The 144,179-nt window shown below is 43.9% G+C and overlaps 2 protein-coding genes across 5 annotated transcripts; one reads left to right on the top strand and one right to left on the bottom strand.

Annotated features, from left to right (window-relative positions):
• Window positions 1–31,151: 31,151 nt before the first annotated feature.
• LOC138793202 (kinesin-like protein KIF3A) lies at window positions 31,152–86,591 on the bottom strand. 2 transcript variants are annotated; one of them, XM_069971606.1, is made up of 18 exons: window positions 86,459–86,591; window positions 85,496–85,769; window positions 80,570–80,714; window positions 79,354–79,438; window positions 78,056–78,161; window positions 76,696–76,835; window positions 75,976–76,173; window positions 68,555–68,729; window positions 67,074–67,172; window positions 55,630–55,695; window positions 44,153–44,309; window positions 41,293–41,473; window positions 40,329–40,439; window positions 36,592–36,717; window positions 33,571–33,624; window positions 33,420–33,488; window positions 32,726–32,850; window positions 31,152–31,347 (listed from the first exon to the last, which is right to left on the bottom strand). In XM_069971606.1, exons 1-18 carry the CDS (start codon window positions 86,462–86,464, stop codon window positions 31,299–31,301), a joined length of 2,166 nt encoding a protein of 721 aa, XP_069827707.1. In that variant the 5' UTR covers window positions 86,465–86,591; the 3' UTR covers window positions 31,152–31,298. The 2 variants fall into 2 exon arrangements, with proteins under 2 accessions (XP_069827707.1, XP_069827716.1); XM_069971615.1 differs by lacking the exon at window positions 55,630–55,695.
• Window positions 86,592–99,553: 12,962 nt separating this feature from the next.
• CCNI2 (cyclin I family member 2) lies at window positions 99,554–139,722 on the top strand. Of its 3 annotated transcripts, none has more exons than XM_069971584.1 (7): window positions 99,554–99,660; window positions 126,388–126,550; window positions 129,186–129,320; window positions 130,885–130,959; window positions 133,412–133,552; window positions 134,704–134,934; window positions 136,415–139,722. In XM_069971584.1, the coding sequence occupies exons 2-7, from the start codon at window positions 126,437–126,439 to the stop codon at window positions 136,775–136,777; spliced, it is 1,059 nt and encodes a 352-aa protein (XP_069827685.1). In that variant the 5' UTR covers window positions 99,554–99,660; window positions 126,388–126,436; the 3' UTR covers window positions 136,778–139,722. The 3 variants fall into 3 exon arrangements, with proteins under 3 accessions (XP_069827685.1, XP_069827677.1, XP_069827695.1); XM_069971576.1 differs by lacking the exon at window positions 99,554–99,660 and adding an exon at window positions 118,923–119,243; XM_069971594.1 differs by lacking the exons at window positions 99,554–99,660; window positions 134,704–134,934 and adding an exon at window positions 118,923–119,243.
• Window positions 139,723–144,179: the final 4,457 nt, after the last annotated feature.

The following is a 144,179-nucleotide window of genomic DNA, read 5'->3' as shown; positions in this document are numbered from 1 at the left end:
GAGAGTATTTTCATAATTACAGATCTAGGATAACCCCCAGCCGGGGGTCTCCTAGTGGGGATCCTGTGGGCTCTTTCTAAACAGAAATTAGGGGAGAATTTTTCCTTTCCAAATATATCAAAGATCCATTTGGTCAGCCATGTGTGTAAATCGTTGCCCTCTTCCCCCTCCGGCGGGCCCACTAATCTTAAGTTACACCTCCTGGATCTGTCCTCCAAATCCACTAATTTCTTTTTGAAATCCTGATTCTCTTTCACAACTTCCGTAACTGTCTTTATCATCTTGCCCGTCTCATCTTCCAGGTTACTGACGCATTGCTCTACTTCTGTGAACCACTCCTTAACCCCTTCAAGACTAATGGTGCCTTTACACAGAAAGATTATCTGACAGATTATCTGCCAAAGATTTGAAGCCAAAACCAGGAACAGACTATAAACAGAGATCAGGTCATAAAGGAAAGCCTGAGATTTCTCCTCTTTTCAAATCCACTCCTGGCTTTGGCTTCAAATCTTCGGCAGATAATCTGTCAGATAATCTTTCTGTGTAAACGCACCATAAGCCTATTTGGGCCTTAATGACCAGGCTCATTTTTCAAAATCTGACCTGTCTCACTTTATGCGCTTATAGCTCAGTGAGGCTTTAACGTATGCTAGCAATTATAAGATTTTATAAGTTTTTTTCGTCACATATGGCACTTTATATTAGTGGCAAAATTTGGTCACTACTTTGTGTGTTTTTTGTGAAAAACATCAAAATATGAAAAAAATTTTAAAAAATAGCATTTTATGAAATTTGAAATTCTCTGCTTCTAAAAAAAGAACGTCGTATCACCTAAATTAGTTACTACATTACCAATATGTCCTCTTTATTCTGGCTTCATTTCATAACCATATTTTACTTTTTTAGGGTGTTACAAGGCTTAGAAATTTATCAGCAAATTACCACATTCTCGTGAAAATTTCCCAAACTGATTTTTTTAGGGACCAGTTCTATTTAAAAGTTGATTTAGGAGGCTTGTATACTGGCAACCCCCATAATTGACCCCATTTTGAAAACTACACACCTTAAAGAATTAATTTTGGGGTATAATGAGCATTTTAACCCTACAGGGGCTGGAGGAAAGTATTCACCATTAGGCCATAAAAAATGGAAAATTTACATTTTACAATAATATATACGTTCAGATTAAAGTTTCTCATTTTCAAAAGGAACATGAGAGAAAAAGCACCCCAAAATTTGTAACGCAGGTTCTCTTGAGTACAACGGTACCCCATATGTGGGCGTAAACCACTTTTTGTGCACACAGCCGGGCTCAGAAGGGAAGGAGCGCCAATTAGCTTTTCCAATGCAGATTTTGCTGAAGAAGTTTCTGAGTGCCAGGTGCGTTTGCAGAGCCCCTGTAGTGTCAGCAGAGAGAAAAACCCCATAACTCACCCCATTTTGGAAAGTACACCCCTCAAAGAATTCATCTTGGGGTAGGATGAGCATTTTGACCCCACAGGTATTAAAGGAAAGTATTCAAAATTAGACAGTAAAAATGAAAAACTAAAATTTTTCCAATAATATGTTTAGTTTGAAATTTCTCAATTTCACGAGAAAAAAGAGAAAAAAAGTACCCCAAAATTTCTAACGCAGGTTCTCCTGAGTAAAAAGGTACCTCATATGTGGGCATAAATGACTGCATGGGCACACAGCGGGGCTCAGAAGGAAAGGAGCGCCAATTAGCTTTTCAATGCAGATTTTGCTGAAGAAGTTTCTGAGCGCCAGGTGCGTTTGCAGTGCCCTTGTAGAGCCAGCAGAGTAAAATCTCGCCATGAGTCACCCCATTTTGGAAAGTGCACCCATCAAAGAATTCATTTTGGGGTGTGGTGAGCATTTTGACCCCACAGGTATTAGAGGAAAGTATTCAAAATTAGACAGTAAAAATGAAAAACTCGAATTTTTCCAATAATATGTTCCTTTAGTTTGAAATTTCTCAATTTCACGAGGAACAGGAGAGAAAATTTACCCCAAAATCTGTAAAACAGGTTCTCCTGAGTAGAACGGTACCCCATATGTGGGCATAAACCACTGTATAGGCACAAAGCAGGGTTCATAAGGGAAGGAGCGCCAATTAGCATTTTCAGTGCATGATTTTTCTGAAGAAGTTTCTGAGCGCCAGGTGCGTTTGCAGAGCCCCTGTAGTGTCAGCAGAATAGAATCCCCCCAAAAGTCACCACATTTTGGAAAGTGCACCCCTCAAATAATTCATCTTGGGGTGTGGTGAGCATTTTGTCCCCACAGGTATTAGAGAAAATTATTCAAAATTGGCCAGTAATAATGAAAAACTCGAATTTTTCCAATAATATGTTCCTTTAGTTTGAAATTTCTAAATTTCACAAGGAACAGGAGAAAAAATGTGCACCAAAATCTGTAACGCAGGTTCTCCTGAGTACAACGGTACCCCATCAGTGGGCATAAACCACTGTATGGGCACACAGCGTGGCTCAGAAGGGAAGGAGTGCCAATTTGCTGGAGCAAAACCGCAGCTAGTAATAGGTATAAGAATAGCGCAGTTACTAAAAAAAAAAAAAAAAAATGAGATTATAGGTAATGTGGGGTGGTTACGGACAGTCTGGGGTGGTTACGGGTAATCTGGAGGAGGTTACGGGCAACCTGGGGTGGTTACAGGTAATCTGGGGTGGATACGGTCAACATGGGGTGGTCACGGGCAACCTGCTGTGGTCACGGGCAACCTGGAGTGGTTACAGTCAACATGGGGTGGTCACGGGCAACATGGGGTGGTTAGAGGCAGCGTGCGGTGGTCAGAGGCAGCGTGCGGTGGTCAGAGGCAGGTTTGCGGTGGTCAGAGGCAGGTTTGCGGTGGTCAGAGGCAGCGTGCGGTGGTCAGAGGCAGGTTTGCGGTGGTCAGAGGCAGCGTGCGGTGGTCAGAGGCAGCGTGCGGTGGTCAGAGGCAGCGTGCGGTGGTCAGAGGCAGCGTGCGGTGGTCAGAGGCAGCGTGCGGTGGTCAGAGGCAGCGTGCGGTGGTCAGAGGCAGCGTGCGGTGGTCAGAGGCAGCGTGCGGTGGTCAGAGGCAGCGTGCGGTGTCAGAGGCAGCGTGCGGTGGTTAGAGGCAACGTGCGGTAGTCAGAGGCAACGTGCGGTGGTCAGAGGCAACTTGCGGTGGTTAGAGTCAATGTGCGGTGGTCAGTGGCAACGTGCGATGCTCAGAGGCAACGTGCGGTGGTTAGAGGCAACCTGCGATGTTCAGTGGCAAGGTGCAGTTGTCAGAGGCAACGTGCGGTGGTCAGAGGCGACGTGCGGTGGTCAGAGGCAACCTGCGGTGGTTGCGTGCAATCTGGGGGGTTACATGTAATCTGGCATGATTACGGGCAACCTGGGGTGGTTACGGGCAACCTGGGGGGGTTACAGACAATCTGGGATTGTTACGGATAAACTGAAGTGCTTATAGGTAATCTGGGGTGGGTACATGTAATTTGGGGTGGTTACATGCAATCTGGGGTGATTACGGACAATCTGGAGGGGGTCACTGGCAACGTGCGGTGGTTAAAGACAATGTGTGGTGGTTACAGGCAACGTGCGGTGGTTACGGGCAACGTGCGGTGGTTACGGGCAACGTGCGGTGTTATGTGTAATCTGGGGGGTTATGTGCAATCTGGCATGAATACGAACAACCTGTGGTGCTTGCGGGCAACCAGCGGTGGTTACGAGTAATCTGGGGGGGGGGGGGGGTGTTAGGGGTAATTTGGGAGTAAACTGCAATTATTACTATAATAAACAGTGTGTTTTATTTATTTTTTTTGTCACTTTTTGTACTTTACACATTCATTTTCACTATATTACTATGATTACTGTGATATTTTCTATCACAGTAATCATAGTTCAGTGACACAGTGGAGCGCATGCGCACTTCAGAAGCAGCCTGGACGCCGAGGAGGACGGACCTCCCTGGATCAGGTGAGTATAATGGGAAGGGAGGGGGGGTGACTGGGGGACGGGGGACTGGGGGGCGACTTGGGGGGGGGACACTATCACTTTTTATCCCCTGTCACCAAACATTTATGGTGACAGGGGATAAAAAGTGCTGATTAGCACATGGCACAAGCGATCAGCGGTATATAGTATATACCGCTGATTGTTTGTACCGGGACCCCACAGGGGGTCCCCAATCACTGCCCCATGCTCTCCGCTACCTCCGGTGGCGGAGAGCATGGGGCTTTGATTATGGCCGCCGGGGGAGGGTTAGAGACCAGCCTACTAGGGGGGCTGATCTGAGGTCTGATGGACACATTTCATCTCCCCCCACCGTGGATTCACGGTGGGGGGAGATGAAAGGCACTGCGGCGCTGGCCCATTAGTGACCGCCGTATCGGCGGTCACTAAGGGGTTAAATGCAGAGATCCGGGCTCGGCCCGGATCTCGGCAGTTGCGGCGGGTGCCCGGCTATCACTGACAGGGAGCTGCTTGGGTACTGTCCCTTTAAGAGTGACTTGGGTCCCTTTAAGAGCTGCTTGGGTACTGTTACTTTAAGAGCGACTTTGTTCCCTTTAAGAGCTGCTTGGGTACAGTCCCTTTAAGAGCTGCTTGGTTACTGTCTCTTTAAAAGCGACTTGGGTCCCTTTCAGAGTGACATGGGTCCCTTTAAGAGCAACTTGGGTCCCTTTCAGAGCTGCTTGGGTACTGTCCCTTTAAGAGCGGCTTGGGTACCGTCCCTGCTACATGGCTGCCTCAGCTCTGCTATTTTACTGACTGAACTCTGCTACTTATAATGGTAAAGATCATTGCTCGCTTACCATGACAATCTTACTCATGTCAGTGAGACAAAATCGTTAAGGACTTTTCATCTTCTACATATTCTATTGGCCAATAGTGGACATGTGACTGTGTGAATGTTGTGAGACATTGCCTGACAAGACCTTAGAGTTCCTATTGGCTGCTATATTTCAGCTATTTGCATATGTGCTGTGATAGGCTGTTAGCGTTTAGAGTGTGGCCATTATTTACAATGAGCCATTATTTTCTATGGGAAATTAGGGGTCTTTAAACGTAAACTTCGTACAACTTCAAATCCGATTGAAACTAAAAATAGATAGCACACCTCACAACGCAGAGGGCTTCGAAACGCAGTTGGAACAGAGTTTGTGCGCAAAGCATTTCGGGCTGTATTATGCGTAGAATAATAGCTGGAAGAAGAAGAAGAAATAGAAGAAGAAGAATACGGATTACAATATAATGCTTTTTCAAGTACTATAATTATGTAATGAACCACGTAATACAAATTAATATTGTTTTAAGGGAAGTATAGGGAGTTCTTATCTCATACTTGTGAATTATTCCACAGACTTATAGTCATTTCCTTTGTAAAGAGAGATTGTGGGCAGTGTGTAACGCATCAGGTGATGACCCTGACCACAATGCGGGAGGTTGTATAACATCACAATAACAATACATTGCTGAAAAAGATTTGTTACACTTTTTCTGTACAAGATAAAGACATTGCGTCCACTTACTTATTACTCATTCGCTTGCTGTAAAATGTCACTTCTATACAGTATGTGTTCCTCTTTCTCTCTTGCAACATAATAGAAAAAAATGAACTTAATACTGACAGACCCAAGTTTGGTTTGGGTTTTGTAACCCCTTCCTAACCCACATCATAAAAGTCATTCCTGTGTGACTCCCCCCTCCCACAAATGGTGCAGCTACTGCCTATATGAAAAACAATGAATACAGAACTGTTATTCGATGGAATTGTACATGTGGCTAAATTGTTAAATATGCACTATACTCGGAAGCAGTTGTAGATGTCAGGATTATTTGTTAAAGGAGAAGTCCGGCCAAAATTAATTTTTGATATGTTGTTACTTATGAAAAGTTATACAAATTTCTAATGTACATTAATTATGGGAAATGCACATATAGAGCTATTTCCCTTAATTTAGTAGATCAGGAAGTGTTAGAAATATCTCTGAAGAAGTGACGTCACGACCCAGGGTGTAATTCCTATGGAGTGTCCAGCAGGGGGCGCTCTCTATATAGAAGTCTATGGGACTTTATTGTTTCTATGGGTTTCTATGTAATGTAATGTAATGTAGTGTACAGTGCTTTATTGAATGAATACATCTATGGAATACTTTGGGGAGCAAGTGTCCTTGCTCCCCAAAGTATTGCATAAATGTATTCATTCAATACATTCAATACACAGTAAGCCCGCCGATCCGCCGCATTTCCGCCGAATTTCCGCCGCATTCCCGCCGATCCGCCACACGCTGATCCGCCGCATTCCCGCCGATCCGGACCATATACATTGAACTACAGCTCCCATCATCTGCTTCTAGTATGAACAGGTGATGGGAGCTGTAGTTGGGTAGTGGATATGACATGCCGCCGGGCGCAGGGGGGAGCCGCTCAGTACACAGGAGCGCTCCCCCCTCCTCCTCCTCCTTCCGGGATAACTTCCGCCTATACCAATGCTGAGTCCCTGCCTGGCCGCCGCTCTCCGCTCACATATACCGGCTCCCGGCATCAGCGCGGACACCAGGATGCATCGGGAGCCGGTATGTATGGGGGGGAGAGCGGAGAGCGGCGGCCAGGCAGGGACTCAGCATTGGTATAGGCGGAAGTTATCCCGGAAGGAGGAGGAGGAGGGGGGAGCGCTCCTGTGTACTGAGCGGCTCCCCCCTGCGCCCGGCGGCATGTCATATCCATTACCCAGCTACAGCTCCCATCACCTGTTCATACTAGAAGCAGATGATGGGAGCTGTAGTTCAATGTATATGGTCCGGATCGGCGGGAATGCGGCGGATCAGCGTGTGGCGGATCGGCGGGCTTACTGTGTATTGAATGTATTGAATGAATACATTTATGCAATACTTTGGGGAGCAAGGACACTTGCTCCCCAAAGTATTCCATAGATGTATTCATTCAATAAAGCACTGTACACTACATTACATTACATAGAAACCCATAGAAACAATAAAGTCCCATAGACTTCTATATAGAGAGCGCCCCCTGCTGGACACTCCATAGGAATTACACCCTGGGTCGTGACGTCACTTCTTCAGAGATATTTCTAACACTTCCTGATCTACTAAATTAAGGGAAATAGCTCTATATGTGCATTTCCCATAATTAATGTACATTAGAAATTTGTATAACTTTTCATAAGTAACAACATATCAAAAATTAATTTTGGCCGGACTTCTCCTTTAATCTTTGCCTCAGACTGTTACCCTATAAGGCACTGTATATGTGCTCATACAAAAGTTAAAGTACTTATGTGACCTACTGATATTAACCCCATAACGCATTTTCACATACATGTACGTCTTAAAGGGACCGAAACCAGTTTGGTCGATCGTGATGCCTGCGATCCCAGATGCATAGTTGCGATCCCGGGAATATGTGGCCAGAATATTCCAGAGAATGGATCCATTCAACCAAACTGCTTTCGGACCAAAAGTCTGGAAGGTTCGCTCATCTCTAGTCTTTGGTTGCTACACAGTAACACAACCCCAAGAACATGTATGTGAATGAGCTAAACTCACACGGCAAGTGATTTTGAATTACATCATTGAGTGGTAATTCAACCAGCCAGGGACCTATCACCACTCGCCTCGGTCAGGGATTGCGCCTCCTGTTATTCTCACTGTGATTGGTCAACCTATAATGATTGTCACTCCTGTTATTATACCCGAATGTCGTCACTGTAAGGGCCCTATTACGCCAACAGATAATCGGACAGATTTTTTTGAGCCAAAGCTAGGAATGGGCTATAAACAGAGAACAGGTAATAAAGGCGTGACTGAGATTTCTCTTTTCTAATCCATTCCTGGCTTTGGCTGCAAAAATCTGTCACATAATCTGTTAGTGTAATAGGGCCTTAGTGTAGGTTAAAATTTAAAAATTCACTGCTAAACTTCAAAGCCCTATAACACCCTGGTTGGCTACTGTATAGGAGACTATTTGAAGGGCTGGCTACTATATAAGACACTATGGGGGAGGGCTGGCTTCTACATAGGAGACTATTGGGAGATCTGGCTACTTTCTAAGACTATTGGAGAGAGCTGGCTATTATAGAAAACTACAGGGGAGGGGTGGTATTGCATAAGAGACTATTTTAGGGGCTGGCTTCTATATAAGAGGCTATGGGGGAGGGTTGGTATTGTATAAGAGACTATTTGGGGGGCGGCTGAGCACAGTTATGACGTTGGCACAAGATGGCGGACGGCCTCGACGCGGATCAGGTAATGTATAATGCACCACATACTTCCGGGTACACGGGCGGGGGTGGTGGGACACAGGAAGGGGGCGATTCACAGACATAACATACATTACAAAGTTGTTATAACTTTGTAATGTGTGTTATTCTGTGAATAATTTTTTAGCGCCGCACTACCCCTTTAAGATCTAAGGTGGAAATATGGTCTAAATTGCCAATCTCAATGGCCAACAGGGCAGGAATAATTAAAATGGTAGTCCTCCCCAAGGTTCTGTATTTTCTGAACTGCTCCCCAATATGGATCCCTGAGAGTTTTTTTAAGAAACTAACTTCCCTTCTGAATTTTTTGATCGGGGCAGGAAAAAAGCTTGAATCAAATATATAACATGGACGCAACTGTGGGGAGAGGGAGGTCTCGCCTTGCCAGATTTCCAGCTCTACTTTCTGGCTGTGGGAGCTCGGGATCTGGTGATGTGGAGAACCTCCCCAGTGGTGGAATGGATGATGTCGAGCTCTAGAGTAAAATATAATAGTGCATGTCAAGCGGCGGAGGCAGGATTTGGGAGTTTACAAGTTCCATTTTCTTATGTTGGTCTATACACCAGGGTTTGGAAATCACTTAAGAAGATTTGCAGGGTCAGGGGAAGTTTCACGTATACCCTATTTGGGGCAATAAAAATTTAGGAGAGTTTTTTAAGATAATAGACAATCAATTTTGGGTTAAAAGAGGGGTTACCACGATTGCGCAAATAGTTTGTGATAGCCAGATTCGGCCTTTGAAGAGTTTAAAAAGGTGTTGGCTACTGCTGCTCCTGCCCTGGCCTCCATATAGGCTACTGCTGGGCCTTCACTGGCCTCCATATTGACTACTGCTGCTCCTGCCCTAGCCTCTATGTTGGCTACTGCAGCTCCTGCCCTGGCCTTCATGTTGGCTACTGCCACTCCTGCCCTGGCCTCCATGTTGGCTACTGCCGCTCCTGCCATGCCCTCCATATAGGCTACTGCTGGGCCTTCACTGGCCTCCATATTGACTACTGCCGCTCCTGCCCTAGCCTCTATGTTGGCTACTGCAGCTCCTGCCCTGGCCTTCATGTTGGCTACTGTTGCTCCTGCCTGGCCTCATTGTTGGCTACTGTTGCTCCTGCCTGGCCTCCATGTTGGCTACTGTTGCTCCTGCCTGGCCTCCATGTTAGCTACTGTTGCTCCTGCCCTTGGCTCCATGTTGACTACTGCTGTGCCTGCCCTTGCCTCCTTGTTGGCTACTGCTTGGCCTTAACTGGCATCCATGTTGACTACTGGTATGCCTGCCCATGCCTCCATGTTGGCTACTGCTGGGCCTTAACTGGCATCCAGGTTGCCTACTGCTGTGCCTGCCCTTGCCTTCTTGTTGGCTACTGCTGGACCTTAAATGGCATCCATGTTGACTACTGCTGTGCCTGCCCTTGCCTCCATGTTGGCTACTGCTGCTCTTGCCTGGCCTCCACGTTGACTACTGGTGTGCCTGCCCTTACCTCAATGTTGCCTACTGCTGCTCCTGCCTGGCCTCCATGTTGACTACTGGTGTGCCTGCCCTTGCCTCCATGTTGGCTATTGCTGCTACTGCCTGGCCTCCATGTTGGCTACTGCTGCTCCTGCCTGGCCTCCATGTTGGCGACTGCTGCTCCTGCCTGGCCTCCATGTTGGCTACTGCTGCTCCTGCCTGGCCTCCATTTTGGCTACTGTTGCTGATGCCTGGCCTCCATGTTGACTACTGTTGCTGATGCCTGGCCTCCATGTTGACTACTGCTGCTCCTGTACTGGCCTCCATGTTGGCTACTGCTGCTACTGCCTGGCCTCCATGTTGACTACTGTTGCTGGTGCCTGGCCTCCATGTTGACTACTGCTGCTCCTTCGCTGCATTTGTGACCTTTTTTCTGCATAGACCCAGAAATGGTGAATTTCCTGCATAGACCCTGTAATGGTGAATATTGAAGTCTAAAAAAAAAAAAATTGACTTTAAGATATCGAAAAGATAATGATGTTACGGACATATAGAGCCCTAAATTCAACCAAATACACTACCCCCGTATCATATAGATGCTTTAAACTATGAAATCCGAAGAAATACGAAAGTCGGTCGAACCAAACTTTCCTAAAAAATCCGGAAGTCCAGTTGGAACAAACTTTTGAAAAGTTCGCTCATCTCTAGCTGTCACATCAGTACGCAATGACAACAAAGTTAAATGTGTGGTATAAAAACGGATACAAGTTATTTTAAGCCATTTCACAAAAATAATACAACTAAAAAACTGTACATTAGGGCACCAGGTATACACACAAATATACATCAAATAAATATAAAGTAGAAGAAGTTGTAAAGACAATGGAGCTGTTTTGCTGTGAAATAACATCCAGACTGCGACTAGGACGCATTGTGGCTGTAGGCAGAGTTATATATAAATATGGTGGCACAGCTCTTTAAATGATGAAACAATCTACCTGCTTTTAGGGTCCTGTTACCCCAGGGTGCAACACTGCTCACAAAAACTGCATGTTAGAAAAACACGGCCACTATCTTCCAGAAATAGCAACACTCTTGTCACCAGTTTGGGTTTGGTTTCGCAGCTCAGTTCCATTGAAGTGATTACCACCCAAAGCCTGGGGGCAGGGGTGGTGTTTTTCCTTAAAGGGAAACAATCAGCATGATTGTGCCTATATGGTTCCCAGCAGCACAGTATAGATCATGGGTCTCCAAACTGCGGCCCTCCAGCTGTTGCGAAACCACAACTCCCATCATGCCTGGACAGTTAAAGCTTTGGATTTGGCTGGCCAGGCATGATGGGAAATGTCGTTTTGCAACAGCTGGAGGGCCGCAGTTTGGAGACCCATGGTATAGATTTACTGTGAAGCTCGCACAAGGTGTGGATGATGTTGAGAGAGAAAGTATAACAGCACTCTTAAGGCCCTATTACACGAAATGATTATTGGCCGTATTCAGCCGATAATCGTCTTATGTAATAGAAGACAACGATCAGCCGACATGAATGATGTCGGCTGATCGTTGCGGTCGTTTGTCTTTCAACATGTTAAGGGTACAAACCCACTTGACGTATTTGCTGCGTGAATCAGTCTTAAAAATAAGCAGGCAAAACGCAGGTTGGCTCTATACGATTGTTCTGCATTAAAATACGCAATTGCGTATTTTTGAAGCGTGAAGCTTGTTGTTAGCAAAGCATCAGTTGTTAACAACCTGTGCGAAAAACGCATGTAGCTTCACACTTCAAAAATACGCAATTGCGTATTTTAATGCAGAACAATTGTATAAAGCCAACCTGCGTTTTGCCTGCTTATTTTTAAGACTGATTCACGCAGTAAATACGTCAAGTGGGTTTGTACCCTAAAAGACAAAAACCATCTGCAGCCTTCACTCAATGGAATAGGAGCAGAGACAGCAGACCGCCGATATCCTCTATGGGCTGCTCTGACAATCTAGCGATCACCCAGGCAGGCCCCCCCTTAGCAGATCCTTGCGGCCTTCCGGCTCTCACCGACTTGCTCCTGACGCACGCAATAGCGGCAGCAGCAAGAGGAGAACGGGGAGCAAACAAGCGCTGACATCGCTCATTTGCTCCTCAACATGGCCCCGTGTAATAGGGGCCTTACACGCAGTGCTATCCACCATGGCTACAGCTTGCGAGAACGATCTATTCTTTCACCAGATTTAAACAATGGTATATCCAGGTGCAGCCAACAATTTTCAGTGAATTGCAAATGCTAGCCGTGACCATGCCTTGGCCAGTAGCACTGTGTCCATGAGTGTCCTAAGCACAAGTGGGTGGCGGCCAATAGTTGCAAGATTTTGTATGAGAAACCTTGTGCTGCCATGGTCTATCATGGTATGGCCACTTGTGTGGCTTCACCCTAGATAGATACTCCTCCTCCTCCTCCTTCTTGCAGTTTACATAGGGCGACAACTCCATTTCGGGCCGTTATTCTGCCAGCAGCCAATAGCGTTCTTCACGGTTCAGGCCAGAAAACCACTACTGTAGAAATAAGTCAATTACGGCTTCTGGTTTTGATGAAAGCTTCCTGCAAAGAAGGAAAGGGGATATACTTTGATTATTTTTAATAAAATCTGATAATATCAGTATAAAATGGATGGATATCACTTCTTTACATTGTAATTCTGAATGTAACACCTACATGTTGTATACATTTTCAGAACGTTAGTGTAAATAATAGGAGACCTGCGGGAAGGAATTTATAAAAGGCTACTAGGTTTTTACATTTTTTTTTTTTTTTTTAATATATTGTGAAAAAAAACCCAAAACACAGCACCTCTTACACCACATACAGATTGAACGTTCAGAAGCAGTTGGCTGTGTAAAGTTGGCGCTGGGATAACTTCAATGGCAGTTGGGCTGCAGTAACCAGACTCAACCACTACACAATGGACGGTGCCAACTGCCTACTGCTGTTTATTTTATGGGCTGCCAGGTGTTGGCAGACACTGACAGGTTAATGTGTTTTTCCCACTAAATTTAATAGAATACAATGGGCAATTTTTTAGGGCCCAATTTTAGTGTAGGAACACAGTTTTAAAGGGGTAGTTCAGCAAAAAAAGAATTCTTTCAAATCAACTGGTACCAGGAAAGGCCAGAGATTTGTAATTTACTTCTATTCAAATTCCCAAAAAAATTTTTTTTTTTTTTTTTTAATTTTTTTTTTTTTTTTATATTTAATGTTTGTTTTTGGGTGTGGGAGGAAACCGGAGTACCCGGAGGAAACCCACGCAAACACGGAGAGAACATAGAAACTCTTTGCAGATGTTGCCCTTAGTGGGATTTGAACCCAGGACCCCAGAGCTGCAAGGCTGCTGTGCTAACCACTGAGCCACCGTGCTGCCTCAAGTCTTCTAGTACTTATAATCTTTATCAGCTGCTGTATGTCCTGCAGGAAGTGGTGTATTCTTTTCAGTCTGACACCGTGCTCTCTGCTGCCACCTCTGTCCCTGAAAAGAACTGTCAAATGCAGGAAAGGTTTTCTATGGTGATTTACTAGTCTGGAAAGTTCCTGTCACGGACAGAGGTGGCAGCAGAGAGAAATGTGTCAGACTGGAAAGAATACACCACTTCCTGCAGGACATACAGCAGCTACCAAGTACTGGAAGACTTGACATTTTTAAATAGAAGTCATTTTCAATTCCACTGGTGGTAAAAAGATATACAGATTTGTAAACATTTTTTTCTCTGGAGTATCCCTTTAATTACTGTAGTGTCTTAGCCTTTTCCAATTTAACAACAATGACCCATAACACCAGTTGTCTTGGCCACTAAAACCTTTCACAGATACATGTATACATATAGAAACACTAAAGTTAAACGTGCTGTAGTGCAGGAACTGTGAGACTACATCAGAGATTGGCTGGCTCAGATGCCCCTAGCAACCAATCAGACTTCACCTTTCATTTTCCAAAGAGTCTGTGAGGAATGAAAGGTGGAATCTGATTGGTTGCTAGGGGCAACTGAGCCAGTTTCACTTTCCACCATGTTTGATAAATCTCTCCCTATGTGTTTCTCAAGGAAACAAGCCTGGTACAGTATGATTCCCTATAACATGAAGAAGTTTGACCAGAGGTATATGGTTTACAAGCTGATGGCACAGGGCACTGAACTGCAGAGCAGGATGATAACTGAGCAGTTCTAACGTTACCTGATATTCCTGTGGAATAAAATTATCAATGATGATCATCTGAAGCCATAGTGCTTGCATTTTTACACCTACAGACCCACATGAGCCCTTATTTTTTGCGTCACTAATTGTACTTTGCAATGGCAGACTTAATTTGTGCAAAAAATATGCAGCGAAAACAGAAAAAAAATTATATGCACAGTGAAATAGAAAAAAAACCTCAATTCTTTTTCTTTGGGGGGGGGCTTCCTTTTTACGACGTGTGTCCTATGGAAAAACTGACATGTTATATATGTTCCTCAAAGTGCGTTTAAAATTATATTTAACATATATAACTTTTATATTATCTGATGGCTAAAATTCAAATAATTGTTAACAAATATATGTTCCTTAAAATCACTCTATTTCCATGCTTATAACGCTTTTATCCTTTGGTTTATGGGGCTGTGTGAGGTGTCATTTTTTGCACCATGATGTGTACTTTCTATCGGTACCTTGATTGCGCATATGCAACTTTTTGATCGCTTTTTATTACAATTTTTCTGGATTTGATGCAACCAAAAATGCCCAATTTTGCACTATGGGATTTTTTCACGCTTACGCGGTTTACAGTACGTGATCAGGAATGTGATAAATTAATATTTTAAGCGATTACGCACGCGGCGACAGCAAACATGTTTATTTATTTATTTTTATTTATAACCTGGGAAAAAGGGGGGTGATCCAAACTTTTATTAGGGGAGGGGGCTTTTTATTAATAACACTTTTTTTTTTACACATATACTAGAAGCTCCCTGGGGGACTTCTAGTATAAGCACACTGATCTCTCATTGAGATCTATGCAGTATAGTTATACAGCATAGATCGATGAGATCAGTTTTCTATTGCTTTAGAATGCAATAGAATGTCAAGCCGGGATCAGTGCCATTACGGCGCAGACCCCGGCCGATGCCGCATGCAAGGATCCACACCACTAGACACCAGGGAAGGCTAAAATAAAGTATTCAGATGCAGCTGTCAACTTTGACAGCTGCATCTGAATATTTAATTAGTGGGCACGGCGATCGGACTGTGCCTGCTAATAGCAGCGGGCCCGGGCTACATGCCGCACACGGAACCGTGGCGGTTAAGAGTGGGGTCACCGTATGGTCCCGCTCTGAACTCCCCCACCCGCGTGAGGACGTACAGTTACGTCCTCGTGCGGGAAGGGGTTAACACCGTGCAAGGACAACTAAGCCTAAGGCTACAGTCACACGTACATAGGACCAATGTTATTCAATGGCTCAGTTTACACATCCGTACGTGAGTACAGGGCCGCGATCTGTGCCGCAAAAATAGGATCTTAAAGAGAATGATGTTTGACCTCAGGGAGATCAACCAAAATGCAGCAGAGACACCATCACGTTTCTCAACGTCAGTGAGACATTGCAAAAATAGGACCTGCTGTAATGTGGACCGTAACTTGCGGCACAGATCACCATGCTAATGATGTGCCAATGTAGTGCTCGGTGTAGCATGGAGCACTACAGACGCACATTTCTCCACTACGGGCATATGAATGTAGCCTAAAACTAGTAAAAGGTTGTCGACCTTTAACAATGTTGCAAATTATCTTGCAAAACAAACTGTACAACAATCTTGCCCCCCCAAAAGTCCAAGTTTTCAACCAATTTTTCCAAAATAGCTTTTTACAAAAATTGGCTGATTTTGTTACTGCTACAACCAACAACCAAAAAAACTAGTATAAACATAAAATGTAATACCGCAATTAGAAGAGGAAATGTAATATGAGAACTATTATTTGTAGTGGATTGTATTACAGGTGTCACGCTTCAGATGAACCTCTCATGGACCTCAGATCTGCAAGGTTTATCGGAAGAGACGAAAAAATAACTCCTAAGGGCCCCTTCACACGTCCATGTCAGTTTTTACTGTCAGAAAATCCTGATCAGGAGGCCTCAAATGTTTTCAGGAAAGTACCAGGATTTCCTCACAGTAATCCGTCTTTACCTTCAGGAAAAGCCTTCAGGATTTCCTGATCAGAAGAAAAAAATAAGACATGATGGGAGATGTAGTTCTGCAAACTGGATGATCACAGCTTGCAGAACTACAACTTCCATCATGCCCGATTGCAGGGCATGATGGGAGTTGTACTTCTGCAACCTTGATGGGTGTGTGTCGCGAGTGGCAGTGGCGGGTGGTTGCCGTGGCGGTGGTATTGGTGCCGCGGGGGTTGGCGGGGCACTGCTCAGGTCCGGGAGGTGGGTGGGTGTCCGTGCTGCTGAGGTACAGGGAGGGGAGGAGGAGACAGCAGGAGGACGGGACACACCAGGAGCAGCGGCAGAAGGAGGCCTGGGGGAACAGACTCCTGAGGTCCGGTGAGTGGAACTCCGGACGCTTTCCTGATGTGCATGAGGAAAGCGCCCGGGGCTCGGGCGCTCCCATAGACCGGTACTAAAAAATCTGGTTGTATTTTCCGGAAAGAACACCCTTCCGGAAAAATCCGGAAGGGTGTCCGTGTCTAATGAAAGTCTACACATCCGGAAATCTGTCCGGATTTCCTGATAGAAAATCTGGGTGGTTTTTCCAGACGTGTTAAGGGGGCGTTAGCAGTGTCTCCTACTAAAAGAAAAAAAAACTGGATGCTATACATTCATAATGTATGAAACCAAAATAGGCCATAGAAAGAAAGCTAGGAAGCATATCGATGTAATGGAGGTGGATGGGAGTGTTACTGTGCTGGGTAATTCAAAACCCAGTCATTTGCCATCACTTCTTATAATAAGAATGTTCAAGCATAAGACATTACATGAGTGTACATTCAGCGATGCATCATCACTATCTGGAGGAAAGGTCTGAGTCTACAATAAACCAATTTCCTATTGACATTTTGATAAATGATTTAATGTCTGATCTTAATCAAAGCAACAAAATGCGTACTCCCCCCCCCCCCGACCTGGAACGCTTGAAAGGCATAGTGACTTTTAATGCCTTTAATTGTACAAAGTGTAATAGGGATCTCGATAAAACAACTTTCTATATTGATCAGCTTATTGCCACTGGTTTCGCTTTATATAGCCCCCAGTGATCAGCTAGGGGGAGGTCCAAAAAGACATGTATTTCCCTGGCAGCACAAGTTACAAACCACCGTTGCAAGTGTCCAGGAGATGGAATCTTCTTGTTAGGTGCCCAGAGTGCTTTGTATTGAGAGAATTCTCTCAGCTATGAATGAGCGTTAGACGTTTCCTGACTGGATGCTACAGCTATCAGTCATCACTGAGAGGACAGGCCAGGAGCAACACCACCTGGGCACTAGCGGCAGAGGTGGCACAACATTAGGAATGGTTGGACTTCCCTCCCAGACCTCTGTATAGGTGCTATCAAAACTGCGAGCAGGTCTCCACAAAATGGCCACCCATGTTTTACAATGCCATTGTTTGCAACACCTCTTCTCCTTGACCCTCTAGCAAGGGACCACATTCTATGATGTTCCACCAGAAAACTGCTTGTTCTTATGTGTAACAGGAAGTGGCCTGTCCTGTATCGGCTGACTTCCTGTGAATTACATAATTACAACACCAAACAGAACCCTCTGCCTTCCCCACCCGGCTCTATCTGTATGTCCTATTTGTAGAATACTCCTGCTATTTCTATTGTACTGATGCAAATCCATACACTGATTATTTGTACAATTATAAACTCCTCTGACTGACACTGCCAGTCTGTGTGCAGGTCCCCTAGTGTCCTGTCATGGAGCCTGACACTCATCTCCTGGTACTAACGCTGGTGCACTGCACTGGACTGTCAAATCAGCAGGCTGTACTACCGGATCTGTCATGGCAGCTCTGAAGGCCTTCAGGATTCTGGGTGGTACGGATTGAACCCCTGTGTAGATCCCTTTATTGCTATTGATTGTGGCAGCTAGAATGTTAAGTGTCAGCTCCTGATGCACCCCAGACCCATGGTGTAATATACATAGAAAAAAGAATTTCGATCAAACTTTGTACAATGCTGGTGTAGTAGTTGTCTAACAACACAAGTTATACACTTTTATAGTAATTAACCCATTAAGGTCAAAGCCAATTTTTGTTTTTGCGCTTTTGCTTTTTCCACTTTATGTTTAAAAGGCCATAGCACTTGCATTTTTTCACCTAGAGACCCACATGAGCCCTTATTTTTTGCGACACCAATTGTACTTTGCAATGACAAACTTTATTTTCCCATAAAATATGCTGCGAAACCGGAAAAAAATAATTTGCGCTGTCAAATTGAAAAAAAAAAGGAATTTGTTTTCATTTGAGGGAGTTTTGTGTTTACGCCGTTCACCCAGGGGTAAAACTGACTTGTTATGCATGTTCCTCAAGTCGCTATCGACACCTAGATTGCACATAGGTGACTTTTTGATCGCTTTTTATTACATTTTTTCTGGATTTGATGCGACCAAAAATGCACAATTTTGCACTTTGGATTTTTTTTTGCGCTGACGCCGTTTACCGTGTGAGATCAGGAATGTGATAAATTAATAGTTCCGGCGATTACGCACGCAGCGATACCAAATACGTTTATTTATATGTTTATTTATTTATAAAATGGGAAAAGGGGGGTGATTTGGACTTTTATTAGGGGAGGGGTCTTTTTTATTAATAAAAACACTTTTTCACTTTTTTTTTTTACATTAACTAGAAGTCCCCCTGGGGGACTTCTATATACACAGCACTGTTCTCTCATAGAGATCAATGCTGTGTATATACACAGCAAAGATCAGTCACATCATTGATAGATTGCACTGGCCTGCTGTAGCTGCATAGCAATCTAGAAGAACGGATGCGATCGCGGGGGGGGGGGGGGAGATCTAACCGACTAGACACCAGGGAGATTATGTCTAAAGCACTTCAATGCAGCTGTCATGTTTGACAGCTGCATTAACAGTTCGGCTAATAGAGGTGCTCCCCGGATGCCGATCGCAGGCGGGAGCGGCGCCGTTTAAAGCGGGGTCCCGGTGGGACCCCTTTCTGAACTCCCCCGCGTCACCATGACGTACCAGATACGTCATGGGACGCTAAGGGGTTAAACACTGGTTTAACATTTAACACCAAGATCAATTACAATGATCAATGTATATCTGTGGTCCAGCCACAATCTACAGCTACTGTAATATGGTCTTAAAGCATCAAGCAACACTGCAATAAATTAACTGAACAACTTACCTCAGATTTTGCTGCCATTAACATAGTCCACACTTTCTTCAGTTTCTTGGTTTTACCCTGTGCCTCCTCCTGTAAGCTTGTGTATTTCTCCTCAATATCCAGCCGCTCTTGCTGTGCAAACACAAATATACCAAGAATAAATTGCAAAATTCCAAATAAATAAAAAAAACTTTAACCCCTTAACGACATCGGGCGTAAACTTACGCCCTCGCGCCCTGGTACTTGGCGCATCAGGGCGTAAATTTACGCCCGATGATTCCCCGATCGCTGCGTGTTCACACACAGCGGTCGGGGAAGATGGCCTGCTATAAATCATAGCAGGCCATCGTAGCTTCACGGCACGGGGGTTGGTTAACACCCCCCGTGCTTACGATCGCCGCTATAGGCTGATCAATTCAGATCAGCCAATAGCGGCGATCGGAACCTTTCCGGGTCATCGGCGACCCGATGACCCGGAAAAAAAATTGCGGTCGGTGCTGTCCGAGGACGGCACCGACCGCCATTACTGTAAAAAGTAATGGTGATAGCCGTGCCACCGGCCCGATCGCCGCGAACGGCCGGCCGGCCGTTCACGGCGATCGGGCCGGTGGCACGGCGATCAGAGTCCCACAAAATAGTAAATACCTGCCCTGGACCCCTCAGCTAGGTAGCCGAGGGGTCCAGAGCAGGTATTTGTACATTACTCACCTGTCCCGGGCTCCTGATCGGCGTCTTCCGGGTTCGCGGCGTCCTTGTCTTCGTTCGGGTCTTCGGCTTCTTCCGTGACGTCACGTTCGGCTTCTCTCGGCTATTTTCGGCTCCAGCGTCGGCTTTTTCCGTATTTTGCGCTCTGCTGCCCTCTAGCGGCTGATATGTGTAATACACTTATCAGCAGCTACTGGGATGTTCAGAATGTAGAAATTTTTTTTTTTTTTTTTTCAAATTTTTTTTTCTTCTATTTTCCGCACCCTATCGCCGCTGAGTGTTGATCAGCATTGCACGAAAGTGCGCTGCTAATCAGCAACTCCTCCTTTTTGGCGTAGGGTGTTTTTTTTCTATATCCTACTGCCACGGTCTGCTGATAAGTGCCGCACATAAGTGCAGCATTTATCAGCAACTCCTTTGTTGGCGTAGGTTTTTTTTTTATACTTACTGTAAAAAAACACGTAAAAAACACTACATTACACCACACTACATTGAATAAAGTTTGACACTACACCACTACATACCCCATATACTAGTCCCCGTATAAAGATGGCCCCTAGGGTGTTTTCGGCGTCAGAGGGATACGTTATTATTGCCTCCGACACCGAAACAGCCAGTGAGGATGAATGGGGGGATCCTTCTTTCCTCCATTCATCCTCATCCTCCTCATCATCCAGTAACGTGTCTGGGGGGTAGCGTAGCGTACGCTGCCCCCCAGACACGTCTTTTCCGCCAGTACCGTCCCAATAAGAGATGACGATATGGCGTGAAATTCTACAAACTCTGTGAGAGTACCTCAGGGTACACTTACAGATTTAGGGTACGTGCACACTGCGGAATGGAGAAGGATAACCCTTTGTGCATTCCGCAGCTGGCACCCGCCGGCGGACTGATGCAGGCGCGCGTCTCCGTCCGTGTCATAGACTCCATTCTATGCACGGGCGGATTCCGTCGTCCATCCAAAGAATGAACACGTTGGACGGAGAGCGGAATCCGCCCGTGCATAGAATGGAGTCTATGACACGTGTGGAGACGTGCGCCTGCATCAGTCCGCCGGCGGGTGCCAACTGCGGAATGCACGAAGGGTTATCTGTCGCGATTCCGCAGTGTGCATGTACCCTTAGAATGTATGAAGGAAGGGACACCCGAATGTAGCCCCCAGATGCCCCCTCCCCCATCCTCGGAGTTAGTGGGAAGATCGTCCGGGAACTGATCTTCCCGCTGCTGGATAAAGGTCACCACCTGTACGGGGATAACTTTTATACCAGCACCCCCTCTTCCGGTCCCTCGCTGCCCGAGCTACTGTAGCTTGCGGCACGATCCGAACATATCAGAAGTAGTAATAGCGCCCTAATATTTAGCAGCCATAGAGCGGACCCAGCACTTCTGGATATGTGGGACCCCGTATCGCACCAGGACAACATTTTCCAGGTGACGTCCCCCACACTGGAGAAAGGGAGACCCCAGAAGAAGTGCAGAGTGTGGCGTAACAGGGGGATCAGGAAGGACACCATTTTCCAGTGTGACACCTGTCCTGATCACCCCGGCCTCTGCATACTGGATCGCTTCAAGGCGCACCACACGTCATTGGGGTTCTACATTATCTAAATTCTGTCCCTTATTCCTATTTCAGGGGTCACGTTAGTCCAGGGATTATTCTGATCGCCATTATGGAGTCGGGAAGGAATTTTTTCCCAGTGATGAGGCTACTGTCGTCTGCCTCACGAGGGGTTTTTGCCTTCCTCTGGATCAACACAGGTTGAGTTTGATGGACACCTGTCATTTTCAACCTTATAAATAATTGGCCTAATACCCCAAATAAATTAGAATGGTCCCTTTTCCCCAGCTAAGTAGGTATGGCCGCCATTCCCATTAGAGGATACCATGATGCAATTACAAAGCCTCTGTGCGGCCAGGACAGTAGAAACCCCCCACAAGTGACCCCATTCTGGAAACTACACCCCATAAGGAATCTAACAAGTGGGGCAGCGGGGATATGGCCCCCTGGTGACGCCACATTTGGGACGTGAAAATGAAAAAAATTGTATTTTTTATTTTCTCGGCACATGTTCTACGTAAGTGCCCGTCACCAGTGGGGTCCATATGCTCACTGCACCCCTTGTTAGATTCCTTATGGGGTGTAGTTTCCAGAATGGGGTCGCTTGTCGGGGGTTTCTACTGTCCTGGCAGCACAGGAGCTTTGTAATTGCGACATGGCCTCCATCCTCCATTCCAGCCTCTAAATGGCGCTCTGTCCCTTTGGTGACTTGCCCTGTGCCCATATGGCACATTATGTCCACATGTGGGGTATTTTCGTACTCAGGGGAAATTACCCTACACGTTTTGTGTTCATTTTCTTTTTTAACCCCTTGTCGAAATGGAAAAAAATCAAGGCTAGACCAACATTTAGTGTAATTTTTGTAAAATTTTTACTCTAAATCATTAATCTTGTCATGATTTTTTCATTTTCACAAGGGGTTAAAAGATAAAAAAAAACATTTAATGTGTAGAGCAATTTCCCCCGAGTCCGTAAATACCCCACATGTGGACATAAAGCGCCGTGCGGGTGCAGGGCAAGCCTCCGAAGGGAAGGAGCGCCATTTCGTTTTTGAAGGCTGGATTTGGATGGAATGGATTTTGAGGGGCCATGTTGCATTCAAAAGGCCTCTGTGTTGCCAAGACAGTTGAAACCCCCCACAAGTGACCCCATTATGGAAACTACACCCCTCAAGGAATGTAACAAGGGGTGTAGTGAGCATATGGACCCCACTGGTGACGGGCACAAATGTGGAACAATGTGGCGTGAAAATGAAATATTACATTTTTTACACTATAATGTTTAGCCTTGAATTTATCATTTTCACAAGGGGTTAAAAGAGAAAAAAACACACAATATGTGTAGAGCAATTTCCCCCGAGTCCGTAAATACCCCACATGTGGACATAAAGCGCCATGTGGATGCAGGGCAAGCCTCCGAAGGGAAGGAGCGCCATTTGGATTTTGGAGGTTGGATTTGGCTAGAATGGATGATGAACGCCATGTCGCATTTACAGAGCCCTCATGCTGCCAAAACACTGGAAACCCCCCACAAGTGACCCCATTCTGGAAACTGCACCCCTCAAGGAATCTAACAAGGGGTGCAGTGAGGATATGGACCCCTTGATGACGGGCACATTTGTGCCATGAAAGTGAAAAAATGAAATTTTTCCCTTTCACGTCACATTGTTCCACATTTGTGCCCGTCACCAGTGCTCACTGAACCCCTTGTTAGATTCCTTGAGGGGTGTAGTTTCCAGAATGGAGTCACTTGTGGGGGGTTTCCAGTGTCTTGGCAGCACGAGGGCTCTGTAAATGCGACATGGCCCTTGAAATCCTTTTCAGTGAAATTCAGCTTCCAAAAGCCAATTGGCGCTCCTTCCCTTTGGAGGCTCGTCCTGCGCCCCCTTGGCACTCTATTGCCACATGTGGGGTATTTCCGTACTCGGGAGAAACTGCGCTACACATTTTTTGTCTTTTTTTGCCTCTTATCCCTTTAAGAAAATGAAAAATTGAAGGCTAGAACAACGTTTTAGTGTAAAAAATAAATTTTTCTTTTTCACGCCATATTGTTCGGAAAATCTGTGAAGCACCTGTGGGGTCCAGATGCTCACCGCACCCCTTGTTACATTCCTTGAGGGGTGTAGTTTTCTAAATGGTGTCCCTTTAGGGGTGTTTTTTAGGTTTTGGCACCCCAGAGCCTCTGCCAACCTGAAGTGGTACAGTCAGAAATGACCAAATATAACGGAGGCGTTGAAATTCACTAGGTGCTCCTTTATATCTGAGGCTTGTGGTTGCGTCAAATAGCGCAATAGGGTCACATATGGGGTATTTCTATAAACTGCAGAAACGGGACAATAATTATTGGGGTGCATTTCTCTGGTAATAGGTTTATAATTATGAAAAATATTGGATTACAATAAAATCTCTGCACAGAAAATTAAAATTTTCAAATTCCTTACACACTTAGCTTTTATTTCTGTGACTCCCCTAAAGGGTTAAAACACTTTCTGGATATGCTTTTGCAGAGTTTGGGGGGTGCAGTTTCTGAAATGGGGTGCTTTGTGGGGCTTTCTAACATACAGGCCCCTCAAATACACTTTAAACCTGAACAGGTCCCTAAAAATATCTGATTTTGAAATTTTACTGAAAATTTGGAAATTTGCTGCTAATGTTTTAAGCTTCCTATTGTCTAAAAAAAATGAAAGATAGTTTAATAAATGCCGCCAACATAAAGTAGACATGTTGCTAATGCTATTTAATATATAATTTATGTGGTATAACCACTTTCTGTATACACAAAAAAGTTTCAAAGTTGGAAAAATGCATTTTTTCAAATTTTTTCACATTATTTGGGTTTTTTTCATAAAGATTTGTTATGAGAATCGACTCCAATTTACCAGAAATGTAAAGTACAATATGTCACGAGAAAACAATCTCAGAATCAGCCGGATAGGTAAAAGCATCCCGAAGTTATTAATGAATAAAGTGACACTGGTCATATTCATAAAATTTGTCTCTGTCATTAAGGCCATTTCAGGCTCTGTCCTTAAGGGGTTAAAGAGGACCCATAGCTAACCCAAAAAATGATATTCTAATAACAGGAGTGCATATCAGGTGATCGGCATGATAAACTCAGGGGATGTGTATTAGGCATACACACCCCTCAATGTAAAGCACCCATACCCCCAGACTGTATAATTATGCCCATCACCTAATAGTCACTCTCATTATTATAACTGCAGTATTCACAGTAACATCTAACATGTCGAAGATTCCCGATTACACCAGGTATCACTCCTGAGAACCACTGTAACCCAGAGATACACTGACCAGCAGGGACATCCGACTTGTTTACTCCATAGACTCTAATGAAGCAAATGAACTGAATCTGGAAAACTAGGGAGAGAAGTGCGCTCCCCTCAGGGGACCAAACAGTAACTTTACAAAAAGGTCAAAATTTACTGCAAATAACAGTAACACTTTAAGTTATAGTGAAACTATAAACCCATGTAGAAATCGTAGTGAAGAAAGTGTCAATCCAGCACTACAGTAGTCAATTAAAACTTGTAGCTTTACTGCATATGAAAGGTTAAAACTCCATGATAGGAGCAAAAAAGCGCAGGACAACGCGTTTTGTCTGCATGTGCGCTTAATCAGGTCACCTTCTGCTCTATGATTTCTACATGTCTATAGGACAGGTTTGCGAGTATGCTTTGTGACCTGTACAAAGGGAGAGAGTAGGTTCAACTCTTATCTATATACTGGTGTCACCTTTTACTGTAAGGGCTCTATTACACCAACAGATGTCTAACAGATTATCTGACAGATTTTTTCAGCCAAAGCCAGGAATGGACTATAACCAGGGAACAGGTGTTAAAGCAAAGACTCCTTTGCTCCTCTTTTCAAATCCATTCCTGGCTTTGGTTAATAAAAATCTGTCAGACTTCTGTTGGTGTACTTGGGCCCTAATTCTGCACACATCACTTCCTAGCAGTCACCTCTTTATCATCACAGACAGAACACAAAGTCTCAACGATTTAGGCTTAGTGGTCAGAATGAAAGTTGCATGATTTAACGATCATTTTCTATTTTCTGATGACAAATTCCCTTTATGTTATTAATTAAAATGCATAAACTCATGTGATGGCTACTGCTGTGACTTGATGAAGATGATGAAGATGAATAATGATGATGAAGATGATGATTAGTATTATTATTGTAGATGGTAACACTGTTCATTTCCCCATGGCCTCTATTGGGCAATAACTCCTAACCACAAACCTACTTTTCTTCCAGCTCTCTTCGCAGCTTCTCCGCTCTCCTTCTTCGCTCTTCATGCTCCTGATTTGATTCATCCAATAGTTTCTCCTGTTCCTCTGCCTTGGCCAACAAATCTACCCCTCCAACGATAACCTTTTTCTCCAGAGCGGATAGCTTCTCAAGGAGAGACTGATGTTCCTGTCTACAAGAAAAAGGCAATAAGAACATTACATTTATGACCTGTACACCTGTTCCCACATTAAGAATTTTGGAAAGTCAGAACAGCAGAATGCATATTTGATAGATTCCATCCCCTCCTCAGTTGATCTTGATGGACATGTGTCTTTTTTCAACCATGCTAACTACGGGTATGTGCAAACTAAGGAAATTTCCACGGAATCCGCCGATCGCATTCATTCTCTGGACAGACGGCGGAATCCGCCCACGCATAGAATGGAGTCTATGACACGGGCGGAGACGTGTGCTCCCGCCACAGTCTGTGAGCAGCAGATTCCGCAACTGATTTCCTCAGTGTGCACGTACCCTACATAAGCAAAATTTTTTAACATAAAGACTCTAATTCCTGGGTTTATCGGTTGCAGAGCAAGCCGAGCTTGCATTCATGACCTAACCCTTCCCAGCCTTCCTCTGGGTAATTTAGCAACAAACGCCAATGACTGCAGAGCTTGCAAACATCAATGAGAAAACTACTGTACTGGACTCACACAGACCGAGTCCCCTCAATCAATTCTTATAATCAGAGACACCAGAATCTGAAATCTGATGGCAAAGATAAAAACAACTTTGGTTTAAAAATAAATAAATATCAAGGGAACTATAAAACAAATTACTGATAGGATGCAAGTGAAAAGCAATGACAAATAGCTATAGTGTCAGAACGAGAAGGTTTCTTGGGAAATGAAAAGTGTGTGTGCTTTTTTATTTTTATTTTTTGACATGCTGAAAATTTGGTGCAGATTTTTGGCTGTGATACCAGTAAGCATGTGAATGGGATCTGCATACGCTGTGTGAAGAATGTAGTTCCTATACATAGTTTTTATATTTACTTCTGCCACAAACTGTTTCGTAGTATACAAAGAATTATAAAAAAAATCCCATTACTTTAGGGAGGAACAAGTATTGCTTAATAGTAAGAAAAGAAAAGCTATTGCAGAGCTCTATTACCTATATGGGTGACAAGGCTGAGGCCTACTGGTTTTTTTGCGCCATGATCTGTACTTTCTATCAGGAGCTTGCATGCCTATTTGCGACTTTTTTCTCACTTTTTATTATTTTTTAGTGATTTTTTTAAAATCTGCGATTTTGCACTTCGTCTTTTTTTGTTTATTAATATATTCTTATAGATTTTTTGCAAACAAAGTTTGTACAAACATGGACAATAACACCGTCCAATACAAAGAGAAAAATACAATTGAACATGTCCAGTTAGTTGTGTTTCCTGGTGAGACATTAACATGGGAATGATGGGACCCCTTCCTGCCCCTCAAACTTCTCCCCGTGAGGGAAAGAACAATTGTATAAATGCAACACAGGATACAACAGCAATCAGTTTCAGGGGGAACCGACCCGATTCGGCCAATTATTGCTCCGTGGAATAGAGAGAACGATTAGCCAATGATCCTGTCATCGGCTGATCGTTCATTTAGGTTCAAACCTAAAATCATCGGTCGCCACCCGCACATCGCTACGTGGAATAGCGGGCTCGGCGACCGAACGACTTTAAAACATTATACATTACCTGTCCTGGCGCAGGTCTTCTCCTTCTCCCGGTCCCGCGCCGCAGCAGCTTTGGAGCGGCGCGGGACCGGGAGACGGAGAAGACCTGCGCCTGGACAGGTAATGTATGAAACAAAGGCTGCAACTACATCGGTAACAATGTCCCTGCAGACCTCGCTAAACGATTGTCGGGCCATGTAATAGGCCCAGTAAAGAGCGCCAATCTAGCAGATCGGGCCCTGCTCGGCCGGTGGAATAGGACACTTAGTCTCTGTTGCACCCTGCTGATGACACTCTAAGCTCAGTGGCTAACTCTGTCTGGGAACATCCTGCTTGAAGCCTCGCAGTGGTAATGATAAGCAAGTGTTATCATCTTGGTCTTATGATGTCAAAACGTAAGCAGCAAGATGAGGGGGACTGTTTAAATACAAATTCTAACTGAACCAGAAAATGTATTGGGTGATTAATTGTAAGAGAAAAGCAAGTTGTGAAAAAAGTAATGAAACAGAACAGTTTGACATGTGCATTCAAAAGTTTAGAGAAGGTTCGCTTAAACTCACCTGTAAAGGTTGGAGTGCATTTTAGGTTAATCCTAAAATTTCACCTGCAAACCAAATATCCCTAACTTTTTGTATTTACTGGATATTGCCTTTCTAGTTGGCATCTTCTCATTAGGAATGCAAATAGTTCTTGCGGTAAGTAATGTTGAAGAATATATCAACATTTTGCTTTATGGGTAGTCAAGAAATAATATGGGTGTTTAATAGCTCAGTACATCCAGTTTCCTGCTCTTCACTACCTGTTTAGTATCCATCTTTCTAGTTATGGTACTAATGGTTGTGAAATGTGGTTACCCTGTTTAGGCTGAAAGACTGATATTTTGTTAGGAAAATTCTTCCTATTCTAGATCATATCATTAAGATCTCCCTGCAGTTGTTGGGTAAGCCATTATCAGAAGTACAAGCGTATCAAACTAGCACTGTATAAGACTCATCTCACCGAAAAGCATTTAGCATCTCAATAATCCACAATACACTGTTTTTAAATACAAGTAGAATTTATTTCAAAGGAAGTAAAACTCACAGAGAAAAGGTAAAAAATGATGATGGTAAGTGTAACAAAACCAGTTAGAATGTAGAGAAACTGAAACCTCCAGAAAGTGATCAGGATGTCAAGCAACTAGTCTGAGGAAAAAGAAGAGCAAAGATCTATGGAGTCAGTAATTTGCACCAAACACAAGGTATCCGCTCTCAGATAAACCCTGAACTGCTATACAATGATAGGTAGCGTAATATTTACACCTTTGTTCTTTACCTTTTTATTTTTATTCGTTTTATTCCTATTTATAAGGGTACAGAAGGGAACAAGCCTTACAGTGCAGGTGTGCACCACATCCCCTAACACATTTATAACGGCATGCACAGAAAGACAAAACTATCATTGGGTGCTACAGAATATATTTCCCGATCTCTGGCTATGTATATATACATGAAACACAGCGGGAAGGGTCTTCATATGATGTATCAGCTCCAGGTGAGATATCTTTAAAGACAGCAATGGTTAGGGACGTCTCCACCCATGTACAGTTCTTGGTTCAGCTGTGAGTTTAAATCTGGGACGGAGAACCTTCGGCTCTCCAGTTGTTGCAAAACTACAACTCCCATCAAGCCTGGACAGCCTAACTTTTGACTATGCATAATGTTCCCTGGTTTAGATTAACCATGTATTCACAAGTAGGCTGTGTGAGTTATAGTACACAATGAAGCGGCGGTAACCACAAAACAGCAGTTCTGCTAGTTTGGTTTTTGGAGCTTTTTGTTCTTCCGACCTTCTGGAGCTTCAATAAAAGCAACTTTACTGTGTGCTGGTGAGTGCCATTTTCTGAGATCTATGCTTGCTATAGTACACAATGCAATATTATATATAACAGGACTTTAAGGTTAGTGGAGCTTATCATTGGACCCTATTCATACAATAGCTTATTTCTCTTTTTTTCTCCAAAGAAAAGTTATTTGCTACAGTAGCCTACAAGCCGTGGTTCATAACATGCTATGTGTAACAGTCCGTAACATCAGTACGCAATGACAACAAAGTGAAATGTGTGGTATAAAAACGGATACAAGTTATTTTAAGCCATTTCACAAAAATAATACAACTAAAAAACTGTACATTAGGGCACCAGGTATACACACGAATATACATCAAATAAATATAAAGTAGAAGAAGTTGTAAAGACAATGGAGCTGTTTTGCTGTGAAATAACATCCTATGAGTGATACACTACAGACTGCGACTAGGACACATTGTGACTGTAGGCAGTTATATAATAACATGGTGGCACAGCTCTTTAAATGATGAAACAATCTGCTTGTAGGGTACTGTTACCCCTATGGGCTGCCCAGACAATCTAGCGATCACCCAGGCAGCCCCCCCCCCCCCCCCCCCCCAGCAGCTCCTTGCGGCCTTCCGGCTCTCACCCGCTTGCTGCTGAAGCACGCAATAGCGGCGGAGGCAAGCGGAGAACGGGGAGCAAACAAGCGCTGACATCGCTCATTTGCTCCTCAACATGGCCCCGTGTAATAGGGGCTTTACACACAGTGCTATCCACCATGGCTACAGCTTGCGAGAACGATCTATTCTTTCACCAGATTTAAACAATGGTATATCCAGGTGCAGCCAACAATTTTCAGTGAATTGCAAATGCTAGCCGTGACCATGCCTTGGCCAGTAGCACTGTGTCCATGAGTGTCCTAAGCACAAGTGGGTGGCGGCCAAAAGTTGCAAGATTTTGTATGAGAAACCTTGTGCTGCCATAGCCTATCATGGTATGGCCACTTGTGTGGCTTCACCCTAGATAGATACTCCTCTTCCTCTCTTAAATCCACTCTTGTTTTAGGTTCCAAATCTGCATCTCAACCCCTAATCATGCAAGTGCACCCCAATTGTGTTTTGCTGAGATGTATGTATATAAACTGTATGAATCTCCTTACTGTAAAAGGTAAAGCTGAACAGCCCTGCCCATTTCCTTTCCTGAAATATTCGGTGGTGCCGTGAGCACTAGCCATGAGCAATAACCAGAAAAGGGAAGGGGTACAGATATCACAAACATATCCTTATATTAAATGGAGTGCAGTGCAGTCACATGCTATAATCTCTTATTAGTCTGTAAGATATAATATCTTGTGTTAGTTTCTCTAAAGCTGTCCATGTATATTAAAGTTAGCTGAACGCGCCGATTTCAGCAAAACGTACTGACCCTCTAATGTTTACGAAGGGCTCCCCCAAATTGTAAAGTTATAGAAACCTAGACTAATTAAATGCTTTATTTTATATAAGTGGTTCCCTGGATGCATTAGAACTAAAAGTCCCAGCATGCTTAGCTGGGGCCACAGCTTGCCTATTTCTATTTTGAATATGAGAAACATAGGAATAGACTTGCCTTGCTATCCTCTGCATCATGCATCTAAGGCTACACAGCTAACTCACAGGCAAATCTTGTTACGCTTGGTAAAGAAGCAGCTCTCAGAGTGATCTGAAATGTCACATGTCCTGGTATGGCGTTCTTACATTGTATCCATTTCCCAGGATGAAATGTTAATGAAATGTTAGTAAATGAAACTTATAAAGCCATAGACTTATGTTGATGAGGCATGTCACAATACGACGAGACACAGGATTCAAGCGGATCATCATACACATGGGGGGAGATTTATCAAAGGGTGTAAAATTTAGACTGGTGCAAACTGGCCACAGCAACCAATCACAGCTCAGCTTTCCTTTCAGCACTGCCTAAAGCTGAGCTGTGATTGGTTGCTGTGGCCAGTTTGCACCAGTCTAAATTTTACACCCTTTGATAAATCTCCCCCATGGTGTCCATTACAATCTGCCTTCTTGCAGTTTACACAGGGCGACAACTCCATTTCGGGCCGTTATTCTGCCAGCAGCCAATAGCGTTCTTCATGGTTCAGGCCAGAAAACCACTACTGTAGCAATGAGTCAATTACGGCTTCTGGTTTTGATGAACGCTTCCTGCAAAGAAGGAAAGGGGATATACTTTGATTATTTTTGACAAAATCTAATATCATCAGTATAAATGGAAGGATATCACATCTTTACTTTGTAATTCTGAATGTAACACCCACATTGTTGTATAAGTGTACGGAACTATCAGAATTTTCAGAAAGTTAGTGTAAATAATAGGAGACACTACTAGGTTTTTACAATTTTAGTTTTTTTTTTTAAATGTAATGTAGAAGAAAAAAAAAAAAAAAAAAAAGCACCTCTTACGCCACATACAGATTAACAACTAGAAGCAGTTGGCTGTGTAAAGTTGGCGCTGGGTTAACTTCAATGGCAGTTGGGCTGCAGTAACCAGACTCAACCACTACACAATGGACGGTGCCAACTGCCTACTGCTGTTTATTTTATGGGCTGCCAGGTGTTGGCAGACACTGACAGGTTAATGTGTTTTTCTCACTAAATTTAATAGAATACAAGAGTTTTTTGGACATTTTTTTAGGGTGCAATTACAGTGTGGGAACACAGTCCTAAAGGGGTAGTCGAGGAAGAACCAGAGATTTGTAATTTACTTCTATAAAAATATCTCAAGTCTTCCAGTACTTATCAGCTGCTTTATGGCCTGCAGGAAGTGGTGGATTTTTTCCAGTCTGGAGAGCAGGAGAGGTTTTGTTCGGCGAGTCCCTTGGTGTAAACACCCATTATTTGGTCGTTCCCAGCGATCAGTATTATATAACAATCATAATAAAGATCATATTCACAACTTTTTGCAGCATTATCTTTTCGTCTAAAAGCCAATTGTTTAAAAAAAAAAAAAAAAACATTGCTTGATGTTCTTTGTACAAGCCCTTAAGTGATTTATTTGTACGTGTAAAAGGACCCTTAATGTACAAGGTGGTGGATGGTGGAAGTATGCAAATTGCCTTAAAGGGGTAGTCCACCCAAAAAAATTTTCTTTCAAATCAACTGGTGCCATAAAGTGCCAGAGATTTGTAATTCACTTCTATTAAAAAATCTTAAGTCTTCCAGTACTTATTAGCTGCTGTATGTCCAGCAGGAAGTTGTGTTTTCTTTCCTGTCTGACCCAGTGCTCCATGTCAGGAACTGTCCAAAGCAGGAGCAAATCCCCATAGAAAACCCCTCCTGCTCTCCAGACTGGAAATAATACAACTTCCTGTTGGGCATACAGCAGCTGATAAGTACTGGAAGGCTTGAGATTTTTTTAATAGAAGTAAATTACAAATCTCTGTCACTTCATGGCAGCAGTTGATGTGAAAGAAAATTTTTTTGGGTGGACTACCCCTTTAAGTGAAAAGCAAAACAGTGTAGTAAACGGAAAAAACAGCTGTGATGTCATCAGCACCATGACAATAACAAGGCTGACACCTACCTCCGGCCAGTCTTAGGTCTTGTTTTTCCTTTTGATGTTCTAGGCCTTTCTAGCTTCATTAAGGACTGACGAAGACTCTCCTCGGTGTAAGCTAAATATACATGGGACAAATCCACTTCAAAAGGCTGAGAAAACATAGAGCAATAAGTACTAATTAATAAAACAAGGTTTTGTACTACACACTAATATAGATATACATAATAAAGACAAATCAGCAATTGGTTAATAGATAAATAATAAATTCTTCTCAATATCTTGCTACTTTAAGGGGTTTTCCAGACAAAACGGACTGATGAGCTATTTATGCTCCACCATCACCAGCTCTTCAGCACCCACACATAACACATAAAGCAGTTGGCTCAATTCACACTGTAGCTCCCATTCACATTAATGCCAGCTGAACTGCAGTAAACCGGTCCAGTCACTATGACAGAGTCAACTGCTTCCGATCTCATTCACTGTTGTGTGTGGGTGCCGAACAGCTGATTAGTTCTAAAACTGTAAAATGAATGAATAAAAAATGCATTTTTGGACTTTTTATTTTTATCGCAAAGACAGCCCTTTTTTTTAACCTTTTTAACAGGTTAGCAGGGAAATTATGATTTCTGTGTTCACTGCTATTTACATTTACATAGTGTGACTTGTGTGCCAGATGATGGGAACTTGTACAAATATAAAAAAAAAAGGATCTTACGTCTTTTTCTTTCTTGTCAGGTACAGGAGTCTGTTTTCTCATATTGTTTCCAGTGTATGCAACGCATTTCTTACAAGGGGAAAAAGATCAAAATGTTAGATTTACTTGGATGTCATAACACACAGTACTGAACATAAGGCAAAGGGCTTACCAGCTGCCACTCTCCAATGTCTTCATTCCAGTGGACATAGTTTTCAATCATGTCCTGAACCAAAAAAAATAAACATTACTGGACTGTATTTACAATTACCAATATAGGCTGACAACATTTTGAAATGCTTTTTGATTAATAGTTTATTGAAAGATTATAATGTTTGAAAAAAAAAAAACAAAAAAAAAACAACAAATATTGTCATGAACACATTAAAAAAAACTCTACACAGAGCATTATGACTTACAGTACTCAAGAGAAATAAATTGTTTTTAAATTAACTGGTGTCAATAAGGTATACAGATTTGTAATATACTTCTCTTTAAAAATCTCAAGTCTTTCAGTACTTATCAGCTGCTAAATGTCCTGCAGGAAGTGGTGCATTCTTTTCAGTGTGACATAGTGCTCTCTGCTGCCACCTCTGTCTGTGAAAGGAACTGTCAAATGCAGGAAAGGTTTTCTATGGGGATTTGTTGCTGCTCTGGAAAGTTCCTGTTACGGACAGAGGTGGCTGCAGAGAGCACTGTGTCAGACTGGAAAGAATACACCACTTCCTGCAGGACGTACAGCAGCTAATAAGTACTGGAAGACTTCACATTTTTAAATAGAATTAATTTAAAAATCTGTATATCTTTCTACCACCAGTGGATTTGAAAACATTTTTTTTTCTCTGGAGTATCCCTTTAATTACTGTAGTGTCTTAGCCTTTCCGACATAACAATGACCCATAACTCCAGTTGTCTTGGCCACTAAAACCTTTCACAGATACATGTATACATATAGAAACACTAAAGTTAAACGTGCTGTAGTGCAGGAACTGTGAGACTACATCAGAGATTTCTAGCAATGGAAATCACAGACTGGCCTGGGTGTGAATCACTTTACTTTAAAGGAGAAGTCTGGCCAAAATTAATTTTTGATATGTTGTTACTTATGAAAAGTTATACAAATTTCTAATGTACATTAATTATGGGAAATGCACATATACTGCTATTTCCCTTAATTTAGTAGATCAGGAAGTGTTAGAAATATCTCTGAAGAAGTGACGTCACGACCCAGGGTGTAATTCCTATGGAGTGTCCAGCAGGGGGCGCTCTCTATATAGAAGTCTATGGGACTTTATTGTTTCTATGGGTTTCTATGTAATGTAATGTAATGTAATGTAGTGTACAGTGCTTTATTGAATGAATACATCTATGGAATACTTTGGGGAGCAAGTGTCCTTGCTCCCCAAAGTATTGCATAAGTGTATTCATTCAATACATAGTAAGCCCGCCGATCCGCCGCATTCCCGCTGATCCGCCGCATTCCCGCCGATCCGGACCATATACATTGAACTACAGCTCCCATCATCTGCTTCTAGTATGAACAGGTGATGGGAGCTGTAGTTGGGTAAGGGATATGACATGCCGCCGGGCGCAGGGGGGAGCCGCTCAGTACACAGCAGCTCTCCCCCCTCCTCCTCCTCCTTCCGTGATAACTTCCGCCTATACCAATGCTGAGTCCCTGCCTGGCCGCCGCTCTCCGCTCACATATACCGGCTCCCGGCATCAGCGCGGACACCAGGATGCATCAGGAGCCGGTATGTATGGGGGGGAGAGCGGAGAGCGGCGGCCAGGCAGGGACTCGGCATTGGTATAGGCGGAAGTTATCACGGAAGGAGGAGGAGGGGGGAGCGCTCCTGTGTACTGAGCGGCTCCCCCCTGCGCCCGGCGGCATGTCATATCCATTACCCAGCTACAGCTCCCATCACCTGTTCATACTATAAGCAGATGATGGGAGCTGTAGTTCAATGTATATGGTCCGGATCGGCGGGAATGCAGCGGATCGGCATGCGGCGGAAATGCGGCGGATCGGCGGAAATGCGGCGGATCGGCGGGCTTACTGTGTATTGAATGTATTGAATGAATACATTTATGCAATACTTTGGGGAGCAAGGACACTTGCTCCCCAAAGTATTCCATAGATGTATTCATTCAATAAAGCACTGTACACTACATTACATTACATTACATAGAAACCCATAGAAACAATAAAGTCCCATAGACTTCTATATAGAGAGCGCCCCCTGCTGGACACTCCATAGGAATTACACCCTGGGTCGTGACGTCACTTCTTCAGAGATATTTCTAACACTTCCTGATCTACTAAATTAAGGGAAATAGCTCTATATGTGCATTTCCCATAATTAATGTACATTAGAAATTTGTATAACTTTTCATAAGTAACAACATATCAAAAATTAATTTTGGCCGGACTTCTCCTTTAATATAAAAATTTCTGTGCTTTTAAAGGTAAATGTTTTCTCCACGTGGTTTTACCAAAGTCTAAACAGAAGCACTGCAACCAGTATAACAAATCCCCTGTGATTCGGCATCACATTATATTTATAACCTATTATTAGAGATGAGTGAACCTCGAGCATGCTCGAATCGATCTGAACTGGAACTTTCGGCATTTGATTAGCGGTGGCTGCTGAAGTTGGATAAAGCCCTAAGGCTTTGTGGAAAACATGGATATAGTCATTGGCTGTATCCATGTTTTCCAGACAACCTTAGAGCTTTATCCAAGTTCAGCAGCCCCAGCTAATCAAATACCGAACCTGATTCGCTCATCTCTACCTATAATATGAGTGAGATGAAACGCTGCCATCTGTGGTGACTATTCCTTGGAGACAGTCATCCATTTATTGAACTCCATGGGGGAGATTTATCAAAGGGGTGTAAAGTGAAACTGGCTCAGTTGCCCCTAGCAACCAATCAGATTTCACCTTTCATTTTCCAAAGAGTCTGTGAGGAATGAAAGGTGGAATCTGATTGGTTGCTAGGGACAACTGAGCCAGTTTCACTTTACACCATGTTTTATAAATCTCTCCCTATGTGTTTCTCAAGGAAACAAGCCTGGTACAGTATGATTCCCTATAACATGAAGAAGTTTGACCAGAGGTATATGGTTTACAAGCTGATGGCACAGGGCACTGAACTGCAGAGCAGGATGATAACTGAGCAGTTCTAACGTTACCTGATATTCCTGTGGAATAAAATTATCAATGATGATCATCTGAAGCCGGAGCTCACGACTCAGCTGCCTGATATTCTCCAATAACCCCTCGATTTCTCTTTGGTGTTCTTGTTGTAGGTCGGCCATCTATAAAAAGTGAAAAGTAGCCCAGTTCATTATTTGTAGGAATCCTTTAAAATTTAGCAAGGATAACTAAGCCTAAGGCTACATTCACAAGTACATAGGACCAATGTTATTCAATGGCTCCGTTCACACATCCGTACGTGTGTACAGGGCCGCGATCCGTGCCGCACAATATAGGACCTTCAAGAGAATGATGGTTGACCTAAGGGAGATCAACCAAAACACAGCGGAGACACCATCACGTTTCTCAACATCATTGAGACATTGCAAAAATAGGACCTGCTGTAATGTGGACCTTAACTTGCGGCACAGATCACCATGCTAATGATGTGCCAATGTACTGCTCCGTGAAGCTCCGTACAGATGCACATTTCTTCACTACCAACATGTGAATGTAACCTAAAACTGCTAAAAATGCTAAAAGGTAGTCGACCTTTAACAATGTTGGAAAAAAAAGTCCAAGTTTTCAACAAATTTGTCCAAAATAGCTTTTTACAAAAAAAATGGTTGATTTTGTTCCTGCTACAACAACACAGCCAAAAAAACGGTATAAACATAAAATGTAATACCGTAATTAGAAGTAATATGAGAACTATTATTTGTAGTGGAGTGTATAAAGGTATTACAGGTGTCAAGCTTCAGATGAACCTCTAATGGTCCTCAGATCTGCGAGGTTTATCGGAAGAGACGAAAAAGTAACTCATTAGCAGTGTTTCCTACCCCCCCCCCCCCCCCCCCCCCCAAAAAAAAAAAAAAAAAAACAAACTGGATGCTTTACATTCATAGTGTTGTATGGAACCAAAATAGGCCATAGAAAGAAAGCTAGGAAGCATATCGATGTAATGGAGGTGGATGGGAGTGTTACTGTGATGGGTAATTCAAAACCTAGTCATTTGCCATCACTTCTTATAATAATAATGTTCAAGCTTAAGACATTAAATGAGTGTTGGCTGAAGGATCAGAGGGTTGTTGTTAATGGTGAATATTCCGAGCAGAGACTGGTTACAAGTGGTGTGCCACAAGGATCTGTTCTGGGTCCTATTCTATTCTTTTAAATATTTTTGTAAGTGACATAGGAGAAGGTTTGGTAGGTTAAGCTTGTTTGCAGACGACACAAAAGTGTGCAATAGGGTTGATATTCCTGGAGGTGTCAGTAATATGGAAAATGATTTAGCTTTGCTAAATAAGTGGTCCAAACAGTGGAAATTGAAGTTCAACATTTCCAAATGTAACATAATGCACTTGGGGAGGAGGAATCCTCTATCCGAGTATCACATTGGCAGTACTGTGTTGAAAAAGACTTCAGAAGAGAAGGATTTAGCGGTAGTGATTTCTGACAGCCTTAAAATGAGTCACCAGTGCAACCAGGCGGTGGGGAAAGCAAATCGTATGCTGGGGTGTATAGCTAGAGGTATAACCAGTAGGAAGAGGGAGATTGTGATGCCGCTGTATAGAGCTCTGGTGAGGCCACATCTGGAATACTGTGTCCAGTTCTGGAGACTTCATCTAAAAAAGGACATTGATAAAATAGAACGGGTCCAAAGACGGGCTACAAAAATGGTGGAGGGTGTGAGGCATAAACCATATCAGGTAAGACTTAAAGATTTGAATCTGTATAGTCTGGAGGAAAGACGGGAAAGGGGGGACATGATTGAAACCTTTAAGTATGTTAAAGGACTTAATGAAGGTATAAGAGGGGAGTGTTTTTAGTAAAAAACTGTGCTCAAGAACAAGAGGATGCAGTGAGAGGTTAGTTGGGGGAAAGATCAGAAGCAATGTGAGAAAATATTATTTTACTGAAAGAGTAGTAGATACCTGGAACAAACTTCCAGCAGAGGTGGTTGGTAAATCTACAATAACAGAATTTAAACACGCCTGGGATAAACATACATCTATCCTAAGATAATAAGAAGGAAAATACTAAAAGGGCAGACTAGATGGACCAAGTGGTCTTTTTTCTGCCAACAATCTTCTATGTTTCTATGAGTGTACATTCAGCGATGCATCATCACTATCTGGAGGAAAGGTCTGAGTCTACAATAAACCAATTTCCTATTGACATTTTGATAAATGATTTAATGTCTGATCTTAATCAAAGCAACAAAATGCATACTTCCCCCCTGACCTGGAACGCTTGAAAGGCATAGTGACTTTTAATGCCTTTAATTGCACAAAGCGTAATAGGGATCTCAATAAAACAACTTTCTATATTGATCAGCTTATTGCCACTGGTTTAGCTTTATATAATCCCCAGTGATCAGCTAGTGGAAGGTCCAAAAAGACATGTATTTCCCTGGCAGCACAAGTTACAAACCACCGTTGCAAGTGTCCAGGAGATGGAATCTTCTTGTTAGGTGCCCAGAGTGCTTTGTATTGAGAGAATTCTCTCAGCTATGAATGAGCGTTAGCAGTTTCCTGACTGGATGCTACAGCTATCAGTCATCACTGAGAGGACAGGTCAGGAGCAACACCACCTGGGCACTAGCGGCAGAGGTGGCACAACATTAGGAATGGTTGGACTTCCCTCCCAGACCTCTGTATAGGTGCTATCAAAACAAGCCTCCACACAATGGCTACTAGAGATGAGTGAACCGGGTTCAGGTTCGAGTCGATCCGAACCCGAACGTTCGGTATTTGATTAGCTGGGGCTGCTGAACTTGGATAAAGCTGTAAGGTTGTCTGGAAAACATGGATACAGCCAATGACTATATCCATGATTTCCACATAGCCTTAGGGCTTTATCCAACTTCAGCAGCCACCGCTAATCAAATGCCGAAAGTTCGGGTTCGGATCGACTCGAGCATGCTCGAGGTTCGCTCATCTCTAATGGCTACCCATGTTATACAATCCCACTGTTTGCAACACCTCTTCTCCTTGACCCTCTAGCAAGGGACCACATTCTATGATGTTCCACCAGAAAACTGCTTGTTCTTATGTGTAACAGGAAGTGGCCTGTCCTGTATCGGCTGACTTCCTTTGAATTAAATAATTACAACAACAATCAGAACCCTCTGTCTCCCCCACCCGGCTCTATCTGTATGTCCTGTTTGTAGAATACTCCTGCTATTTCTATTGTACTGATGCAAATCCATACACTGATTATTTGTACAATTATAAACTCCTCTGACTGACACTGCCAGTCTGTGTGCAGGTCCCCTAGTGTCCTGTCATGGAGCCTGACACTCATCTCCTGGTGCTAACGCTGGTGCACTGCACTGGACTGTCAAATCAGCAGGCTGTACTACCAGATCTGTCATGGCAGCTCTGAAGGCCTTCAGGATTGTGGGTGGTATGTATTGAACCCCTGTCTAGATCCCTTTATCGCTATTGATTGTGGCATCTTAGTTAAGTGTCAGCTCCTGATGCACACCAGACCCATGGTGTAATATACTGTATAGAAAAAGAATTTTAATCGAACTTTGTACAATGCTGGTGTAGTAGTTGTCTAACAACACAAGTTATACACTTTTATAGTAATCAAAAACTGGTTTAAAATTTAGCACCAAACTCAATTACAATGATCAATGTATATCTGTGGTCCAGCCACAATCTACAGCTACTGTAATATGGTCTTAAAGCATCAAGCAACACTGCAATAAATTAACTGAACTTACCTCAGATTTTGCTGCCATTAACATAGTCCACACTTTCTTCAGTTTCTTGGTTTTACCCTGTGCCTCCTCCTGTAAGCTTGTGTATTTCTCCTCAATATCCAGCCGCTCTTGCTGTGCAAACACACAAATATACCAAGAATAAATAGCAAAATTCCAAATAAATAAAAAGAGCTTTAAAGAGGACCCATAGCTAACCCAAAAAATGATATTCTAATAACAGGAGTGCACATCAGGTGATCGGCATGATAAACTCAGGGGATGTGTATTAGGCATACACACCCCTCAATGTAAAGCACCCATACCCCCAGACTGTATAATTATGCCCATCACCTAATAGTCACTCTCATTATTATAACTGCAGTATTCAAAGTAACATCTAACATGTCGAAGATTCCCGATTACACCAGGTATCACTCCTGAGAACCACTGTGACCCAGAGATACACTGACCAGAAGGGACATCCGACTTGTTTACTCCATAGACTCTAATGAAGCAAATGAACTGAATCTGGAAAACTAGGGAGAGAAGCGCACTGCCTCTGGAGACCCAGAGAGAGCAGTAACTTTGCAAAAGGGTCAAAATTTACAACAAATAACAGTAAACCTTTACAACCAACAGACTATTCCTTGAATTGTGAAACTATAAACCCATGTAGAAATCATAGTGAAAAAGGTGTCAATCCAGCACTACAGTAGTCAATTAAAACTTGTAGCTTCACTGCATATGAAAGGTTAAATCTGCCCTTTATGTAATTAATTAAAATATATAAACTCATGTGATGGCTCCTGCTGTGACTTGGGACAAGCGGTATATGTTAGTCAAGTTTATAAAAGATGAATAATGATGAAAATGATGAAGATGAAAATGAATAATGATGAAGATGATGATTAGTATTATTATTGTAGATCGTAACACTGTTCATTTCCCCATGGCCTCTATTGGGCAATAACTCCTAACCACAAACCTCCTTTTCTTCCAGCTCTCTTCGCAGCTTCTCCGCTCTCCTTCTTCGCTCTTCAAGCTCCTGATTTGATTCATCCAATAGTTTCTCCTGTTCCTCTGCCTTGGCCAACAAATCTACCCCTCCAACGATAACCTTTTTCTCCAGAGCTGATAGCTTCTCAAGGAGAGACTGATGTTCCTGTCTACAAGAAAAAGGCAATAAGAACATTACATTTATGACCTGTACACGTATCACTACCTATGTTCCCACAATGACATTAAGAATTTTTGAAAGTCAGAACAGCAGAATGCATAATTGATAGATTCCATCCCCTCCTCGGTTGATCTTGACGGACATGTGTCTTTTATCAACCATGCTAACTACGGGTATGTGCAAACTGAGAAAATTTGACGGAAAATCCGTCACAGAATCTGCCACTAGCGTTCATTATTTGGATGGATGACGGAATTCACCAAAGCATAGAATGGAGTCTATGACACGGGCGGAGACACGCGTGCCCACCGCAGTCTGCAATGGGTTTTCCGGCAAATTTCCTCAGTGTGCACGTACCCTACGTAAGCAAAATTTTTTAACATAAAGACTCTAATTCCTGGGTTTATCGGTTGCAGAGCAAGCCAAGCTTGGTTTCATGACCTAACCCTTCCCAGCATTCCTCTGGGTAAGTTAGAAACAAACGCCAATGACTGCAGAGCTTGCAAACATCAATGAGAAAATTACTGTACTGGACTCACACAGACCGAGTGCCCTCAATCAATTCTTATAATCAGAGACACCAGAATCTGAAATCTGATGGCAAAGATAAAAACGGCTTTGGTTTAAAAATAAATAAATATCAAGGGAACTATAAAAAAAATTACTGATAGACTGCAAGTGATAAGCAATAACAAATAACTAAAGTGTCAGAACATTTCTTGGGAAATGAAAAGTGTGCGTGCTTTTTTATTTTTATTTTTTGACATGCTGAAAACTTGGTGCTGATTTTTGGCTGTGATACCAGTAAGCATGTGAAAGGAATCTATTTCGTAGTATACAAGGAATTATAAAAAATGCCATTACTTTGGGGAGGAACAGATTTCAAAGTATTGTCGAATATAGTAAGAACAGAAAGCTGAAATAACTCTCTCTACAATTTGCAGAGCTCTATTAACCATATGGGTGACAAGGCTGAGGCCTACTGGTCTAGCATAAATTTTTGCACTTTTTTTCCCTCCTCATGTTTAAAAGGTCACAGCACTTGCACTTATTCACCTCAAAACCCATACAAGTGCTTTTTTTCCCGAGACACTAAATGTCCTTTGTAATGACAAACTTAACTTTTTACCAAAATATGCTGCAAAAAAAAAAAAGAAAAAAGGGGGGTGGGGGAATCGGAAAAAAATATTTTAGAGGTAAAAAATATTGGAAAAAAAACCTTTTTGCCTTCCATTTTAGGGGTAGGCAACTCATACAACTTTTGTTTTATCTGACGACTTTTAAAAAAAATATAACCTTTTTTTAAATAAACTAAATGTGTTTAAAATTGTTCTGTTACCATCCTTATAATGCTCTTATTTTTTGGTCTATGGGGCTATTTGAGGTGTCATTTTTTGCGCCATGATCTGTACTTTCTATCGGGAGCTTGCATGCCTATTTGCGACTTTTTCTAACTTTTTATTATTTTTTAGTGATATTTTTAAATCTTTTTTTCCGGATTTGATTTGATGCACTTTGACTTTTTTAAATAAATATATTCTTTTTGATTTTTTGCAAACAAAGTTTGTACAAACATGGACAATAACACCACCAAAGAGAAAAATACAATTGAACATGTCCAGTTAGTTGTGTTTCCTGGTGAGACATTAACATGGGAATGATGGGACCCCTTCCTGCCCCTCAAACTTCTCCCCATGAGGGAAAGAACAATTGTATAAATGCAACACAGGATCCAACACCAATCAGTTTCAGAATGTCTGTCTACAGGTCAGCTGACAGGGAGAAGTCTTAAAGAACCCAGTGTGTTTGCCACTACACGTTCTTATCTCTTGCGGCTGATAGTGAGATTATATAAGTGTTTGCCAATGAAGGAAAAACCGCTTCACTCCCTGAGATTTATGAGTCTATCCCAAAGAGGAGTTTCAGTTGTGAAATTACCATGGGGATATCAGGGACTGCCTCTTTTAGCCAGACATCTCAGGGCCATTTCGGGGATAGATACTACAGTATCCTCCTCATCCGGTGGCCTAAATTGAAGAAAAAGGAAAACCTGCAGCGACTCCGGGACCCTGAACTTCCAATGATAATCCGAGACCACCTGATAATATGAGTGAGCACACTCCCTCACCCCATGCCATAGGTTTGTATGGGCTTGTTTACATTTCAGGCATTCAGTCCTCCTATTGGGAAGTCAGGAGAGGGGGGAATGTTAAAGCCATAAAGCACTGTATGGGTTTCCTTCCATCGTTCATTTATTATGTATATTCTTACTAGCTTACACCCCTTAAGTATAGGCTCCTGGATCCGGACATTATTTGTCCACCGTGCCCAGGTCGAGAAAAGGGCTTTAGGATCTACTTTAATGGTGCGTTCACACCTACAGGATCTGCAGTTGATTTTCTGCCGCAGATTTCATTTAAATAACTGAACACAGCATCAAATCTGCTGCAGATCCTGTAGGTGTGAACGCACCCTAAGAAAGATATTATGAAATGCATTATAGAGGTTAGAGATCGTTGCCTTACGTGGTCCAGTCCCTACAACACCATCCAATGTGTGGTCTTGTGATTTCACCACCAAGTTCCTTAATCTCGTGGAACAAACTGTGTGCACCTGATTTATACAGAGAAAGTGAGCTGGGGGAAGATTAAACTTAGAGGAAACTTACTGGGCCTTAAGCAGATCCTTCTCCCTTTTCTCCAACTCTGCTCTAGCTTTATTCCGTTCTTCTTCCTCCATGTCAAGTTTTGCCTCAAGCGCCTTCCTTTCTTCATCAATCCGTGCCTGCATCTCTGCCATCTTATCTGGCGATACCTTCTTCTTGCCTATGGGACAAATGATGACACGACACACAGATTTATGAGCAAACTTTGCTACTAATCAAAGGGCAAACCACCAAGGATGGTCCGAACCTGCGGAGGTTTCGGGTTCGTATGAACCCGAACGCTCGGCATCAGATTCCCGCTGTCTGCCCGCTCCGTGCAGCGGTTGGATACAGCGGTAGGACCGCCTGGAAAACTGTGATACAGCCTATGGCTATGGCTGTATCCCAGTTTTCAAGGCAGTCCTCCCGCTGTATCCTCCCGCTGTGTCCTCCCGCTGTGCCCCCTCCCCCACAACACACAAGCAGTCATCTTCATCTCCTCTTATAGTGCAGTTGAATTAGTATAAGACAATGTTACCCATTTCACACCACAGCACTGCATTCTGTTTCATTCCATAGCAGAGTTTATTACTATTATGTTTAACATTGTAACCATGATGCAAAAGAACCAAGTAAAAGTATTTTCAAGTCAACAATGTAGACTTTTTTTTTTTTTTTTGGAATTCACAGCAAAACCTGGAAATTTTCCTTTAAGACTATAAAGATAAAAACCATAAATGCTCAGTGACAGGTGGAGGTTATAAAGCGCTTTCTTCCATAAACACACAATGCAGATCTGTTACAGACATTTCAGCCTTTTTCCTCAGCAAGCATATTGATTTCTGCAAGCTCCATTTACAGAAACTCTGCGACAAATCTGCTGTGTGTGAATTCGCCCATATACTGCAGGAACCACAAAGAAGGACTACTTAGCATAAACCCATTACACCAACCTGCTTGTTCTGGCATTAAGTAGTAGTTGCAATTATATCGCAGGTAGGCAGCATTGGCGTGAAGAGAGAAACAAAACAATAGAGAGTTATATTCCTCAAGAATGGTGTCTTGCAGAAGAGCCCATAATATTCTCCCTTAGCAAGGATTAAAAAGATCAAATGTGACAATGAGTTTTATGTAGGAAAGCATTATTGGTGATATAGTAACCTTATTTCATCTTTCATACATTATTCCTTAAAGATGTTGTTCAGCGGGGGGCATCATAAAGGACCTCATGCTGGCGTTGTGGTGCATGACTAGGCTCCCGTAACCCCGCTGGATGTCATTTTTCTGCTTCAGGGTACATCGCGAATCAGCTGAAATGTCCTAACCGGGTGGGATTTAGTCGGCTCAGCCAATCAGTGACTGCATCAGTGTCCTTCCGCCCCAGTCACTGACTGGCTGAGTGGGGCATCCGTCAGCCGGGTCCGGATGTAGAAGGAAGGAAGATATGAGGTCCAGGAATGCGATGCGGTGCTGCACGGGCACAGGTAAATATACCTTCTTTACTAAGTTACCACCACATCCTGCCTGAAATGTCCCCACCTCCCCCTGGACGTCTCCTTTAAAGTGTAACTAGCGACCTGCTTGCGCAGGATTAACCCTTCAGTGAGAGCACTAAAATTACCTTCTCACCACTTTTGAGGTTACTGAGCCCCTTTCATGGTGAACAGCTATTTACATTTCTCTCCATTTTCAGGGCAGGACCAAAGCTGGGCTGTTTGCCGGCCAGTAGTACACACTCAGGGCTTCCTTTCCCTTACTTCTCTGGTTAGTCACAGCACAGCCCATACTTCTGTTTTGCCACGGCATAATGCTTTTGAAAGTGCACTGAACAAGCTGGCACTAAACTGGGCTGATCATTTTTACAGCATAGAAATTTATTTGGCAAGTAGAAGCAGAAGGGGTTACTGATGCACTAGCTCTAAATGGTATTACGTGAGCAGAAATTAAAGAAACTGCAGCAGCACAGCAAGGAAGAGGTTACACTAAGCAGTGAACTGCTTGTGATGACATGGATGACAAGTTAAAAGGGAGAGGGGAAGGGAGATACAATGCCGCACTTTGGACATACAGTGATAGGAACAAACACAACTGGATCATCTTAAAGGAGAAGTCCGGCCAAAATTTATTTTTTTATATGTTATTACTTATGGAAAGTTATACAATTTTCTTATGTACATTAATTATGGGAAATGCTCATATACTGCTATTTCCCTTAATTTAGTGTATCAGGAAGTGTTAGAATTATCTCTGAAGCAGTGACGTCACGACGAATGGTGTAATTCCTATGGAGTGTCCAGCAGGGCGCGCACTATATATAGAAGTCAATGAGTACCATTGACTTCTATATATAGTGCGTCCCTGCTGGACACTCCATTGGATTTACAATGGATGTGTATGTAAATGTAATATACAATGTTTTTGATTGCTTACATTTATGAAATACTTTGGGGAGCAAGTGATCTTGCTCCCCAAAGTATTCCATAAATGTAAGCAATCAGTACATAACAGTAAGCCCATCGATCCGCCGCCGCCGCTCCCGAACGCCTGCCGCTCTGTACTACACTCAACTACTACTCTCCCCACCTGCTCATAGCATGCACAGGTGATGGAAGAGTAGTAGCCGGGTTATATCTCAGAGATCGCCGCCGCAGCTGATGCCGAGCAGGGGAGCCGCTCATCACTGCAGCCTTCATCACCCTCTGCTCTTCCCTCCTGCTGCTTCCTTACACTATCTGATGGCTGACTCCCCGCCCGGCCGCTGCTCTCCGATCACACGTGCCGGCGGCAGGGCGGGGAGTCAGCCATCAGATAGTGTAAGGAAGCAGCAGGAGGATGATGATGGCTGCAGTGATGAGCGGCTCCCCTGCGCGGCATAACCTGGCTACTACTCTCTCATCACCTGCGCATGCTATGAGCAGGTGGGGAGAGTAGTAGTTGAGATCGCCGCCACAGCTGATGCCGCGCAGGGGAGCCACTCATCACTGCAGCCATCATCCCCCTCCTGCTGCTTCCTTACTGGCTGACTCCCCCCCCCCCCCGCCCGGCCGCCGTCACGTGTGATCGGAGAGCGGCGGCCGGGCGGGGAGTCAGCCATCAGATAGCAGCAGGAGGGGAGAGCAGAGGGGGATAATGGCTGCAGTGATGAGCGGCTCCCCTGCTCGGCATCAGCTGCGGCGGCGATCTCTGAGATATAACCCGGCTACTACTCTCCCATCACCTGGGCATGCTATGAGCAGGTGGGGAAAGTAGTAGTTGAGTGTAGTACAGAGTGGCGGGCGGCGGCGGTTCGGCGGGCTTTCTGTTATGTACTGATTGCTTACATTTACGAATACTTTGGGGAGCAAGGACACTTGCTCCCCAAAGTATTTCATACATTTAAGCAATCAAAAACACTATATATTACATTTACATACACATCCATTGTAACTCCAATGGAGTGTCCAGCAGGGGCGCACTATATATAGAAGTCAATGGTACTCATTGACTTCTATATATAATGCGCCCCCTGCTGGACACTCCATAGGAATTACACCATTCGTAGTGACGTCACTGCTTCAGAGATAATTCTATCACTTCCTGATACACTAAATTAAGGGAAATAGCAGTATATGAGCATTTCCCATAATTAATGTACATTAGAACATTGTATAACTTTCCATCAGTAAAAACATATAAAAAATAAATTTTGGCCGGACTTCTCCTTTAAGTAGTCAGATAGGCTCCCATTGCCGGTATATAGCTCAGTAATGATTTCCTATCCACACCGCATTTTTCTATTCTGATGAGGCAACACGTGGTAGAAACAGATGTTACCCAACCTGATAGATAGATATATTGAAGTAAAGTATGTGGTAAAAAAATCTTTGCCATTTCTACAACGGAATAAGCATGCTGCACTTACTAGATGATGACTATTCACATTTCCCCATGAACAATTCATCACCCAGATGAATCTGCAGTTATACGTAGAAATATTAAGAAAATGAGTTGTCAAAATGCAGATAAGAAACAAGGGCAGAAAAGGTAAAAGGACAGCTATTAATTTCCTGCAGTCATGACTAACCGAAAGTTCAACCAAAGGTTTTGGTTATTTCCAACACTAGTACATTATATGAACATACCGATAACAATTTACATTAAAATTAAAAATAAAAATTAAGGATCTGTGCACATTGGTGTCAAGGCTTAGGTTTCTAAACAGATTAATGTGGATGCATAACTGACTGACTTTAATGGGATCCACTTGGTTTCTGTCTAATTTGCATGTAAAATAGATTTCCAGCTGTCAAAGCAAACAGAAATTTAAAGAGCACGTCCTGAGAAACCACATGCTTCATAGAAGACTACAATATAATTAAATACTTTTTCCCAGTGTGGTCTGTCTCCATAATGTGCTGTGACAGTCGGCAGATGGCTGGGTGGTTTACAAGCGGCCATACCCTAGTTTAGAAAATTAAAAGGGGTACTCCAGCGGGGGGGCACTTTGGTGCCGGGATCGGAGAGGAGGGGGCCGAGGGAAAAGACATCCACTCACCTCCCCGGTTCCAGCGGCGGGTCCCGCATCGCAGCGCTCCGGTGTCTGGTTCCCGTCCGCTTCCGGGTGTCTGACGCGGGCTCGAGACGTGACGTCTCCGGTCCGCTCAGCCACTCAGTGAAGGAGGCGGGATCTGAGCGGACTTGAAACAGATCCAGCCTCCTTCACTGAGTGGCTGAGCGGACCTGAGATGTCACGTCTCGGGCCCAAGTCAGACACCCGGAAGCGGCCAGGAAACTAGCACCGGAGCGCTGGGATGCGGGACCCGCCACTGGAACCGGGGAGGTGAGTGGACGTCTTTTCCCTTGGCCACCTCCTCCCCGATCCCAGCACAAAAGTGCCCCCCGCTGGAGTACCCCTTTAACTTCCTACAAAATCAGCTCCCCCCTCACAGTAGGAATCTCCAAGTAAAAAAGGCAGATGCCAGATTGTGACTTCCCTCTGATAATGTGAAAACAAATCATGTATCCCTGTACCACTGAGGGGAATCATCTTATTTCCCATCTGAAAGTGAAAAAAAAAAAAAAAAAAAAACGTATCATCCAAGGGATAAAGGATAAAAGTGTCTGATTGGGAAGGTTTTGACCTCTGAGCCTCCCATAAGTGCGAGAATAAGGACCCAACTCTTCCTGCTGAATGGAGTGGTTGTGAATCAGCATGTGCTTTATTCATTCTCTAGGAAACTGCCGGCTGAGTACAGTGTTTAGCTATCCGTGCAGCTCAATAGAAAATTGATAAAATGGCTGTACGTGCATGACGACTCACCGTTTCAGGGGGGAGAGGAGGGACCCCATTCTCTGGAACCATTAAGAATCCAACCCTAAGGGCATGTGCACACTACAGATCACCTGCCGTAGATTTCACCCGCCCCCGCTCGCATTTCCGTCCGTGCCAAAGACTCCATGGTCATAGAGTGGAGTCTATGGCAGGAGCGGAGATGCGAGCAGGAGCACGCGGGTATGAGCAGCAGAATCCACGGCAAGTTATCCATGTGATTTCCTTAGTGCGCACATACCCTTATTCTTCTCTCTGGTGTATAGGAGATAATCCAATTTAAGCGTGATTCCAGCAATAAAAGCTTAACTCAATTTCTGGAAGCCCCCCCCCCCCCCAAAAAAAAAATGGAAAGAGTCTTAGAGTACAAACCCACTTGACGTATTTGCTGCGTGAATCAGTCTTAAAAATAAGCAGGCAAAACGCAGGTTGGCTTTATACAATTGTTCTGCGTTAAAATACGCAATTCCGTATTTTTGAAGCGTGAAGCTACATGTGTTTTTCGCACAGGCTGTTAACAACTGTTGCTTTGCTAACAACAAGCTTCACGCTTCAAAAATACGCAATTGCGTATTTTAACGCAGAACAATTGTATAAAGCCAACCTGCTTTTTGCCTGCTTATTTTTAAGACTGATTCACGCAGCAAATACGTCAAGTGGGTTTGTACCCTTAGAATGTATTGATTGACTAATGTATTGACTAGCATTTAAAACCACATGCAATTCGTTAGAGTAAAGAAATATACCTTTAGTTCAAAGCACTGAACTAAATGTATCTGGCCCTGAGGAAGATATGAAACATGCGTTGGGGGTCACTTGTGTTTACATTATGGGTAAGGCGCAATAAGAGCATGTCTTAAATGATCCGATACATCATTTTATATGAGAATAAGTAGGTAGTATTAGTATTTATAGAGCAGTGACACAGGTCTTTAGACTTCTTTATTTTATGGCTTTTCCTGCAGTGGTATATATATCCTCAAATTTATGATATGCATGACTATAAAATGCTCTATGCAGAAGTTGTCAATATTTACATCTTTGATATACAAGCTAAATTTGTATGTCCATAACGCGAGTTACACGATACATTGCTGGAGTATTGTTTCCTAGTGATTTTATGTATTTTTTATATGAAGTTTAATAAAAGTATTTGCTGATGGTATAGAATTTCTTTTCTATGTATAAATGGTGTAAATAGATCGCCTTTGACATATGATAAATTGGACTATATATATTGAAGTAGCATTTGCCTATACTCATTATTGACGATTATAATTATCCACTTGAACTGTTGTATATAGTTGTTCACACACTGTACTGAATAAAGAATGTTGTTCAAATACGACTGCGGAAATAACTAACATGTCAATTATTCCCGTCTGCTAGAGTGTGAACAACGGCTGTTGTGCACACTATGTATGGCGGTTCTGACGGCCGTACATTGTATTGAACTCTATGGTTAATTGGGCTGCAGGCACACGCAAATGTGCCCACAATACAAATAAAATAAAATGATGTTCCTGCAGCTGACGTGGCAGTATCGGCCCCAGGAATATGTCAAACAGCAGCTGTTGTTAATACATAGTGTGAACATAGCCTCAATTTGAATCTTGATATTCACTGCGTTTTCCAATCTGTTTCAATGTCTCGGTACAGTTTATTTTAGCGTTAGGCTGGGTAAAAGTTAAAAAAAAAGAAATCACAGTCAATGGAAAACAGAAAACAGCATCTGTTTTTATACCCCTTTTTTCCCTTTAAAACGTACAGGTTAGACAGGAACAGTTGATGTTGGGAAGTCTGAGGGTAAGATGAGGGACAAGAGGTTACTAATCTTGTTGCTCTGCCTATACAAGTGCTGCAGCTCCCCGCTTTGAAATTGCCAATGAGGTAAGCCATGTGGATCCCAGGTGCTTACTCCCCACAATTCCTACCATATGAAGTGTCTCTGTGCTTTACCAGCAGAATCCTCTCCCACAGTTTTACTATTTCTGGTTATACTATAAGATGTATATGGCATGTCACCAGTTTCTCCCCTGCAGTCTTTGGCTGCGTTCACACTACGTATATTTCAGTCAGTATTGCAACCAAAACCAGGAGTGGATTAAAAACACAGAAAGGATCTGTTCACACAATGATGAAATTGAGTGGATGGCCACCATATAACGGTAAATAACTGACATTATTTCAATATAACAGCCGTTGTTCTAAAATAACAGCAAATATTTGCCATTAAATGGCGGCCATCCACTCAATTTCAACATTGTGTGAACAGATCCTTTGTGTTTTTAATCCACTCCTGGTTTTGGTTGCAATACTGACTGAAATATACTGACTGAAATATACATATACTGACTGAAATATACGTAGTGTGAACGCAGCCATTATCTGTAATGTTCAGTTAACAGGTGGAGACTAGCAGCTATGATATATCTAAGGCTATGTTTACATCACATTTATAGCCCCACGTCGGGCTACACGTCGGAAATGAATAAAAAAGGATGCTGACATGCAGACAACGGCCCCACTGACTTGAATGGGCAGGATGGAGTCATTTTGTGACTATGTTCTGTTCATTTGCTGGACGTATACTTCTTATGTGCAGGATTCAAAAGCGTGAAAGACCATGCTTTTTGAGTCCTGCACAAAAGAAGTATCCGTCGGGCAGATGGACAGAACGTAGTCACAAAACATGCTGCTCATTAGCATCCTTTTTTTCATTGATTCCCAACGCGTAGCCTGACATGAGGCTGAAAACATGATGTGAACATAGCTTAACACTGTACAAACAGAACAGGAAATCTTCTCCTCTTAATCTCTATAATACACCTTCATAAGCATCAGTAGCACAAGGGACATTATAGAGCAGTATTGAGCAATATAAACTATGAATCCATCACTGGGTTAGAATTTGCAGCTGCTTCTCTGTGTGTCAGTGTATAGACAGGAAACTTCTATGGGCATCATATAAGATGATATCCAAGTGTCTCATAATTTAGCAGGATTTCAGAGTGAATGATGAGGTTAGGAGGGAAGGTATGGGGGAAATGGCTCAGCCACTCATCTGCTCCACATTTATGACTATGGGGGAGATTTATGAAAGGGTGTAAATATACACCTGGTGTAAAATGCCCACAGCAACCAATCACAGCTCCTCTTATATATTACCAGAGCTGAAAGCTGAGCTGTGATTGGTTGCTGTGGGCAGTTTACACCAGGTGTATATTTACACCCTTTCTTAAATCTCCCCCTATGTGTACACCATTTTGATAAATTGTAGGGAAAAAAGTGCTCTAAAAGGCAAAGGGCATTTAGAACTATTTTGATAAATTCCCTCCATGCCAGAGAGAGGGTTGGATTGCAGCTACTTAAAAAAAGTGGAAATCCTATCAAAAGGATCTTCTGATATGTCATAAAAGAGATTCAGTGATTTCCAGTCAATAAGGCTCTATAAAATATGTCCATCTGCTTATATTGCATCAGATTTCCATTGAAAAAAAAAAGGGCCAAACGGGGGGTCATGCATTCGATACAGCCCTTCTATTCTGAAAGTCAGTAGAGATCTGAGATCTTAGATTTCACCAACATGACCTTCTCACTGCTATGATACATGACATTAGATTAGATTGACTGGATTTTATATTTGCTATTACAGTAATTGTGTGACGTAAAATTCAGTAAAAAAAAAAAAAGTACTGTAAAAAAAACTGCATATTCATTCATCCTTTGTGGGAAAATCCCCTCTGAGAGAGGTAGAAGGACAACACAACCTCAAAAGCCGTTTAAAGTTAGTGCAACTAGTACAGTAAATGGTGTGATAGAGATGGTTGGCCGTCACCGCTGCCGGCTGGAAAATTTATGTATTCCCCTGACCCCACAAAAAGTACCCCTAAAACCACTAAAGTACTACTTGCACCTACTATCCGAGATTAAATAACATTAGTTACGGACCTGGGTACTGGATGGAAGGCTCCAATTTAGGGCCAATACCATACATAACATACACAGATAATGTGGATGACACATGAGGCACCAACTATTTATAATCCCATCATGTAAATGGCTTTCCAGTCTAGATAAACTCGCATTTGGAATATGGTGTCCTTCTAGATCACGTGTGAAGCTCAGGCCCTCCAGCTGTTACAAAACTACAATTTCCATCCCAGAACTAAAGCTTTGCTGCCCAGTCATAATGGGAATTGTAGTTTTGTAACAGCTGGAGGGCCTGAGTTTGACCCCCCCTATTCTAGATGAAAACTCATGTTTCTTTAAAGTGTAACTGTTATATATATATATATATATATATATATATATATATATATATATATTATATATTTTTTTTTTCTGCAGAAATCAGTAGTATAAGTGAATTTAAGAAACTCAATAATAGGTTCTATTAGGCAAAAAGCCTCTTTCTGTATTCAAAAAGCAATTTCCCAGCCTCCCCCCATCACTTGTTCATTATCAGGCAAATCCGTCTTCATTACAGAGAAACAAGTGAAGATGGGTTCAGCTGTGTCCATTATATCCTATGGAGGGGGGAGGGGCTGAGGGAGATGAGTGAACAGGAAGAAGACACATGAAGGTCAGCTGTTTGTAGACTGTCTGGGCACCTAAAACGCTGGATTCAGAGGTCAGAAAGGTCAGTGCTTATCTAGGAACTTGCTGAGAGAAGATTGCAGGGTGTTATGCTGTGCAGGACTTCTCAGTGCTCACTCCTCCCAGCCCCTCCCCTATCCATAGAGCATAATGGACACAGAAATCCTGCTTCTTCTGAAGTCAGGGGGGACCTAGGAAAACAGCTTTTTCAGTACAGAAGGAAACTCTTTTGGTAAATAAAACCTATTACAGAGTTTCTTAACCCCTAGGCGACCCTGGATGTACCTGTAGTGTTCAGAGCAGGGCCGCCCAGAGGTCCCGGGTGCCGCATGTAGCCTGGGGCCGCAGCTATTAGCAGGCACGGTCTGATCGGCGTGCCCGCTAATAAAGTAATCAGATGCAGCTGTCAAAGTTGACAGCTGCATCCGATTACTTGTATGCAGCCATCCCTGGTGTCTAGTGGGGTGGATCGCTCCTCCCAGGACACATGGCGCTGATCCCGGCTCGGCACTCGATTGCTTCCGGCTGCAGTAGCCATAGTCTGCAGTCCGGCTGCAGTAGTCATTTCAGAAAAATGACCCTGAAATGACAGTTACGCTTTAAAGGGAAGTTTCAATATTACTGTGAAGCAATCACACAAGACAGTATAACATTAAATAATTATTTACAAGATTACATTACTGATCCAGAGTTACATCCTCTTAATAGTCCAGGACTACTATGTTACTTGCTACCATACACTGTTAACAAATCCCACTGATTTCAGCTGGATCAGTCGACAACCTCATGTTTATGGCAATGCTCAACTACTCTTCCTTTTTGCATGTTGGAAATAAACAGGTCAATTGTGTCAACTAGCAGGAGATAGACAGACGTGGCAATGGCAACGCTTAGGATCATAAAGCGTACCTGTCATGGTGTACGTAGACCTCAGAACCTCAGGGTATATTCACATGTATAGGATATGCAGCAGATATGGTGCTGTGTTCAATTATATAGTTACATGGATATCATTTAATCAAAATTTATACTAAAGCCATGTTAGATATATGATGTTGGTGGATATAGGGATTGGATGATAAGGATTTTTACTGCCCAATCCCTTTGTTCTCAGAGAGATATGCTATCACCAGAGCAGTTTGGGCACAGCTCACCACTCCTCTCCCCATAGAGAACACATGAATACTTGGCTGTGAAGAATGCTGACAGATTCTAGTAGCAGCTTAGCTCTGGACTATTACACAGGTAATAACGCAGGATCAGTGTATCTATCTATCTATATATAAAATATATATAAATATTTGCTCTTTTTATGTACAATACATATATATTACACATGTAAACCATAAAAACTGCCATTCAAAGATAAACAGATCCTTAAAAAGAAAAAGCCAAGTAGGGAGAAGCATTTATCAGGGAGAAGAAAGCGGTTTATTTGACAGCGTAGCATTCATAAATCTGGATGTGGTTGCGGTATGGAGGCATGCATTAGGGGTTCCACTCATCTGTATTGTTTTAAATGCAGGCAGCAGTGCAGCAACTCAATGGGATGCACAGGACATGGTAAAGCAATAGCTCAGAAGCTGCCACTCACTAGGTAAGTACTTATCCACTGGTCTCTCTATCACTGTGGAGTCTGAGCTGCTACTGCTGCTACTGCCTGGAAAAAAAGAGATGGCCCCAGAAGGAGGCATGGGTAACACACACCAGCAAAAGGTTCACAAGAATAATGGGTCAGTATCTGGCATAAGGAAATTAAGATATCTTATTTTAGAAAACAGCATAAGAAATCCATATGGCCATTTCTTATACTGTATGTAGAATATGTCCATACATGCTGGCATTGTGATTGTCACTAATGTCACCCTAAGCACAAGTAACCACAACTCAAAGTTTGGTTTGGAGAGGGAGAGACCTATCTACAAACATGCATATTCTTGGGATACACCAAATGCTATCAGTAAGGTGGAAAATCACATATGACGATAAATACAAGTGACAATGTACACACTCTCAATATATCCTTGTCCTTTACACCAGGGCTTCATAAAATGTAGCTTCCGGGCCCTAACCAGCCAATTATTGGGATGTCCATGATCACTAGCCATTCTAAATAAGTGACATGTAAATGTTGTGTGTATAGTGTGTGGTAGCAAACTTTTTAGGTCATACAGTGCCCAACAACAATGCCAGCTCCAATGCCCCATTGCAATTTATAGTGCCTCAGTCAGCTTCAGTGCTAAGCATAGTCCCCCACTACCAGCCACAATGATTTTGGCAACAGCCCTGTGCCCCTAGCTATAAGACTATTTCGAACTCCTCCCATCCTCCTGCAAAAAGAGAATGTGGGCCTGGAAGGAGTGATTGAGGATGAAGCGCCCCTGCTGAGCTTCATAATCTGGGAAAATGGGACAATGTGCTGCACCTTAACAACTGTGGGGCACCTCTCGGTAAAATCCACCTTCTAGCTTGAGATACACTGTTTTAAGTAAGAACATGTGGTAGACAAACAGACCTACAGACCTGAGGGGGAGACCAGATGGATGCAGCTCTGAAAAGGTATGCATGGTCAGCACAACTTTTTTTCCCAATGCATTTTAGGTGAAAGCTAGGGGAAAAAAACCTAACGCTTAATATTGCTTTGGAAATGTATTATGCAAGGGATAATAACTCCACAATAATTAGTAAAGAGGTTTTCAAGGCAAAACATACTGATGATCTATCACCAGGATAGAACATCAGTCGCTGATTGGTTGTGGTCCACACCAAAACCTCCTCTGATCAGCTGTTCACCATCCGCACTACACAATACATGGCATCGGAAGCAGTTGGCTCCATTCACGGTGATTTATGACCGCTACACAGAGAATGGAGTGGGGACTTGTTTGCTTGGAAAACCCCTTTAGGGTGCGTTCACACCTACATGATCTGCAGCAGATCTGCAGCAGATTTGATGCTGTGTTCAGTTATTTAAATGAAATCTGCTGCAGAAAATCAGCTGCAGATCCTGTAGGTGTGAACGCACCATTAAGATATATTTCTCCCAACCACGATGATGTTTTGTAAACTTATCCTGTATGTAGATGTACAGTAAATTCTAGAGAGTATTGCTAACCCCTCTAAAAGTATTCACACAGTGGTTTGTGACCAGAATATTGGCCGCAGGTTGCATTCTATAGCACTAATGTGGTAGGTATTTCCTTCCATTTTGAATCAGTTCAACCAGTTCTTGAATCTGATAAACGCCAGAGGATTTCATAAGAAACCCCCTGAATCATATAGCACATACAGTGAGAGCCTCTGAAGAAGATAACAGAAAGCACATGCTGGTCTCTAAAAGACGAGACGTTCAAAGATTACTGCTGAGAATTATTTAACCAGAAGCAGATATACACTGCAGATAGAGAAAACTGCTATGTATACTACTGCTGTCCAGTGTGTGTGTGGGTGTGTGTGTGTAGGGGGGCTACTCAATTTACTTTATGCTTGAATAAAAAGCCCTAATGTTGGGCTAAAACATTAATGTTTTTGAGACATCGTAGGTAAATAAACCACTAATCTGAAAGTGTTGAGGCCTTTTTTCTACATATATCACAAATATTATCATATTTTTAATTTTTCAGCAACAAAATATCTTGCTACAAAGTGCCTGCGTCTTATAATCTGGAGACAGGGCGGACAGACACTGTCAAACCGTCCTGACTGCTTCCTTCATGGTCAAATACAGTGCAGTTAAAACGCTGTGCCTGACTGCTGGGTGAATAGTCTTCCCCCTCCTATTGTCGGCACAGATCAGTGAGACCAGTGTCCTGCAGGGGAGGAATCTGGTAGTGATGTGCATCACATCCACATTCCTACATGTGACGCCCCAAAGGAATTTACCTAGATCGGGAGCTGAAGAACCTGCAGCACCCTAATGCTGTGTTTACACGAACGATTATTGTTTAAATTTTCACAATAATGATTGCATTTATGCTATAATCGTTCTGTGTAAACACAGCGAATGATCAAGCGACGAGTAAAAAAAAAACACGTTCATTTTGATCTTTCAACATGTTCTCAAATCCTTGTTGGACGTTCGCAAAAAATTGGTAGATCGCTTTATGTAAACAGTCTTTCAAAGATTCACCCTATGTGTAAGATGGGCTTAAGCAATCTTAAAAACAATCGCAATAACGATTTTTCCAACGATCTATTCGTCTAAACGCTGATCGTTATAAAAACCAAATCCTTGCTTCAAAATCATTAAATGATCGAGACATGTGATTAGTAACATGACTCCGTAGAGATACTGTACCGTAAGGAAGGATAATCTGTATTAAATTTCTGTCTGTTGCATATCTGGTTATGTATGTGATGTAGCAGAGGTGTGCCTATATATTGGTGTAGTAGCACTGTCTGTGGGTATGTTAATGTATCACAGCTGTGCGTGTTTGTATGATGCATCACAGCTGAGTGTGTGGGAGGCAGCACAGCCGAGTTTGTATTGTGCATGTAGAGCTGTGTATGTGTGGGTATAAGGTTCTATCATAGAGAGTGTTAAAGAAGACCTGTCATTTCAATAAACTTTGACCTAGGGCTGGGCGATATGGTCAAAAAAATAAAATCTCGATTTTTAAAATTTTTGGGACAATTCTCGATTTAAAGAAGAAGAAGTCTGGTGAAAATTTTTATTAAAGTATTGTATTGCCCCCCAAAAGTTATACAGATAACCAATATACACTTATTACAGCAAATGCTTATAAAGTGCTTTTTTCCCTGCACTTACTACTGCATCAAGGCTTCACTTCCTGGATAAAATGGTAATGTCACGACCCGACTCCCAGAGCTGTGCGGGCTGTGGCTGCTAGAGAGGATAATGGCGGAGGACACTGAGGGACACAGGGCACTGGAGGGACACTAAGCATCCCTCTGCCATCATCCTCTCCAGCAGTCACAGCCCGCACAGCTCTGGGAGTCGGGTTGTGACATCACCATGTTATCCAGGAAGTGAAGCCTTGATGCAGTAGTAAGTGCAGGGAAAAAAAAACTATGTGAATTTCCTGTAATAAGTGTTTATTGGTCATTTGTATAACTTTTGAGGAGCAATACAATACAGTGGCATCAGATACTATTTTAATGATGTTTGAGACAACAACTGTATTGCTTCCCAGTGTAACAGTGTATTAGACAAGCCCCCTCAGTGTCCCATATAAGTAGGTTTGCAAAATATGTTCCCCATATAGTATAGGAGTGTTGTAGTAATACAGGGATAGATGAGGGGTGTAGTAGTAGTAGTACAGGTATATATCAGGGGTGTAGTAGTTCAGACATAGATGAGGGGTGTAGTAGTACAGATATTGATGAAGGGTGTAGTAGTAGTAGTACAGGTACAGATGAGGGGTGTAGTAGTAGTAGAGGTATAGATGAGGGGTGTAGTAGTACAGGTATAGATTAGGGGCAGGCTGAGGGTGACTGGGGCAGGGGGCACATACCCGGTATACTCCTCCTCCTCTCACTCGGCCACACATCGAGATACCTAGTCTCTGGAAGAGGCCACAGGGACAGCCGAACAGGGCGACAGCGTCGCTGCGGTTACTAGAGCTGTACATTGGGATCGGGGGGAGGCGGGCAGTGAAGGCTGCCCTGCCCCTTATAATGTTGATCAATTATATTTAACATTTTACAATGTTGATCAATTATATTTAACAAAAATACTTTATTTAACAAACTAAAGCTTTTCGGCTATGGATTCCCTGCAGAGCTCAGCATGAACACAGCTTTGTCATCTGGTGGATCACCTATCTGATGCAGCATCTCCTGCAGTTATCAGTGTGGGCTGTAGCTCATTGCTGATGCCTTTAAAGCTAACTATGGCTATGAGAAACCTGTCACCAAATGGAAAACACGTAGGAGCTGTTCTGAGATACTAAAGGGGTATTCCACAGAGATAAAATTACATGTAAATAAATCCAATGCCCAAAGTTGCTTTTCTGTGTCATTTTTTTTTTATAATGGTCACATGACAGAAATGCTGCAGAGTACAGGAGCAGGGACTCCTGTTTATCCCCAGCCTCCCCACTCTTGTACAGTGGCGGCAATGCACTGGGGGGAGTAAATCACTACAAGTATATTAAAATCGTACAAGCATATTACACTGGGAAACAACTGTGGACATGGGATTTATTTACCAGAATACCGCTTTTATTTTCTGCTGATCATACAGTAGATTCATAAATTGAGCTATATCAGATTTGTACCAAGAAACCCGCTAAATGATTAAACATTCTGGTGCTGAGCCACCAGAAAAATGTGACGATTTACATTTAAATCTCCATATTATCCAGTCTGGGGTCTCACCTAACCCAATGAGACTGCAGGGATTTATGAGCTTATGTAGCAAGCTATGAAAATAGTTAGAGCGAATAAAGCTGTATTGCCGGACACCATCCCAAACAGTTTGGTTGTTCTTCTCAATCCATGCCTGGTCCAGGGCTTCCCTTCTTTGCTGGTGCAAGTATTTGGGTGAAAACTTGTTTTATTCAGGCAGCATGGCAAGCAAGGGTGTCAAAGGGGTGGAACCTAGAGCATCTGTGCCCTAGGCCTGCAAAAGATAAAGATACAGCCCAGGGGCGTGCCAACAAAGAAGAAAAGCAGGGAGAGAGGACTGCGGCAGGACTAGGGCGCGGATGCCTCTTTGACACCCTGCCTAGCCACTGGAATAAAACTGTTTTTTCACCTAAATACCAGCACTAGGAGAGAAGGGAAGCCTGGACCAGGCACGGATTGAGAAGAACTACCGAACGGTGCCAAGCGATACAGAAATCTGCATGGTTTCTTCCGGATTTTGTTGAGGATTTTACCCACTGCATTGTAGTTAGAACACGTTGCGGATTGGTGAATCTTGGGTATTCACTTTACACACTAAAGTGAATACATTTGTAAAAATCTCCTTCATTTTCATTGTAATGTACTCTGTAGTAGAATTTTTGGGAGAACAGAGGATGGGTGGACATGGGCTAACTACAATCTTAACTCCCTCCCACCGCTGCACAGTAAATTAACGTTGCTGAAGCCTATGCCTGGTGTTGCAGCGACGATAATTTAGTGCACAGGATGACACAGGCGTAGGAGCTATGCCTGTGTCATCCGCGGCGGGTCCCGGCTATCAGTGATAGTGCTCTGGTGCTGAGAGTTAACCCTATAGATACTGCGGTCAGCATGATCGCAGTATCTATAGGGCTCCGAAGAGACAATTCTCTCTCTACAGAGGGAGAACTGTCTCTCCGGTGTGCATTGGGGCTCTGCGAACTGATTGCAGAGCCCCGATGGTAGCCATAGAAACTGGAAACCTCAGGCTTCCGGTTTCTAGCTACGGAGGCAGTCGGGGGTCAGGAGGCAAGGCAGGACGCGCAACGGGCATGCGGTCGTACGCTCTGCCGCCTCCCTTCTCTCCCCTGTCGCTGTCACAAGATTATGAGAGCGACAGGGGACATAGGAGAGGGGGCAGAGTGAGAGACATTAGCCTATGGGATCATTATGATCCCATAAGCTGATGTCAAATCACGACTAGAGATAAGCGAAGCGGTTCAGCCGGTATGGGATCCGGTTCGGATTTTTCCAAAAGTGCGAGTTCGGTCGGATTCGGATTTTTTTGAAGTTCGAATTCAAATTTTTTATATTTTTTCCCTACCTTTCTAAAATGGCAGCCGCCATTTTAGAAAGCAGGAAGTGTTCCGGGCGGGAAAAGCATTTTCCCATGATGCCCGGAACACATCCAATATCAGCGGGGATCTTGCACTAGCTCACCCCCTGTGTGACGTCGGTATTGCTTTAAGAGGAGCGGTCACATGACCGCATGAGGCAGTCTGCAGAGAGAGAGGGAGGAGACTGTGTGACAAAACGCTGCTGCTGTACGCTGCTGTACTGACTACTGAGAAGATATTGTACAAAAGCAAAGACCAAAAGATTATTAGGAAAGAGGAGAGGAGAAACACATTGAGAGAGAAAAATAGAGAGGGCGAAAGATAGATAGATTAGGCATAGGAGAGCAAAGGGTGCACAGAACAAAAACGTGCTATACAGATATATAAGTACTATACCCTTGTGAGAGTGTATATGACATAGGTGTTATCCTGAGGCACAAATATACCTTGTGCATTTGTGGAGAATAAAACTCTAAAAAAAAGAGCTCTACAGATATTCAAAGTACAATAGTTGGATCCTTGTGAGAGTGTATATGACATACGTGTTATCCTAAGACAAAAATATACCTTGTGCATGTGTGTAGAATAAAACAAAAAAAAAGAACTGCTATACAGATATACAAGTACTAAAGTGGCACGCTTGCTAGACTGTATTACAAAAAATACTGTTCTCATCTACCAAGTGTAGAAATCATAATTAGAGTATAAAGTCATGGCATAGCGGCAGCAGGAAACCTCACAAAGCATTTCAGGCAGAGGGCAGGGCACAGAGTCTGGCTCAAGGGGCAGAAGAGGAAGTAGCGCAGGACGAGGGTCCAGTGACAGGCCTGAGCTTCCTTTGTCACACCAGGGTCGTTTCCACACATCTAATTCCACAGTCTTGGAGTGGCTGGCTCACACTTCGACATTCACAAGGATGAGTAGTGAGACAGCCAGGTATCTGTGGGTACCTCAGACACAACCCTGACTTGGCACGGGCACGCAGCAATTCCCCCACCTTCTCCATCTGACATCATCAGCAACATCCCGCTAACTTCTGACCCGCCACCTTCAAGGGAACTGTTGGAGTCTATGAGCAGTGAACTGCTCTTTGATGACGATGAGCATGTGGGGGAAGAGACAGGGGACAATCAAGTGCAGGGCATAGCTGTGTCGGAGGCAATATCAGAGCAGGCCCATGTTAGGCCTGGCAGGAGAGCAGTAGGCAGTAGACGAGAGAGGACTGGGCAGGAGCCTGATGAGGATGATAGCATCATTCTGGAACTGGATGATGCTACATCAGACGTTACATGGGATCTACGTCAGGAATTGGCTTATTCGATGGATTTGTCAACCAGGAATCCGTCCGCCAGCAGGCCCACCACAACTAAAAAGCAGACAGGTAGCAGTAGTCAACTAACAAGTCGGAAGCGTAGCCGGGACAAGCAGATGACCACTGGGGAAGCCTCCTCCACTGCAGGTCCTAGTATCGGCATTACCTGCCCATCCTCGCAGCCTGTCGGTACTAGACTCTACACCTCGCCTGTATGTCAGTTTTTTAAAAAGTGCCAGGAGGATACCTACTGTATGTGTTCATCTGTCGCCTGTGCGACAGGCGCATTAAAAGAGGCAAGAGTTGCCATCCTGGCACCAGCGCCATGGCTGCCCATATGAAGCGCCACCACCTTTCCGCCTGGGAGAAACGGGGTGATAGTGGGTCACAGCAGGCCCAGGCAGACCCGCGGTCAACAGCAGCAGGAAGCAGCAGTAGTCAGGGGGGACTTTCCCTCTGTGGAAGGGAGTGTGTCTTCACTCCCTTCTTCAGCTGGTGGCCAGTGTTGCTAGCAGTAGGCAGCTTGTCATCATGAAGTCTCTACACCGGAGGCAGACATATGCACCCAGTAATCCCGCAGCAGTCAAGCTGAACGCCCACCTGGCCAAGTTGCTGTTGCTCCAGGCTCTGCCGATTAAAGTGGTGGACTTGGCACCTTTCCGCGAACTGATGTTGAGTCGACACTACTTTTCCAACACAGCTGTGCCGGCCATGTATAGGTATGTTCGCGAAAAGGTTGCTCACTCGCTGAGCCATTCAGTGAGCAGACATGTACATTTAATCACAGACATCTGGAGCTGTAATTACGGGCAAGGGCAGTATATGTCCATTACTGCTCAGTGGGTAAATGTAATATGGCTGGCGGACCGCCAGCAACTTGGCCAGGGAAGGACGATGACACCACCCCGTTGTCACAGCAGGGTTCCTGTGTCGCGGTCCTCCTCCACCTCCTCCAGTAGGTCCAAAGCCTCCTCAACCGCCAGTGGTCCTCCCTTGTACCACTTGGGTGTATCACGGAGGTGTCACGCTGTGCTGCATCTAGCCTGCCTGGGGGAAAGGAGACACACAGGGAAAGAGTTGCACCGCCTGCTCGAGACGGAAATCCCCTCATGGCTGACTCCACGCCATCTTAAAGTTGGGACGGTGGTGAGTGACAATGGGAGCACCATTGGGAGGTATGAGGCACATCCCGTGTACGGCACATGTTTTAAATAGTTTAATACACACTTTCTAAAGTCTTCATCCCATTTACAGACTGTGCTGTCAATGGCTCGAAAGCTGTGTAACCATTTCAGCCATTCAAATCACTCTCACCTCATCCTCCTCGACCTGCAGCAGAGGAATGGTCTTCCCAACCATCGTCTCATTTGCGATGTAGCCACACGGTGGAACTCCACCCTCCACATGTGGACCGGCTCTATTAGCAGAGGAAGGCTTTGACTGATTTCCTCTTGATGCAGGCGGACACGGCGACCCCCCTGTGTAACCTGGAGCTCGGGCAGTGGCAGCTCATGCGTGACACCTGCCGCTTGCTACAACCCTTTGAGGAGGCCACCTTTCTGTTCAGTGGGCAAGACACAGGACTGAGCGCCATCATACCCATGCTTCATGTACTGGAGCTGATGCTGATGTGACTCAGTGGAACAGGTTTTGCCACCGTCACAGCCTGGGTCGCTGGAGGAAGGCTTGGCGGAGGAGGAGGGAGAGGAAGTTGAGGCAGGTGGATGAGAAGGAGATGAGCCTTCCTGCCAGACCAGAGGGGAACCAGAGGAGGATATGTAGGGCTATGAGGAGGATGGAGGCAGTACCCATTGGCAGTATGCTGTGGAGACGGAGGCAAGGACTCCTTCCCACTCCCTGGTGGAAATGGCTAAGCGCATGTTGATATGCTTTTGGGCTGACCCACACTTGCAAAGGATTTGTCAACGGGACGACTTCTGGCTGGCAACACTACTGGACCCAGGGTATTGCAACAAGCCGTGTGAATTCATTCACCCTTCCCAACAGGAGGAAAAAATGAATTATTATAGAGAGGAGCTGGGTGCACAGTTAGTGACAGCCTTTGGAACACGGCGCTCTGATTCACGCCATTCCCACCAGGGCCACACCAGCAGCGCTGCCTCCTCCACATCCTCCTCTAGCAGCTTCGGTGGCATGAGCAGCGGCACCAGTCTGAGCCTGATGTCCATGATAAACGCTTTCATGCAGCCACAGGCCGGGGTAACAGGAGCACCCTCACAGCAGCAGGACATGGCGGCACACCTCAAACAGCAAGTCCAGGTGTTTTTGGACTCTGCGTTGCCAACTAACGTGCCGGAACTCCTGGACTACTGGGTGGGAAAATTAGATGTCTGGCCACAACTCGCTGAATTTGCTTTGGACATACTCTCCTGTCCGGCCAGCAGTGTGTCATCCGAGCGAGTTTTCAGCGCAGCGTGTCATATTGTCAGTCCCAGGAGAACCAGATTGTCCTGTGATAGTGTGGAGCGTCTGACTTTCATCAAAATGAACGACACATGGATAGATAAGGACTTTGTGACACCTGCTCCTGATACCACAGAGTAGGATTTGGTCCTGTTGTCACCAAGATGTAGGACCTTTTCTGCTTCTATTATGGCCTATATGTGAACTAGACCTTACTGGTCATTCCACCATTCCTACTGCTACTGCTGCTGCCCTGCTACCTCTCGCCTGTCCATGGACCTCATTATTCTGCTTCCGCTGCTCATGTCACCCCATTACAACTGCTATTCCTGCCCTGGCCTCCATGGTGGCTCCTGCCGCTCCTGCCCTGGCTTTCATGTTGGCTACTGCTGGGCCTTCACTGGCCTCTATGTTGACTACTGTTGCTCCTGCCTGGCCTCCATGTTGGCTACTGTTGCTCCTGCCTGGCCTCCATGTTGACTACTGTTGCTCCTGCCTGGCCTCCATGTTGACTACTGCTGCTCCTGCCTGGCCTCCATGTTGGCTACTGCTGCTCCTGCCTGGCCTCCATGTTGACTACTGCTGCTCCTGCCTGGCCTCCATATTGGCTACTGCTGCTCCTGCCTGGCCTCCATGTTGGCTATTGCTGCTCCTGCCTGGCCTCCATGTTGACTACTGCTGCTCCTGTACTGGCCTCCATGTTGACTACTGCTGCTCCTGTACTGGCCTCCATGTTGACTACTGCTGCTCCTGTACTGGCCTCCATGTTGACTACTGCTGCTCCTGTACTGGCCTCCATGTTGACTACTGCTGCTCCTGTACTGGCCTCCATGTTGACTACTGCTGCTACTGTACTGGCCTCCATGTTGACTACTGCTGCTACTGTACTGGCCTCAAATGACTTTTGCTGGACCTCCACTGGCTTCCACTACTGCTGCTCCTTTACTGCATTTGTGACCTTTTTTCTGCATAGACCCTGTAATGGTAAATATTAAAGTATAAAAAAAAAAAATTTGCTTTGAGATATCGAAAAGATAATGATGTTACTGACATGTAGAGCCCTAAATTCAACCAAATACACTACCCCCGTATCATACAGATGCTTTAAACTATGAAATCCGAAGAAATCCGAAATTCAGTCGAACCGACCTTTTCAAAAAAATCCGGAAGTCCGGTAGGAACAAAATTTTGAAAAGTTCGCTCATCTCTAATCACGACCTGGGCATTGATCAATGGTCGTGAAAGGGTTAACTGACTGAACGCAGCTGCCAATGATGGCAGACCCAAAGTATTACATAACAATCACTGAAATCAATGTGCCAATTGGTATTAATAGCTACCAATGCTTGAATATACAGCCACAGAGTCTGATCACATGACAACAGTCCCCCGGATTCTGCACAATTCTGTCAACTTGCATGACAGTTTTCCATACAATGAAGAGTAGCAATATACACTATACCAGTAGGTTTCTTCAGCAAGTAAAGGAAATCTGTCTGGAGTTTACTTATGTATATAATAGCTCTATATATGCTGTCAGGTAACATAATGAATGACCCAGAGTGTTTCTCAAGTGTGACAGTGAATTACTCATGGATTTTATTCCAGGAATCTTACCTCTTCGTTTTTTCTTCTTTTCTCCATCTTCCCCAATCTCCCCATCCTCATCATCATCTTCATCTGAGCCGCTTTCATCAGAGCCAGAGATTTCCTCACCTAAATAAGCATAATAAATCATAGTGAATTGAATACACAGTAAAGAAACATAGAAGACTGTCATCAGAAAGAGACCAGCTAGTCCATCTAGTCTGCTACATAAAGTGACACTGTCACCCCCTATTTGCATTTTGACTGCTCTCCACAGGTGTAATGGGTAAATGTTACAGCTTTTATTACTTATTTTATATTATACCTCATGGTGCTTGTTCTGGTAAAAAGTCGTTTTTATCACCTGTGGATTGGTATATGTGGGCGGGGCCTTGCGGCCTTTGTGCCACATCGCTCCGTCCCTAGTGCCACTTAGCCCCGCAGGTGATAAAAACTACTTTTTACCACAACAAGCACCATCAGGTATAATATAAAATAAGTAATGAAAGCTGTAACATTTACCCTTTACACCTGTGGAGAGCAGCAAAATGCAAATAGGGGGTGACAGCGTCACTTTAAGTACTGTATTTCTTTTGCCATGATCTTACCATAGATATGTTTATCCTAGGCAGGTTTAAATTCAGTTACTTTAGACTTACCTACCACATCTGCAGGAAGTTTGTTACAACCATCTACTACTTTTTCAGTAAAGTAATAATTTATCATTTTGCTTCTGATCTTTCCTAAACCTTATTTAGCTGTTAACATATTTAAAGGATTTGATTGTGTCCCCCTTTCCTCCATTTAATACAGTTTTACATTCTTAAGGGCCGTATTACATGACCCCCCCCCATTTGCTGTAAGCAAGAGGTGATCTGCTAGATCAGTACTCACGTAAGAAGCCTATTACCTGCCTTGATTATCATGCAGCTAGGGCTGCATGGACATAGTTAGCGATGTCTGTGCAGTCCTTATAGCATACATAGAAAGTAATAAAAGTTTTACTTATCTCTCCATGCTCCAGAGTGTCCTCCTGGATTTTCTCCACTCACCGCTAAAGCTTCTAAACTCATCTGTGAAGTAATAGACGCTCAGCCAATCACAGGCCAAGACAGGAAAGCACCATGGCCAGAGACTGGCTGAGCAGCCTGTCACTTTGGAGATGCAGTGAGTGGGGAACAGGCAGGACAACACCAGGGAGTGTGGAGAGTTAAGTATTATCTTTATTATCTTCGGACAGATACACATGGAGTGATGCACAGTTGGCGGCCAATGATTTTTAAACTAGTTAAAAGATAACAATCAGTCAAAGATCAGGTCCTCAGCTGATCGTTGTCCTTATTACACAGGAATCGCCCCGTGTAATAGGACCCCAAGTCTTTCCTGGTGTTTTATAGTCATCATGCTCTGAAGCATGAAGTTTTATGCTTCAAACCAGCCACCATTTTTGGTGTGATACAGTAATATAATACGGTGACCACTACATCCTCAGATGTCAATTTCCCTTTTACCTTCTTCAAGTTTCTTCTTAAGTTCTTCAATTTCTTTCTGAAATTGACGCAAAAGTGCATCTTTGGGATCTTCATTGATTCTGGCTTTGTTCTTGATATTCTTCGCTCTATTTGCGTAACGGAGTGTGCTGATTGTTTCATCGTAGTTGTAATCTGCTGGACCAATGTTTGCACACTGCGGTAGGCAGAAATGTGAGAACAATAATTTCTTATAACAATAACACATAATAAAGAAAATAGAGGATTATACCAACATATTTATTTTACTTTGTAGCAACAGGCTACAACGTGACACACATTAGCCATTCCATCGCTTCTGTAATTTTAAAATGTCAACCAAACAAAAATGTACAAGCTGATACTCTACCCCAGAGGTATAACAAGCAAGTGCAGACCATAAAATATGTGGGGATAATCTACTGGGTGCTATGACAGCAAAACAATACAATATACCTACAAAAAAATACTGTACCCAGATATGATATAATCACGAATGAATTTTTATTGATAACACAGACATATAACAATATATATCATAAAAACACAAACTGAATCAGAACGGATGATGACTAAAAACATGGGTAAAGTGCATATACTACAGTGCCGGCCTATGAAAAAAATGTGCAAAAATGCAAACGTAGTAAGTATTACAAGTTAGGTGCCTGGCACAATCAATAAATAAGGTTTACATATTCAGCAAGGGTTCATTACAGTAAACAACATGTCCCGGAAGACCATAAACCAATGTCACAGACAGCCCTATCACTGAAACATTACCTGCTATGTATGTTCATACAATACCCATGAGGTGCGCCCCGACGCGCGTTTCGGCAACACGCCTTTATCGAGGGGTGGCGCCACACTACTAGATCTGATCTTTTATATCCCCTATTCCTGGCTCTAACCAATGAAAGACTCCATTCCACGCATAATAATAACAATCACCTGCATGTCTCGTCGGCGCATGTTCCCAGGGCCATCCGTCTCAAACACTTCCGGGTCCGAGTACACATGACCCACGCCAAGCGTGATCACGTGACCGTGCTCCGAACCGCAAGCGATGTCGGGAGAGACCTCGCACATGCGCACACATGCGGACAAACTAAAGGAATGCATAAGTGTCATCGGTGTATGAATGGGCGTACTATCCAGTCAGCTGTAGACTACATTAAAAGTCCCCTAAAATAGTCACCATTTAATCAGTTATCAACTACATTAAAGGACCGTGTCCTGTTTTGGGCACGGTTCATCGATGATGTGTTCATGATCTGGCAGGGAACAGTGGATGAACTTAAATTGTTCATGGAGACCATTAATAACAACTCCAAAAATATCAGGGTTACATATACCTATAACCATGATGAAATTGATTTTCTAGATGTAAAACTGAAACGGGATAACGAGGGATACATCCAAACTGATGTATTCCGGAAGAAAACGGCAGCGAATACATACCTCCATGCATCATCTGCACACCCACCATCGACAATTAATGCAATTCCGACAGGTCAATTCCTCAGGATGAAACGGATATGTTCTACAACCACGGACTTTGAGAAACAGTCGGCAGATTTGGAAAAAAGATTTCTTCATTGGGGCTACAGTCACCGCAGTATAAAGAAGGCATACAATCGTGCTAGAAGTGCCAATCGTGATGAATTACTACAGGTTACACAGCGGAATAAAAAAGATGATAAGGTACGTTTTATTACCAACTATCACTCACATTGGCCAAAAATGAGGGCATGCTTAGAAAAGCATTGGGCGGTACTTACTGTAGATCCCATTCTTTGCAATTATATTTCAGAAAAACCAGCTATAACTGCAAGAAGATCAAAAAATCTCAGGGATATGCTTGTTAAAAGTGAATATATCACTGATCCCCCTGGACAGTGCTTTGGGGCGAAGAAGAAGCTTTGGGGATGTTATCCATGTGGGAAATGCATTGCCTGCCCAAACATAGTGAAGGAAACAGAGTTCACAGACAGTACGGGAACACAAAAATTTAAGATCACGCAACATATCACATGTTCCAGTCGGGCAGTAGTGTATCACGCGTCCTGCCCATGCTCAAAAATATATATTGGACTAACTACCAGAGAATTGAAAACACGTGTCCGTGAACATATACGTGACATCCTGAAGGCGAAAGATACAACTGATCCCGAGTCACTGAAACCGATAGCTCGGCATTTTTACAAATATCATAACTGTGATCCAACAAAATTGAAAGTGAAGGGCATTGACAAAATCAACATGGGTACCCGTGGTGGGGATGTAGCTAAAAAATTAGCTCAATGCGAGACACGATGGATATGGGTCCTTAAAACGGTGCAACCTATGGGTTTGAATGAAGTAGTGAGTTTTGCCCCATTCCTCTGATCATATAGATCTGATTTTATTTATTTTAGTTGTTGTATGTGTATCTAGGTACTAATGTACCTTCCTTTTCTGCTTTTAGATTATTTTATTTCATTTCTGGCATAGGCTCTGGAGACGTGCATATCCATCTCCTACATCAATGGCGAAAGAATACTACGATCTGCTGTATTTGACATTCACAAGTCCCATTTATATATATTTCACTGTTTATTATTTGATCATTTGCTTTGAGTATCTCATTTTTGAGCGCTATATATACATGTTCACTTTCTGGAATACATAGAAATAGTTTCCACAATATTATATTTTTGTGTTTTTACACATTATATAGTTTTCACTTATGGTCATGATTGTTATTAATATTTAAAAATTTACATATATTTTTTAGTTTTTATATTAAAATATAATTTTTGCAATTAATTAAATAATTTTTATTTTAATTTTCATATATATATATCTTTTGTATGTGCAAATGTTTGATTCTCACCTTTTATATTTATTTTTTCACTGGATTATCGAGCAATTTCACATTTATGAATTTTTTAGTATTTTGTATATTTTGGCACTATTCACACTGTATTGTTGTGACATGCGTTTTTCATGCGTTTTATATAAAAATTTATACTGGGCATTTTTATAGTGATTCAACACATAATTGTACACTTTTTCTTTTCTTTTTTTCACAATATGTCACTTATTTAACACTAGTATATTTTGTGCCTATGGCACATCATACACAATTTTTGTGAGCAAATTTTGCACATGTATTATGTATTAATTAGTTTATTATATATTGAATCATGTAGCTGATTTATTTTTTTGAATTACTTTCTGGGGACTTTAATGTAGTTGATAACTGATTAAATGGTGACTATTTTAGGGGACTTTTAATGTAGTCTACAGCTGACTGGATAGTACGCCCATTCATACACCGATGACACTTATGCATTCCTTTAGTTTGTCCGCATGTGTGCGCATGTGCGAGGTCTCTTCCGACATCGCTTGCAGTTCGGAGCACGGTCACGTGATCACGCTTGGCGTGGGTCATGTGTACTCGGACCCGGAAGTGTTTGAGACGGATGGCCCTGGGAACATGCGCCGACGAGACATGCAGGTGATTGTTATTATTATGCGTGGAATGGAGTCTTTCATTGGTTAGAGCCAGGAATAGGGGATATAAAAGATCAGATCTAGTAGTGTGGCGCCACCCCTCGATAAAGGCGTGTTGCCGAAACGCGCGTCGGGGCGCACCTCATGGGTATTGTATGAACATACATAGCAGGTAATGTTTCAGTGATAGGGCTGTCTGTGACATTGGTTTATGGTCTTCCGGGACATGTTGTTTACTGTAATGAACCCTTGCTGAATATGTAAACCTTATTTATTGATTGTGCCAGGCACCTTACTTGTAATACTTACTACGTTTGCATTTTTGCACATTTTTTTCATAGGCCGGCACTGTAGTATATGCACTTTACCCATGTTTTTAGTCATCATCCGTTCTGATTCAGTTTGTGTAATTTTAAAAGGTCACTGTTGTCTCAAACAACTTCTCTCTATGCTATGCTATGCTATTCCGAACATTTTTTGTAAATCGCTTTAGTTTATAAAAAAAAAAAAAAAAATCTTACCATGGAACAGCAGCTCTATAGTTTTCGCCACTAGGTGTCTCCTTTTCCTATAATCTGCTGTCTAGTGCCTGTTAGGGGAAATCTTCTCTAGTTCCAGCTCATGGAACCCAGCAAGAGAATGGAGCATCCCATGTACAGGAAGGAGGTGGTAGTGGTGGTGGGGTAGTTGGGAGGAAGAGAAAGAAAGCCTGGGATGTGTACTTGTAAGCTGTTAGCCTCTAGTCCATGGGTCTTCAAACTGCGGCCCTCTAGCTGTTGTAAAACCACAATTCCCATGATGCCTGGACAGCTCAAGCTTTGGATTTGGCTGTCCAGGCATGATGGGAAATGTAAGAATAGATGTATAGGTGCAGCTCACAATTGTATTGCCTGAATAGGTCGAGGTTAAACTAAAAATGCCCTAACCTAGAAATGGGCAGTTGGGGAAGAATCAATTATGGGTAAAAATATTTAGTCCTCTAGACCACAACAGTCCTATTCTTCAAATAAAACAATTTAATCATAATATCACAATGAATGGCACACTCGCTCTTTTCATACCATAAAATCACAAAAAAAAAAATCATAAATACAAGTCTAAAACATTAAAAAGTCAAAAAAGGTCCATAACCATATAAAAACATGAGGTTATGCAAAATAGTGTAGTGCTGCTGGGTTCTGGCCAAAGTGCGTGATATAGTTAATCGCACCTATATATCGAATATCACAATGTTTCAGGTGTCCTATAGCATATGATATTGCAAGTAGGCACTCTTGTTATTGCCACTGACAAAGAGGTTAATTATTAAAACCTTGAAACGCGTTTGGCGAAATATATGAATTATCAACATACAGGACTAGCTACCCTGTATAAAGACCTACAAACAATACCGCTGCTGGGGGCCCCCCGCTATTCTGCACCATTCATTCACCCAGATAACCCGTGGCTATCACTCACGATCCTCATCAGCATCTCACCCTAGACTGAATAACCTGAGGTGAAAATGAGGCCGTGATAAAGCGCGCGAACGCTGTTTGAGCACCACAAGGACGCGCTGCAGGACCCCTCGAGTCAGGACCCAGTAACATCGATATGCTGCCTTGCAGGAGGGACGAGGGAGTCACGATACTAGTCAACAGCCACATCGGGATGGGTGAGAGGCGCTACAGACGCCACTGTGTTTATTATTGAACTTACATGAACCAGCGATACATTGTGACCAAATCTTGCCGGCTTAGAGTGCTATTATACACCGCAATATATCAGGTATCGGGAGTTGTGAGCCACATTATCGCAACGCAGAAAGACTACAATTCCAATACTTACTGCCATTATCAATTCTCCTAACAAGAGTGCCTACTTGCAATATAATATGCTATAGGACACCTGAAACATTGTCATATTCGATATATAGGTGCGATTAACTATATCACACACTTTGGCCAGAACCCAGCGGCACTACACTATTTTGCACAACCTCATGTTTTTATATGGTTATGGACCTTTTTGACTTTTTAATGTTTTAGACGTGTATTTATGATTTTTTCAGGATTGTGATTTTATGGTATGAAAAGAACGAGTGTGCCATTAATTGTGATATTATGATTAAATTGTTTATTTGAAGAATAGGACTGTTGTGGTCTAGAGGACTAAATATTTTTACCCATGATGGGAAATGTAGTAGTGCAATAGCTCGAGGGCCACAGTTTGGAGACCCATGCTCTAGTCAATCTGAACTGTCCATACAAGGTGAACTTCCCACTCATCTCAGCAGGGCTTATTGTAATGGCTCTTTGCCGCTGCTTCTATCCTTGCTGCTCATAGCCTCTTGCAAGGCCAAAGTACCAGTAATCCCTTCTCCCCCCCCACATGTAATGTATAGTTAAGTATTGTATAAACAAGGGATGTCAAACTCAGGCCCTCCAGCTTTAGCTTTGGCTGTCCAAGCATGATAAGAATGGTAGTTCTGTAAAAGCTGGAGGGTCTGACTTTGACACGTGGTATAAACCAATTCCAGCACAGTACAGCCGGTTCAGTGCTGGCTGCAATGCTGCTGCTATTTATTTCATTTCTGCTCACACAGTGCACTTGCCATGTCAGTGCATCAGTAACCCCTTCTTCCCCTCGTCATCTACTGTAGCATTGTGCACTGCGTACATCATCAGCACAGCACAGTGCAAGCCTGTTATAACAAAGAAAAGAGAAATATGTGATGTGTCCTGTCATGTGTGTGTACAAACCAGCCCTGGTGCCACCCACTGAAAATGCAAAGGATAAAATACAGCTGTCCACCACTGAGGGGGCTCTGTAACAGAGAGAGTGCTAAAATCACCACTCTGAAAAGTTTATCTGATAAAAATATGCAGGTTTTTAATTTTTTTTTTAAACAATAGGTATGTTGACAGCACAAACATGCATATATCTTGCTGTCAGTTTCCAGGAGCCTATTCACACAAGCATCGCTTACATACCTTTAGCAATACTGTGTGAGCTGGCATCTTTAGAAAAAAACGTTATTTTATTTTATTTCCAGCTGAGAGTGCTGGGTCTTTGAAACTGTCCCCCCACCCCCATTCCAGCTATGTCTTCAGGCTGCCCCCCACCTCTTCCAGATTTTCTTGACTGAAAACAGACTCATCTTTGGCTGCGTGAAATTTTAACATGAGCCAGCTGTCAATGATTCTGGAGGAGGCTAGACAGCGGTCTGAAGATACAGATGCAGCCAAAGAGTGAGGCAGAAGCAGACAGTGTGATTTTCATTCATTTTCTTTCCTGTTTCTTTTTTTCTAGTAGCACAGATATAAGCAATACCCATGCTGTCAGTTTTCTTTTAAATAAAATTATCTGGGGAACTAGAGGCCCCTAGTGTCCAGTTGTGTAGTTACATTTCTTCTCTATATTACTCCTCCAGTATAAGACTTTTCTCTCATGAAACAGAACTTTTTAATTTATTTTACCAAAAAATTTGTAAATAAAAGCAGGTCTACAGTCCCCCCTATGGAGAAGAGAAGGCATGCGCTCTACATAAGTACATCTAGCATTTTATAAGCTATTATATCAGAGAATGGCTATGTATGAGCAGCTACCATTCCCAGTTCTCAGAATTGGTGGGGAACCCAGTGGTCAGATTTTGACCCAACATTTATAACATATGTATAAATGTTCACGGCAGATAATACCTTATAGAAATACATATTCAGCTTTCATTTTACCTAAGCAATATAAGGAAAAAAAGACCTATGATGATTTGCTATTGGCAATAACCTTATTAGACAGCTTGATAAATCTCCCCCAATATTTTAGAGAAGCAATATGGGAAGGGCGTTCATTGGAACGCATGAAATTTAGGCACCAAAATGTATCACTCAGAAAAGTCTCACTTAAATCACAAGATTTGTCTACTTAGTTTAAAATAGATAGACTCCTACCATCATGGTTTTGGAATTTCCACCCAAGGAATCCTGGAGTAATCTTGTGAGCTTGGAATTCCTGTAAGGCACATGTGTGCTTTTCCCATCGACCAAGGCAGAAATGACGTTACCCAATGTAGAAAGCGACAGGTTGATTTTTGTGGCTTCCTTCAGTCTCTGACCAGTTGCCCCTGTCTTGGCTTGCCTTTCTGAACCCTGAAAATGAAAGATTATTGAGATACAAACCTTGTTTAATGGGAACTAACCATTATTTAAAACCATTAAGTACAAATAGTTGTGTCAGAAGACTTCCCAAAGAACGTTACCTCTTTGAACATCAGGGCACTGGCAGCATTACAAACCATTTGTGCACTAATGCCATGTGAGGGTGGCAATCTTACAAATATGTAAGGCCTAATACATGCAAGTATAATACTGGGACATTTGTGTGCCTATATTATAGCCACAATTTCCGGCCAAGCCAGAGATATAATGATGGCATTTATGATAGTCTCAGTTCAGGTTAATAACATGCTCATATAAATCTAGCCTTACATGCAACTCTTAACTGTGATCTGTGATTTAGTGATCCATACATTACATTTGCAAATTACTCCCTATTTTCCACTAATCTAAACATACTTTTGCTAAGCCATGCCCCCTTGTTGAGCAAATCTATAACACTTTGGTACATTTAGTAAACTAAAGCATTAAGCAAAGTAAGAAAAATATACATACCGCCAGGTCTACAAGGTGCAACTTGCCCATTCGCACGTGGATATTCCCATCAGCCCCTTTCTCACTGCACTCTATAGTGATGGTGAATATGGCATGTGAGCGGGAGCTGTGCTCATTCATGTTTGTGGCTCCAACCGAACCTGTGGAAAGAGAGGAACAATGGCCTTTTTAAAATTCATTATTTAACTTTTTATCCATTCAAAAAGATGACAAACGAGACTCCAATAAAAAGATGGTAAATGCAGTTACCATTACTTTAAAGGAGCGCCATCTTGTAGATTAGTGTTAATTTGGAAAGCCTAATTCAAGGCTCGGCTATATGGCCCAGAGGGCCGAATGACTGATCGCTGGATCATTCATGGGACTCCCATTCGCCATTACATAGGAAGATATGCGGCCGCCAATCAATGATCTTTTAGCATGCAAAATTGCTTGTTTATTGTCTGATCACTGACCCTATTACACAGGGAGGTATCGTATTGGCTGAGTGAAATAGGACTATTATAGGGCTTCTAAGTTTTATGGCAATTAAGCAAAAATCACAGTATAAATGTTCTATTTATACATATACACATAAAATACACACACAAACACACACACACACACACACATTTAGTTCTCAACGCCCATTGACAGTTCAGCAGTGGTGACATCCCACTCCCGTTTCATCTCGTCTCTTCCTTAGACCTCATAGTCTGTAAGCTCTTGCTAGCAGGTCCCTCAGTCCCTCACTTTTCATTCTGTAACGTGTGTCTGTAATGTAACCCCTGTTCTGTGCACAAAAAACAAACAAACAAACCTGCTGCGGAATCGGTTGCCGCTATACAAATAAATAGTAGTTTATGCTCTCAGGGGTGGTGCCCACACTATGAAAGACTCTGTAAATCTGGAACAAATATTTTTATTTTCTATTATCCCAAAAAAACAACAACAGCAACATTTTTTAATTGTTACTGCAATGTTTTTTTATCAGCACAATACCACAATTCAGCTTTCAGCTCAAACGTCCCTATTTTCATTTTCTAACCAATCTTAAAATGTCCCTGTCACGAAGTCCATTGACCTGATCGGCAGCAAATTCCTCTCTGCAGCCAGAAGTTCAGGTATCATGGATACAAACATGTCAAGACTGTAATGCGCAGATTGGGTAAGCAGACTTTGTTACAGGTGTACTTTAGGCTATGTTCGCACGTTGTTCGCCGCAAACTGACGTTTAACGTGACCTACGGCCAGAATTAATGATCGTGATCAATAACTCCGGCTGTAGGTAGCGTTAAACAACGGTCGTACAGCGTGTGACCATAGCCTAAAAACAACTCTAATCTGGTTGCTATGGACAATATTTACAGGCGTGACTTACGGTTTTTGTGTCCCAGAGTCATGATCCGATCCATATCATCAGCGTTGTTTACAACATATCCAGATAGGTCCTTAATGTAAACTCCAACATCTGGTCGCTCTTTAACCTAAGAAAAAGCACTTCTTATTAGCAAGTTATTTCTATACGACATATGAAATTTCACTGCAATTCTGATTGCAAACCGCTGATACTGTTAGACAACTGCAGAATAGACACATGGTATTTTTCACGTATCTGTCGGTGCTTCCATAAAACAGACTGACGCCTCCTCATTTCCCCTCCCAGCATGACTGACAGTCAGAGTTCAGCTTCTAAGTGACTATGTTTGAACTAATGGGTTAATTGCAAGAACCTTTGGACGACGCAGGGTGTGCGGTTTCGTTCTGGAGTACATGGAGCGGGCTTGGGATTTGAGGGTCACTGCTAATAGCCTGCAAGCAGTGATCGCTGTGATCGGCTATCTACACTAATAGTGGCATTTAAAGGTTGTGTCATTGGCAGTGCAGCGTAATGGATCTGCTCACAGCAACACGACCACAGGAAGCCAATCTGACTTGAAGGATATAATTAAAAATTACAATTGGTGACAAAATAAGCCCTCACATGGCTCTGTAGATTAAAAAAATAATCTTTTAGCAGTTAAATCCTCTGCCAGTAAGCCGGCCTGACCCTTCTAATACTTATCAATGAAGGGGGCCAACCGGGGGTGGACCGGATCGGTGCTTGGGGGCAATAGCCCCAGCCCTAGTGCTCTTAATGGCTTACCGAGCAGAGGATTTAACAGCTAACAGCGCCAAGGTTGTGGGTAAAAGACACTTTAATCCTCAGCACCCTGTGCCCACTAGGAAGCTATCAGCAATTTAGATTCCTCTAACCTTCTGAGTGTTCCCCTTTAAGGGGAATGTACCATCAGGCCTGGGCTGAATCACTGGAGGCAGGCTGACCCACCCCCAGTGGGAGGAAGCCCCCGCCCCTCTATCATACAGCTCCATTGATTCTAATGGAACAGTGTCATAGAGGTGAGGGGGTTTCCTCCCACTGGGGGTGGGTCAGCCTGCCTCCAGTGATTCAGCCCAGGCTTGATGGTACATTCCCTTTAAAACACAAGCAAAAAAAAAAAACAAAAAAAAAAAAAAAAAAAAAAAACACAACTTCCTGTGTTACTAAAACAACAACAAAAAAAAAACAAACAATAAGAACTGTGCTTCCTATACCAAACTTTGCTGAAACTGATATATTGCTGAGCACATTGTTGTCACAAAGTAACGCTTCATGAATTTTATGTATACTATACTTACTTCAAGTCTTTGTGTCTGGTCTTTCCCTAGTAAATCCCGTACTTCCTCATTATATATTTCCAAGTAAGACACTCTTACGAGAAACCTATAAAACAAGTAAGAAATGTGAAGAAACGTGCACCATATGGCGTAGCACTTCTGATCATAAAATGTCCTCCACCCCTAACTGAAATTCAGCTTTGAACATAAATGAAGAATTAAGCATCTTGTACTGTTTTTGTTTGGACTGTAACCTGCACATTTCAGCCATAAAGGTGTAGTTGACAAAAAAAAAATACGTTTTTCCTTTTAAATAAACTGGTGCCAGAAAGTCCCAGAGATTTGAAATTTACTTCTATTAAAAAACTTAACGCTTCCAGTACTTATCAGCTGCTGGTATTTTTTCCAGTCTGGAGAACAGGGGAGGTTTTCTGTGGGGAATCTGCTACTGGATAGTGGCAGCAGAAAGCACTGTGTCATACTGGAAAGAATACACCTTTTCATGCGGGACATGTAGCAGCTGATAAGTACTGGAAGACTTGAGACTATTTAATAAAAGTAAATTACAAATCTCTGGCACTTTCTGATACCTGTGTTGTGTAGACTTTATGGTGCTTTTAGACGGAGCGATAATTCGCCCGATCGCACGATTGACGGTTTTGAATGAACAATGTGTTTTTTATAACGATCAGCAATTAGACGGAACGATACATCGTACGGAAAAATCGTTTTGCGATCGCTTAAGCCTATCTCACACATAGGTTAAATCGGTGAACGACTGTTTAGACGGAACGATCTGCGAATCTTTTGCGAACGACAATTTAAGAACATGTTGAAATATCAAAATGAACGATTTCTCGCTCGTCGCTTGATCGTTTGCAGCGTTTACACGTACGATTATTGTTCGAGTCTGATCGTTATTGCGCAAATTCGAACGATAATCGTTCCGTCTAAAAGCACCATTAGACAAGGTGGCCTCATCAGTTGCTAACTGGTGGGGTGCTGACACCTGACACCCATGCCCATCAGCTGTTCAGTGCCGCACTAAACAGTGGATGGAGTTTGTCTCATTTCAGTGTGTAGCGACCTGTAAATGCAGCTCAGCTCCAATTCACTTGACAGATATATATGAAGAGCAGGGTTACACTAGAGACCATCTATATTATGCATCCAGTATGCTATAAATGATAAAAGTATGCATTAGGAATAAACAAGAACCTTCCCGGGTGAACCTTACCTTGTATCTCCTTCTGCTTTTGCAATATGTCCAAATACGTGAGCAAATGAATTAGGAATTATCCCTCTGAGCTCAGGAACAGCTCGCACCCCCTCCATTGTAAAAGTTTTGCCTGTACCCGTCTGCCCATAGGCAAATATAGTACCTACCAAAGAAATTAAGAAGAGTTATTGTGCGGAAAGGAAAATGGCCACATACACAGCTTATAGATTATACAGGGCTCCAGATGGCGACCAAAATGGTCGCCAATGCGACTGACATTTTGCAAATGGCGCCCAGATTTATTAATCTGGGCGCCATTTGCGACTGGCCCCGGCGGCGGCGCGCTGTCTCTTTAAGATGCGCGGCTGATGCGCGGCTGCCGGGGGTGTCCCGTCCTATCCCCGGCAGCGCGGCGCATCAGTGAGCTGCCTGGGGCCCTGACTTCCGGCACAGGAAGCGCACGTCAGAGACGCTTCCTGTGTCAGAAGTCACAGCCCCGGCGTACACTGACGCGCCGCGCTGCCGGGGATAGGACGGGACACCCCCGGCAGCCGCGCATCAGCCGCGCATCAGCCGGGGACAGCACCTAAAGAAGAAGAGGATCGCCGGGGGAGCGGGTTGTCAGGTGAGTTTGTGTGTTTGTTTTTTTTTAAATATTGCTTAGCATAGAGGAGAGGGGGGGGGCTTTATAATGGGGGGAAGAGAAGGGGGGCATCTATAATGGGGGGAGAAGAGGGGCCATCTTCAAGGGGGGGAGAGGGGGCCATCTATAAGGGGAGGGGGTATCTATAATGGGGGGAGAAGAGGGGCCATCTTCAAGGGGGGGAGAGGGGGCCATCTATAAGGGGAGGGGGTATCTATAAGGGGGGGAGAAGAGGGGGCATCTATAATGGGGGGGGGGAGAGGGGGCATCTATAAGGGGAGGTGGTATCTTTAAGGGGGGGGAGAGGGGGCATCTATAATGGGGGGGAGGAGGGGGCATCTATAATGGGGGTAGAGGGGGTCATCTATAAGGGGAGGGGGCCATCTATAAGTGTAGGGCAAACTGGCTGCAGACACTGGGAGATAGATATATGCACAATTATTATTATCAGGGCCCCTCAGGTGTCTGTTTTGTAGGGGGTCACTTGCATTAGTCACTAGGTGAGAGATATATCTATCTATATACACATCTTGTGGGGGGTCACTATGGCTGCAGTCATAAGTCTAGCTCAGTATGTATAGACTGTTGCAAGCTTTTAAAGGGAACCTGTCACCCCCGGTGCCGGGGTGACAGGCTCCCAACCCCCCGTTAGAGCCCCCTATACTCACCTCATCGCGCCGGGTCCCGCTTCTGAAGATGGTCGGGTCACGGAGATCTCAGCCGCTGCAGCCCGGCGCGCACACTGAGAGATGAGTCCAACACCCATAGAGAATGACAGAGCGCTGGACTCTCCCGTCATTCTCTATGAGCGTTGGACTCATCTCTCAGCGCACGCCGGGCTGCAGCGGCTGAGATCTCCGTGACCCGACCATCTTCAGAAGCGGCACCCGGCGCGATGAGGTGAGTATAGGGGGTTCTAACGGGGGGTTGGGAGCCTGTCACCCCGGCACGGGGGTCGACAGGTTCCCTTTAAGTTCAAGTTCAGAAGAGTAAGCCTCATTAGAAGGCTAGCCAAGTGAAGCTGAAGTACTGAGTCAGACTGAAAACGTTCAACATGGAAACTTGCAACTTGACAACCATATACAAACTAAGAAAAGAAAGGATCTAAAGGAGGAGGATGCTGCCGCGGCCTCTGCACACAGTAAGTCCCATTTAACATAACATTAATTTTACATGGTTTAAAATGTTGGCGACCAAATATTCTATTTGGCGCCTAAATTTTTCAGGTTAGGAGCCAATGGCTCCTAGGTAAATTTTTTAGTCTGGAGCCCTGTTATAGAATATAACAGACTATGGGCTACTATAAACAGCAACCTGTAGAGGAAAAAAAAACTGAACTTTTCTATAAAATAAAGTGATACAGTGCAAACAGGTAATAAAAATACTCTTTGTATGTCAGCCTTCATAGATCACAGACACAATGGGAATAATTGTGCTTATGGTCTTCGCCGGGCACAGCCACAGATGTGCTGGATGAAATGTTTCACATTCACAATCTGATCTCAGCAAATCACACACATTGGGAGCAGACGTATAATGGAGTAAACAATGCTGAGGCAGCTACAATTGTTACATTGATTTCCAGGCACCCTCCTAGAAGAGACGGATGTGATGGATGAGCTCATGGACGCTGCTTATTAGGGAAGCAGTCTGAAAAGTCACATAATTAGTTATCAGTGTCCTATAGTCCTGGACTTTATACACTACCTGACCATATACAGGATCCCCACAGACAAGTATCTCTGGCAGGACTTTAGAGCCTGATACCTGGTACTGCAGCTTATTCCAATTCAGGCACAGCTACTACCAAATATATGGAATACTGGCTGCTAAACACAGAGGGAGATGTGGCTCTCTGATTTGATATTGATTACCTATGCTAATGGTGCGTTTACAGACAGATTATCTGACAGATATTTTGAAGCCAAAGCCTGCAATGGATTTGAAAAGAGGAGAAATCTCAGTCTTTCCTTTATGACCTGTTCTCTGTTAATAGCATGTTCCTGGCTTTGGCTTCAAGTTCTAATTGATAATCTGCCTGTGTAAACATGGCATGTCAGTGCGGTAGCTCGTACTACCCTGATAAAACGAAAGCTTCTCCGTGATAGGTTGCTATAGGCAACTAAGACAGTTTTGATAAATCTGCCAAGTGAACTTTTAATAGCGGTGCTGAACAGACCACTTTACTTTTTGATTTACACTTCCTATTAGTTGGCTCAAAGTGGTACTCCAGCATTTTTTTTCCTTTTAAATCAACTGGCGTCAGAAAGTTATACAATTTGTAATTTACTTTTATTTAAAAATCTTAAGTCTTCCAGCACTTATCAGCTGCTGTATGTCCTGCAGGAAGTGGTGTATACTTTCTAGTCTAACACAGTGCCCTCTGTTGCCACCTCTGTCCGTGTCAGGAACTGTCCAGAGTAGGAGAGGTTTTCTGTGCGGATTTCCTACTTCTCTGGACAGCACTGTGTCAGACTGAAGTTGTGTATTCTTTCCAGTCTGACACACTGCTCTCTCCTCCACCTCTGTTCTGTCAGGAACTGTTCAGAACAGTAGGAAATCCCCACAGAAAACCTTTAATGCTCTCGACAGTTCCTGAGACGGACAGAGTTGGCAGCAGAGAGCACTGTGTCAGACTGGAAAGAATACACCAATTCCTGCAGGACATACAGCAGCTGATATGTACTGGAAGACTGGATATTATTAAATAGAAGTAAATTACAAATCTATATAACTTCCTGAAGCAATTGATTTTAAAAGGAAAAAAAAATTGCCAGGGTACCCCTTTAACTTGGGTCAGAATCTTGTGATAAAAGTCTGGTGCAAATTATTGAATCTTAAGCCCCACTGTTTTGCCAAAGCTATAACCCCTTCATCAAAACCACTCATGTTTTTGATGGGCATGGCACAAAAAGTGTCTGAAACACATAATAAATGTGGTGCACGCCATTAAAGGAGAAGTCCAGCAAAAAATTTTATTAAAGTATTGTATTGCCCCCCAGATGTTATACAAATCCCCAATATACACTTATTACAGGAAATGCTTATAAAGTGTTTTTCCCCTGCATTTACTACTGCATCAAGGCTTCACTTCCTGGATAAAATGGTGATGTCACGACCCGACTCCCAGAGCTGTGCGGGCTGTGGCTGCTGGAGAGGATGATGGCAGGGGGATACTCAGTGTCCCTCCAGTGCCCTGTGTCCCTCAGTGTCCCCCGCCATCATCCTCTCCAGCAGCCACAGCCCGCACAGCTCTGGGAGTCGGGTCGTGACATCACCATTTTATCCAGGAAGTGAAGCCTTGATGTAGTAGTAAGTGCAGGGAAGAAAGCACTTTATAAGCATTTCCCATAATAAGTGTATATTGGTGATTTGTATAACTTTGCGGAGGGCAATATAATACTTTATTAAAGTATAATAAATACTTCTTTAATTTTTTTTTGACCCAATGTTCATATTGTCTCTTGCTATATTTCTACTCTTGTTCACTATATATAAATTCCCCTAGTCTAGCACTCCCTGCCAAGCAAGTGCCCCAAAGGGACTCACATGGCACCAACCTGCCCTTATACTTAGACCCACTGTAATTCAATATGGAATCAAAGAAAATAGGGGCAGCAAAAACAGATCTTCCGCCCAGATGGCTTTGAAGGTTACCGCTTGTCAACAAAAGTAAGATCTGTGATACTCTGATACCATGTGACTCCAGAGACATTCTACCTACTGCACAGAGACCAATTCTAAGAAAATATGAAACAGATAAATGACCAAGATGCAGCAAAACTGCTTTCACAAACAGTGTGAAGAGTCAACCCTAGTATAAAGATTAGAGATGAGCGAACCTGGAGCATGCTCGAGTCCATCCGAACCCGAACTTTCGGCATTTGATTAGCAGTGGCTGCTGAAGTTGGATACAGCCCTAAGGCTATGTGGAAAACATGGATATAGTCATTGGCTGTATCCATGTTTTTCAGACAACCTTAGAGCTTTATCCAAGTTCAGCAGCCCCAGCTAATCAAATACCGAACGATCGGGTTCGGATGGACTCGAACCCAAACCCGGTTCGCTCATCTCTAATAAGGATACACAGAATGAGGCCTGGCTTTCTCAATCTGCCTGAAAGCAAAACTCTCTGATTTCCCTCTAGCAACCAATCAGAGCTCAGCTTTCATATCTTAATGAGCTCTAGCAAAATGAACGCTGAGCTATGATTGGTTACTAGAAGAAAATCAGAGAGTTCGATAAGTCTTGGCCCCGGACTATGCTTGTAGCTGATACCCACCATTGTAGCTCATACCCACCATTGTAGCCCTCCAGCACAGAATCTATTATAGGCCGGGCTGTTAGATTATAGACATCCAGCTGTTTACTGTCAGGCCCAAAAACCGTATCAAAGGTAAAAGTCTTTGGCGGCTCATTCATAGAGTCCACCTTGTGGACAGCAATAGTCCCTCGGATTTCATCCACATTGACGGCCATCCTGTTCCCCATCGCCTTTTCCCGTTCGTTCAGAGGGCGACATCGCACCACAACCTTGACGTTATCACAGGACTCTGGCTTCTCTGCTTTGTTAATCTGTGAAGAAAATATATTAACCTGTAAGGAACTTTAGGAGGAAAGTGGCAGAAAATGAAGAAATCCATGGTACTGTGAGAGTACTGCTATAATTACCAGTGGTTATAATTACCAATGCTGCTGAAACTGGATATTACTTAGAATAAAAAATTAACCAACTTGCCAGACGTTTGGGTTCGTACGACCCTGAACCATCAGCGTTTGAATCCCACTGCCCTTAAGAGGATGCATGCAGCCCGAGGACTATGTATCCATGTTTTCCAGGTAGTCCTCGGGCTGCATCCACCTTCTCCAGGCAGCGGGATACAAATGCTGATCTTTGGGTGCCTGCAAACCTGAACTGTTGGCAAGTCCGCTCATCAATACTTATAATATACAAGACGTAGACTATTACTTCTTTAGATGGCACCTGTAACAGTGGCAGTGTGGTGCCCACCCTCCTGCCACATTGTAGCTTCCTGTATACAATCAGCCATTGGTTTAAGCCTGAGCTCTGCCCCAGGAGCCATGGCAGCAGTACCCTGCTATGGGCAGCACATCCTCCTAGTGATGTGTCAGTAGCCCAGCTATACACAGGGATGCACTGGGAGGGGGAGGCCTTGCAATTGAATGGACGATTTGTTTCTGCATCTGTTACTCCAGCTACACAAAGCAGAATCCACCATTCACATCCCCTATCGCCACATTACCGGCATCTTTGCGATGATCCCGGGAAAATCACCGAGCAGCAGACGTGACACACAGGCTCCCACAGACACCTCGGCCGGGGTAGCCGAATCCTTGGACCAGCACTTTAGTCATTCACTGCGCGCATGCGCCAAGCTCTCGGATCTATTTTGAGTGACAGGAATCTTAACCAATGATTGAGAAGAATGATTATCGGCTGCGGACTCAAGCGCCCAATTACTGAGCTTTATTTCCCGCTGCAACCACAACAGAGAGGAATGTGACCGACTACGTGATTGACGGAAGGAATCCAACCAATAGGAAGGCAGCTTGGACCGCTTGTTTCTACGGTAGCTGTGTTGTGGTGCTGATAGCGGCTGGGTGTGACAACTATCATGGCAACGGTTGTGAAGGCCAGAGCCTGGCTATTACAGGAGCCGTGACTGGAAAGTTGGCGCTGTGAAGAGCTGAGGTTCTCTAGCGTCAGTGTTTCAGCTTGTGCAGTGAGTGGAGGCGTTAGAAGGAGTGTTCTAGGCTGCTCAGTATATAGCAGGATAGAATGGAGGTGTTAGAAGGAGGTTCTCCTCATAGAGTGTTCTAGGCTGCTCAGTATATAGCAGGATAGAATGGAAGTGTTAGAAGGAGGTTCTCTTTATAGATTGTTCTAGGCTGTTCAGTATACGGCAGGATAGAGGTGTTAGAAGAGGGTTCTCCTTATAGAGGGTTCTAGGCTGCTCAGTAGCAGGATAGAATGGAGGTGTTAGAAGGAGGTTCTCCTCATAGAGGGTTCTAGGCTGCTCAGTATATAGCAGGATAGAATGGAGGTGTTAGAAGGAGGTTCTCCTCATAGAGGGTTCTAGGCTGCTCAGTATATAGCAGGATAGAATGGAAGTGTTAGAAGGAGGTTCTCTTTATAGATTGTTCTAGGCTGTTCAGTATACGGCAGGATAGAGGTGTTAGAAGAGGGTTCTCCTTATAGAGGGTTCTAGGCTGCTCAGTAGCAGGATAGAATGGAGGTGTTAGAAGGAGGTTCTCCTCATAGAGGGTTCTAGGCTGCTCAGTATATAGCAGGATAGAATGGAGGTGTTAGAAGGAGGTTCTCCTCATAGAGGGTTCTAGGCTTCTCAGTATATAGCAGGATAGAATGGAGGTGTTAGAAGAAGGTTCTCCTCATAGAGTGTTCTAGGCTGCTCAGTATATAGCAGGATAGAATGGAAGTGTTAGAAGGAGGTTCTCTTTATAGATTGTTCTAGGCTGTTCAGTATACGGCAGGATAGAGGTGTTAGAAGAGGGTTCTCCTTATAGAGTGTTCTAGGCTGCTCAGTATATAGCAGGATAGAATGGAGGTGTTAGAAGGAGGTTCTCCTCATAGAGGGTTCTATGCTGCTCAGTATATAGCAGGATAGAATGGAGGTGTTAGAAGGAGGTTCTCTTTATAGTTTGTTCTAGGCTGTTCAGTATACGGCAGGATAGAGGTGTTAGAAGAGGGTTCTCCTTATAGAGTGTTCTAGGCTGCTCAGTATATAGCAGGATAGAATGGAGGTGTTAGAAGGAGGTTCTCGTGATAGAGGGTTCTAGGCTGCTCAGTATATAGCAGGATAGAATGGAGGTGTTAGAAGAAGGTTCTCCGCATAGAGTGTTCTAGGCTGCTCAGTATATAGCAGGATAGAATGGAGGTGTTAGAAGGAGGTTCTCTTTATAGATTGTTCTAGGCTGTTCAGTATACGGCAGGATAGAGGTGTTAGAAGAGGGTTCTCCTTATAGAGGGTTCTAGGCTGCTCAGTAGCAGGATAGAATGGAGGTGTTAGAAGGAGGTTCTCCTCATAGAGGGTTCTAGGCTGCTCAGTATATAGCAGGATAGAATGGAGGTGTTAGAAGGAGGTTCTCCTCATAGAGGGTTCTAGGCTTCTCAGTATATAGCAGGATAGAATGGAGGTGTTAGAAGAAGGTTCTCCTCATAGAGTGTTCTAGGCTGCTCAGTATATAGCAGGATAGAATGGAAGTGTTAGAAGGAGGTTCTCTTTATAGATTGTTCTAGGCTGTTCAGTATACGGCAGGATAGAGGTGTTAGAAGAGGGTTCTCCTTATAGAGTGTTCTAGGCTGCTCAGTATATAGCAGGATAGAATGGAGGTGTTAGAAGGAGGTTCTCCTCATAGAGGGTTCTATGCTGCTCAGTATATAGCAGGATAGAATGGAGGTGTTAGAAGGAGGTTCTCTTTATAGTTTGTTCTAGGCTGTTCAGTATACGGCAGGATAGAGGTGTTAGAAGAGGGTTCTCCTTATAGAGTGTTCTAGGCTGCTCAGTATATAGCAGGATAGAATGGAGGTGTTAGAAGGAGGTTCTCCTCATAGAGGGTTCTAGGCTGCTCAGTATATAGCAGGATAGAATGGAGGTGTTAGAAGAAGGTTCTCCGCATAGAGTGTTCTAGGCTGCTCAGTATATAGCAGGATAGAATGGAGGTGTTAGAAGGAGGTTCTCTTTATAGATTGTTCTAGGCTGTTCAGTATACGGCAGGATAGAGGTGTTAGAAGAGGGTTCTCCTTATAGAGTGTTCTAGGCTGCTCAGTATATAGCAGGATAGAATGGAGGTGTTAGAAGGAGGTTCTCCTCATAGAGTGTTCTAGGCTGTTCAGTATATATCAGGATAGAGTGGAGGTGTTAGAAGAAGGTTCTCTTTATAGAGTGTTGTAGGCTGTTCAGTATACAGCAGGATAGAATGGAGGTGTTAGAAGGAGGTTCTCCTCATAGAGGGTTCTAGGCTTCTCAGTATATAGCAGGATAGAATGGAGGTGTTAGAAGAAGGTTCTCCTCATAGAGTGTTCTAGGCTGCTCAGTATATAGCAGGATAGAATGGAGGTGTTAGAAGGAGGTTCTCTTTATAGATTGTTCTAGGCTGTTCAGTATACGGCAGGATAGAGGTGTTAGAAGAGGGTTGTCCTTATAGAGTGTTCTAGGCTGTTAAGTATATAGCAGGATAAAATGGAGGTGTTAGAAGAAGGTTCTCCTTATGGAGTGTTCTAGGCTGTTAAGTATATATCAGGATAGAGTGGAGGTGTTAGAAGAAGGTTCTCATAGAGTGTTCTAGGCTGCTCAGTATATAGCAGGATAGAGTGGAGGTGTTAGAAGGAGGTTCTCTTTATAGAGTGTTCTAGGCTGTTCAGTATACAGCAGGATAGAGGTGTTAGAAGAGGGTTCTCCTTATAGAGTGTTCTAGGCTGCTCAGTATATAGCAGGATAGAATGGAGGTGTTAGAAGGAGGTTCTCCTCATAGAGTGTTCTAGGCTGTTCAGTATATATCAGGATAGAGTGGAGGTGTTAGAAGAAGGTTCTCTTTATAGAGTGTTGTAGGCTGTTCAGTATACAGCAGGATAGAATGGAGGTGTTAGAAGGAGGTTCTCCTCATAGAGGGTTCTAGGCTTCTCAGTATATAGCAGGATAGAATGGAGGTGTTAGAAGAAGGTTCTCCTCATAGAGTGTTCTAGGCTGCTCAGTATATAGCAGGATAGAATGGAGGTGTTAGAAGGAGGTTCTCTTTATAGATTGTTCTAGGCTGTTCAGTATACGGCAGGATAGAGGTGTTAGAAGAGGGTTGTCCTTATAGAGTGTTCTAGGCTGTTAAGTATATAGCAGGATAAAATGGAGGTGTTAGAAGAAGGTTCTCCTTATGGAGTGTTCTAGGCTGTTAAGTATATATCAGGATAGAGTGGAGGTGTTAGAAGAAGGTTCTCATAGAGTGTTCTAGGCTGCTCAGTATATAGCAGGATAGAGTGGAGGTGTTAGAAGGAGGTTCTCTTTATAGAGTGTTCTAGGCTGTTCAGTATACAGCAGGATAGAGGTGTTAGAAGTGGGTTCTCCTTATAGAGTGTTCTAGGCTGTTAAGTATATAGCAGGATAGAATGGAGGTGTTAGAAGAAGGTTCTCCTTATGGAGTGTTCTAGGCTGCTCAGTATATAGCAGGATAGAATGGAGGTGTTAGAAGAAGGTTCTCCTTATAGAGTGTTCTAGGCTGCTCAGTATATAGCAGGATAGAATGGAGGTGTTAGAAGAAGGTTCTCCTCATAGAGTGTTCTAGGCTGCTCAGTATATAGCAGGATAGAATGGAGGTGTTAGAAGAATGTTCTCCTCATAGAGTGTTCTAGGCTGCTCAGTATATAGCAGGATAGAGGTGTTAGAAGAGGGTCTCTTTATAGTGTGTTCTAGGCTGTTAAGTATATAGCAGGATAGAATGGAGGTGTTAGAAGAAGGTTCTCCTCATAGAGTGTTCTAGGCTGCTCAAGAATGGAGGTGTTAGAAGAAGGTTCTTCTCATAGAGTGTTCTAGGCTGCTCAGTATATAGCAGGATAGAATGGAGGTGTGAGAAGAGGGTTCTCCTCATAGAGTGTTCTAGGCTGCTCAGTATATAGCAGGATAGAATGGAGGTGTTAGAAGAAGGTTCTCCTTATGGAGTGTTCTAGGCTGCTCAGTATATAGCAGGATAGAGGTGTTAGAAGAAGGTTCTCCTTATAGAGTGTTCTAGGCTGCTCAGTATATATCAGGATAGAGTGGAGGTGTTAGAAGGAGGTTCTCTTTATAGAGTGTTCTAGGCTGTTCAGTATATAGCAGGATAGAGGTGTTAGAAGAAGGTTCTCCTCAGAGTGTTCTAGGCTGCTCAGTATATAGCAGGATAGAGGTGTTAGAAGAAGGTTCTCCTCATAGAGTGTTCTAGGCTGCTCAGTATATAGCAGGATAGAGGTGTTAGAAGAGGGTCTCTATAGTGTGTTCTATAGGCTGTTAAGTATATAGCAGGATAGAATGGAGGTGTTAGAAGAAGGTTCGCCTATGGAGTGTTCTAGGCTGTTTAGTATATAGCAGGATAGAATGGAGGTGTTAGAAGAAGGTTCTCCTCATAGAGTGTTCTAGGCTGCTCAGTATATAGCAGGATAGAATGGAGGTGTGAGAAGAAGGTTCTCCTCATAGAGGGTTCTAGGCTGCTCAGTATATAGCAGGATAGAATGGAGGTGTTAGAAGAGGGTTCTTCTCATAGTGTTCTAGGCTGCTCAGTATATAGCAGGATAGAGGTGTTAGAAGAGGGCTCTCCTTATAGAGTGTTCTAGGCCGTTAAGTATATAGCAGGATAGAATGGAGGTGTAAGAAGAAGGTTTGCCTTATGGAGTGTTCTAGGATGTTCAGTATATAGCAGGATAGAATGGAGGTGTTAGAAGAAGGTTCTCCTTATGGAGTGTTCTAGGCTGTTCAGTATATAGCAGGATACAGGTGTTAAAACAGTCATGTCAAACTCTGGCCCGCAGGCCAAATCTGGCCCATGTTGCCATTATTTTTGGCAGGCAGGCAATTCAGAGTTTTAATTACATCTGGCCCGGCATGGCTACTATACAAGAGACTATGGGGGAGGGTTGGCAAATATATGTGACTACTAGGAAGGGATGGCTACTATGAGACTATTGGGGAGGGCTGGCTACTATATAAGAGACTATGGGGGGTGGGGTAGCTACTATAAGAGACTACAGGGGAGGGCTGCCTACTATATAAGAGAATATGAGAGACTATGAGAGGAGGGATAGCTACTATATGAGACTACAGAGGAGGGCTGCCTACTATATAAGAGACTATGAGAGGAGGGATAGCTACTAGAACTCTAGGTTCACACTGCATTTTCAGCATCCGTTTTAGGCGGCGGAATCTGTCAAACCATAGAATGAAGCCTATGGGACCAGCGGAGATGTGCGCGTCCACGAGCGGGGGCGAGCTGTAGAATCTGTGGCAGGTGATCCGCCGGGATTCTATAGTGTGTGTCACATGGTCTGCCAGTATATACACATCTTTTCTTAAAGGCCCCAGAGTCTGCAGCATTATTAAAGGGGTTGGCATGATACAACTTTTAAAATATTCCTACCATCAGACAGAAAACAACAAACATTCTATACTTACCTGTCTGCGCTTCTTTGTTGACCTGTTGCTTTGTCACCGGTGTCCCCTGCTGACTGCAGTGCCTCCACTATTGAGACAGACTCCTCTAGGGAGTGACAGCCCCTTCAGCCAATCACTCCTGGTGTGCTGTTTGGTATCGCCGCGCGCGTAATCGCCCGAACTATTAATCACATTCCTGATCTCGCACGGTAAACGCCGTCAGCGCAAAAAATCCCAAAGTACAAAATTGCACATTTTTGGTTGCATCAAATCCAGAAAAATTGTAATAAAAAGCGATCAAAAAGTCGCATATGCGCAATCAAGGTACTGATAGAAAGAACACATCATGGCGCAAAAAATGCCCTGTAGACCAAAGGATAAAAGCGCTATAAGCCTGGGAATAGAGCGATTTTTAGAAACATATATTTGTTAACAATGGTTTGAATTTTTTACAGGCCATCAGATACAATATAAGTTATACATGTTACATATCGTAATCGTAACGACTTGAGGAACATGCAGAACAAGTCACTTTTACCCCAGGGCGAATGGCGTAAAAACAAATACCCCCCAAATAAACAAAATGCGTTGGGGTTTTTTCAATTTCACCACACTTTGAATAGTTTTTTGGTTTCGCAGTGTACTTTATCAAAAAATTCAGCCTGTCATTGCAAAGTACAATTAGTGGCGCAAAAAATAAGGGCTCATGTGGGTTTCTAGGTGAAAAAATGCAAGTGCTATGGACTTTTAAGCACAAGGAGGAAAAAACGAAAACACAAAATTGTCCTCCTCTGGTGTCGATGGTGTCCCCAGCTGACCACAGAGCAGGCCCGGACTTGTAATCTGGCAAGCCAGGCAAATGCCTGCTGGGCTGGCCAGATTACCAGTCCATGGGCCTCCCGGGCTGCATAGTAAAAAAAAAAATCACAGCCGCGGCCCGTTTCTCTCTTCCCAGCCCGCCGGCGCCCCTGCCCGCTCCTGTCACCGCAGCCCACTCCGGTCACCGCAGCCCGCACGGCCCGCTCCTGACGTGCTCCTCCAATCCAATCAACTCGAAACAGGAGCAAGGGGCCGCTGCGGCCGGCCGTGGAGCGTGCGTTGTACGTGCACCACAGCTGGCCGCAGCGGCCCCATTCTGCTCCACGTTGATTGGATTAGAGGAGCACGTCAGGAGCGGGCTGTGGTGACTAGAGCGGGCTGCGGTGAAAGGGGCGGGCTGCGGTGACCGGGGGCCATCTATATAGGAGGGAGGGGAGAAGAGAGAGGGGGCCATCTATAAGAGAGGGGGGAGAAGAGAGAGAGCGCCATCTATAAGGGAGGGGGGAGAAGAGAGACGGGGCCATCTATGAGGGAGGGGGGAGAAGAGAGACGGGGCCATCTATAAGGGAGGGGGGAGAAGAGAGAGGGGGCCATCTATAAAGGAGGTGGGATGAGAGGGGGCCATCTATAAAGGAGGGGGAAAAAAGACAGGGGGCCATCTATAAGGGAGGGGAGAGAAGAGAGGGGGCCATTTATAAGGGAGGGGGAGAAGAGAGAGGGGGCCATCTATAAGGGAGGGGGGAGAAAGAGGGGTCCATCTATTAGGGAGTGGGGGAGAGAAAGGGGGCCATCTATAAGGGAGCAGGGGGGAGAGAGAGGGGGCCATCTATAAGGGAGGGGGGAGAGAGGGGGGGCCATCTATAAGGGGGGAGAGAGAGGGGCCATCTATAAGGGGGGAAAGAGAGAGGAGGCCATCTATAAGGGAGGGAGAAGAGAGAAGGGGCCCATCTATAAGGGGGAGAGAGGGGGCCATCTATAAGGGGGGAGAGGGGGCCATCTGTAAGAGAGGGGGTCCATCTATAAGGGAGGGGGGAGAGAGGGCCATCTATAAGGGAGGGGGAGAAAAGAGAGGGGGCCATCTATAAAGGAGGGGGGCATCTATAAGGGAGGAGGGGAGAAGAGAGAGGGGGCCATTTTAAAAGGAGGGGGGAAAGAGGGGGACATCTATAAGGGGGGGGGGGAGTGGGGGACATCTATAAGGGGGGGGGAGTGGGGGACATCTATAATGGAGGGGGAGAGAGAGGGGCAATCTATAAGGGGGGGAGAGGGGCCATCTATAAGGGAGGGGGGAGAGAGAGGGGCCATCTATAAGGGAGGGGGAGAGAGAGGGCCATCTATAAGGGAGGGGGAGAGAGGGGGCCATCTATAAGGGGGGGAGAGAGGGGGCCATCTATAAGGGAGGGGGGAGAGTTAGGGGGTCATCTATAAGGCAGGGGAAGAGAGGGGGCCATCTATAAGGGAGGGGGAGAGAAGGGGCCATCTATAAGGGAGGGGGGAGAGAAGGGTCCATCTACAAGGGGGAGAGGAGAAGGGACCATCTATAAGGGGGGGAGAGAAGGGGCCATCTATAAGTGGGGGGGACAACATAGGGGGAGAGGGGGCCATTTATAAGGGGGACAACATAGGGGGAGAGGCGGCCATCTAAAAGGGGGCTAGATAGAGGGATGCATATACTATAAGGGGGTCACATAGAGTCAGCCTACCTACTAAACGAGGGTGTAAAGGGTCCAATACAGATGTGCAGTTTGTAGAGAGATGAGGATGGTGCCAGAGTGAAGAGCCTAATATGTCTGTCTCTCAGATTCTGTGGATTCGTGGCTCAGGAAATTTCTAATGGCCCAGGGCAGATGGAGAAGAAGATGAAAAGGCAAGAACTCTGATCAGAGAAGACGTCCCCTGTGAGTCACCTGATGTAACTGCACTGTAATGTATATGGTGTACAGAACCTCTATATGACTGTATGGGGTGAAAGTGATCTGTGTACAGTGGATGTTATTTAGTAGCAGTCAGTCAGTATGTGGTGGTATTAGTCAGTGTGCGGTGGTATTAGTCAGTATGCGGGGGTATTAGTCAGTATGTGGTGACATTAGTAAGTATGTGGTGGTATTAGTCAGTGTGCGGTGGTATTAGTCAGTATGCGGTTGTATTAGTCAGTATGCGGTGGTATTAGTAAGTATGTGGTGACATTAGTCAGTATGCAGTGGTATTAGTCAGTATGCGGTTGTATTAGTCAGTATGCAGTTGTATTATTTAGTATGCGATGGTATTAGTCAGTTCTCCAAACTACCATTTTGAAATTTCTCCACAGGTGTTCTATGGGGTTCAGGTCTGGATTTATTGCTGGCCACTTTAGAAGTCTCCAGAGTTTTCTCTCAAACTATTTTCTAGTGCTTTTTGAAGTGTGTTTTGGGTCATTGTCCTGCTGAAAGACCCATGACCTCTGAGGGAGACCCAGCTTTCACACACTGGACCCTACAGTACATTATGCTGCAAAATTTGTTGGTAGTCTTCAGACTTCATATTGCCATGTGCACGGTCACGCAGTCCAGTGCCAGAGGCAGCAAAGCAACCCCAAAACATCAGGGGACCTCCACCATGTTTGACTGTAGGGACCGTGTTTTTTTCTTTGAAGGCCTCTTTTTTTTCCTGTAAACTCTATGTTGATGCCTTTTCCCAAAAAGCTCTACTTTTGTCTCATCTGACAAGAGAACATTCTTCCAAAAAGTTTTTGGCTTTCTCAGGTAAGTTTTGGCAAACTCCAGCCTAGCTGTTTTATGTCTCTGGGTCAGAAGTGGGGTCTTCCTGGGTATCCTACCATAGAGTCCCTTTTCATTCAGATGGCGACGGATAGTAGGGGTTGGCACTGTTGTACCCTCGGACTGCAGGGCAGCTAGAACTTGTTTGGATGTTAGTCGAGGTTGTTTAGCCACCATCCGCACAATCTTTCGTTGAAATTTCCCGTCAATTTTTCTTTTCCGTCCACATCTAGGGAGGTTAGCCACAGTGCCATGGGCTTTAAACTTCTTGATGACATTCATGTCTTTGGAGGTGGACTTGTAGCCTTGAGATTGCTCATACTCCCTCACAATTTGGCTTCTCAAGTCCTCAGACAGTTCTTTGGTCTTCTTTCTTTTCTCCATGCTCAATGTGGTACACACAAGGACACAGGACAAAGGTTGTCGCAACTTAAATCCATTTCAACTGGCTGCAAGTGTGATTTAGTTATTGCCACCACCTGTTATGTGCCACAGGTAAGTTACAGGTGCTGTTAATTACACAAATTAGAGAAGCACCACATGATTTTTCTAAGAATGCCAATACTTTTGTCCACCCCCTTTTTATGTTTGCTGTGGAATTATATCCAATTTGGCTTTTTGACAATTCTTTTTGTGTTTTTCCATTGAAGACAAATTAAATGAAGTGATTAATACCAAAGTATTTGTGATTGCAATCTTTTTCTGGAAGAATTTGAGTATTATCTGACAGAATTGCAGGGGTGCCAATATTTTTGGCCAGCACTGTACATCAACACTGCCTCAAACCAAACTAAAACTAATGGTACCCCGGGAAATTAAAAATTTTAAAAATAAAAATAAACACAGTATTTGTCCTTAGACAGGCTGAAAAGTCAATTTTCCCCTGGCCCAGACCCTCAATAAGAAAAATCTTCTAGATGTGAACCCTCTTAGTATTTTTTGGCTTCAGGCACAATTGTTGAATCTTGCTTCAATATTGCTCGCCAACTAGTTGTACAGTATACAACTTCTCCACTAAAGGGGTAGTTCGCAAAAAAAAAAAAAAAAAACAATTTCAGATCAACTAGTGCCAGAGATTTGTAATTTACATCTATTAAAAAATCTCAAGTCTTTCAGTACTTATCAGCTGCTGTATGCCCTGTAGGTGTGACATTATAATAGAACACTGCAGGGCTATAAAGGCAGCCCGAGTGCACAGCACCTAACAAACCTTTCTCTCCCTGCCCCAAGCCCTCCTGTACCGTAATATGGGGAATAGAGGCTACTACTGTATGAAGATCGGTGAGTGCCCCTGGTTATTTTTCTTACTCGATAGCTTGCGCTTTATTTTGGAAAGACTTTATTCTGTTTCCCAAGCTGACCACCGCTGATCCTAAATGTGTCATAACAAATAACGGAACTGTTTTGCAACCAATTGGAACTGCATACCACAAGAATAATACATTTTGCTTGGAGATTTGCTCCATTTTTCTGAACTTTTAGGGACATACAGTAGTGCTGACATAATTCTGTTTGCTTGTGAGCGATATAATGTCCCTATTCCACGGGTCGTTTTAGAGGAGCAAACGAGCGCTATTAGCGCTCGTTTGCTCCTCGTTCCCCGCTCGCTGCCGCCGCTATTCAATGCGGTTGCAGCGAGCGGGTGAGTGCGGGAGGGGCGGCGGGGAGCTGCGGGGGGGCTGCCCGGGGGATCGCTGATCGTCCGGGCAGCCCATAGGATATAGCAGCGTCTGCTGCCGATGCTCCTATTCAACGGAGCGACGGCAGCAGATCGCTGCTATATCAGTCGCTTGTTTTTCAACATGTTGAAAAACAAGCGACTGCAACGATCAGCCGACATGAACGATGTCGGCTGATCGTTGCACTCTATTCCACGGAACGATTATCGTCCGTAGCGGTCGATATCGTCCGAAAACGAACGATAATCGTTCCGTGGAATAGGGCCATAAGCAGCCTTACTGCAACCTGCCTTCAGTCCTCTCCCAGAGACACAAGTGTGCACTGGAGGAGGCTGAGGGGGAATCGAGTATCTCCCACCTGCTGTCTTCATAGAGAAGGGTGCTACACTTGTGTGTTTAGGGAAGTACTGAAGGCGGGTAGCTTATATATCCCTGCAGTGTTCTGTTATGATGTCACACCAATTGTGATGTCATAGACAAGGGGAATCCAGTAGCATGTACCAGTAGCCATAGAGTTTCTATGGAGAAGTTATGGAGTAGCTAGGAAGCAAAATTAAAGTAAGATACATTGACTGTGCCTGAAACCAAACCAATGGTACCAGGGGGGGAGTACATATCATCACACAAAAAAAAATACAGTAAACAACAACAAAAAAGTCAATTTGACTTGTTTTTCCAGACACTCAAAATCCATCAGTTCTAATGACAAAAATTTCCAGACAATAACCCAACTTAGTAGTCTGTGGCTTAAAGCACGGTTGCTGTATCTTGCTTCAATATTGCATGCTAACTAGTTGTGTACAACTTCTCCATTGAAGCTGCATGGCTACAGATCTATGCTATTGGATGACTCTACTTGTCTATGACATCACAATAACCTTAACATCACAATAGAAGAGTAAAGAGCGCTTCTCTGTTTCCTTTTCTTTGTTCTTTCTTCCCCCCTTTTTCTCTCTGGTTGTTGTGTTAGCTCACTCCCTAGTTGGTTTGCGTTATGCCTACCCACCCATCGGGAGCTGCGGATTGCCTTGGTACTTGTTACAGTTTTATTTCTGACTTGTTGTACAATATGTCTATGCAATAAGGATATGTTTGTATGTCAGTGCACTTTGTGACTGCGGCACAATGCTGCATGTTTTGTTATATAAATTGAAAAAAGAATAAAATTGAGAATTTAAAAAAAAAAAAGAAGAGTAAAGAGCTATAAGCAGCCTTAGCCACCTGCCTCGGGCACTGCACCAGACACACAAGTGGGCACTACAGAGGCTGAGGGCAGAGAGGGAAAACACTATCTCCCACCTGCTCTCTTTATACAGGCAGGGTGCTCTGGCCAGATGAGACCAACATTGAACTTTTTGGACACCAAGGAAAACGCTATTTCTGGTGCAAAACCAACATATGTCATCACCTCATTACAAGAACACCATCATCATCATGCTGTGGGAGGTGTTTTAGCAGCTGGGACTGGGAAACTGGTCTGAGTCAAAGGGAGGATAGGTGATGCTAAATACGCAGATGCGGAATACTTTCGGAAGCCACTGTATTTTGGGATTTTGTCTCAGTTTCGATCTCTAACACTCAGACTATGACCGATCCTTTGTATTTTTCTTTTGACAGTGCCCATTAAAATGTCATGGTTTTAGCTTTTAAAATGTGAGTCCTAAAAGCAAATAGGTTATGACATGTGATGTAATAAAAATAGACATGTCGGATTCTATGGGATGATTGTGCTGTTTACACTGTAGACATATTCCCATGATGACAGTATACATATGGAGGAATGTCAGTTTTCAGGTGTGTTCCTTAGTCATATGCTCGGCAGAGAATGATTAGTAGGTGTGGACAATACTAATAACTAATAGAGAATTTCATCATAGTAATGTCTGTCATATTCACTGCCACATCCTTGCTCTGTGTTGTTACAATGGGACATCTTGGGTGACCAGTTTTGCCTTCACTCTGATGTACAGTAGTCTACAGTCAAGATGCTTGGGAACAACTTTGTAAAGGATCTAATAACTATTTTTTATGCTGAAGCAAAGCTGCTTTACTGAGCAGACAGGTAAGATTCAGGTTATACTTATTTATCTGCACTGATGTGTTTGACGCTATGTACTATGTAGAGGACCTCAAGTGGGACTATCCTGTTCCTGCACACCATTTTATTGGTATTATTTTGGTCCTTTGTAATAACTGTATATTTTTGTGGAATTTGTATTACATATGTAATTTATTTTATGAATAATTTCCTTTTGTCGACATTGCTCAATTTGCTCACAGGGCAGTGGCTTAATATGCTGTTTGAATATACACAGCTGGAGAGCCAAGGTTCCCTACCCCTCTAATCTGTTCTCATAGGTATGGGGGTGCTAAGACCTAAAGTAGTGTACCTGTTGTTTGTTGGTCTCCATAGATTTACATTATGAGCCTGACTTTTTTCCTAACACAGAGCGGGAGTGAACTGTCCTGCATTGCAGTCCTCTCTGGCTCATTCTCCCTATACACTTAGACCCGGACCGATAAAAACTTTTGTTATGTCTCTATGACATTTCAAAAGTTTTTACAAACAATAAGGCTACAATCCCACACAGTATTTTTGCTTAGTATTTTACTCAGTGTTTTACAACCAAAATCAGGAGTGGATTGAAAACACAGAAAGGCTGTGATCACACAGTGTTGAAATTAAGTGGACGGCCGCCATTTAATGGCAAATAATGTCTGTTATTTCAAAACAACAGCGGTTGTTTTAACTAGAGATGAGCGAACCGAGTGCGGGTTCGAGTCAATCTGAACCCGAACGATCGGCATTTGATTAGCGGTGGCTGCTGAGCTTGGATAAAGCTCTAAGGTTGTCTGGAAAACATGGTTACAGCCAATGACTATATCCATGTTTTCCACATAGCCTTAGGGCTTTATCCAAGTTCAGTAGCCCCCGCTAATCAAACGCCGAAAGTTCGGGTTCGGATCGACTCGAGCATGCTCGAGGTTCACTCATCTCTAGTTTTAACCCTTTAATGACCCAGCGCAAAATGGTGTGAATGCATTTTTGTTTTTTCCTCCTCGCCTTCTAAGAGCTATTGCATTTTTATTTCTCCATGTATAGGGCCATGTAAAGGCTTGTTTTATACAGGAACTAAGGGGTTATTAAGCATGCGTTGTACGTGCACCAGAGCTGGCCGCAGCGGCCCCATTCTGCTCCACGTTGATTGGATTAGAGGAGCACGTCAGGAGCGGGCTGTGGTGACTGGAGCGGGCTGCGCAATCACTGCAGCCTGTCATGAAGGGTGAGGGCCCGACTGCTGCTAAACTGTTGACATTTGCATCCTGAGTCCCCACAATACAGCATAATTTATTAAGGGTAAACTGTTATTCTTTGATGTCCCTTTAGGTGGTGCTGCAGGAAAGTATTTAAAAACTGTTTGTTGAGGAGCTTTAGTGTCCTGAGCTGGGGCGGATTAACTTTACCATAGGCCCCGGGCTGTACACTAAGCCTGGGCCCCCCTACCCTACTGTAACTATGGCAGCACTAGCGTGGTTTTTATAGTACAGGATAGATAATATCATAATGCCCTAATTTGAGCAAAATCACAGTAAAAAAAGCAGCAATTTTTGCAAATCATGGCAGAACTGTAGCCAGGAGACAATACGCCACTGAAAGTACAAGTGTGTTTGGGTGGCCTTGGGCCCCCCAAGAGCTCAGGGGCCCGGGCTACCGCCAAAAGCGGACCTATTGTAATCCGCTACTGGTCCTGAGCATGTTCAGTAGCTGTATACAGTGGTACCTCAGTTTAAGAGTAACTTGGATTAAGAGCGTTTTGCAACAAGAGCTCAGTTTTTCAAAATTGTAACTTGGTTTATGAGCATTGCTTTGGTTTAAGAGCTCCCTGTACTGGGTGGGAGGAAGAGTGGGGGAGGGGCATGGTCTGCATAGCGGGGTCTACAGCACTGTACTCTGACCCAGGATTGATCTCCCTCACCTTCCAAATCATAGCAGATCCTCTTCAGGCCGTATTAGAGGACAGGATTGTGGAGGTAATCTCCACAGATAGCTATGTGCCGACATCTGTCCTGCTTATTAAATTGTAACTTGGTTTATGAGCATTGCTTTGGTTTAAGAGCTCCCTGTACTGGGTGGGAGGAAGAGTGGGGGAGGGGCATGGTCTGCATAGCGGGGTCTACAGCACTGTACTCTGACCCAGGATTGATCTCCCTCACCTTCCAAATCATAGCAGATCCTCTTCAGGCCGTATTAGAGGACAGGATTGTGGAGGTAATCTCCACAGACAGCTATGTGCCGACATCTGTCCTGCTTATTCCTTCATACACCCTGCAGTCAGGGCCGCTTCTGCCATGAGGCGGAATGAGTATTCCGCCTCAGGCGGCACATTCTGGGGTCCCTTTAGGGGCGGCAACTTCTGCCCTGTCATCTGACTCCCGCCGCCCGCTCAGGTGTCCCCCTTTCCGCATCCCTAGAAGCTGCAGCTCTGCAGCTTCTAGGGATGCACTGCCGCCAGACTCGGGGCCCTCGGTGACAGGAGAAGACGCCCCCACTCATACTATAATCCTCTCCCCTGTACGGCATCCGCTGGGTGACAGGCCCCTCCCCCAGGCCAGGTCACAATGCTGTACAACAGAGAGCGTGTATGGCGCTGTGACCTGGCCTGGGGGAGGGGCCTGTGTGGCGTCTTCTCCTGTCACCGAGGGAAAGGAGAAGCGGTGGATCCCGGTCCGGATGGTGAGGAGGGGAGCAGGTGGGGGCCCTCAGGTTTTGCCGGGACTGTCCTGATTCTGACGAGACAGCCCCGGCAAAACCATGTCCCGGGAAGCTCCGCCCCCTGCCGCGGGAAGCCCCGCCCCCTGTCGAGCGCGAGTGATGTCACCCATGCAGAGCGGGAGAGGAGTCCCTGGAAGACTAGAGGGTCCATACTGGTGAGGTGAGTATGGCTTTTTTTGTTTTAAATACAGATGAAGGGGCTAGTGGTATGATGATCAAGGCACAGGAGGAGGATGAAGGGAGAAGTAGTATGATGATGAAAGGGCAGAAGGATGAGAGGGGTTATACTATGATGATGAAAGGGCAGAAGGATGAGAGGGGTAGTAGTATGATGATGGAGGGACAGGAGGATGAGAGGGGTTGTACTATGAGGATGGAGGAGGAAGGAGGATGAGAGGGGTAGTAGTATGATGATGGAAGGGCAGGAGGATGAGAGGGGTTATACTATGATGATGAAAGGGTAGAAGGATGAGAGGGGTAGTAGTATGATGATGGAGGGACAGGAGGATGAGAGGGGTTGTACTATGAGGATGGAGGAGGAAGGAGGATGAGAGGGGTTGTAGTTTGATGATGGAAGGACAGGAGGATGAGAGGGGTTATACTATGATGATGGAAGGACAGGAGGATGAGGGGGGTTATACTATGATGATGGAAGGGCAGGAGGATGAGAGGGGTAGTACTATGATGATGAAAGGGCAGAAGGATGAGAGGGGTAGTAGTATGATGATGGAGGGACAGGAGGATGAGAGGGGTTGTACTATGAGGATGGAGGAGGAAGGAGGATAAGAGGGGTTGTAGTTTGATGATGGAAGGACAGGAGGATGAGAGGGGTTATACTATGATGATGGAAGGGCAGGAGGATGAGGGGGGTTATACTATGATGATGGAAGGGCAGGAGGATGAGGGGGGTTATACTATGATGATGGAAGGGCAGGAGGATGAGAGGCGTAGTACTATGATGATCGAAGGGCAGGAGGATGATAAAGTGGGTCGTATTATGATGATGGAGGGTCTGGAGGATAAAGGTGGGGGTAGTAGTATGATGATAGGGCAGGAGGATGAAGGGGGGAGGAGGATAAAGGGGGAAGTAGTATGATGGTGGAGGGGGAAGGAGGATGAAGGGGGGAGTAGTATGATGATATGGGTAAGGTGGTCTCTGAGGCTAACAGTATTATTGAGTGTCTGAAGCTGGCAGTATTAGGCCGTCTGAGGCCTATACTATTTGGGGGTCTCTAACACTTGGCTCCCCATATGTCACCACCATTAAGACTGGCACTTATACATGCTCCTCTGCAGCCGCCGCTCTCCGCTCAAAGAAGTATCATGTTACTTCTTCGAGCGGAGAGCGGCGGCTGCGGAGGAGCGCACGCTCTCCCATAGATGGGCTATGGGACAGTGAGACAGGCGGGATCCTGCGGCGGAGAGTTCCACCGCGGAATTCCACCTGTTTTACTCAGTGTGAACATACCCTTAGGGTACTATTAGACCAACAGATTATCTGACAGATTTTTGTGAGCCAAAGCCAGGAGTGGATTTGAAAAGACGAGGAATCTCAGTCTTTCCTTTATGACCTGTTCTCTGTTTATAGTCCATTCCTGGCTTTGGCTCAAAAAAATCTGTCAGATAATCTTTTGGTGTAATAGTACCCTTAGTGTATGCACTTCTGTTATATAGTTCTGTATGCACTGTTGGTATGTAGTTATATATGCAATGTTCACTGCTGGTATATAGTTGTGTTTGCGGGGGAAGGGGCGCAGTTTCAATTTTCGCCTCAGGCAGCATAGAACCTAGAATCGGCCCTGCCTGCAGTCTCTGCCAGAACTTGTGTTTCCCACCCTCTCCATTCCTGCTATAATGGGCCTGAACTCACACTCAGCTATACACACTGCTGCTATTATGTGCCTGAATTCACACTCAGCTATACACACTGCTGGTATAATGTTCCTGCTAGGGATGGTCCGAACCGAGTTCAGTTCAGGTTCGTACGAACCCGAACCCTCGGTAATGATTCCTGCTGTCTGCCCGCTCCGTGGAGAGGGTGGATACAGCGGGAGGACCGCCTGGAAAACTGGGATACAGCCACAGCCATAGGCTGTATCCCAGTTTTCCAGGCGTTACTCCCGCTGTATCCGCCCGCTCCACAGAGCGGGCAGACAGCGGGAATCTGCTGCCGAGCGTTCGGGTTCATACGAACCCAAACCTCGGCAGGTTCGGACCATCCCTAGTTCCTGCACTTACACTCAGCCATTCACACTGCTGTACAAAAATATTTCTGTCACTGTCCTCCTGCACAGCTCTGTGATTGTCACTTCCTGGTTGGTTCATGCTGAACACACACCCCTTCCCCATTGCTGTCATGTGACTACACAGACCTCTGACAGCAGCCCTGTTTCTCTATTCTAACCTGTTTTACTATGCTACTGCATTATGGGGATCTGCAATTCCATCCTGTATCTACAAACTGCTGCTGTTTTTTTCAGGTTAACGCACATAGTATACATTATACACCACATGCTGATTGCTATACTGTACAGTAACATATAATATCACATATTCAGCTGTTTCAAAATGTTTGTTTCATCTGTTTTAAATTGTATTTGCAATTAAAAATAATTATTTTTGTAGTGTGGAACCAGTTGTCTGAATTTCAGTGATTTCTTATGGGAAAATTTGCTTTGGTCTAAGAGTGGATTTGAATTCGGTCCCGGAATAAATTTTGCTCGTAATTCAAGGCACCACTGTATTTACAAAACTTACAACAAAACTAATACAGGAGTACAGTATGACCCCAAAGACGTATATAGATAACATATTGAGGCTCCTAACAACTGTAATTTGGAAAAAAAGTTAGGGGTATATTTATCGTTCTTTTCGTGCCATTATTCTGGCATATTTTGTGTATTTGGGCAGGGGGTAAAACTTCATGCATCATTTATAAAGCAGTTTGATATATTTTTAAAGTGATTCTGTACCCACAATCTGACCCCCCCCCCCCCCCCCCCAAAAAAAAAAAAAAAAAAAAAAGAGCTTGTACCTTCAGATAGCTGCTTTTAATCCAAGATCTGTCCTGGGTTCCATTCGGCAGGTGATGCAGTTATTGTCCTGAAAAACAACTTTTAAACTTGCAGCCCTGTGTCGAAATGGTGTGGACTAGAGTGTCTGTGCAGGCTGTGTAGGCTGGCACAACCTCTTTGTCCCTCCTCCCCGTCCTCTTAATCTTTAGGAATGCTCCAGGCAGATTTTCTACTATTCATCACCTGTGTCAGCATGGCACATGGGCTGGATCATTAAGGCACTTGTGCAATGTCCAGACAGGAGAAAATGTTCTAGGGGCATTCCTAATGATGAAGAGGGTGGGGAGGAGGGACGGAGGGGTGGTGTAAAGTTAGGGCACAGATACTCCAAGCCACGGCCGTTGGGCACAGGGCTGCAAGTTTAAAAGTTGTTTTTTAGGACAATAACTGCATCACCTGCCGAACAGACCCCAGGACAGATCTTGAATTAAAAGCAGCTATCCAAAGGTACAAGTGGTTTGGGGGGGGGGGGGGGGGACAGATTGTGGGTACAGAGTTGCTGGCCGTGGTTTATGCTAGCCGTGCCATTTTTGAAATTTTTAACACAGAGGGGGCATGGCTTAAGTTAGCTACTTTTTGTCAGATATATCATGTACAATTTTGCACACACCAAAAAATTTTAATCAGACCGTGGTGTAGTTTTTTTTTGCAATTTTTAGGCCAAAAAACTGCTCAAATTTTTTTCCACCGGCTCACAAAAAATGGGCAGATTTATTAAGCCCTGTGTACCTAGTGATAAATTTTGAGCAAGGTCTGTGAGTTTTTGTGCAGTACATAAAAAATGTGCAAGCCCAATAAAAATTCACAAGTGATAAATAGGCCCCTTTTGATTTTTGGGGTAAAAAAGTTGATTTTGTGAGGACAAGATATAGTTGTAAACTCTTTCATCCAGTTTTCAGCAGCAGTCACCTGACCATGAAACTTTGTTCTTCAATGTCAGACCAATGAAATTGGCTGAACTTTACCTGTACCTCACAGAAATTCTTTCTTTTTATCAGTGTAGCCCACACCTACCTCTCTCCTCCTCTATGCTCAAATTCCCATAGTTTAGGATTCATCTCGCATACACAGCGCTATTGATTTAAAGTACTTGGTAGCAGCGCTTGATCACAGCAGGGGACTGCAGGACTTAGCCCTGCAGTTCCTTGACATTAATGTTGGTGGCAACAAAGGGTCTGTTTTACCCCTGTGTCACTGCTGCCACTCAACGGAAGTCAATATATAAAGAAAAACATAGTACAAAGTAATGTAACTTGATAAAAGCAATGTATTAACAAAAAAACTTTATTCTGCAGAGTACTCCTTTAACCCCTAGACAACCCCGGGCGTACCTGTACGTCCTGGGCTGCCTAGGGGTGTTCAAAACCGCCGCGGTCCCTGGAGTCGCATGTAGCCCGGGACAGCGGCTATTAGCAGGCACGGTCCGAACGCCGTGCCCGGTAATTACGTAATCAGATGCAGCTGTGAAAGTTGACAGCTGCATCTGATTACTAAATGCAGCCTTATCTCTGGTGTCTAAAGGGGGATCGCCCCCCCCCCCCACGAAACGATCGCAAAGTGTCCGGTACCTGCCGGGGTCTGCGCCGTAATGGCGGTGATCCCGACTCGGCACTCGTTTTTTTCCGGCTGCAGCAGCCGAAAGCAATCGAGTGCCGATCTAATTGATTTATGCAGTATAACTATACTTCATAGATCTCAATGAGAAATCAGTGTACTTCTACTATAAGTCCCCCGGGGGGGGGGGGGGGGGAGCCTCTAGTATAAGTGTAAAAAAAGTGTTTTTATTAATAAAAAGCCCCCTCCCCTAAAAAAGTTAGAATCACCCCCCTTTTCCCATGTTATAAATAAAAATAAATAAATAAACATGTCTGGTATTGCCACGTCACATTCCTGGTCTCGCACGGTAAATGGCGTAAGCGCAGAAAAATCCCAAAGTGCAAAATTGCGCATTTTTGGTTGCATCAAATCCAGAAAAATTGTAATTAAAAGCGATCAAAAAGTCGCATATGCGCAATCAAGGTACCAATAGAAAGAACACATCATGGCGCAAAAAATGACACCTGACACAGCCCCATAGACCAAAGGATGAAAGCGCTATAAGCCTGGAAATGGAGCGGTTTTAAGTGACGTATATTTGTTAACAATGGTTTGAATTTTTTAAAAGCCATCAAATTAAATAAAAGTTATACATGTTATATATCGTTGTAATCGTAACGACTTGAGGAACATATATAACAAGACAGTTTTACCCCAGGGCAAACGGCCTAAAAACAAAAACCCTACAAATAAAAAAATGCACTTTTTTTTTTCAATTTCACCACACATTTAATTTTTTCCTGCTTTTGCAGTGTACTTTATAAACAAATTCAGCCTGTCATTGCAAAGTACAATTAGTGACGCAAAAAATAAGGGCTCATGTGGGTCTCTAGGTGAAAAAATGCAAGCACTATGGCCTTTTAAGCACAAGGAGGAAAAAATAAAAATGCAAAAATTGAAAATGGCACGGTCTTCTAAGGGTTAATGCAAGACAAGTTATATGCCACCCAAGGGCAGGACAGCATGCATAACGCTAGTGATAATGATACCGTAATAAGTCTAAAAACTCTAAATGCAACAACACCCAACCGATGAATGATTCTCACATATCATTAGCGTGCTAGCTATAGGCTGTTTAGCTATTTTTGTAGCACAGGGTGTTACCCTTATTAGGAATGTAAACGTTCTGTTAATAACTGATTATGACTTTATTAGTCACTATTTTTATTTACAATTTTATATTCTCTTCTCATAGGGGTAGTCTATTAAATTAAATATCTGACTTTTATGTGTCTTATTGATACATTGTCAGATTTCGCTTATAAATCAGTCTAAGGCTACATGTCTTTTATGCAAAATAACAATTGTTTTTTAATTAACGTCCGTCAAAAACGTTCATTATTTACGAATAATATAATTGGCGTTATTTTAAAACATCAGTTGTTATATTATAACGTCCATTACTTGTCATAAAATGAGGGTCATCCACTAAATTACAACATTGTGTGAACAGATACTTTCTGTTTTTTTTATCCACTCCTGGTTTTGGTTGCAATATGAGGACCAAAATACTGAGCAAAAATACTGTGTGTGAATCCAGCCTAAGAAAGAGAGGCAGGCGGGATTCCAAGCAGAGTCCGCGGCACAGGTTTTGCTTGGAATTTCTGCCTGTTTTGTGAACTGTGAGCAGTCTCTAATTAAGCGAATGACTGATTTGATAGCTAGGGAGAGATGCAAGCGGCAGTGTGCTCCCCAGGCTGTATCTTCGGATCGCAGTGAGTGTCAGAAGTAAGACACAATGCAATCAGTAACTTTTGACATTTCTGAGGACATTTGGAAAACAGGCCGAATGTAGTTGTTGATAGTTTGGTCCATTAACCCCTTAAGGACCGGGCCTAAAATGGCCTTAAGGACCGAAGCAAATTTTATGAATATGACCTGTGTCACTTTATTCATTAATAACTTCGGGATGCTTTTACCTATCCGGCTGATTCTGAGATTGTTTTCTTGTGACATATTGTACTTCACATTTCTTGTAAATTGGAGTCGATACTTATAACCAATCTTTATGAAAAAACCCCAAATAACGTGAAAAATTGTAAAAAAAATGCATTTTTCCAACTTTAAAACTTTTCTGCTTATACAGAAAATGGTTATGCCACATAGATTATATATTAAATAGCATTAGCAACATGTCTACTTTATGTTGGCGGCATTTATTAAACTATATTTCATTTTTTTTAGACAATAGAAAGCGTAAAACATTAGCAGCAAATTTCCAAATTTTCTGTAAAATTTCAAAATCAGATATTTTTAGGGACCTGTTCAGGTTTAAAGTGTATTTGAGGGGACTGTATGTTAGAAAGTCCCACAAAGCACCCCATTTCAGAAACTGCACCCCCAAAACTCTGCAAAAGCACATCCAGAAAGTTTATTAACCCTTTAGGGGAGTCACAGAAAAAAAAGCTAAGTGTGTAAGAAATTAGAAAATTTTAATTTTCTGTGCAGAGATTTTATTGTATTCCAATATTTTTCATAATTATAAACTTATTACCAGAGAAATGCACCCCAATATTTATTGCCTTGTTTCTGCAGTTTATATAAATACCCCATATGTGGCCCTATTGCGCTATTTGACGCAACCACAAGCCTCAGATATAAAGGAGCGCCTAGTGCATTTCAATGGCTCCGTTATATTTGGTCATTTCTGACTGTACCACTTCAGGTTGGCAGAGGCTCTGGGGTGCCAAAACCTAAAAAACACCCCTAAAGGGACACCATTCAGAAAACTACACCCCTCAAGGAATGTAACTAGGGGTGCGGTGAGCATCTGGACCCCACAGGTGCTTCACAGATTTTCCCAACAATATGGCGTGAAAAAAGACAAAAGTATTTTTTACACTAAAACGTTGTTCTAGACTTCAATTTTTCATTTTCACAAGGGATAAAAGGAAAAAAAAAGACACAAAACATGTAGCGCAGTTTCTTTCGAGTACAGAAATACCCCACATGTGGACATGAAGTGCCAAGCGGGCGCAGGACCAGCCTCCAAAGGGAAGGAGCGCCAATTGGCTTTTGGAAGCTGGATTTCACTGGAATGGATTTCAAGGGCCACGTCGCATTTACAGAGCCCTTGTGCTGCCAAAACACTGGAAACCCCCCACAAGTGATCCCATTCTGGAAACTACACCCCTCAAGGAATCTAACAAGGGGTGCAGTAAGCATATGGACCCCACTGGTGACGGGCACAAATGTGGAACAATGTGACGTGAAAGTGAAAATTTTCATTTTTTCACTTTCACGGCACAAATGTGCCCGTCATCAAGGGGTCCATATCGTCATTGCACCCCTTGTTAGATTCCTTAAAGGGTGTAGTTTCCAGAATGGGGTCACTTGTGGTGGGTTTCCACTGTCTTGGCAGCACGAGGGCTCTGTAAATGCGACATTCTAGCCAAATCCAACCTCCAAAATCCAATTGGCGCTCCTTCCCTTCGGAGGCTTGCCCTGCACCCACATGGCGCTTTAAGTCCACATGTGGGGTATTTACGGACTCGGGGGAAATTGCTCTAAACATTTTGTGTGTTTTTTTCTCTTTTAACCCCTTTTGAAAATGATAAATTCAAGGCTAGACCAACATTATAGTGTAAAAAATGTAATATTTCATTTTCACGCCACATTGTTCCACATTTGTGCCCGTCACCAGTGGGGTCCATATTCTCACTACACCCCTTGTTACATTCCCTGAGGGGTGTAGTTTCCATAGTGGGGTCACTTGTGGGGGGTTTCAACAGTCTTGGCAACACAGGGGCCTTTTAAATGCAACATGGCCCCTCGAAATCCATTCCAGCCAAATCCAGCCTCGAAAAACCAAATGGCGCTCCTTCCCTTTGGAGGCTTACCCTGCACCCGCATGGCGCTTTATGTCCACATGTGGGGTATTTCCGTACTCAGGGGAAATTGCTCTACAAATTTTGTGTTTTTTTTATTTTTTAGCCCCTTGTGAAAATGAAAAAATCAAGACAAGATCAATGATTTAGAGTAAAAATTTAAAACAAATTACACTAAATGTTGGTCTAGCCTTGATTTTTTTCCATTTCCACAAGGGGTTAAAAAAGAAAATAAATGCAAAGCGTGTAGGGTAATTTCCCCTGAGTACGAAAATATCCCACATGTGGTCATAATGTGCCATATGGGCACTGGGCAAGCCACCAAAGGGACAGAGCGCCATTTAGAGGCTGGAATGCAGGATGGAGGCCATGTCGCAATTACAAAGCTCCTGTTCCGCCAAGACAGTAGACCCCATTCTGGAAACTACACCCCATAAGGAATCTAACAAGGGGTGCAGTGAGCATATGGACCCCACTGGTAACAGGCACATATGTAGAACATGTGCCGTGAAAATAAAAAATACAATTTTTTTCATTTTCACGTCCAAAATGTGGCCGTCACCAGGGGGCCATATACCCGCTGCCCCCCTTGTTAGATTCTTTATGGGGTGTAGTTTCCAGAATGGGGTCACTTGTGGGGGGTTTCTACTGTCCTGGCCGCACAGAGGCTTTGTAATTGCATCATGGCATCCTCTAATGGGAATGGCGGCCATACCTATTTAGCTGGGGAAAAGGGACAATTATTAATTTATTTGGGGGTATTAGGCCAATTATTAGTTTATAAGGTTGAAAATGACAGGTGTCCATCAAATTCAACCTGTGTTGATCCAGAGGAAGGCAATAAACCCTCGTAAGACAGACGACAGTAGCCTCATCACTGGGAAAAAATTTCTTCCTGACTCCATAATGGCGATCAGATTAATCACCGGATCAACGTGACCCCTGAAATAGGAAATAAGGGACAGAATTTAGATAATGTAGAACTCTGATGACGTGTGGTGCGCCTTGAAGCGATCCAGTATTTAGAGGCCGGGGTGATCAGGACAGGTGTCACACTGGAAAATGGTGTCCTTCCTGATCCCCCTGTTACGCCACACTCTGCACTTCTTCTAGGGTCTCCCGTTCTCCAGTGTGCGGGACGTCATTTGGAAAATGTTGTCCTGGTGCGATACAGGGTCCTTCATATCCAGAAGCGCTGGGTCCGCTCCATGGCTGCTAAATATTAGGGCTCTATTACTGCTTCTGATATGTTCGGATCGTGCCGCAAGCTACAGTCCTCGGGCAGCGAGGGAACAGAAGAGGGGGGTGCTGGTATAAAAGTTATCCCTGTACAGGTGGTAACCTTTATCCAGCAGTGGGAAGATCAGTTCCCCAACTAACTCCGAGGATGGGGGGGGCATCTGGGGGCTGGATTCGGGTGTCCCTTCCTTCATACACTCTAAGGGTACATGCACACTGCGGAATGGCGAAGGATAACCCTTTGTGCATTCCGCAGCTGGCACCCGTCGGCGGACTGATGGAGGCGCGCGACTCCATTCTATGCACGAGCGGATTCCGCTCTCCGTCAAACGTGTTCATTCTTTGGACGGACGATGGAATCCGCCCATGCATAGGATAGAGTCTATGACACGGGCGGAGACGCGCGCCCGCATCAGTCCGCCGGTGGGTGCCAGCTGCGGAATGCACAAAGGGTTATCCTTTGCCATTCCGCAGTGTGCACGTACCCTAAATCTGTAAGTGTACCCTGAGGTACTCTCACAGAATTTGTAGAATTTCACACCATACCGTGATCTCTTATTGGGACGGTACTGGCGGAAAAGACGTGTCTGGGGTGGGAGCGTACGCTACGCTACCCCCAGACACGTCACTGGATGATGAGGATGATGAGGATGAATGGATGAAAGAAGGATCCCCCCATTCATCCTCACTGGCTGTTTCGGTGTCGGAGGCAATAATAACAACGTATGCGTCCGACACCGAAAACACCCTGGGGGCCATCTTTATACGGGGACTAGTATATGGGGTATGTAAATGTGTAGTGGTGTAGTGTAAAACTTTATTCCGTGTAGTGTAATGGTGTTTTTTTACATGTTTTTTTAACATTAAGTATAAAAAAAAAACTTCGCCAAGAAAGGAGTTGCCGATAAATGCCGCACTTATAAGCAGACTGTGGCTGTAGGATATAGGAAAAAAACACCCTACGCCAAAAAGGAGGAGTTGCTGATCAGCGGCGCACTTACGTGCGATGCTGATCAGCACTCAGCGGCGATAGGGTGCAGAAAATTTAAAAAAAAAAAATTGGAAAAAAAACAAACCCTTTCATTTAACCCTATAGCTACTGATATGTGTATTATATACACTTATCAGCCGCTAGGGGGCAGTAGTACGCAAATTCCGGAAAAAGACGAAGTTTGACGACGCTGGAGCCGATGATTGCCGATGGGGGGCCGCCGGAAAAAGACGAAGACACCGACGAAGAAGAGGACGCTATCGGAACACGGAAGACGCGATCGGGACGCTGGAACCGGTGAGTATGGGTCAATACCTGCTCTGGACATCTCAACTACCTAGCTGAGGTGTCCACAGCAGGTATTTAACCCTTTCATGGGGTACTTATTTTTTTGGACGACCGTAATTTTGTGCCCAGATAACAACAATTTTTTCAAAACAATGGGTGTCTAAAAAAAACTAATTTTTGTGGAATAATTGCATTTTTCACCCATTTTTGGCATAAGTTCTATTTATAAATCAGTAATCAACAGGCGAATATTTTTTAGATGCGACTTTTTTTTAATCTGCCTGTTTTAAGTGTTCACCCAAAAGTTCGCATTATCATTTGCGACTTTTTAAAAGTCGCATAAACAGGCGCAGGCTTATGTCTAGTCAGTACCAGGGGAAAAAAACTGTAATCTTTGTAATTAGATACATGGCAGTGCTACATTTTAATGAATCAGTCACAAGCTATTGGAACAAAATACACACCAATCTCCATCAGAATAGTTGCACATATTAGACTCCTTAGTAAATGTCCCCCATTGTGTGGTCATGGCCAAACTTAGACTAACTCTACACATGGCAGAACTTTTACAGCATATTCCTGGCATTAGAAAAGACCTTAAACATGTCACAGAGACATTTCAAAAGTTTCAATGTGATGCCTTGCGCACCTCCGCTCTTCACCCAAAGAATTGACATGTTTGCTCAGTGTGAACTGGCCTTTAGAGTCTATGGAAAGAACTAGTTGGATGTTCTGCTGGCACGAGGTGAAAAGCACTGTCGCATACTCCCCAATGAGATTCCATATTTGCAGCAGGATTGTCATCCCACTGCGACAGTGGCGTAGCTACCATGAAGGCAGGAAAGGCAACAGCCCGGCATACTTAACCCTCCCCAGCAATCCCGCTTCTGGACTCCGTCCTAGGGCGGAGAAATCACAGGCCGAAGTTGCGCATGCGCGTTGTGAAAATCAATAGAGATGAGTACGATGTCCATAGAAAATGACTGAAGCAGTCATTTTCTATGGACGTCGGACTCATCTCTAATGATCTGCATAACGCACGCGCTCAGCTTTGGGCCGTGATTTCTCTGCCCAGGGACCGGGTCCAGAAGCGGGACTTATAGGGAGGGTAAGTATGCCGGGCTCTACGAGGGGGGTCGGCTGGGTTCTGCCACCTTAGCTGGGCTGACAGGTCCTCTTTAAACAATGCAACAGTGTACTGAGAAAATCTTCAGTGCAATACAAAATAGTATAAGGCATTAGGCCAGGTTCAGACTATGTAACTGTGCGGCTGTATTTGCGGCTGTAATTGTGCGGCGGTATTTTTGGTGGTTCATGCGTACGCTGGAAAGTATAGGATATACGGCTGCACAGTGCACACTATGTATGAATCTACGGCCCGATCGTAAACGGACCCGTAAAAAATGAACAAGACCATTGTTTGCGGCTGGACATGCGGCCGAGGATTGACAGGCGGTCCGTAAGGAGTACTTCAAAAATAGCCGGCAATGATGCCGAATGCCGATGCCTCTAATAGTTAATATATTAAATTAATAAAACACATTGTCTTTGTAATAAAGTCCCTTTCGTTGGTCAATAATTTAATTCTAACGAATTCATCATTGTGCAATTAAATATACTGTTAAAATAAATAGATATATAAATAAATGTATATTTATATATATATTTATTTTTTGACAGTATATTTAATTGCACAATGATGGATTCGTTAGAATTAAATTATTGACCAACGAAACTGAATTTATTTCAACGAAATTGTGTTTTATTAATTAAATATTAATTAGTACAGGAAGCTCCATAAGCCGTTAATTCATATGCCGGCAATAGAGCTTTCTGTACTAATCATCACTTTACTTTAATGAAAACATCAAATGTTTCTTCTAATTATGTTATCATAATAGCATTATTAGAAGAAACATTTAGAATTATATGTGCGCTCAGCTGATTGGCTGATCGGCTCAGCGCACATATAATGAGCCGGTCCGCAGCACAGTGACTTCATTGTGCTGCGGACCAGCGAAGAGGACACATCGGGGTGAGTATAGAGCTCTCCCCACCCCCTCCCCAGCACTGCACCCCTCCCAGCAAGGAAGGGGGGGTCAGTTAACCCCTTCCTTGCTGGGATGGGTGCAGTCTGACATCAGTCTGGCCCCCAAGGGGTTAAGAGGGATGCAATACATCCTCCCTTAACCCCTTGGGGGCCAGACTGTAAGCAGCGATCTGTAAAGATGCTGCATACTGTAAGGAGCAGAACACCGCTCACAATGATGGGTGTTGTGCTCCTGTTTGTGTGTTTTTTGTGTGTTTCTCCCTTTTTGTTTTTCAGATATCGGTATCCTGTGGATTACGTCGGATTCCGTGGACTACGTCGATGACCAGCGTTTTTTTTATGTTTTTTTTTAATAAAATGGTCAATGAGGGGTGTGGGGGTGTTTTTATTTGAATAAAAAAAATTTTTCACTTGTGTCTTGTCTTTATTTCTTTACTTTATAGACTTAGTAGTGGAAGCCGTCTAATAGACGGAATCCATTACTAAGTTGCCACCAGGGGTACTGGGAAGAGCCGGGTGCCAGTGGTCCCGGAGCATCAAAATTGGCGCTTCTGGACCGGGCGGCAGCAGGCTGGTAAGATTTAGGCTGGGGAGGGCCTAAACCAATGGCTCTTCCCACCCTGGTGTTACCAGGCTGCTGTCGCTTGGTTTTTAACCCGGCTGGTTATATAAATAGGGGGGGACCCTATGCGGTTTTTTTTTTATTATTTATTTGTTTAAAAAAAAAACGCATAGGGTCCCCCCTATTTTTATAACCAGCCGGGTTAAAAACCAAACGACAGCAGCCTGGTAACACCAGGGTTGGAAGAGCCATTGTTTTAGGCCCTCCCCAGCCTAAATCTTACCAGCCTGCTGCCGCCCGGTCCAGGAGCGCCAATTTTGACGCTCCGGGACCACTGGCACCCGGCTCTTCCCAGTACCGCTGGTGGCATTGGGTACTGGGGTAATAATAGGGGGTTAGTGTTAGCCATTTTATACCGGCTAACACTAGGCCCCAACTTAGTAATGGATTCCGTCTATTAGACGGCTTCCACTACTAAGTCTATAAAGTAAAGAAATAAAGACAAGACACAAGTGAAATTTTTTTTTTATTCAAATAAAAACACCCCCACACCCCTCATTGACCATTTTATTAAAAAAAAACATTAAAAAAACGCTGGTCATCGACGTAGTCCACGGAATCCGACGTAATCCACAGGATACCGATATCTGAAAAACAAAAAGGGAGAAACACACAAAAAACACACAAACAGGAGCACAACACCCATCATTGTGAGCGGTGTTGTGCTCCTTACAGTATGCAGCATCTTTACAGATCGCTGCTTACAGTCTGGCCCCCAAGGGGTTAAGGGAGGATGTATTGCATCCCCCTTAACCCCTTGGGGGCCAGACTGATGTCAGACTGCACCCATCCCAGCAAGGAAGGGGTTAACTGACCCCCCCTTCCTTGCTGGGAGGGGTGCAGTGCTGGGGAGGGGGTGGGGAGAGCTCTATACTCCCCCCGATGTGTCCTCTTCGCTGGTCCGCAGCACAATGAAGTCACTGTGCTGCGGACCGGCTCATTATATGTGCGCTGAGCCGATCAGCCAATCAGCTGAGCGCACATATAATTCTAAATGTTTCTTCTAATAATGCTATTGTCATAACATAATTAGAAGAAACATTTGATGTTTTAATTACAGTAAAGTGATGATTAGTACAGAATGCTCTATTGCCGGCAATATGAATTAACGGCTTATGGAGCTTCCTGTACTAATTAATATTTAATGAATAAAACACAATTTCGTTGAAATAAATTCAGTTTCGTTGGTCAATAATTTAATTCTAACGAATCCATCATTGTGCAATTAAATATACTGTCAAAAAATAAATATATATATAAATATACATTTATTTATATATCTATTTATTTTAACAGTATATTTAATTGCAAAATGATGGATTAGTTTAAATTTAATTATTGAACAACGAAAGGCACTTTATTACAACGAAAATGTGTTTTATTATTTTAATAGATTAACCATGAGAGACATCGGCATACTGCAGAGGATCGCAAACCCCGGTAATAGCGATTCATGTAAACTGTTTCCCTGCTTTCCCAGATGCATCCAGAGGTGTTTGCATCACTTTCTTAAGATTTAATTTGTTATTTTTAGTTGAACCAGATTTCCAAGTAAATGACGGTATGTTTTGAGCCGCATGTCTATTTTTTTCCCACGGCCGGAGTTTCATCCGCACATTTTCAGCCGCATAAAAAATACAGCCGCACAGTTACATAGTGTGAACCTAGCCTTAGGGTGTAATGAGTCCTAAGTCCTTCTCCTTATGGACAACACAGATGTATAGATGTGGATAAGTTATGTACTTGACTTGAAGTTAGGTTACAGTGAAGTTAAGCTTGGCTTGACTCGGAGTAAGGCTAGGGGGCTACCGAGGGGCCTTGCCTAAGTAGTATCAGAACTCTGTCGGGGTGACTGGCTTGTTAGAAATCTTGATAGAACATACTTGTACTCAAGGTTCAGGATAAGAAACTACCTCCTGCCAGAAAGATCATCGAGTGCAAGTTCTGGTACCATGAGCCCTGGGCTTGCACAACCAGGTATAGCTAGCCACTCCCCGAGATGATCATCAGAGTACTTCGGTTTCATCTGCACTTTACTCCACTGCAGACGAACCTCTTTCTTGGAAAGACCACCGCTAGAATAGAGCACCTGACAGGGGACCTGGCCTCCAGCTCAGGCCCTGGAGTAAACTTCTGCAGGAACAACACTCTTTTGGTAGGCTCTCTCTATACTGACTGACTTGGCTGATCTGCCCACCAGGAACCTACCAGGAGTTTTATAGGAGTGGACCACTTGTCTCTCATTGGTGGAAAAGCTTCTGGAAGAGACTGAACCAAAGTGTGTGACAGGTTGGTGGAACAGTAACACAAATGAGTGTAATATTAACCCTTTAAATCATTCAGCTGTGCAATAAGTAAAGAGTGAAACACCAAGTGGCAAAAGAGTAGAAAGCAACCTTCAGTCCAGAGCATAGATACACATCCTAGAATACCTGAGGACAGGTACATCTACTCTGGGACACTACTTCCATTGTAGCACAATATGACCCCTGCTGTATAGCAGTGTTTTCCAGACCTACTTCTCAAGGATCCCCAACAGCTCGTGCTCTGAGGACATATCCTACAGAGAACACTTGTGGTGATGCCTAATGCACTGGCTATCACTATCTCCCCTGAGATGAGGGAATCAGGATAACATGAGGTGTATGGGGGGTCCCTGAGGATTGGGTTTGGATAACACCGCTCTGTAGAGATTCTACTCTGGGTGCTACACCAGCAGTCTGGGTGGAGTCAGCTGAGGAATGCAGTGATGCAGCTCCACCTCTAGGGGCGCTTTCGGTGACGTTATGTGGATGCAGACGTAGTGAACCGGAGAGGGCGCTTCCTGCTGCGCCTGTTCACAACGCAGGCTCCGCCCACTGCACTGACGTCACCGGAGAGCTCCCGCCCAGGGAGTGGCTTGTGTCTTTCAAACAGCCCGTAGCCTACAGCGGAGTAAACAAAAAGCTCCCCGGGTCTGTGACGGTGCCCTTGGCCGCCTCTGATGAGCCTCCGCAGCCTGACCCCATACCCCGCCTGCCACCGGCCCCCTGGTATGTTTCCGGGCTGCGGGGCAGCAGCTGTGCCCTACATGGCCGCCCTACACCGGGGCACCGTATAATGGACTGAATTGGATGGGCAGAGGTGGGGGCACCATGGGCTACGTGATCTGAGTCATCCGCGCACAGCAGGTAGCCTTGGAGAGGTGAGTGGCTCATACCCCCCCACACAGAGGATGGTATGCCCCCCCATACACAGAGGGTCCTATACCCCCCCCTTACACAGAGGATGGTATGCCCCCCCATACACAGAGGGTCCTATACCCCCCCCCTTACACAGAGGATGGTATGCCCCCCCATACACAGAGGGTCCTATACCCCCCCCCCCTTACACAGAGGATGGTATGCCCCCCCATACACAGAGGGTCCTATACCCCCCCCTTACACAGAGGATGGTATGCCCCCCCATACACAGAGGGTCCTATACCCCCCCCCTTACACAGAGGATGGTATGCCCCCCCATACACAGAGGGTCCTATACCCCCCCCCTTACACAGAGGATGGTATGCCCCCCCCATACACAGAGGGTCCTATACCCCCCCCCCCTACACAGAGGATGGTATGCCCCCCCATACACAGAGGGTCCTATACCCCCCCCCCCTACACAGAGGATGGTATGCCCCCCCATACACAGAGGGTCCTATACCCCCCCCCCTTACACAGAGGATGGTATGCCCCCCATACACAGAGGGTCCTATACCCCCCCTTACACAGAGGATGGTATGCCCCCCCATACACAGAGGGTCCTATACCCCCCCCTTACACAGAGGATGGTATGCCCCCCCATACACAGAGGGTCCTATACCCCCCCCCCATACACAGAGGGTCCTATACCCCCCCTACACAGAGGGTCCTATACCCCCCCCTTACACAGAGGATCGTATGCCCTCCCATACACAGAGGGTCCTATACCCCCCCCCCCTCTTACATAGAGGGTCCTATACCCCCCCTTACACAGAGGGTCATGTCCCCCCCCCCATACAAAGAGGCTCATACACCCCCCCTTACACAGAGGATTGTATACACCCCCCCCCCACACACACAGAGGGTCCTATACCCCCCCCCCCCAATACACAGAGGCTCATACACACCCCCTTACACAGAGGATCGTATACCCCCCCCCCCACACACACACACAGGGTCCTATACCCCCCCCCAATACACAGAGGCTCATACACACCCCCTTACACAGAGGATCGTATACCCCCCCCTACACAGAGGGTCCTGTCCCCCCCATACTCAGAGGCTCATACACACCCCCTTACACAGAGGATTGTATACCCCCCCCCCCACACACACACAGAGGGTCCTATACCCCCCCCCCCCCCAATACACAGAGGCTCATACACACCCCCTTACACAGAGGCTCTTACACACACCCTTACACAGAGGATCGTATACCCCCCCCCCCTTACACAGAGGGTCCTGTCCCCCCCCCATACTCAGAGGCTCATACACACCCCCTTACACAGAGGATTGTATACCCCCTCCCCCCCCCACACACACACAGAGGGTCCTATACCCCCCCCAATACACAGAGGCTCATACACACCCCCTTACACAGAGGATCGTATACCCCCCCCCCCTACACAGAGGGTCCTGTCCCCCTCCCCATACACAGAGGCTCATACACACACCCTTACACAGAGGATCGTATACCCCCCCCCCCTACACAGAGGGTCCTGTCCCCCCCCATACTCAGAGGCTCATACACACCCCCTTACACAGAGGATCGTATACCCCACACACACACACAGAGGGTCCTATACCCCCCCCCAATACACAGAGGCTCATACACCCCCCCCCCCCTTACACAGAGGATCGTATACCCCCCCCCCCTACACAGAGGGTCCTGTCCCCCCCCATACTCAGAGGCTCATACACACCCCCTTACACAGAGGATCGTATACCCCCCCACACACACACACAGAGGGTCCTATACCCCCCCCCAATACACAGAGGCTCATACACACCCCCTTACACAGAGGATCGTATACCCCCCCCCCCCTACACAGAGGGTCCTGTCCCCCTCCCCATACACAGAGGCTCATACACACCCCCTTACACAGAGGATCGTATACCCCCCCCCCCCCTGCACAGAGGGTCCTGTCCCCCTCCCCATACACAGAGGCTCATACACCCCCCCTTACACAGAGGATTGTATACACCCCCCCCCCACACACAGAGGGTCCTATACACCCCCCCCCCCCCAATACACAGGGGCTCATACCCCCCCCCCCCTTACACAGAGGATTGTATACACCCCCCCCCCACACACACACACAGAGGGTCCTATACACCCCCCCACAATACAAAGAGGCTCATACACACCCCCTTACACAGAGGATCGTATACCCCCCCCCCCCTACACAGAGGGTCCTGTCCCCCTCCCCATACACAGAGGCTCATACACACCCCCTTACGCAGAGGATCGTATACCCCCCCCCCCACACACACAGAGGGTCCTATACCCCTCCCCCCCCCAATACACAGAGGCTCATACACCCCCCCTTACACAGAGGATCGTATACCCCCCCCCCCCACGCACACACAGAGGGTCCTGTCCCCCTCCCCATACACAGAGGCTCATACACACCCCCTTACACAGAGGATCGTATACCCCCCCCCCACACACACACAGAGGGTCCTATACCCCCCCCCCAATACACAGAGGGTCCTGTCCCCCTCCCCATACACAGAGGCTCATACACACCTCCTTACACAGAGGATCGTATACCCCCCCCCCCACACACACACACAGAGGGTCCTATACCCCCCCCCCCCCCAATACACAGAGGCTCATACACACCCCCTTACGTGGAGGATCGTATACCCCCCCCACACACACACACACAGAGGGTCCTATACCCCCCCCAATACACAGAGGCTCATACACACCCCCTTACACAGAGGATCGTATACCCCCCCCCCCCCCACACACACAGGGTCCTATACCCCCCCCCCCCCACACACACACAGAGGGTCCTATACCCCCCCCCCCAATACACAGAGGGTCCTGTCCCCCTCCCCATACACAGAGGCTCATACACACCTCCTTACACAGAGGATCGTATACCCCCCCCCCACACACACACACAGAGGGTCCTATACCCCCCCCCCAATACACAGAGGCTTATACACACCCCCTTACGTGGAGGATCGTATACCCCCCCCCACACACACACAGAGGGTCCTATACCCCCCCCCCCCCAATACACAGAGGCTCATACACACCCCCTTACACAGAGGATCGTATACCCCCCCCCCCTACACAGAGGATCCTGTCCCCCCCCATACACAGAGGCTCATACACACCCCCTTACACAGAGGATCGTATACCCCCCCCCCCCCACACACACACAGAGGGTCCTATACACCCCCCCCAATACACAGGGGCTCATACACACCCCCTTACACAAAGGATCGTATACCCCCCCCACGCACACACAGAGGGTCCTACACCCCCCCCCCCCCCAAATACACAGAGACTCATACACACACCCTTACACAGAGGATCGTATCCCCCCCCCCCCCCATACACAGAGGCTGGTATACCCCACCCCCAACAAAGAGGGTCTCATACACCCCCCACCCCAATACACAGAGGCCGGTATACCCCCCCCCCACACACACACACTCTCACACAAATGGAGGCTGGTATACCCACTCCCCCTTACACAGAGGCTTGTATACTTCACCCCCCCCCCCCCCATACACAGAAGCTGGTATACCCCACCCCCAACAAAGAGGGTCTCATACACCCCCCACCCCAATACACAGAGGCCGGTATACCCCCCCCCCCACACACACACACTCTCACACAAATGGAGGCTGGTATACCCACTCCCCCTTACACAGAGGCTTGTATACTTCACCCCCCCCATCCCCCTACACAGAGGCTCATACCCTGCCACCTCCCAATAAACAGAGGCTCAACTCATATACCCCCCCCCCCATATGCAGAGGCTTCCTCCCCCTGCCGTACACAGAGGTACATACCTTCCCCCCAGCTTGTATACCTCCCCCCACAGAGGTTCATACCACCCCCCATACACAGAGGCATACACACTCCATGCTCCCATCCCCCTCCTTACACAGAGGCTCATACACTCCAATCCTCCCCATACACCTAGCCTCATACAACCCCCTAAAAATAGAGGGGCATCACAATGGCTGTGCAACCCTCTGCCCCTGACATACCAGCTGTGCCAGGGTTCTGTCCTCACCCCCAACCCTGACAATAAATATGACCCACTTTATGGCAGATCCTATGGGGTAAGAAGCCACAGGCAGTGTCTGGACATGACATCAAATGGGTACTGTGGAAGATATGCCACAGTAATGCCTGTCTGATATAAGTGGGTGTATGCCAACAGATCCCAACCACACCAGCCGGGCCATTCCTGGAGACATACTGTGCTATATATTGCATTGCTGTACACTATGTTGGCTTTGTATGTGTGTCATACTGTAGATATAGTAACTATCATTGACCATAACGCACCGTGGGAAAGTTTCCATCTGTGCCTTTATAAAGTCTGTTATCTTTGAGTACATGCGCAGATTTCTAGTAGTTAAAGGGGTACTCCTGAAAATAACAATATTCAATATTCTAACAAAGTACTGGTCTGCTGACAATCAAGTATATGCTACCTCCATAAGGTGGCACCTGAAAACAAGGGGTCAACAAGATTGTTCTGATTTCAAATTGTGCTATTTTGTGGTAATGGTACCTAAATATACCTGGGAGAAGTGCCCTTCGTCCAATTTGCTATTTTGTGCTTCACTACCCTGCTGTGGGGCATTTGTTGACAGGTATACATCTTGGGACAGTTTAGTTAAAGGGGTATTTTGGGCACTCATACTTTCTAAGATATTGCTTGGGTTGCAGAGAAAACAATAAACTGCCTACTCTCATCTTGCTCTCTCTGGGTCCTCCTATCATGTCACTGGCTCCACCCTGAATGCTCTGGCCTAACACCATAGACTAACACAATGGCCAGTGATTGGCTGAGCCGGCTGTCACTGATGAGTCTGCCTTGGAATTAGTGGCCAGAGCATTCAGTGACAGGAGGACCAGGGCTCATACCTAAGTGCGCTGTAGAGCCACAGGGGTGCACATCAGGTTATTCATGGTAATTCCTTGGCACAGCTTCCTTACATGGGATGGATCATGCAGATGTCTCCTGTTACAGCTGAATATATGCCTCCGGGGCTTATATTCTTCATAATGTCTGTTATCAAAATAGCACTTGCCAAAAAGTATAAATGTTACAACTCTTGTGTTCTGGGCTGGAGCCAAATGTTGCTCTGTCTGGGTTTATTTTAGAGCTTATGTCTGTAGGAGGTTTAAGAGCCTCTGGCCATGCTGTTTACGATGACAGGCCTCCATAATCACTGCTGTATTGTTATTGGTGCACATTTCTTTGCGTCTGACACAGTTCAGCTAGTGACTAACTGGTGACAGTGTTATGGGTCATTGTGCCATAGGTACTGCCCAATTATGCAGACAGGCTACTCTGTAAGCTATAGGTCTCTGGATCAGCCTTGCAGCACTAGGTCTGGGCACGCAGGCCAAGAACACAGTATTCTCTATATGGCGGTGGAGGCAAAAATCCAATCTCATGGAGGTCTTCCTTGGAAAGTTTGGCATTTGCAAAAGTTTTTCAGAGGGAGTTCCCAATGAATATCCAGAATGCAAAACTGACAATCTAGGGGACTTTCTGTAATGTAATACTGGGGAGGTACTTGGTATTCCCTCATTTTTCCTGTATATCCTGCTTATAGTTCTTATGTCTTCTCTGTACGTTCTGTACTTTGTCTTTGGTAGAGATGGCCACCAGCAGAAATGACCTTATGTCTATGTTTGTCTGAAAACCAGAAAACCCTATAAGAAACAAGTTACTATCCGATTGGAAAGTGAAACTATTCTTTGTTTCCAGTGTAATATTTGATAACACTGGAGAACAAGTTATGAGACAAACAAGTGCAGGGAAATTCAGTCCTCCTCCAAACCATATGTGCCGCATACATGCCCCATAAGGGACTTTACAGTGGGGAATTTATAAAGGCTGATGTTGTAGACTCTGACATAAGTAAAATAATGCTGGGTTAAAGGGGTAGTGCAGCGCTAAGAAATTATTCACAAAATAACACACATTACAAAGTTATACAGCTTTGTAATGTATGTTATGTATGTGAATGGCCCCCTTACCGTGTTCCCCGCCCCCCGCCCGTGTACCCGGAAGTGTAGTGCAGTATACATACCTGATCCGTGTCGAGCGACCCAGTCTGTAATCTTGTCAAAGACATCATCTTCTGGAGGCCGGCCGACCCGCTCCTGCCGTCCCTCATGCCGGCCCCCCTTTGCCGCGTCATAACTGTGCTCAGCCGCGATTGGCTGAGCACAGTTATGCTCAGCCAGTCGCGGCTGAGCAGCTGATGACACGGCCTAATATTGGAAGAAGTTGTAGCAGAAAGGCCAGCATGAAATAGAGGAGAGCAGGGGCTGATGACTAACTTGTTGGAGTCCAGCAACACATGACAACAAGCCTAACCACTGTGCCACCCACAAGGTAGCTATCAGCTCCTGGTCTCCTTCATGTCCTGCTGTGACAGCTTCTACTGAGCTCCAATATTAGCTCCGCCCACAGGTGCATGGCTGACATCAAAGTGGAATTCTAGCAAGCCCATAGGAGGGACACCTGCCCCACCCACCTGATGACGCCTCCTGTGATCATGTTCAGTGGAAGTAACAGGAAACGGAAACAGATATTAAACGTGACATCACAGGAAGTAAAGAAATCACAAGAGGAGCTAGAAATAAATAATGAAAGTGTAAAAAGAACATGCTGGCATCAAAGGTACCATTTTTGTACGGCCAGTGACTGCAAATGGTGTTTATTTTACAATCAGAATAGTTAAGTAAGATAGGTAATCAGTAGAGATGAGCGAACCGGGTTCGAGTCGATCCGAACCCGAACGTTCGGTATTTGATTAGCAGTGGCTGCTGAAGTTGGATAAAGCTCTAAGGTTGTCTGGAAAACATGGATACAGCCAATGACTATATATATGATTTCCACATAGCCTTAGGACTTTATCCAAGTTCAGCAGCCACCGCTAATCAAATGCTGAAAGTTCGGGTTCGTATCGGCTCGAGCATGCTCCAGGTTCGCTCATCTCTAGTAATCAGCAATGGAAACTTAACAAAAACGATGGCCTTAATATAAAGACTAGGAAGTAATTGAAATGCAGATGTTTTTAATGTGTTTTTTTTCTTCTTCTGTGCAGATATCTGTGCTTGGCGTAGAAACTGGATTGGTTGACATTTGTGCCAACAATGAAGTGCACAGGGCTGTCCGAGAGCCAGCGCCTGGAAATACTGCTGGAGAATGCACTTCTTATAGAAGCTAGCAAGTGGAAAGTTCCCTGCTTTCTAGTCTCCACTATCAAGGTACTCGGCTAATACCCGGCTTAGGCCAATTTTACTTGAAGTTCTAAAAACTTGTGAACAACTTTTCGGTTTACATGCTTTAAAATAAATGTAGTGCTTTTGTAATGCAATTTTTTAAAGGAGAACTCCACATAAGGAAAACTTGTTTTCTATTAAAATTTATATAGATGTGTCTATACAATGTATTACCATATCTGTGCGGTTCTGCCACACTGGTAGCTGATGGAAATCCAGGAAGTAAAGAAAACTGGCCTCTATGCCAATCCACATTGTCTCCTGCTCCCACTTCTCTACTACCTTAGGAGACAAATATTCCATGCTTCTGTCTCGCATATTGTGTGTTTGCTGAGCACAGGCTGATGATGGGGGCAGGGTGTGATGTCACAGGAGGCTTGGCTGGATCCCCCAGAAGCCGCTGCTGCACATTTGCCGATTGTGCAAAACTCTACAGTGAAATTAGGGCTATGTTCACACATGTTGGAGTTTCATTGCAGTACTGCAGCGTATTCACAAAAATGATGCAGTAACACAAGTAACAATGTGCTAAACTGCAGAGAGGATCAGAGCCGGCACTGCCAATGCCACCTGGACAAAAACAGGCATAAACAGTATATCCCTTGTAAGATAATATCGGATACAGTCCTTATTGTGGGGCTCAACTTCAAAGATAAAAGATGCTTGATCATAATACGTGTGTGGAGATTAAAAAATTTAAACTAAATTTAAAAAGTTCTTTACTTTATTCCAATATTGGCGTTACAGGTAGAGAATACAGCGTGCTGTGTGGTGTTACAGGTAGAGAATACAGCGTGCTGTGTGGTGTTACTGGTAGAGAATACAACGTGCTGTGTAGTGTTACAGGTAGAGAATACAGCGTGCTGTGTGGTGTTACAGGTAGAGAATACAGCGTGCTGTGTGGTGTTACAGGTAGAGAATACAGTGTGGTGTTACAGGTAGAGAATACAGTGTGCTGTGTGGTGTTACAGGTACAGAATACAGCGTGCTGTGTGGTGTTACAGGTAGTAACTGTGTGGTGTTACAGGTAGAGAATACAGCGTGCTGTGTGGTGTTACAGGTAGAGAATTCAGCATGCTGTGTGGTGTTACAGGTAGAGAATACAGCGTGCTGTGTGGTGTTACAGGTAGAGAATACAGTGTGGTGTTACAGGTAGAGAATACAGCACCCTGTGTGGTGTTACAGGTAGAGAATACAGCCTGCTGTGTGGTGTTACAGGTAGAGAATACAGCGTGTTGGGTGGTGTTACAGGTACAGAATACAGCGTGCTGTTACAGGTAGAGAATACAGCGTGCTGTGTGGTGTTACAGGTAGAGAATACAGCGTGCTGTGTGGTGTTACAGGTAGAGAATACAGTGTGGTGTTACAGGTAGAGAATACAGCACCCTGTGTGGTGTTACAGGTAGAGAATACAGCCTGCTGTGTGGTGTTACAGGTAGAGAATACAGCGTGTTGGGTGGTGTTACAGGTACAGAATACAGCGTGCTGTTACAGGTAGAGAATACAGCGTACTGTGTGGTGTTACAGGTAGAGAATACAGCGTGCTGTGTGGTGTTACAGGTAGAGAATACAGCGTGCTGTGTGGCGTTACAGGTAGAGAATACAGCGTGCTGTGTGGTGTTACTGGTAGAGAATACAACGTGCTGTGTAGTGTTACAGGTAGAGAATACAGCGTGCTGTGTGGTGTTACAGGTAGAGAATACAGCATGCTGTGTGGTGTTACAGGTAGAGAATACAGTGTGGTGTTACAGGTAGAGAATACAGTGTGCTGTGTGGTGTTACAGGTACAGAATACAGCGTGCTGTGTGGTGTTACAGGTAGTAACTGTGTGGTGTTACAGGTAGAGAATACAGCGTGCTGTGTGGTGTTACAGGTAGAGAATACAGCGTGCTGTGTGGTGTTACAGGTAGAGAGTACAGCGTGGTGTGTGGTGTTACAGGTAGAGAATACAGCGTGCTGTGTGATGTTACAGGTAGAGAATTCAGCATGCTGTGTGGTGTTACAGGTAGAGAATACAGCGTGCTGTGTGGTGTTACAGGTAGAGAATACAGTGTGGTGTTACAGGTAGAGAATACAGCACCCTGTGTGGTGTTACAGGTAGAGAATACAGCCTGCTGTGTGGTGTTACAGGTAGAGAATACAGCGTGTTGGGTGGTGTTACAGGTGGAGAATACAGCGTGCTGTGTGGTGTTACAGGTAGAGAATACAGCGCGCTGTGCGGTGTTACAGGTAGAGAATACAGCGTGCTGTGTGGGTGGGACCACAATGAAATGGTAAAGTACTGCAAATAATTTAGTAACACAGTGAAACTGCAATGTGTGAACACAGCCTAGATGTTCTGCAACAGATTTGGGTGGGGAATGGGCAGAGTGGAAGACTGTGATGAACAGCTGAGGGAAAGCATTGCATTCTGGAACCAGTACTGCATTGTGGGAACTGCTTAACCAGGAAGTACAGAAACACTATACAGAACAGAACCCCTCAAAACAAATGGATTTTAGGTAGTTTTAATACTGGAATAGATAGGTAAGTAATGCTTTATGCTTCTGCAGAAGGTTCATTTTCCCCCCCTCTACCTGCAGGTCCCCTGTAATATTTCAAATTGGTTTTGTCCCTCCAGGGCACAGATATCTCTCCGATGCAATACGAGCAGACTGTGTTGTGGATGAAAGAACTGAAGTTGCGCTTCAATTTCTACCCGGAAACATTTGGCTTGGCAGTTAGCATCCTGAATCGCATTTTAGCATCAGTTAAGGTGAATAATGATCCACATGGGCTTTGTACACTGCTATTAAAGAAGTTAAGCAAAAAAATTAATTTAAAATTTTAACCTGCAATAACAGGTTTACATAGGGCTGTGTTGATGGCAGGGGGGGGGGCATTTGAGATCCTTGATATAAAAAATAAAAGAACAATTTGTCCTTCAAGGGAACCTGATATTATATTTGTTATAGTGCAGGGGAATATATCTAAACATGCCTCTGATGTGAAAGACCATGTGGGTAGTTCAGTCTCCGGAGAAGTCATGCAGACCTGGGTTGATTGCTATACCATTACAAGCCAGTTTTGGTGTGCAGAGAAGCGAGGTGTACTAGCACACTGCTTAAAGGAGAACTGTCAAAAAATAAATATATCCAGGGCCAGTTGGGGGGGAGGGGTTGCTTGGGTTCAGAACATAATAAAGAATTTATACTTTCCTGTCCTGGTGCCCCCATAGCGCAGCATCACCAGTTCAATCAGTAATTGCATATATGAGCAGCCTCAGTCACTGACTGGCTAAGGCTATGTTCACACAACATATGTTTATGTAAAAGTACGGCAGTACCTTGTATGCCTTGCCTTCCATGAGATCCCGGCCGGAGCGTTTACACATAGTATATGCTCCGGCCGGGATCTCTCGGCGTAGAAAACTGACATGTCTGTTTTCTGAGGCCGCTATTCAGTGAATAGCAGCCGCAGAAAACCCTGTCAGTGCACACTATGGAGCGAGCGGCTCCAGCCGCACGCTCCATAGTGTGCAGTGGTAAGTTCTGATGTGGGTGCGCAGGGATGTGCCCGCATCAGAACTCTGGGGCCCTAAAGATCATCTGGCCGGTACTGTAGTACCAACCGGAATGATCTTTTCAGAGACTGGCTGTTCCGTGACCCGGCCAGGACAAGGAACGGCCGGTCTCTTGCGTTGTGTGAACATGCAGGATTGGGGGGCTAAAATAATAAAACAAAATTAGGCTGTGGCCGTAAAAGGGTTTTCCAGGAACACTTAATCGATGGACTATTCTAAGGGCCCTATCCCACTGGACGATTATCGTTCAGATTATCGTTAAGTCGTTCGAATCTAAGCGATAAATCGTTTGGTTGAATAGCAGTTAACGATTAACGACCGCACGAGAAATCATTGATAGTTTAATAAAACCCGGACCTATTTTTATTGTTGCTCGTTCGCAAATCATTCGCATTGAATAAGACGTTGTTCGGTCGTTCGCAGTAGTGACGAACGCAATAGCGATGACAAGACGACCGCAAGAATGATCATAAGTAACGATTATTGTTCCGTGTAAATGGGTGAACGATTTCAGGTCTTTCGCAATAACAATTTCGTTAATGATTATGCGAACGATAATCGTCCCGTGGAATAAGGCCCTAAGGATAGGTCATCAGTGTGTGGTTGGCGGGGTCAGTCTAACTAGTTGGAGGATTGGCTACATATGATCTGCCCTAGTAGAAATAGGTTGCACATTTATGGATACCGTGTATTACAGCAGAAGTCTCCCTTCTAGTCTTACACGCAAACACTAAATTTTTGTGTTTCCCATCTGCAGGTCCAAGTGAAATATCTTCAGTGCATTGCCGTCACATGCTTATACCTTGCAGCCAAAACCAATGAAGAGGATGAGGTATGACTGTCCAAACATAGATCTTTGTTTCCTGTTGTCTCTGTTCTGACATTGTATGATACATTGGTATCCATTCATCCTCTGTGGAGCCACTGGAGATAGTTGACTGCAGCTTTTGAATATCCCTGGATTTTAGAGTTTCCATTTCCTAGTCTATGGGATCCCCAGTAATGATACCACCACAGTCTTAGTAATGCTCTATCCCGTGGATACTGTTGATAGGGCATAACTTGTCAAGATGGAAAAACCTAGAACCCACCCTACCCCTGGATAAAGGATTATATACTAACCCTTTCTAGCCAGTCCCCCCGCAGAGAAATCACCGCCCACTCATCTGCGCATTCAATATGCAAATGAGAAGAGATGAGTCTGATGTCCGTAGGAATTCGCTGCTCCACTTCGCACTCACCTCTGTTCATTTGCATATTGAGCGTGCAGAAGAGTGGGCGCCTATTTCTCTGTGGCGGGACTGGCAGGCGGAGGTAAGTATATGAACCTTTATCCAGGGATAGAGTGGGTTCTGCCTCAGGTGCCAAAAAAAACAAAAAACATAAGGTCTATTCACACTTACAGGATCTGCAGCAGATTTGGTGATGCAGATATTAATGTTACTAAATGATTGAACACGGCATAAAATCTGCAACATTCAAATCTGCAGTGTATCCTGAATGAATGAATGGACCCAAGATACAAAATATTATTGATTATATTAAATAAATCACTCCAAGAATGAATACCATGTCAACATACTGTAGCTGCTAAAAAACAAAAGCTTCTGTGTTAAATGAAAGATCTGGCCTCAGTAGGACAGTAAATGGTGAATAGAGAGGAGCGTTTCCTGTAAGTTGGGATTCTTCCAAACCTTATTGTGCAGCAATGAGGTAATGCCATTTTCAAAATGATTTTTTCAAACAAATTAATAGTTGCAGTGTAAAGTTCAGAGAAATCCAAACTTTCAGTAAACTCACTCTTTAGTGCAGAGAAGAATTTCTCTGAAGGCTGTTTGAGATTTCTAACTGGACTGTATAATGTAGTTGCACATAGTGATATCAGAAACATCTGAAAAGAAACACACCGGAAATAAAAGAGGAAGTGCTGATAAAAGCCTCAGACCAGAGTCACAGAAAGACACAAGAAGTCAAAGGGAAACTGTCCACTAGAAAAGCGTGTACCTGTCGTTATAACTTTCAATGTCTAATTCAACAGTATATGTGAAATAAAGTAATATACATTCATTATCTTGTTTGCTTGTTTTTGTTATCATGCTGTAAAACAAAGCTACTTACCAGAAATTTAGCTCCAGTCGCCTGAAGGCAGCTTTTTATTCTTGTGCTGGTTTACCAAAAAAATGGGTTAAACACTTAAAGTCCCAGCCTGTACAGAGAGTGACGGCTCAATGTGTCCATAAATCACATGACTGCCTTCTCTGTGAGCGCTCAAATGACCTGGGAAACACGGGACTTTCTGTGTTTAGACTCAGAACACAGAAAGTACCATGTTTTCCATGATAACTAAAAGAAAAGAATCAATGTATATTGCAAACTTGCTTTATATCACATCTACTATTGATTTAGGTTATAACAACAGTAACACTATAATGATTACATTTCTATGTATGCCTTGAGATTATCCATACCTCTAAAGGGGTTGTCTGGCTAGGACCCCTTTTTGCGGAATGCCCAGGGAGAGGGTGGGTGCTTATGGGTGCCAAGCAGTCACGTAGCAGGCCTGCTTAGCCATCCAATGGCAGAGGTGGGACACTACTACAGCCGCAGAATGGCTGAGCAGGCCTGCAGCATCATGTCTCTGAACTCGGAAGTAGCCGCGCACCAAGGAACGGAGCAGCAGAATACAAGCGGCAGTGCAAGAGCCAGGGAGGTAAGTGTATGTTATTATTCTTTCACCCACCTCATCCCTGGGCATTCCTCAAAAGGGGTCCTGGTCAGACAACCCCTTTTAATGAAGTCAAGTGTTTTAGGGGTGTGACCAGTGCATCAAAGTGCACTTTTGTATTCTGGCCATGCCTCAATTACACTTTAGAGCAGTAATAAAAACACGTTTTTGTTCTGCCATGTAATGTGTCTGAGGTTTTCCCATATGCTGCAGGTTTCCTTATATGCTGCAGGTTAGAATGTCTCCTCTCCCTGTGCCTGCTTGCAACAGGATACTTCAGGAGCTTGGGAATCTTCTTTCACACTCTGCACTGGAGAATAGAAGCATTCATCTAGGTCTATAAAGCAACGTTGTTAGTTGCTCTAACAGTATCAGCAGTTGCTTTTATATTAACACCATACTGTGGTATCAGAGATGCACCATGCGCTGAAGCCTAAGCTCCATCACATCACTGCAGCTTTTCCTTTTATCCGACTGCAGACTTGTCTGTTTTATTATACTTCTTTTTAATAATACAAAAGAAAGGTAAAGATTTTGTCTCAACTTTTATTTATTATAGATAATACCATCAGTGAAGAAGCTTGCAATGCAGAGTGGCTGCTTGTACTCCTCTGCGGAGATCTTAAGGATGGAGAGAATCATACTGGATAAACTGCAGTGGGATCTGTACACATCCACACCAGTAGACTTCCTGAACACTGTAAGGATATGTGACTGAAAGAAGTATGATTGCACACCATATACACGTTTGCACAAATCCGCTACTGATGTTCTATATTAAAGAAGCTACTTACAAGTCACTGACTTAGTTGGACAAAAATAAAACTTTCATTTTTTTTTAATAAAAAAAAAAATCTATTCCACTTTAAATTTTCTACTCAATGATATATTAACACATTGCAAAAATATTTCTGACTCTGCTTTTCATTGGAATAACACTGTACATACAAAGCTGTCTGGTTTCGAACACCTTGTACACCTGTCACCAAGAAGGCCTGAAGCTTAAAGTATCATTGTACTGGCACTTGTAATATGTCTGTGACCTGTTTCTGCAAGAAAGTAACTCATTCAAGCAGAAAAAAAAGATTCAGGTATTAAGGCAAAACTGTATTTAGAGGGACGGGGCTGGCTCTTCATTGTGGCAGCGGAATTTGGATTTGTTCACCCGGTGCAGGAGACATGCTGGTATGTGTAGTTCTAAAGCTTGGCCTGGCATATGGTGGAAGAATACCCTGATCAAGAACATGGTTGTAAAGCTTAGACATGGTCCCAACTTTGTAATCCCTGTATCCGTGTATGTGCATACATTACATAGTCCTAACAGTCTAGGAATAGGAATGGGAATCTTGTTGTCTTTTTGATTGGTATTGGCTACAATAATGCAATTCCTTCTCCACTTTAGTTAAGAAATTTGCCTTTAAATCAGTTCCAACAGCTCCCCCCCCCTCCCCAAAGCTTTTTTTTAAGTTACAAAAGTTTACTTATGTAAAGGGAGAATACTAAAACCATCTCTCATTCACATCCTGATCTGTAAATCTCCCATGGTACCCTATGGGTAATGTTAGATTTGAAGGGTTAAATCAGAGCATAAGCAAGGATCACGAATGTAGCCAGGGAACAAAACACATACAATTGGTTGTGTTCAGAGAACATGGTTGTTACATTCAATAGAAGCGTAATAGTCCAATGGGTCATGACAATGTATGAACACATGACAAGTGGCCACATTTCAGCCTTCCTGATGTGAGCTGCATTATGCTTTTCGCCATGTTTGGTTGTCATAAGTGAAAAATGAAGACAATCAACCGAGACATTTAGACATTTGTTTTTTTCCCCCCCCCCCTCCTACAGTTCCATGCCATGGTGATGTCCAATTGGCCTCATCTCTTTGGCGGCTTGTCTCAGATGAATCCTTCCCTCCATGTTGCACTCTTGACTAGGCAGCTACAGCACTGCATGGCATGCCACCAATTATTGCAGTTCAGAGGTTCAACAGTGGCCTTGGCTATTATGACCTTGGAGTTGGAGAGGATGGCAGCCGACTGGTTCCCTGTTATGACTGAACTGCTGAAAAAAACAAAGGTAAGGAGAAAAATCTGTCATCCAAAAAAAAGCTGTTTACTTTAATGGGTAACAGTGAGGGGTTAGAAAAGGAACCTGTCAGCATTTACCCACCACATCACTCACGTGCTGAGAAAACAATGACAATAACATTTCATGCAATAATTTCCAAGATGTATATTACCCATTGGAGCCAGTAACTACAGACTTTGTAACTTGTCAAAAGCAATTAAATATCTTTGTACAACCGAATTCTTATGCAGTGTAAACTATGACAGACCCCAAGGTTTTAGGTGGTGCTCAACATACAGGCAAAGTCCACTTAAAGTATCCAAAAAAGAACAAATGTGGCACTTACCATTGAGATGCAAAAACCTTTGGATACTTTTTTCCACATCCCTATACCAGTTGGATTAATTGAATAAAGTTTCCAAAAGATTTGCATCACAATGGTGAGTGCCATGTTTGTTCTTTATTGGATACAATACCGACTTCATGTCATGGTCTCTACCACAATCGTCTTGTCTTTTTTTTCTTCTCCCCTCCCCCTTCCTCCAAGGATTACCTATATGTGTCCTAGCTTTTTGTTAATGTCTGCTGTTCTGTCTCCTCTCACCATTGCATCTTATTTAGCTTGTTCCTTACTGCAGCCTCCAGGTTACCTCATACATGGTTGCCTGTAACAGTATAGGAAAAGTTGCAGCCATGAGCGGATTATAATAGGTCCGTTTCAGGCGGTAGCCCAGGGCCCTGAGCTCCTGGGGGGCCCATGGCCACCCAAACAGACTTATACTTTCAGTGGTGTATTATCTCCAGGGTACTGTTCTGCTATGATTTGCATAAAAATCAATGCTTTTTACTGCAATTTTGCACAATTCAGAGAAAAGCTGCTGCCAGGAGACAATGCAGTAACATTAGAGAACATACTGAAGGACCTTATCATGTGACAATGATGTCACCACAGGTCCTTTACAAGCTGAATTATGGAGGAAAAAGACTAAAGCTAGTGCCACCATAGTTACAGTGGGTTGGGAGGCCCAAGCTTGGTGAACAGCCTGGGTCCCCTAGTAAAGTTAATCCGCTCCTGGTTGCAGCAGACACCCTCAAGTTGGCCATAAACGTAACATTTCAACTATATACTTATCCTTTCTTCAACTGTACTTTTGGCTTATTCTGCTTCAAAAGTTTACAGTTCTAGATCAGCCGATGAAAAACAACAACAAAAACATCTGACACTATGATCAGGAACGCAGTCTAAATAGATATTTTTTTCATGAGTCAACTGTAATGGTATACGTTAATTTTTTCCTTTTAAGGAGAATGATCTTAAGAATTAAAATGAAGCAGCGGGTCACTCATCGTGTATAGTGGATAACATCAAGGGTTATTCTCATCTTACAAAGTTGATTGTTAGTTCTGTATTTCTTTTTTTTTTTTTTTTCTCCTTATGAAATCCTATAAAAAAAAAAAAAGAGTACTAATCTACATGTGTGTTTTGCAGGTGGACCATGTTGAGTTGATTCATTGTAAGGAGCTGGTTGATCGATGCCTTGGAACTGAAACAAACCCTGTGTACATTTTCATTTCTGCCAACAAAGACATTAAGACACGTATCAGGGATCACGTCTCGTATTGTCTTCCTTCTGTAACTTGTTCAACGTTGAAAAGGAACAAGACTGTTCATAAGGCTACCTTCGAAATGGAAACCGATGAGTTTTATGATGGGTTTCAACTTCTGTACAATGAAGACCGTGGGGAGATGAATGACACTCTTATGAGCAAGAAGTCACAGATAGTGACAGAAGAGAGTGGGCTTTGTCCCCCCCTTACAGTGCCCATATCTGAACTAGTAAGCAGCCTGTAGAATTACTAGCAAAGGCCTCTACAAGTTGCTAGTGCCAAAGCAATACCGTGTATATAGGTGCGTGTGCATCTAAATCTTTTCTTCCTTTTCGCTGTAAACATGGCGCGCTGTGCCATCTAGTATTGCCAAACTACAGTTTCTGCTGCCAACTATTGACATGCGGTTGCTATTAAACTGCAGGTTCCTTCTTCCATTCCCTTTACTGTAAAGGGACCAAATGTACCCTGAAGAATGTAAGTATTTAACGCACTGGCCATCTACAATAATATGGCACAATTCAAGGGCTGGGGGTTTAATTCTTGTCTTCTGTTCCACTGATATTTCATTTACAAGGGAGTGACCTGGGCCGATCCATATGCAGTATCAATCCATGCTAATTCATATGGAAATATGTGAACATTAAGTGGATTAGTGTATATGGGAGCTGCCCAATATGTTCGGATGGACGTTTTATTTAATTTTGTATCTAGGGTATCACTTAACCCTATTTACTTTGTGCTTTTTCCAAACTGGGTACGTGGAGGTGAAAAAAAAGCGACATTTATATTTTGTTCTTAGGTTGTCTTTTTTGTATGATGGGCTGTGTAATATAACCCTTACCTTTTTTCCCCCCACCAACTACTCCCTGATATTAGTGAAATTCTGGACTTGTTTAACGAGTAGAGATGAGCGAACCTGGAGCATGCTCAAGTCGATCCAAACCCGAACTTTCAGCATTTGATTAGCGGTGGCTGCTGAAGTTGGATAAAGCCCTAAGGCTATGTGGAAATCATGGATATACTGTAGTCATTGGCTGTATCCATGTTTTCCAGACAACCTTAGAGCTTTATCCAAGTTCAGCAGTGGGTTCGGATCGACTCGAACCCGGTTCGCTCATCTCTATTAAAGACCCTATTTACATGGCTTGGTGGGCAAATAGGGCAGCACGAACAATGACTGAATTGTTTTGTGGGCCTTTACAGTAATTTGTTGGCCACACATCACCTACACTACAGGTTAATGTGCGGCGATCAGCCACACAGTGCGATTTTTGCTGTGATTGATTTTTTTCTAAAATCACTTTTTTACTGCTACTATGAAAATTGAAGTAAAAATGCTTTGTTTTTCCACAATTTGCATAATTGTAGCATAAGGGTGCGTTCACACATACAGGATCCGCAGCAGATTTGATGGTGCAGATTTGAAACTGTAGATTTGCTTTCAATCTGCAACTTGAGAATCTGTGCCATCAAATCTGCTGCAGATCCTGTACGTGTAAACACACCCTAATAGTACAATTTTTTCCCCCCACAATTTTGGAAAAATCATACCATTAATTGAAAAAAAACCTCCTTGCATAATTTGCGCCACCCTTGACATTCAGACATAACCCTATTGCCTTTTACTGCTGTCTATTAACCCTTTTAAAGCACATTGGGTGACCACATTTCCAGCTGCTGGAACCCACCAAATCGGCTATATGAATAGACAGCTAGTTTACTAGAGGCTGTAGGAACAGGATCAAATCTGTCTTGCAGAGCAGCTGGGCCCTGAGACGAGAATCTACTTATATACATATATAGTGATGGTGACGCTTCAGCACTCCAACTGCTGCAAAACTACAATTCCCATCATGACTAGACAACCAAAGATATGGCTTTGGCTGCCCAGGTATAATAGGAGTTGTAGTTTTACAACAGCTGGAGTGCCAAAGGTTCCCCATCGCTGATTTATATATTCTAACTGGACATATGGAAAAGGGTTGCCTTCCCCATTTCTACCATTTACTTCCCACTAGGTATCATATTGGATGCTGTAATCCGTCCATTTTCATCTACTTTTAAAAATTGACACTCAGGAATTTTTGTTTTGCCAAGGAAAGGTAAATAATAAGATGAGGGAGATAAATCATAACCTGTGAAAAGAGAAAGCTACATATCAGTCGGTAGAATCTGATTGCCATAGGCCTAATCCCCATATTTTCCTTTTGCATTAGTTTTGATATACTGTATATCCCCCTTTTCTCTTTCTTGACCATTGATAGTAATGACAGGAATGACAGGCAATTATCTGTACTCATCCTGGGAAATTATTCCAAATGTTTAAACCTAAAAAAAAAGGTTCTGATCTACTAATGCCTATTTCTTTCTTTTCTCTACTGATGTATTTTATATTATAAGCTTAGCCAAAATATAATGGCCCTCATACATGATATTGGGGTAAGTCCCTGTTGGCCAGAGCACTCAACTAGACACCATATTTTTTTTTTTTTTCTGAGTAATCCGATTAGTTATTATGGGCAACACTGACTTTGTACATGAGGCCAAGTGTGTCTTTTTTTTAACATGTTGTTTTTATATTTTATTTTAATAGATTTATGTGTTGTTGTTTTTTTTTTTTTAATTAAGATGTAATAGTGAACAATACTTGTCATGTGACAGGCTTGCACCTTTCTATTTCTTTATAACGCGGGCAGCTAGTTGTTTTACCCTTATGTGTTTGTGCATAAATGTGATTTTTGGCTTTTATTTTACTTTGTAAAAAGAAAAAAAATTTCAACAGAAAAATAGTTTAAAAAAACTTGTACGTTTTGAATGTTGAATGAGTTTTAAGGGGGTTAGGAGACAAGCCCCATCTTATCTTTAAAGTTTTTTATGTTTTTGTGGCTTTTTCCACAAGTGGTGCCAATACTGATGCTCCGTCCAGGACACAAGATGCAAGGTTTTTTCATGTACTGTATGGTTGTTATTGTTTCCTTACGGTGATTAATGGAAAAAGATGTGATGTTCTCTTATATGCTTGGTAAGATGTAAATTACACTGTATTTATTTTGTATGTTTTTTTTGTTTTTATAATGTGAAACTGTGAGTTGCCTGATAACTGTAAGGCAAATCCTGGCATACTAATTCCAGTCATGTTGGATATTTTGTCCGATTTCATTAAACCTGGTGCCTATAACACACTAACTTTTTAGTTTTTTTAATATGGTTAGATCTAGTGTTCACTTCTACATTTGGCTCCAGAAACTACATCAAAAAGTGCATGACTATCTGATTCTAACTTTAGGCTAGGTTCACACTATGTAAAAATGACTGCCATCTCTCAACAGCCGTCGTTGTGCAAATAGCGTCCATTAATTTTTAAATAAGTGACGACATACATAGTTGGAACCTAGCCTTAACCCCTTAAGGACTGATGACATGACATACCCGTACATCATCTCGCCCTTAGGAGAGTTTAGAGTGGTCACGCTAAAGTCACAATCGTTATGGAAGACGGTCCTAATTTTTGCAGTGTGAACCTAGCCTTAAAGGGATTAACCATAGCTGCCTTCTTCGAAAAACAGCGCTACCGCTGTCCTCAGGTTGCGTGTGGTGTTTCAACTTCACTTGAACAACGATGAGTTGCAATACTACACACATACAGGTGTGGCACTGTTTGTGGAAGAAAGTACAGTGAAACCTTGGATTATGAGTAATGTGGTGTACAAGCATTTAGCAAGTCCTACTCTCATTGTTACTCTGTAAACGAGCAAAATTTTTGCAAACAAGCTTTCCTGTGGCCACATCCTGATACTGTATGCACTGTATTGGGTCAGGGAGTATGCTCTGCACCCAAGTACCCAAGCTCTGACCCAGAAATAGTGCACTTCTATACACAGCAAGTCTCCTTCACCCTCTGGGGATCCACTTCTTAACAGCAAAGCAGGGCCTGTTTGTGAAAGAGGCTGTATCGGACTCAGCAGCGGGCCCCGATAGGCTGTTAATGTCAGGTGAACCAAGCAGCGCCTCCTCAGATGATGGTGTCCCCCTAACTATCAGGAGAGATGCTATGCTTCCCCTCAGTTTGGATCTTGTGTCTGTAGTAAAGGAACGGCCTCTCAGGAGCAGCGGTGAGGTCCGGTTTCTGTATCCTGCTCTGCAGCACTCCGCTGTAGCGGTGAAGTCCGCTGCCACATAGATTGCTGCTTTCCTTGCCTCAAGGAAGGACCAGCTGGAGGCTGCTTGCATTGGAGGTCCCAAACTGTACACAGAGGGGGTAACCTTTAAACACATACTGTAGCAGTAATCCCCCTTCTCTGGAAAGAATCATCTGCCTTTCTATTGTTTCTTATGGGGAAATGTGCTTTACTATACCAGTGATTTGAATTACAAGCATGTTCAAGGAACAAAATATGCTCTTAATTTGAGGTTTCACTGTACCTATGCTTTTCTAATCCTGGATAACCCCTTTAAAGGGAGCCTGTCAAGTCTGTAGTGCTCTACATAGTATTAAGCAAAACTAAAAGGGGTTGTCCAGCAAAAAAAAAAAATTATATTTGATATAGATAGTTATATAGATTTGTAATTTACTTCTATTAAAAATCTTAAGTCTTCCCATACTAACAAACTGTTGTATATACTGCAGAAGTGTTTATTTACATTCAAACACATTGCTCCTCTGCTGACACCTCTGGCCAAGTCAGGAACTGTACAGAGCAGCAGCAAATCCCCATAGAAAACCTCTGCTGCTTAGGACAGTTCCTGACTGGGCCAGAGAAATCCGCAGAGAGCACTGTATTTCAATGTAAATAAACAACACTTTTGCAGGATATACAGCAGCTTACAAGTATGGGAAGACATGAGATTTTTAAATTAAAAGTAAATTACAAATCTATATAAGTTTCTGACACAAGTTGATTTTCGCTAAACAACCCCTTTAAGTATGAAACAAATTATCGGTGTCTTAAAAATAAGTTGACAGCAGACTGGGAACTGGAGCACATATTTGCTACTACTTCAGTTAATTTTGTTTCTTATTGTACTTTAACTTAACACTAGGTCTACACCCTGCCCCCAGGACCTGACGGCCAGGCCAAACAGCATTCTGTCCCTTTGTTCAGATGTCTCCTGTGCTGCCACAATCTCTTTAAACAAGAACAACTATCATTGCTTGTGTTGTATGCAAATTAATGGTAACTAGTCACACTGGCCAGTGAACAGAACTTCAGAAAGGATTATAAAACGCTTCTATTAAGGAAATGCTATAATGCGTGGCAAAAGATGTTGGTTGTTCCCTGTCAGCTGTGTGTAAAACTTGGTGCAAGTATTAACAAAATGGACTTTGGCCAAGGAGATGATGATGGAGATTTTGGTGTGGTTGTAATGAAACATAGTTAAAGGGGTGGGTTCACACATAACAAAACTGCAGCAGATTCCATGCTGTGATTCCTCTACTGTCAATTTGAATGATTACATACTTGCAGCATGTATGTTACACATACTTCTATATGATGAAGGGAGGTGTATACTCGTGAAAGGCGTTACTGTGCTTTCATAATTTTTATACTACATCTCTATTGGACATTTATGAGCACTTTATTCGGACAGCGCTCGCCTAGTGAGTACTATAGACATTTTGTTTTTCATGTTTCCGTTACGGGCCCCTCTCACGGAATATCCCGTTTACGTAAGGCAGCTTAGCAGCCCGTTTTAGTGCTAGTCCCATACATTATTCTTTTGACCTCTTTGGCCTACTGTGTGGTTGTATGTACACTACATGTCTGGATGCCAGCTGTACCCCAGTCTGAGGGGTGATATGTATTAAGCCCAAGAGGCTATCAGGTGAGCAGCTTTCTCACTTATCTTGTCCACAGATCCTCCAAAGGTTTTACACGAGGCGTCTGTGTAATGCCCCCCCGTTTATTATACTTATACTAGAAGTGTCCTACAATGTTTACTGAAACAGTAATTGCTTCAGAGGCTTATTATGTCCCTTGTTGCTCTGTAGTGTTTAAGAATCCTTATACATAGGGCTGATTATTGGCAGACAGGAGCACTCACTACTGATAACTGGCTCACATAAAAGGGCTAGTGATCAACTGACAAAAAAAAAAAAAAAATCAAATGTTCTTTGGCTGTTCCCATCTTTTGCACGGGCATTTAAATTATTAATAGTGGGCTACACAACTTCCTGTGTAAACAAGAGTGTGCAGCCGACTGTGATGAAGTTGACAGGGATAGAGCTTTCCTGCAATCGACAAAGGTTAGGCTCCTTTACCTTTCTAGCAGCTATAGCACATGCAAGGAAACTGCACACCCTGTGTTTTTCTGAGATTCATTGCAGTCTGAATGAGATGATTAATAAAAGCTACGTAGCCCTGATCTGAGGGTACCCCAAAAGCTTAAAAAGCATCTAGGAACCCTGGTAGACACAAACCACCCCCTCTTCTCATTCACTCTCATTTGACTGGTACTCTTTGACTTACACAAACTTGCCCCCTCTCCCTTATGTATGTTGACCTTTTTATGGTTGCATTTGACATTGGTTTATGCGTTTGGGTGTGGAATCATTCTGAAATTCTTCATGTAAGGCTGGGTTCACACTACGTTTTTTGCAAAAAAAACGGATGGAAAAAACTGATTCAACTGTGTGCATCCGTTTTTTAATTGACTTCCATTATTAAAAAAGACATTTTCATCAGTTTTTTAAATTATGTTTATTTTTATTTCTTTGACTGGAACACTGCTTTCAGTGTGTAAGTATGGAATAAAATGCAGCAAAATGTAAGTGTAGAAATACTTGATGTAAAGTCTGATAAAGTGTCGAGCAAGATGCACAAAAATTAGATACAACACGAGACATAAATTTTGCACAATTTCAGGATGCCTGGTAAAAGTTTATGCTGTATTTAACAGTAAAACCGCCTCATATAGTTTTGGGACAGGGTCTTACCACTAAACCTGTATACCATACATTCAGCAACTGAGTACATAGGGTTAGGTTGTTGAGTTCATTTTTCCTCGGTAGAGATGAGCAAATTTACAGTAATAGCAAAGCACTTCATTATCTCTGCAATCAGCAGCTGCCTATTAACTCACTGCCGCTTCTCCCCCTCATGCTGGGAAAAGATGGATCCAGTCCTGGGAAACTGGGAGAAGTTTCCCAGGCCTGGATCCAGCTTTTCCCAGCACCTGGGGAGAAGCGGCAGTGAGTTAAAAGGCAGCTGCTGATAAGCGGATTGCAGAAATAACGAAGCGCTTTTCTTCATTATTACTGTAAATTTGCTTATCCCTATTCCTCAGCAATGGCCTTCACACACTGCTCCTACCCAGCAAAGGGTGAATAACTACACTGTTTTATTCCTGCAGAGATTGGAGGGAATATGGAGAATCTGATTGGTGCAATGTGCACCATATTCCTCATATTTTATTTTTTTTTACAGGTTATAGAAAAGTATATACATTGCCACCCATTTTCTTGTGTTCTCAATTCCTTCTAGTAATCAATTCATATCAACCTCCATAGAGACTTTATGCTTATTCCGTGCTAACTATGAACTGACTATAGAAGTACAACATGTATTAAATGATCAACATCTATCATCCCAACTAGTCTCAGTGTAGTAGCAAACTTTTGAAATCAACATGACAGTCTATATCCA

This window comes from Dendropsophus ebraccatus, chromosome 1 (assembly GCF_027789765.1).
Source record: "Dendropsophus ebraccatus isolate aDenEbr1 chromosome 1, aDenEbr1.pat, whole genome shotgun sequence".
In the NCBI taxonomy this organism is placed as follows: Eukaryota; Metazoa; Chordata; class Amphibia; order Anura; family Hylidae; genus Dendropsophus; species Dendropsophus ebraccatus.
Note: the sequence above shows the minus strand (reverse complement) of the source record. Positions and strands in the feature narration are given on the sequence as shown.

Excerpts from the sequence above, each read along its gene's own strand:
- CCNI2 (XM_069971584.1), top strand. The coding sequence starts at position 126,437 with ATGAAGTGCACAGGGCTGTCCGAGAGCCAGCGCCTGGAAATACTGCTG. Across the intron at positions 129,321-130,884 it reads GCATTTTAGCATCAGTTAAG|GTCCAAGTGAAATATCTTCA; the intron begins GTGAATAATGAT and ends TCCCATCTGCAG. Across the intron at positions 130,960-133,411 it reads AAACCAATGAAGAGGATGAG|ATAATACCATCAGTGAAGAA; the intron begins GTATGACTGTCC and ends TATTTATTATAG.
- LOC138793202 (XM_069971606.1), bottom strand. Across the intron at positions 80,715-85,495 it reads TGTGCTGGAGGGCTACAATG|GTACTATATTTGCCTATGGG; the intron begins GTGGGTATGAGC and ends TTTCTTTGGTAG. Across the intron at positions 76,174-76,695 it reads TGCACCTTGTAGACCTGGCG|GGTTCAGAAAGGCAAGCCAA; the intron begins GTATGTATATTT and ends TTTCATTTTCAG.